Here is a 144,179-nt window from a genome sequence, read left to right as displayed (position 1 = left end):
AGTGTTAGGATTACAGGTGTGAGCTGCCGCACCTGGTCCGATTTGGAATCTGAATGTTGCTCCTGATTTTGCTGTAGTTCTGAAATCTGTGAAACTAAATCCTGACTCTACAACATATGAGCGGGGGAATGCTGCACAAAGTCTGTGCGCAATGCTCCTTCTCTGTAAAACTGGAAAAGTAATACCTGCAGTCCACAGGATTGGAAGGACTTAATTAGATAGGAATGTAGCTAGCACAGTGCTGGATACAGAGTAAGTTTTAACAAAAAATTCTAAGTTGATGCTCCATATATGAATTAATGGTGATTTGGTTTGGTTTGGTTTGATTTTAATGGTGGCAAATAATTAATCCATTATTTGGGTATTAACTGATTTTCATAGCAAATATGTTTTAAACTCAAGTGAGAAAAGAAACAAGAACTTTATTCAACTTTTCCAGTCAGTTCCCACCCCAAGACAGACAGAAACTTCCTGCCCTGAACACTGAGTTTGCTGGAGTTCCTAGGCCACCAATTGTGCCTTTTATTTCTGTGGATGTTTTGATCCAAACAATGTAGTAAGATCTTTTTTTACCCTTAGAGGCCACACTCCAGATAGCATTAAGCCCAAGGGAATTTCATTTTAAACATAAAAAAAAGACTTCATGGAGTGATATGCAAAGATGTAGCCACAGGAATCTCCATCACAATACTGTCTATCATGATAAATTAATCAAATAGATGGGAATGTCCCATGAGAAGAGATCATACAACTAGATATGAATATATATGCAATATGAAATATTATAATATTAAATAGATCATAACAGAATAATTAATATGATGAAAAGTATTCATCATCTTTGGGTATATGGGGAAAAAGGCTACCACAAAAGTTGTGTAGAGTATGTTCATGTGCTGGTAAAACAACAAAAAAAGTCACCTTCTCTAAGCAAAGAGCATCAGAGTGCACCTTCAAGGGTAAGCAGCGTTCTTTCTGGATGGTGGCATATGTTGAGTAATTTGTATTTTCTCCTGTGTTCATCTATATTCTTCTTATTTTTTATAATGAAAATGTGTAGATACTGGGACTTGGATAGCAGCATATTGTATTTTGCATCCTTTCAACAAATTGGCTAGAACATGGAATGTTCTGGCTTTTGAAGGATAGGTATATCAGGATAGAACCAACAACAGCCATGCAGAGTTTGTTATGCAGCAGGATTGTTGTTGTTGTTGTTGTTGTTTTACACCGTCTTTCCAGCAGTCTCACAACACTCCTGAAGGTTGGTAGGATCCAGCTGGCTACTCCAGCAGTTGCAGTCAACACAGTGCCCGGATCCCAGCACACATTCAGGGGCTCACGGAGACATGGAAATGTTTAAATTTCCTTTAAAACTCAGAAGAAACAAGTGAATAGAATTCAGACTGGATTATATCCATTCTTATACCAATGCAGTCATAAAATATAACTTTTTAATTTTTTTAATCAAGGAGGGGGATCACACAGGCAAAAGTGCCTAAGCCCACAGAAGCCATAACGCAACCTTAGAGAGGACTGTTTTCATTTGATGGAGAAAGAAACCCAGACTTAGCTTACCAAGCTTTTCTCAAGCTGGCCGGTGGTATTGAATTCGAATTTGAATTCTAGTCTTTGGACTCTACCATGTCATTTTGCTTCTGTTTCTTAGTGGTAACTTTAAAATGCATGATTTGTCAACATCTCAGCAAAGCTTTAGTATTATTTTATTTTCCTTCAGACAAACAGGGTGTGTGCAAAATCTTGCCCTTTCCTTCCATGACCGGCTCTTGCAACCAGATAAATTTGCATAAGCCCTGCTTTGACGACCATGTGGTTTGTGTAAACTATAAGTACCTAGCAGCGCGTGTTGATGTCTTGTCTGCACCTCTTAGCAGAGAAAGTAATAATCTTAATGGGTGAAAACCTATGAAATAAGAATTGTCTTCATTTATTATTGTGTTGTAGCAGGCTAACGAATCTTAACCCTATTAGCAGCCATATGGTGGAAATAAATTGGTTTTCTTTCCATTTTAGTACCAGACTCAAGAATATGAAGACATGACTGCTTTCAAGCATCTATCTAAGAATTTAATTATTGATTGAATATGAATCACAAAACAGAAAAATGGAGGCTAGGTGGGTAAAATGTAGGTCGGGAAATTAAAACTCAATACGGTTAAGTTGCTGGTTCCCAGGAGCTCTTGCACTTTGATTCCTGGGCAGGCCATAATTCAGAAGTTGGTGTACCTTTGCTATAAAGGACCAAATAACAAATATATTAGGTTTTGTGGGACATGCCATCTCTGTTGAAACTGCTTAATTCTGCTATTGTAACACCAAAGCAGCTATAGCCATTATGTGAACCAGTGAGTGTGACTGTGTTCCAATAAAACTTTATATACAAAAACAAGTGGTGGGCCGGAAATGGCCCACAGGCTGTAGTTCACCAACTCCTGGGGTAGATCTTGCTGCCATTCATGATTCAGATAATTCTGTGGATAGAGCATACAAGTCATTGGGTTTGATTTGCTCAAACTCCTTATCATAGCCTCCACGGCCCTTAGAGGAGGGGCTGACATCACATCACATCTTCCACACCTTGGACACGCTGGCCTCCTTGTGGCTCTCCAGACAAGCCAAGTTCATTCCCACCTCCTCTCCTTTGTCCTTGCTGAGCCCTATCCCTAGAACAGGTTCACCAGACTTAGCAAATAAAAAACAGGACACCCAGTTAAATTTGAATTTCAGATAAACAACTAATAACTCTTGTGGTATGGGTACATCCTATGCAATATTTGGGATATGCTTATTCTAAAACATGTTGCTCATGTGCACATTACACTTAACTAAACACCCTGTATTTTACTTGGCAACCTTACGTCAGAATCCCCTCCCACTTGGACTTTACCTGGCTGGCTGCTTTTTGCTTTTCATTGATGACATCACATCCTCAAAGTTTCCTCTGCTGCCTACCCTAGTTGGTTTCCCCTTCCAGGCTCTCTGTCACTCTAGCTGTCTTATTTTCTTCTTACCTGAAAGTATCTTATTTGCTTACCTGAGTAGTATCTGTCTCTCCATGACAGCAGAGACCTTACCTCTTTTATTCCTCCATATACTGAGTGTTCATAAGATTAGTGCAAAAGTAATCGAAATTATTTTTAATGGCAAAAACTGCAATTACTTTTGCACCAACATAACAGAAAGGTAACGAGCATAATAGGTCTTCAATAAATATTTGTTGAATGAATGAATGAATGACTTTTAAATCATACCCAAAAGCCAAGTATGCCCCCAAAGGGATGGGGATATGAATAAAACTAGCAGCTGTTCAGCACTAAGTATATACCAGGGACATCCCAGCTCCTTACTCTCTGCTAAACCCCAGAAGCGCATGGAGCAAGCTGTATCCTCATCAATTTAAAGATGAGGAGAAAGAGGCTCATTGAATCTCTACGACTGGCTCAAGCTCTCAGAAGCAGTAAATGGTCAAGGTGGGAATCAGATCTGTCATTTTAATCCAAGACTCTTGGGTCCCCAGGACCCTACAAAGAGTCCGTGTCAATGAAATGTGTGCACACTTTCTTTGAATTTCATTTTATTGGAGTACTAATAAAAACAGAAGAAAACCTCTGGCCCACGTGGAAAGGAAAAGCCCCTTTACTTTGTTGTCATTGACTAAATCACTTCTTTCAAGCTAATTCTTCCAACCATGAAATATGCTGAATAAGATTCTTAGAATGAGTGATTAGAAAACAAAATAAAGCAGAGCAACACAAAATAACACATCAGCTCAGGCTTCATTTTTCCAGAATTCTCTGTCCTCGGTGTTGAATAAATAGCAATTCTACTTTATCATGCTCTCATTAAGAATTCACTACTCAATGCTGGGCATGGTGGCTCACACCTGTAATCTTAGCACTTTGGGAGGCCAAGGCGGGTGGATCACCTGAGTTCAGGAGTTCGAGACCAGCCTGGCCAACATGGTAAAACCCCAACTCTACTAAAAATACAAAAATTAGATGGGTGTGGTGGCACGTGCCTGTGATTCCAGCTACTTGGGAGGCTGAAGCAGAAGAATGGCTGGAACCTAGGAGGCGGAGGCTGCAGTGAGCTGAGATAGCGCCACTGCACTCCAGCCTAGGGGATAGAGCAAGGCTGTGTCTCAAAAAAAAAAAATAAAAAGGAGTTCAATACTCAAGAGGCTGAGACAGGAGGATGCTTGAGCCCAGGAACTCAAGGTTGCAGTGGCCAACAATCACGCCATTGCACTCCAGCCTTCCAGCCTGGGTGACAGAGCGAGAAACTGTCTAAAAAAAAAAAAAAAAAAAAATCACTTTTCTTCATTTGCTGTCTCTCCCTTTTCTCTGGCCTGGTTTGGAATGTCTATCATTTTCCCTTCCGAGGTTTCTGTCTTCCAATCTGTAAAAGCCAAAAGTAGAGAAAACAAATGCATATTACTAAGTGAAAAGAGCCAGTCTGTAAAGACTACATACTGTATGAATCCAACTACATAACATTCTGGAAAAGCCAAAACTAGGGAGACATTAAAAAGATCAGCGGTTGCCAGGCACTAGCAGGGAGAGAGGGATGAATGGGCAGAGCACAGAGGGTTTTCAGGGCAGGGACATGGCTCTGTGTGATACTAGAATAGTGGATACATGTCATTATGCATTTGTCGGGCCCATAGATTGCACAGCAGCCATCCCTTATCCACAAGGGAATATGTTCTGAGACCTGCAGTGGATGCCTGAAACCGTGGACAATAACAAGCACAATGTATATTATGTTTTCTCTAGTATGTACATACTTATGATAAAGTTTAATTTGCAAATTAGGCAGAGTAAAAGATTAACAGCAATAGCTAATAATAAAATAGAACAGTTATAACAATATACTGTAATAACACTCTCTCTCAAAAAAAACTTTTTTTTTTGAGACGGAGTCTCGCTCTGTCACCAGGCTGGAGTGAAGTGGTGTGATCAGCTCACCTCCACCTCCCGGGTTCCAGCGATTCTCCTGCCTCAGCCTCTTGGGTAGCTGGGATTACAGGTGCCAGCCACCATGCCTGGCTAATTTTTGTATTTTTAGTAGAGACAGCAGGGGTTTCTCCATGTTGGAAGGGCTGATCTGGAACTCCTGACCTCAGGTGATCCACCAGCCTTGGCCTCCCAAAGTGCTAGGATTACAGGCATGAGCCACCGCACCAACCCTCAAAATATCTTATTGTACTGCACTCACTTATTTGTGAGCCGTGGTTCACCGCGGGCGACTGAAACCTTGGAAAGAGGCCTAGGGTAAGGAGGGACTGCTGAACAACACCTAAAGTGAACCCTAATGAAACTCTGGGCAGTAATGATGTGACAATGTAGGTTCATTCATGGTAACCAATGAACCACTATGGTGCGGGATGTTGTTAGTGGCGGAGGCGGTACGGGGAGGTGGGCAGGAGTGATATGAAAAATCACTCTATTTTTTGTTCTATTTTGCTATGAACCTAAACATTCTCTAAAATAAAAATACTGTTATAAAAAAGAAAAGCCAAGAAGCCACGTCTTCCGATCTTGTTTCTTTGCATGGGAATGGTGTGTCAACATGTGACCACTGTGTTCAGAAACGTGACCGTGTTCACACATTTATTTTGTCTGCCATTGCTGCGGCCTGGAGTGGGTACCCTGTCCCTCAGTAGCCTCGTGCCCACAAAATCACATATAAAGTGACACACACTTTGTTTGCCATCCAAGAGCACTGATGCACATCTATAAACTGCATATCTTAGGGATCAATCTTATTGATTTTCTTTTTTCCAAGTGCCTCTGTGAGAATGAACACAAAGTATTAGTCTGTCTCCCAAATCCAAAGGCATGTTATTGGATTCCTGCAGTTTTGTAGATGCTAGCCACAGTCACTGTTGCATTATGTTTACTTGAAGAAGATGCAGGAGAATTGTCAAATGGGTTAAAGAAAGAAAAAAAAACCAAAAAACTCATGTGTTACCCTCTGAAAAATTGTCTGAATTCACTGGTTATACTCCAGGACTCTCCATGAAAAGAGTGAGTGGAAAACTTTTTGTTTTTTTTTCCGGGAGATTTAAAATGCCTTGGATCATGAATGACCAAATAAAACAAAGCTTGCAAAGTAAGGTTGGTTAATGGATGAAGAGATCATGGTGATGCTGTAACACTACCACGCTGGTGTCCCTAAATCTTCCTGCGCTCTCGATTAGGTATACAAAGATGATTTCTTCCTCATGCCAAGGCGAGCTCGGTCTAGGCTTTATTCCGAATTGTGGCATCTGTAATGAAAATCTCCCTGGCTCCAGAAATTCATCTGAGTGGGTGGGGCTGTTCTCATTTTGCCTGTTTCTTCAAAGAGAAACGGGTGAGATCTTATTTTTCCAGAACAGACATGGAAGATAAAGGGTGGAGCATCCCAGACACCAGAAAGTTGCCTGGCTCAGTGTGGCTAAGCCTGGAAGTCTGAAACGGGCTCATCAGTAAGCTCCCTGCCTTGCCATCGGTGTGGAAGCACTAAGGCGACTGAGGACAGAATCACTGATCTCCAAACCCAGGATGCTTCTCGCAGAAATTTCCACTTCCTCTTGTGTCCTGTTTTCTCAGTCTCTGTGCGTTTGTGCTGAGTCAAACGTAAGGAAAAGGTGAAATACTGTGACACCAAAGGCTGAAGCCTTGTTCCAAGGAAATGTTGAGTTCTGTCATTTCCTTCCTTTTAGCCTCCTCAAATCCTCCCTCTGTGGGAGGCTGCCGGGAGCCAAAACTGCTGTGTTTGGCCCGTGCTAATATTAAACTTCTGAGCACCCCATGATTGCCCTTACCTGGCCAGCACACCTTCACCCTGGCAGAAATGTCCGTTCTCCTGAGGGGGGAAATTAATTCGGAGTTTGGTCCACATTTAGACTGGTGCATTTCCTGTGCAAACACCGCTGACATTTATGAAAACTAATTTAATAAATGTCTGTGATATAGCACTCATTAACATACCGCAAAATAGCTCCAGAGTAGCCCATTTTAATCAAATAAATTGTTGCTGTTGGTACCACAGGCTGTTCTTTTATTATGGGAAAGCACCTGCCCAGAGCAGAGGAGCAGGAGCCAGAGTTTGTGTGGGGCCCATGCTGGGGCCCGCAACTCCACCCAACGATGCGGTGAGGGGCCTGCGTCTGTCTGCATTTGCTCCTGATATGAGATAAAGAAAAATTGCTTATCATATATCATCTCCATAAATCTTAGCGACAGTAAGTCATAAAACCTTGTGTCCTTACAGATGGGAGGCGCCCAGGGATCGTGTTGGCATATGTGAACAGCCCCCTCTAGGAGAGAAAAAAAAATTCTGTTGCATCAGAAAAACTTCCAGAACCGCTTTCCATACCTAGAATGAGCACGCCTCCTGCCCTTCCCCATCTATCCTGTTTTATTTTATTTTAGTTTTCCTTTCCTTTGCCCCCTCACCACGGGGCTGCCTCCCTTTGTTCCAAATTACCATCAGAAGAATTCCCAGCGCACTAATTAGGAAATTTTGTGGTTTGCTAAATTTTCTTTCTGTCTGTCACAACAGAATGAGTGAATAATCACCCCCAGCCCCAACATAGGACACAGGTATTCAGGCTTTGTGTGGCTGAACAGGGGCCCTTGTTTTCTCTGAGGCTGCTCCCAGCTGACCGCGAGGCCCCAGTCCGAAAACTATCCCCAGCTAATGAGAAATGCCTATTTATTTTTAAAACTCAACTCGTTTTCATATCTATCAGCTAAATTAAAGGAGACACCAGAAGATGCTCTCTCAAGCCCAGCCGCGCTGGAGCCTGCGTTCTCAAGACACAATGAGAGGGAATCATCCGGCTTCAGGCTGGCAATGCAAATAGGTCTCTGTTTTCTTCCTTAGTCCAGTTGCACACTTGAGATGTAAAAAGGGGTCAAGGATTTTCTTTTTCTTTTTTAGTTCAACAGTTTGATTATTTGTTGCCTCTTGCACGGGGCCAGACCTGCGCAGGAGGAAAACACTCACACATAGGCCAGTCGGGGGAAACTCTCCAGGGTGAAGCACAGGACCCCTGCAATTTATCATTTCTAAGAATTCCCATTTCCAGGCGAAAATACGGATGCGTTATCGTGGAAAGTAACGTGTGCCGCGTCGTGTGGAGCTCTCCAGCAGCGTCTTATCTGGCCTTAAGAGGGACACTCCTTTCCTGAGATATTTTATCCAAAAGTCATAAACAAAACTAAGCTCCTGATATTTGGTCAACAAGAGAAAACACTCTGGCAGCAAGCAGGAAGTTAGAAGGCCGTGTGGGGAGGGGACGGAGGACCGTGCTGCTCCAAGAAAGGGAAGCGGGCTAGGCAGGCGGGGTAGGGCTGGGGACCCCAGCCCCCAAACCTCTGCTTCCCCCAGCCCTCCCTCCTTCGGTGGTCTGTCCCCTTTCCCATGATCCTGTGCAGGAAGACCACTTTGAGGACCACCAGTCCCCCAGCCCGTAATAACATTGCACATCCAAATATTATGACTTGAACCTTTGAGTCACTCTTGGAAACTGGCTGGGAGAGGGAGAAGTATCCCCTCCGCCCTCAAAATAGAATGGGGGTAGATACTGGCAGGAGCTCTTTTGATATTTGGCACCAAGTTGCAGACAGACTGACTTTGTGCTATTCTGATGGTAATTATTTTACCAAGTGATATTTGATTGTTTCTATAAAAGGTTTATGTCAGTGTAATTCACCACAGGCTTTTTAACGACCTCAAGATGCAAGCAAGAAATGCACCCAGAGTCCATTAAAGAATTAGGTTCTATGAATGCCCGAGTCTGCTGGAAGGGGTCGGCTGCAGGCATCTCCTCAGCCTCAAATGAAAATGAGAATGGCGTGCCCGTGGGTGAATAACTTTTGCTAAAAGAAGGCATAAAACATATCCTTTCTGTCTGTAAGTTTGGCTCGTAGCATGTTCCTAAGTTTGGCTCATTCCATGTTTCTAACTTGAATATAAAGCTGGTGTCCTGGTGTGCAAATAAGAATAATTATGATTGCTGTCACCGTCATCACTGTAATACTGCATGAGTAAAAAACAAGAGGCTGTCCACGATCCTGCTGAAACGACTACATAACATTTCATTGTCTCCCCATTACCCACGAAGAAATAGTCAAAAAACAACAAAGCCGCTTCCCCAGCTTTCTACAGGGAGAGAGTAGCAAGGTGTTTCAGGTCGTAGGATGCTCTCTGATCAGCAGGGTCTTCTAATCCCAATTCCATTTCTTGGCCTTGGACCGAACTGATGCAGAACTGACCATTCGGAGCGCTGCGCTCCCAGGAACAGTATCTGAGTCACTTCTTTCGCTTCTATTTCTTCATCTGTAAAACTGGAGTGGGGGAAGGGCCACTCCTGCCTGGATATTTAAAACTTTCAGCTTTAAAAATATACAATTCTATGAAAGTCACAATAAATGCCTGATCTTCTTTTTTTTTTTTTTTTTTTTGCAATTTAACCATAAACCACTTCCTTCTTTTTATTCTTGCAAATGTAGTGTATCATCGTGAAGAGAAACAGAAGCAGCTGTATTTCAAAGAGTTTGTAAGAATAAAACCTGTTTCACATACCCATCTCTGTGTCCCCAGCATGTTGACATGGAGCTTGTCACAGAGACACTGCCCAGTAACTCATGGCTAACTGAATGAATGGGATGACCTAATTCAGGTCCCTCAATCCCCAAGAACTCCATCAGACCACAGCAGAATCACAGGCAGTTCTGCTGCCACAGCTCAGCCATCTCCTGGTGGTGTCCTTGTGTAACTATTAGCAGTGAGCAATCGCCCCACTTCCATCCTGTGCTGTGGGTGGCAGTTCAGGGGCACACAGCAGCTGCAGACCACCCCAAGCTGGGCACATCCCCTCTGTCAGTGCTGCTGGTAGGAGACAGGTGCTGTGCTCGGGCACAACCAGACACATGGCGCTTTGCTAAAAGGAGGTAGGGAAGGCCTCACCCAAGAGGGATGCTTGGTAGGAAGTTCAGATTTTTATAAGGAGGGACATTCCAAGGACTGAAATACAATACACCAAGGGATGCAAGAGTATTGCCCCTGAAGAGAAGAGGGAAGCTGACATTTGTCAAAGGGTTTGTGACTTGAGAGATGCCATTGCTTTATAGATAAGGAAGCTGAGGCTCCGCGATTTTTAATAACTAGACCCAAAGGCACCCAATAGAAAGGGGAGGGCCCAGGATCAAACCCAGGTGTAACTGACTCCATAGCCCATGCCCTTTCTAATATGGCACAAGAAGAAGGGAGGGGTGGAGGTCTAGAGAGAGAGCAGAGCTGTCAGTGGCCCCAAGGCTACCATAGGATGCAAGCTGCTTTGTGGCTGCAGCAAAAGTGATCCAGGCTTTGCATGCTGACCACACTGAGCAAGGGAGCATCTCTGCCAGCCTCCCTGTAAGCCTGAGCCATTCCTAATTTAAGGGGAGTTCTGCCCCAACACACAACTCTATTCCTGGATAAGAGAGGGGTTTTTCAATGGCACTAAAAATTTTCCTTCCCTCCTTCCTTCCTTGTCTCATTCCTTCCCTTCCTTGCTCCTCCTTCCTTCTTGCCTGCCTGCCTGCCCTCCCTCCCTCTCTCCTTCCTTCCTTCCTTTCTTCCTCCCTCCCTTCTTTTCTTCCTTTCTTCCTTCCTCCTTCCTTCCTTCCTTCCTTCTTTCCTCTCTCTCTGAAAATTTGTTGAGTTGTATCCTGTGCCCAGCACTTTGCTAAGTGCTAATGAACTAACAACAGTCCTGCCTGTGTAACCTCCATGTGTGGGTGAGCACATCTGTGGTTGAGGACAATGTTAGAGCTGCTGTCAAAGATTTCTAGTTCTTGCTTCCTTCAGGGCACACAGTCCTGTGAGGTTAAGCCTGGGCATGGGAATAGTTTTGTTCAATGAAATGCAAAGGGAAATAAACATGTTACCTCTGGATGGAAGCATTCAAGAGCTGGTGCAGAATTTCCTGTGGTCTCTCTTCCCCTGCCTCAGTGACTGGGGACACCCTATGACATGGAAATCCCATAAGATTTGAACAGTTTAGAATGCTAAGACAACACACGGACTAGTGTTGTGGAGGAGTTCCCTAGTCCTACAACGGATATCACGGGCATGTGCGTCTTTAAGTTTTTGAGATTTGGAGGTTATTTGTTATTACATACTCTAATATAGTTTATCCTGATTAATACAACTCCATTTTGATATTGGCTCCCAACTGCATCTTTCCTTATGATTTCTCTCTTACCCAAACCATCTCTTTGAGACTTTGGTTTTCCTTCCAGTTTTCAACCTCCTTGAGCACCAGTCCATGTCTTACTTACCTCTGTATCGCACTGATATAGTGTGGATATTGGTCCCCTCTAAATCTCAGGTTGAAATGTGACCCCCAGTGTTGGAGGTGGGCCTGGTGACAGGTGTTTGGGTCATGGAGGCAGATCCCTCATGAATGGCTTTGTGCCCTCCTCACAGCCATGAGTGAGGTTCTCACTCTGTTAGTTCACATGAGATCTGACTGATTGTTAAAACAACCTGGCATCTTCCCTTCTCCCTTGTCCCTCTCTTGCCATGTGAAATGCTGGCTCCCCTTGCCTTCCCGATGAGCAAAAACTTCCTGAGACCTTAGCAGAAGCTGAGCAGATGCTGGCACCATGCTTCTTGTACAGCTTGAGAACTATAAGCCAAACAAATCTCTTTTTTTTTGTGAATTACCCAGCCTCAGGTACTCTTTTGTAGCAACACAAAATGGACTAAGACACTCTCACACTTGGTTTAGTGTTTGGCAAAGAACAAGAGCTCAGCCAATGTTTGCTAAGTGGGTAAGTAAGAGAATGTGTGAGGTGAACACCCTCAGCCATGAAGTTGGCAACGACAGTGACCTAAAAGGTACAGGAAGGATGGATTTGTGAGCTCAGGCAGCTACCGATGGAGCCAGGATCTGAACTCAGGTGTGTTGGCCCCAAAGCTCATCCTGTTTCCATCTCATCACACCTGCTGACTCCCCACTGGATTTGGGATTTGGCCTACTTTTGCCAATCTTTCTTCTCAGATGGGTGATGTATTATATAATAGTGCTTTACCCGCCAACACCACCCTTCCCCTGGTAGAGTGGGGGTTTCCTCTTGGGAAAGATTGCTGACTATATTATTACTAGGAAGGAAAATAACTAATATTACTTGAGTATTTCCTGGGTTTCAGGCACCTAATCCCACAATGGACATTATGTGTGTGTGAAATACATACATGATTGACATATGTTACTTTATCTAATGCTTATAACTCTATGAAGTAGGTCTCATTTTCATCCCTGGTTAAAGAAAGATATAGCTCAGAGAGGTAAAGTAACTGGATCAAAACCACACAGCTCACAAGTAGCAGAGCTGGAATTGGAGCACAAATCTGACTCCATCATGGAAGCTCGTAACAACTGTTTCATGTCACAACTTGTCTTGGGGAGTATGTTTGAGTTTATGAGAAAGAAAAGGAGAGAGAGAGGCTTCTTGGGGGCTGGCAATGATATAGGAATATTTTTTTCTGTACTTACTGTTTATCCAAGTTTGTCACTTGTGTTTTTACAGGAAGCTGTAAGGACTTCCTGCTTTAACTCTCACAGATGCTGACCCTGATAATCCCCTATTTACATACCTACAAGGCAAGGCGAAGCCCAAGCTGCTGACTCTTGTGAGATTTCAGGACAAGCACTGATGGATCACCTCCTCCCCTATTATCTCCAGTGCCGCCTCCCAGAACGCTCTGGGTGTGAATGGGGGAGGGCCGTCTTTCCTCTGTCCTTTAGCACAGCTGTTAAGCTCTGGACTAGGCCCTCTCATACATGTTACTTCCATCGATCTTAACAACAGCTGCTGGAGCCTATCTACAGGAACTGTGATCCCCATTTTATAGCTGAGAAAACCAAGGCTTAGCTTGAAGTAGTGCTTCTCAACTGGGTGCAATTGCCACAACTTGGAAGGGAGGTGCTGTGGCCAAAAGGGTGAAGGCCAAGAATCTTATTCAGTATCCTGCAATGCACAGGACAGCCCCCACAACCGTTACCCAGCCCAAATGTCGGTAGTGCGCAGGTGGAGAAATTTTTATTTAGATACTTCACGGAACATTTAACCAAGAGGGCCAGGATTTCAACTGATGTCTGTCAAGGCCGTGTACTCCTCACAGTGGAGGAAAGACTGACACAGGGACCCTGAAGCCAACAGGGCCCTTCCCCGACACCACCATGTGGCGGCTTACCTGCCACCTGCACGTAGCTGGTCCCAGCGTAATCATCCCCTCTAGGGCATCAGCTGGCCCCTTCTCTGAACACAACAGTACCTCACCTTTGTGAACTCGTGCTCTTGACACCAGCCTCCCTGAAGGCTCATCTTCGTCATGTTGTACTTTTACGTTTCCTTTCTAAATTACCCCCGATCACAGGTCTGTGAATCTTAAGGCCTGGCTCATTCATCCGAGAGTGTCCTGACACATTTCACTCATTTAGAAAATACTCACTCTGTGCCTGGACCGTACTAGGTGCTCAGTCTGCATGAGGGAAGCAAGGTGTCGCACAAAGTGAGTCATTATCGTAGTCAGAGCAACAGCAACACCACTGACACTGATGGAGCTTTCATACCATCCAGGTATCGTCTCATCTAACTCTCTACTGACCCTACAAGATATGTTTTATTGAAGGGTGCTAGGGAAACACAGCAATGAGTGCCAAGGCTGCCTGGGTGGTTGAGGAAGACAACCTGAAGATCAGAGCAGAGATCTGGAAGAGGAATAGCTCTGTGGGTAAAGGTATAACATGCAGGAAGAGAGAGCAGCAAGAAGAAAAGCCTGGGAGAGCCCAAATCACGGTGGGTCTAGAAAGTTGCACAGAGTAATTCAGTAAATAAAGATAGTATTTGGAGTTGACCAGATGTCTAGCTGGCATTACACAGCTAAATCTTGTGATGACTTGTAATTGAGGTGATTTGCCTCAATTTATAGGTAGCCTACATCACTTGGGGCAAAAGTCTCCAGACTTGGATAAAAAGAAGCCCAAACAGACCCCTGCAGAGCTCTCATTTTCTGCCCTGCAAACATTTCCCCAGTGTTCGTTGTCATGCAGACTTCAGAGGCCTCTTTGAATGACATTGAAGTTGGTTACACAAAATAAAAGGTGCAGGGGGTGGATATGGGGCAGACAACTCAAGCATTTACAATACAAAAATTAGAATTATTTAGATGGCCGGGCGCGGTGGCTCAAGCCTGTAATCCCAGCACTTTGGGAGGCCGAGATGGGCGGATCACGAGGTCAGGAGATCGAGACCATCCTGGCTAACACGGTGAAACCCCGTCTCTACTAAAAATACAAAAAAAACTAGCCGGGCGAGGTGGCGGGCGCCTGTAGTCCCAGCTACTCGGGAGGCTGAGGCAGGAGAATGGCATAAACCCGGGAGGCGGAGCTTGCAGTGAGCTGAGATCTGGCCACTGCAGTCTAGTCCGGGCGGCAGAGCGAGACTCCACCTCAAAAAAAAAAAAAAAAAAAAAAATAGAATTATTTAGATGATGTTCATGTCCAAGTCAGTAGGGATGTGACATAGAAAACCCAATTAATTAACCAAAGAGATTCTTTACTGAACACCTATCTTGAATGCTTGAGGGACAAAAAATAATGAGAAAGGTGAGGTCCCAGCCACCAAGACTTTGAGGTCTTGTGAGAAACCTGCAAGGCGAACAAAATCAAGGACATTCTGGAAAATCAACCAAATAGTGACTGTGGAGTGGAAACTACAATGGGACAAAGGAGGGGTTGGTGTATAAAGGCAAGATCAAAGGAGGTCTCTGCAGAAGGCGGTACTTAGGCTGGTCTTGGAGGAAGGAAAGATAGATGGAGCTAGTGAGGGCATTTAAGGTCCCTAAGACCAGTATCTAAGGAAAAGTCAAGGGATCCTAAATTCACATCAGGTCCCACCTCCCTAGAACATCACATAAGGTCCTTCATTGTGAGGTCTCCACCTCTGTGCAAAAGGTTATCTCTGGCCTCTCTGCCTCCACTCAGGCCTGATTCATACCCAAACCCCAGCCCCTACAAGTCTTCTGCCATCTATGGTCACATGATAGTTTCAAGCTTTTGTCCAGGCTCTTTCCTTTCTCTGGAAAATGAACAACTCCTTAACCTTATATGAGCAGCTCAAATGCTGCCTCCTCCATGCAGCCTTCCTGCTTTCACTCTACTCTTTTTTCTTTGCCCTCATCCCATGTCACAGCCATGCACATTACTGGTTGCCATAGTTGACTTTCTCAACAGAATGTGAGCAACTCCTTGAGACCAGGGACCTGTCTAACTTTATATTTCCTTCCACATATGTACCTAGCACGGGGCACGATTTGTACTGAAGGTGCACTAATTATCTGTGGACCACATGGGTGAATTGAACTAGGAAATGATCTTCTGCAATGAGCTGATTTACTCATAGAAATTTGGAGTGTGTTCGCAGTTGCTCAGTTCAATATGGTGACCACTAACAGCATGTGGCTATTTAACTTTGATAAAAGAAAAACTTCAGCTGAATTAAATTTAAAGGAGTTTAATTGAGCAATGAACAATTTGCTCCCAGAATCGCAACAGATTCACAGAGATTCCAGCGCAGCCACATGGTGGATGAAGATTTATAGACAAAAAAAGGGAAGTGATGTACAGAAATCGGAAGTGAGGTGCAGAATGGCTGGATGGAATACAGCTCGGTGTTTGCCTTATTTGAACACAGTTTGAACACTCAGCAGTGTGTGAGTGGTTGAAGTATGGCTTCTGGGATTGGCCAAGACTCTGCTGTTGTTACAGGTGCATACTCCTAAGTTAGGTTTTCAATCTTGCCTACGTATTAAGCTAGGTTGCAATTTGTCCACAAGGACTCAAATATAGAGGTATGGAGTCTTTCTCAGGCCATATTTAGTTCACTTTAATAATTTTAATAATTGTAGTTTGGGGGTCATGCTAGCCACACTTCAAGGGTTCAGTCACCACATTTGGCTAGTGGCTATGGGATTAGTGCAGATTTCAAACATTTTCATTTTAGCAGGAAGTTCCGCTGAACAGCACTGATCTAGCCTCTATAGAGTAGGGATGGCCTTCTAAGTTTGTTCTCCTGTCTCTGTTCACACCCTGTTCCTCCTCCCCAAGTTTTGCTGCAGCTGACCCTCTGGGCAATGGAGTGTTGCTGTTTATACCATGCCAGGAGCTACAGAGGGATTCAGTGAGCTGGGTTTTGCTGAGGGTTATTACTACTCTGTGTAAATCAAATCACTCGTTCTGGGTGGGCTTCAGGTCTGCAGAGAGAGCCCAGCAGTTGTTGTGTGAAGACACGGGTTCCTGTCATGGGAAATACTGGAGCTGAGCCATCAAGCAAGCTGAACTCAGCTCCAGTGGGCTACACAGGGTTCACAAACACCTGGCAGGCTCAGAAACGCAGATGTCTCTCAGCCTTCCGTTGAAAATGTTCTGAGTGCACAGAATAAGGACAGAGCTCTCTGGGAGTCATCTTGTACAGATTTCTTGGAAAACAAGAAAACAGCGACTTCCTTTCCATACCATCGTTTGGATCGCTGATTCAGTTGAAAGGCATTTATTGAACCCCAAGATCACTAGATTTCAAATAGTATTATTTTTTTCTCTTTGAAATGGATCCCTAGAATACAAGCCCAATTTATAAAGCGCCTAAAAAGAGTTTCTGTTCAGGTTGAGAGTGAGGAGGAGAACCTGGACACCTTTTGTTTGATCATCCTTCCAATGCCAGCCTGCCACACAACTCCAGGTGCTGCTCACACTGGAGTCTAGGTGACTCCTCCAGCCACCCACCCTTTATGGTAGGTGGGGACACATGCAATTTGAAAACTCTGGTCTAATCCCAGCACTTTGGGAGGCCGAGACGGGCGGATCGCGAGGTCAGGAGATCGAGACCATCCTGGCTAACACGGTGAAACCCCGTCTCTACTAAAAATACAAAAACTAGCCGGGCGAGATGGCGGGCGCCTGTAGTCCCAGCTACTCGGGAGGCTGAGGCTGGAGAATGGCGCAAACCCGGGAGGGGGAGCTTGCAGTGAGCTGAGATCCGGCCACTGCACTCCAGTCTGGGCAACAGAGCGAGACTCCGCCTCAAAAAAAAAAAAAAGAAAACTCTGGTCTATGTGCAATCCTAATTTTAAGAAAAAATAGTAAAAAATACCTACTTCTACAGTTATAATAAAAAATTCTTTCTCTATAACTCTTTTTAATGTGCGAAGTGCTTCTTATATGATCCCCCCATCTGATTTCTCAACAAAGCTGGAATGAAGCCTTTGGGTGCAGGGATTTCCCTTATTCCTTTCTGTATCCTTAGTATCTAGTTTAGTTTTGGGAATACAGTAGGTGCTTAATATGTTATTTGAGGGAGGAAATAAAAGGGAGAGAAGGAGAGAGGAAGGGATGGAGGGAAGGAGGGGGAAACGGAGGAAGGAAGTGAAAAAAGAAAAGAAGGATGGAAGAATGAGAAAAGGAAGAAAGGAAGGAAGGCAGGCAAAAATGAAGGAAGGAAGAAAGTTTGTGATAGATTATTAGTTCCAGTTTACAGAGAAGGAAACTGAGGTGCAGTGAACTTCAGCAACTTATTAAAAGTCAATGAGATAATAAGTAGAAAAGCCACAATGTGGCCGGGTGCAGTGGCTCACACCTGTAATCCCAGCATTTGGGAGGCTGAGGTGGGTGGATCACCTGAGGTCAGGAGGTTGAGACCAGCCTGAACAACATAGTGAAACTCCGTCTCTACTAAATTTCAAAATTAGCTGGGCGTGGTGGCAGGTGCCTGTAACCCCAGCTACTTGGGAGGCTGAGGCAGGAGAATTGCTTGAACCCAGGAGGTGGAGGTTGCAGCGAGCTGAGATCCCATCACTGCACTCCAGCCTGGGTGACAGAACAAGAGTCCTTCTCAAAAAAAAAAAAAAGAAAAAGAAAAGCCACAATGTTAGCCTAGTTCTTCCGAAACTAAAGCACATGCTTTTAACCATTTCTCCACCACCCTTTTAGGTTTTTTTTTTTTTTTTTGAAAGGTAAAAGATCATATACATGTAGTTCATTACTCATTCTCTTATGGCGCCCACCTCTTCATATGTAAAACTGTAATGAGGGTCTATCTCCCTCTGAGAAGGAATTTCCTCTCCTAGGATCCTTGATCCTCATTCCTTACACTGAAGTAACCCGCCCTTTCCTTGTCTGTCAGCTGCAAATTTTAAGCCTGCAGAAAGGATGCAAATTAAAAGTGCATCAACCAGCGCAGGAATTGAGGCATTCGTGAAAGGAAGCCGCGAGCAACCCGGCTTCGTGGGGCGGCTGGACTGGATCTCTGTTTAAATTCAACTTGTGTCAGGATGGAGGGGTGCTCTTGTGCTTGTTCCATTTTTATAATGAAGCCATATGTCTGGAAGTAGAAAAAAAAATCTCTGACATGAAGAAAAAAATGAGTGATACGATGTGTTTCTGCGATGACCAGGGGGACTTCCTAACACAGGCTGAGCCGTTGTTAACCGGTCGTGCCGTGGCCACGATGTTAGGAATAATTAAACCCTGAGTTCAGCTAAATCCCAATTGCAGGAACACGATTGCAGGACTTCGCCCCCACCGCAAAACACACATGCAGAGAGAGGAGGGAGGGAGGGAGAGAAACTTTCAAAGGGCTTGTAACAGAACAAAGCACAGTTTTTACTATCACAAAATCTTTATGGATCACCATCCTTGAGGTGAAGTTATATCCTTTATGGTCACATTTTGGTAGTTTCCTTAAATTATTGATGGCATTTCGTAGGGCCTGTGTGCTTGGAACAGAGCTAGCAAAGAGGCTCCTGTCCCCCGTCTGGAGGTGGGTTAATGATGGCACTCCTTGCACAACGCGTCCAGGACACCGAGGTTAATAAAACCCGTAGCTCTTCTTCATGAGTACCAGGGGATGGTTAATGTTCAGGACTGTGCAGGACCTCAGCTTAATGTTCCATATGAAGGATAGCACTGCCAGACGACACCCTCCCTGGTGCCAACCTTGCATATTAGCACATGCTGGAAGTGGGCTGAGCAAATCGGGAGAAGTTAGGTGCTTCTCTCCCGGCTGGGTGTGATGGGCCGGCAGCCTACTGTCCTGGCAGCTCCAGAAGTCCGCCTGATCAGTTTGCTGAGAGCGTCAGAAAAGGAGTTAGGAGAGTGTCCAGCCCCTACTGGCTCTGGGATGTGGGGTAAGTGTCAATAGGTCCACTGGCCTTCTTTCTTCCTTGGTCCCAGGAAGGGCAGGAAGCAGCTCTGCCCTTCTTGGGCGCATGTACAGAAAGAGATCTGGAGCACCATTAGGTAATGCATCCATTTTACGGTTGAAAACACAGGCTTTGGGGTCATAGGAAACTAGAGCCAAATCTCAGATCTGACTCCTCTTATAGACAGAATGTTGATGCCCTACTCCCTCCCAATCCATATGTTGAAATCCTAACCCTCAATGTGATGGTATTTGGAGGTAGGACCTATGGGAGGAGATCAGATCATGAGGGTGGAACCCTCATGTTTGGGATCTGTGGCCTTATAAAATAGGCCCTGTGGAGCTCGCTCCTTCCACCCTGCAAGAACATGGCTAGAAGGCACATATATGAACTTGAACCAGGAAGCCAGCCCAAATTAAGTGTCACTAGACACCAAATCTGCCAACTCCTTGATCTTAGACTTCCCAGCCTCTAGAACTGTGAGAAATAAATTTCTGTTGATATAAGCCCCTCAGTCTATGAACCCTGGTATAGCAGCCCTCTCTTTGGGCTCTTTAAGACATCTTAGTCTCTTTCTAAGACATCATCTGAATCCTATGCTCCTTAGGGAGTTGCCGGACCATTTGCTTTGGTTTGGCTACTGCCTGAAACAGACCCTGAGACAGGATATGAAGGCAAGTAATTGACTTGGAAGGAGATCCTGGGAAGAAGTTGTAGGAGTGTAGGAAAAGCAGCAGGGAAGAGCCAAAGGCCATGGATAGGTCACTGTGGGCAACTGGAAGTAATCCCACTGGGGACCTCTGGGAGGCAATGTAGAGTGTGAGCCTCAGAGGTGAGGGAATTGGGATATTTATACACCAACCCCAGTCAGCCATTGGCCGAGGGTTACTCTGTGGCTTCTGGCCTGCTACGCCCATGAGCAGAGTGGGCTTCTACAGCCAAAGAAGCCGTGGGCAGCGAGATACTGATGATGCTGGCAATTGGAAGTGTGAATGGTGTGCACTGAAATGTGAAAGCCTGGGAGGAAACGGATGAGGGATGGCATCTGCTACGCAAAGTCCAAAGTTCTTCCTCTCCAAAATGACGTGAGCACCTCCTACCTCTCTTTGCACTGTCTTAAAGGACTACATAAGATAATGCAAGAGCCCCATAACTATTAGTTATGATCATTGATAACCTAAAGAATGGATCTTTTTACTACAATTAAGGTCATAACTTAGATCTCTGTGAATATATGAAGCCTTTCTTCAGGACTTAAGTGTTTTGCTGTTTGGAAAAATCAGCTTTACTGTGTATTTTGCACTAAGGGAAATTGAAGAGATAAACAGTGTGGGTCAAAACCATGCTTTCCTCCCTGGGACAAGAGAGCAAGGAGGAAGAAATGACTTCTCTGCCCCGTGTTTAAATAGACAATGGAAGTTGTCCAGTGGCATTGTCGCCTCAGATGGTAAAATACTTTCTCAACTAATAGAAGTCTGTAATGCAGCCTGTTGTTCTCCAAGTTTCTGCAAGTCCTTCATTTCTTAGACCATTTGAAACTTTGTTTCTGTGAGGCTCACGTCAGTGAATTTCTTCACCCAGAGGGTGAAGTGATGTTCCCATGTAGGTGCCCAGAACCTCTTGCTCAGACTTCATGAGAACACAGGGAGACACCCCAAAGGGTAGTATCTCAGAATGGCCCCTCCATCCTTTGGTCTTTACCCCTGGGGTCCTAGGATAAATCCTTCAGAGTGCTGACAGATTCCTAGATGACATGGATTTGCTGCCATACTGCTGCATCTGGGAGTATTCGAGACCTTTGAGTCCAAAGTATCACCCACGCTGAAGAAGGAACACTGGAGCAGCATGTGGGACTCACCCTCTAGTCTTCCAGTGCCAGGTGACACAGTGGCACCTTTGTGGTTAGGTACTAACCAACAGTACCCGTAATCTGTAAATACCCCATAAGTACATGCTGAAGGAGAGAATGAGGGAGTGAGGGAGTGAGTGAATTTGTGTCTGGGGAGAAGAGACAGAGAAGGAGGGGAGCCATTTGTAATGGGGAAAATACATTTGGGGACTTGCTGCTTCATTAGCTGCCACCCCTCAATGGCACTGAAAACCAGGAAGCTGTGTTTACACACCTATGTCAGTCTGAGATTTCCCTTTTTGGGTTTCACAAATTCAGTTTGTGACTGCTGTCATCCACTGGGGAGATGTCCCCAGTCTCACTCACAGTTAAGAATAGTGTTCAGGTTGCTAAAAAAAAAAAAGAAAAAGAAAAAGAAAAAAAAGAAAAAATGGAGAGATAACAGCAGTTGTCATTTCAACGTGCGTCATTCATGGACTCTGCAGCACCCCATGCTGTAAGCAGAGTGCAGGTCTCAGGACACCTATCAAGAATCAGTCCCTCCTCAATGCAACCATTCTTCAGCTATTCAAGGGGAAAATGCTTTAAAAACAAATCCAGGCCGGGCGTGGTGGCTCACGCAGTAATCCCAGCACTTTGGGAGGCCGAGGTGGGCAGATCACAAGGTCAAGAGATTGAGACCATCCCGGCCAACATGGTGAAACCCTGTTTCTATTAAAAATACAAAAATTAACTAGGCATGGTGGTTTGCACCTGTCGTCCCAGCTATTCGGGAGGCTGAGGCAGGAGAATTACTTGAACCCGGGAGGCAGAGGTTTCAGTGAGCTGAGATTGCACTACTATACTCCAGCCTGGTGACAGAGTGAAACTCAGTCTCAAAAAAAAAAAAAAAAAAAAAAAATCCAGACGCTAAAATGTATGTCAAGGGCTCCTACAAATCAGACATCTTCACTGGTAGGTTCTGGTTAAAAATGGAAACAAGTCAAGGTGGAAGGTGTTTCACAGTGTTTCTTCAAATTTCAAAAGTTTTTAGAAGTATGTGGGGATGCATGGTCCACACTGCATGGATGGAAGTGAGTTTGTTTTCACTACTTTCCTCCTCCACTTTGCCCAAGCTCAACTTTTCCAGGAGAGAAGCACCATGGAGGGAAGACATGCCTTTCATCCTCCCCAGCCATCCCTGCCACAAAGAAGGGCTCTCTGTAAAATCCATCTGGCCCTCAAAGTGTTGTCCCCGTGATATCTATGCTGACCTTTGGTTGCTGAGTCACCCTCTTATTTACTGTTTCGTTCAGAAAGATATATCAAGTGTTTTTCCTGTGTTAGGATGCTATCCCTGCCCTCAATATTTCACCGTCCGTATAGGAGACCAAGTAAATAATCCCAACATGGTATGAGCCTTGCTAGACTCTAGAGGTGAACAGGAACCCAACCCAGCCTCATGGGTCAGGCAAGGCCACTGGCAGAGCTTGAATGTGGGCGGAAGCCTAAAGAGTGGTATTAAGGGAAGCAAAGATTGGGATGAGCACTGACCAGAGAGGGTGTCCCTGGCAATGGGCATGCACAGAGGCAGGGAAGTGAGAGGCGGGCACTTGATCCACTGCCCTGGATGCTGGAGCCGTCCTCATGCTGAGACCTCTCTGCGTTTGAGGCTGTCTCGGGCACTCTGGGCTGCCTTTCTTCTCTGCCTCTTAGGTTGATATCCCAGGCGAGAGCTTGTGATTTCTACCCATACATTTGCTCAGCATACACTGAGCCCCTATACTGCTCCACGGCTTCTTTTAGCTACAGAAAATTGGGAGCTGGATGGAACAGAGTCTTTGCTTTTGCGGGGCATACATTTTAGCGGGAAACATGGGTACACTAGAAAGTCTGGTGCATTGAACGACATGTCAGAAGGTGCTGGCTCTTATGCAATGATGTCATGAGGCATTTACTGCAGTTATTCCCATTTCACAGATAAGAGAACTGGCATGCCGGTGAAGTCATCTGCCTCATCAAAGAGGTGAAATCCGTTCTGAGAGAGGCAGGATTTCATGCAGGCTTCTGCTCACCACCAGGGCCCAGGGTCTCTCCATCCCGGAACAGGGTCACCGTGAGTGGTCAAGGAATCCCAAGGCTCCACAACCTCCATATGTGCCCGGCTCATCCCCACTTGTGATCTCCGGGCTCAGCTGAAGGATGTGGTTGAGACGTCTCCCTCCCCTACTCCATGGAACTCCCCCCACGGGCACCCAGGCATGGGCAGTTTTGACAGTGAGAGCCTCCACGGAGCGGGAGGAAGGCGTGTCCTCCTCTAGCCTCACTGCCAATGAATCCCTGTCCCTCTTGGTCTGGTGCCAGTCACGGGAGTTCTAGAAACCTGCCCTGCCAAGCAGTTGGGCCCTTTGGCCTTTATCCAGCCCCACCCCTGGCACCTCCAACCTTTCCCCTGGAGCTGCACTGGCCAACCTTGGCCTTCCTCTGGCCTCAGCCTGCACGCCAGTCCTGCTCCTGGAGGCGGGCCAGGCCCCACCCAGCACCCCACCTCTCCCCCGTCACACCCACAGGCCCAGGGTTTTCCAAGGAATGCGCCTTGTGGCCACCTGGGCCTGGAAGTGTGAGAGGCTCCTGGAAGAAAGTGCATAGCCTCTGTAAGGGCTAGGTGTGGGCCTGAACTGTCTGAGAGCGGGGGCTTTCCTGCTCCCCGTTTCCCAGCCAGCGGAATCTGTCTCCTGCTCTCTGTCTCTCTCCTTCTCACCCACATCTGAGTTTAAACCCTGGGTAACAGCCTTTTTTCATTGTTTCTGTCCTTCAGACACTGTGTCAAGCAAAAGTTCATTGTCTTGTTTAATCCTCACTTGCTTCCCAAAGTTCTTGAGAAAAGGGGACTGCCACACTCCCCATTTTGTGGGTAGGTCAACAGAGGCTCAGAAAAATTCAGCAATTCTGCTAGCTTAAACTGCCAGCTTTAGACAGCCAGAGAATGACAGAGTCTGAATTGAACCTCCCATTCTTCTGACCTCACAGTCTGTGTTTCTAGCCACTTATAATAGCTGTGTGACTTTGGGCATTTAACCTCTTTGGCCTCAGTGTCCTCATCTGTAAAATGGGGATAATGATAACTTCCCATTTTCCAGGGTTTTGTGAAGATTAAATGAGCTGACTGATGGCAGGGGCATGCGGCAGGCCGGGAGCCAGGGGAGTCTCAGGACCTGGCAGCCAACCACCGTCAGTGACCCCAGCCAAACCCCTTCCTACTTGAGGACACACAATTCATCTCCCAGCTGTCGTCTCAGCAGCTCTTGTCCTAGACTCTGTCTTCTCTTTCTTGTATTATGGCCACTAATCGCTTTGCTTCCCTTCCAGTCTCCATATTCTGCATACCACATGGCCCGAACATTTCATTGATGATGATTATTATCACTATTATTATTTTGTATGGGTACACACTGGAATGCGAGAGTGGTACCCTGGTGTCATTTCTTTTTCTAAAGTTCATGAGTACATTTCCAGTAATTAATTTCATGTCCCAGATGCTTGTTTTGTAGAAAGAGCAACAATTCAAAGGGAGGGGCTCTCCCTGCTCCAATAAAATATATGAAGTGTATTCTCAGTAGACCCTGGGTTTAAATGCCAGTTCTCCCGCTTAGAGTCTGTGTGACTCTGGGCGACTTACTTAACATCTCTGAGCTGCGTTTCCTGTTTGGAGTTGGCAATGGATGACCGTTCGTGGGGTCTGGGAGAGATTTCCATGAGAGAATGGCAAGGTATTTCCTGGTATCCAGTAGGTGCTCAGAAAAAACTAAATCAGAATCTATTTGAGACAGAGTTAACCACCACAGGTAGTTTGGGCAGTGAAAAAGGAAATCAAGAAATGTGCTCAGCTTAAAGAAATCCATGCGGAGGAATAGGCAGTGGAGCAAGGGGGTCTCTGACCAAGAGTGAGGACCCAGCGCCACACCGTGTCCCAAATGAAGCAGGGCCTTGGGAGATTGTGAAGGGCGAGGTCCAAGGCCCCAGGGGAACCGACCTCACCACTTCCCGGTGAAATTCTTGAAAACAAGGCCAAGGCTCCTTATCAGCGGACAGAGTCTGTGGCCCCAGGGCTTGACGCCTGTGTATGTGTGAGCCGTGCTGTGTTTATCATGCCTCTCCCTGTGGCGGGCAGATCAGCTGCTCAGACTTTGGACACAATTGGGCTTGGGGTGGCAGCTCCTCCTTCCCCGGAAGATACCCCAGCCCATTTCTCAACATTCATTCCCAATAATAAAAGGTTGAAAGTCGACTGCTGGAGTTTCACAAACATGACGGCCAAGGCCAAGACTCGGGTGCCAGGACTCCTGGCTCCTGCCTCCGGTTATAGGGTCTGTCAAATCGCCTTGCAGGCAGAGATATTGTCTGACCTGTTTACTTTTCAGAGTGGTCTGGAATAGTCTGATCCCAATCGGGAGATACCTTGAACACAGATTCCCTCTTTTGCCTCCAGGGAAACCAGTGAAGGAGGTATTCTTCTACCCGTTTTAGAATGGAGGAGCCTGGGAAACAAATGACATGCCTAGCAAAGAGCTCCCCAGGAGTATAAACTCCAACTCGGGTGTGTAGCACTTAACCAGGCCAGGCACTGTGCTATTGGTACAATAGGGCATAGTGTGCTAAATCCTCCTAAGACCTTGTGGGGTTGGAATTCTCCTTACTCTATCGGATGAAGAAGGATGTGCGGAGGGATGTTCAGAAATGGTCCAAAGCCACCCAGGTGGCACAAGTTGTAGTCAGAATTTGAAAATAAGGTTGATCTCACATCCTTTCCCTACCACCCCAAGCCACAAAGGGATGTTCTCTAGCCCAGGGCCTCTCAACTGTGGCACTCCTAACATTTTGGGACAATTCATTCTTTGTGGTGGGCTCTGCCCTGTGTATTGTGGGATGTTTAACCACATTGCTGGCCTTTACCCACTAGATGCCAATAGCAACCACCCTCTCCTGCAGCAACCAAAAATGTCTCTAGATATTGTCGACTCTCCCCTGGAGACAAAATAGACTGTTCTAGACCTGTGTAGGGTACTGCCATTACTATTCACAATTATGGTTGTAGTTGAAATGGTGGTCTTGGCTATGATGTCTTTGCCAGGGTGAAGTTTACATTTGGGCAGGTACTAACCCACATGAGCTTCAACTAGGGTGACCACGTAATTTATTGTCCAACTAGAATCCTTGAGAGATGAAAAGTTGAGACTAAAGATAATTAAGTAAGGATACAGGCATATGTTGGCACCATCACGGGCAAGCTGGGACAAATGTTTGCCCTGCTTTGGTAACCCCCTTCTACCTGACACCCAGGTAAGACAGCAGGTGCATGATTCCACCTTCATCTAGGTTATGTTTCTTGGCTCAAGGGCTCTGGAAATTGTATCATTGGCTCTTTCTACCCTCTTGTATCCCTCAAAGACACCCCTCCCTGGCTGGGCCATATCAGTGACAAGTCCCTGATTTTTTAAAATTAGTTGAAACATGGAAAACAACCCAAGGAATTGGTATCAGTTTTCGTTCCTCTCTGGCTAGGCTGAAGCCATGATGTTAGGCCTCAGTATTATCACCTAAATTATGGGGACCAAAGTTCTACTTGGCAGTCGCAGTTTGAAGAATACTTTTCAAGCCAACCCTACTGAACCATCTTTAACTAACAAAGCGTGAGCAGTGCTCCCTCCTTCCAAGACACATGATGATGATGACGATGTAATAATAATTGAGCACTTAATATATAGTTGTCTTGTCATGAGCACTTCACGAATAATTTTTTCACCTCCTCCTTACCGTAGCCCATAATGCTATCTTTATTCCCATTTGATAGATATGAAACCTGAGATTCTTGGAAGACAAATCACTTAGAAAGGTTCCTATAATTATTCAAGGCTAGAGTTGGAATTCAAGGGTGGGTCTGTCCGTTCCAAAGCCCGTGGAGCACTGCCTCTCAATGTCACAGGGATGTGAGCAGGTCAGTGCTTGTCTGTCTACTCAGTGCCTATTGCAGGCATAATGCTAAATACTGAGTCCTTGAGAGGCAGATCAATCTGTCCTGGCCCTTTGGAGCCCATAGTCCAGTAAGGGGGATGGACAACACTGCGGGCAATGAGAATGGAGCAAGTCACATGTTCTTTCAGGGAGCCATGGGGCTGGGATGTATTCCTTGAACCAAGCCTGCACTGGGGCAGGTGCCTGTCTGGCCCAACTCAATGGGGGAAAGCATCTGAACCTAGGCTTTCAGGAAGCCATGGGGCTAGGATGTATTCCTTGAACCAAGCCTGCACTGGGGCAGGTGCCTGTCTGGCCCAGCTCAATGGGGGAGAGCATCTGAACCTAGGCTTTCAGGGAGCCATGGGTCTAGGATGTATTCCTTGAGCCAAACCTGCACTGGGGCAGGGGCTTGTCTGGCCCAGCTCAATGGGGGAGAGCATCTGAACCTAGGCTTGGGGTTGAGTAGGAGTTGTGCAAAAACTGAGGAAGAGAATGCTAGACGGAGGGGCCTAGCTGAGCAGGGCAGGCTGATGTGGGAGACGTGTCATTCATTATGGGTCAGAGGAGGTCAAGTCCAAGGTAGGGACCTCAGAGAGCCTTGTGTCAATGTAGCACACAACACACACACACACACACCACACACACACACACACACAGAGAGAGAGACAGAGACAAACACACAGAATTCAGCCACAAGCCTATGATGTTGATACCATCAGACTTCTATCTCTAGGATGCTCCAACTCTGCTACCTGGTTCCATGAGTCCTGGGAGGGAATATTATCTCCCTCCATCTTCTCATTGCTCTTCTGCAGCAGGCTGGATAATGCAGCCATCTCTGTCCCACATCCTTAAAGATAGCTGTGCCCTAATCCCTGGGGAGTATACAAATATGAATGGGAATATGTTCTGTTAATGAATATGTAACAGGAAAATTAAATGTAATTTCCATACTGCAAATTAATTAAATTGCAGATGGCATTAAGGTCACTAATCAGTTGACCTTGAGTTGGGGAGATTATCCTGTATTATCTTGCTGAACCTAGTGTAATCACAAGGATCCTTATAAGAAAGTGGCAGGAAGGTCAAAGAAAGAGGAGATGTGGCAATAGAAGCAGAGGTTGGAATGATGTGATTTGAAGATGGAGCAAGGGGCCACAAGCCAAGGAATGCAGGCAGCCTCCAGGAATTGAAAAAGGCAGGGAAACAAGATTCCCCACTAGAACCTCCAGAAGTAATGCGGACCTGAAGGCACCTTAATGCTAGCCTAGCGAGACCCAAGTCAGAGTTCTGATCTCCAGAACTGTGAGATAATAAATGTATGTTGTTTTTAGTGACTACGTTCGTGGTAATTTATCACAGTAGCAATAGAAAAGTGATACATCTTTCTCTCCAGAATCAGGCCTATTTGTCAGCTTGGTTAGGTAGGTAGAATCCGCAGCACACTGGCTGGGGTATGGCCTGAGGTACCTCAGGTTCTGCTAACTTCCTGGGGTCTTAAGGATGCCTTTCCTCACCGGGGAGGTGAGATCTACCCTTAGAGCCAGCCTGGCCCCAAGGACAGCAATGCCTTTTATCAGTGCCCACAGCAGTGCCCTGCAGAGCATTGATAACACAGGGTCCAGGAAGGGCAGGGAACTAGCAAGCCCTGGATGTCAGGAATTCCAGGATTTGGTCCATCATCTATGCAACCAGCCGGTTACATCCAGTCAGTCATCATCACACACTTCTTTGCTTTTGTTAAAACATTTTTAACGAAAACTATAATATTAGAGTCAGGCAGCTGGGTTTTTATTTTCATACTGATTTCTAAAAAAGAACATTCTGGCTTTAATTAGAATGAAAAAAATATGAGCAGTAGAAATATTCAAATATCACACGACTTCATTATTTACACCATTGATTTTGACAGGCAGATAAACACAGAGTAAGACATGTGCTCTGCACTATTTAAAGAACAAAGCAGCATTAATCTGCATTTAACTCTCCACACATTGATGAGATCCCGTGCTTTTTTTTTCCCCCCTCTTGGGCAAGAAAACCATGGTAAAGACCCAGTGCATGTGGCCCCATGATTATGGAAGACACAGATTGCAAAAGGATTCAAACCAAAGCAATGATTAATTCAAACAGCAGGTTGTATTCAATCTATGCTGTGTGCCTGTACATTCAGTAAATGTCTTCCATCCATTGGTTGACTCACTTAATCCTGGCAACTTACCTGGATGAGATAGGCATTTTAGTCCCATTTTACAGATAAGTCAACTGACTTCAGAGAAGGTAATAAGTGACTTGTGCAGGTGCATGGCCACAGCATGGTAGATATTTGTGAAAGGCCAGTTGGCCTGGAGTGCCCAGGCTCCTGACCACTGCAGAGCTAGGGCCATGGCCTCCTAAAAGCTGATATTCTGGAGCACTTACAATGTGTGTTAAATACTTTATGCCAGTGGTTCCTAAGCTCGGCTGCAAATTCGCATCACCCTAGGGGCTTTAAAAACCTGCTGCCAGGGTTGCACCCCAAAACTAATAAATTAGAGTGTCTGGGTATGGGAGGCAGGCATCCGTGTGCTTGAAAAATGCTCCCGTGACTCCACTGTGCAGTCAAGTTGGAGAACCACTGCTCTCTATGTGTTCTCCTGCCAAAACCCTCCAAACTCCTTATGAAGGAAGTACTATTACTGACCCATTTTAAAGATGAGGGACTTGAGCCTCGGAGAAGTCATGGGACACCCATCAAGTTGGGAATTGAATCAGAACGTTCTAGAACCCTCATATTTAACCACAAAGTGCCTTCCTAGTGGGATATTGTTAGTGGGTCAAAGAGGCTTTTTCCAGAAAAGTGCATTGCGCCTCGGGGACATATAAAAATTGAATCGAGCTTTTTCTTATCTTGTGGTTTCCAGTTCTTTGAACAACCATGAAAGCAAAACTACTTTTGCTGTGAGCATCCCCTTTTTTTTCCTGGAGTGTTAATCCTCTAATTGCATCCACTTAAACCTATGTGTTTTCTTTAAAAGCTGCAGCGACTCACAAAGCTTGGTCCATGTGGAACTGGGTTAGGTCCAGGATGGCTTCTGCATCCAAGCCTCCAGTAGTGTGGCCTCCTGGCACCCTCACCCCTCACCTGTGTCTCAGGAGGCCTGTCCTGCAGGACAAACACCCTTTTCTGCAGCAGCCCAAGCTCTCAGAGCCGTACTTAAGATCCTCTACGCATAAGGGATTTGGGTCATTTCCTCTTTCAATCTGTTATACCTAAGTAGGAAAATGACCAGTATCTCCAAGATGCTAAGACATTGAGGAAAAGCTTCCCCTTGGAGAGCTGGAACTGAGGCAATTATTCAGTCTCCAAATGGCACCGGGGGCATTTACCACCAGGTCTGATTTTCTTCCCACTCTCTTCTGCCTTCCTGCCTCTCGCCTGTCTCACTGGTTCTCTCTCAGCGCCCTCTCCTCTTTTATCATCCTCAGACCACCTCTCCCTACTGTTTGAGTTCCCTCTCACTGCTGTAACACATGACCACAAGCTTTGTTGGCAGCTTACAGCACACATTTTTTCCCTCACAGCTTGGGAAACCAGAAGTCCAAAATCAAGGTGTGCTGGCAGAGTTGGTTGCTTTTTGGAGACTCTGAAGGAACTCCAGGGAAGAGAGTCTGTTCCATGACTCTCTCCTAGCTTCTGCTGGTGGGTGGCGAGCCCTGGCGTTTCTTGGCTTCTAGATGCAATGCTCCAACCTCTGCCTCCCATCAGATGGCATTCCTGACCCTGAGTGTCTCTCTGTGTCTTCCACGGTCTCCTTACCATGACTTCTGTGTTGAGATTAGGGCCCACCCTCCTCCACTATGATCTTACCTGACTCATTACAACTCCAAAGAGCCTATTTCCAAATAAGTTTATATTCTGAGGCTCTGGTGGACATGAATCTGGAGAAAACCCTATTCAACCTGGTACCCCTATCTTTCATCTTAGCCAATCTATGCTCCCTCACTGTGGGATCTAAAACACACTTTGGATTGTGTCACCCCCACCTGGAGGTAACCCTTTCTGTTGCCCTCAGAATACGATCCAGCTCCTTGGTCTGCCTCCAGGCTCTGACAAGCACGGGCTCAGGCATAAGCTGCCCCTTCAACCTCATCACAAAACACATGTCCCAGCGCTCACCGGTTTGCCCTCCAGCCTGGGCTGTGATCCAACACCTCCAGGCCCTTGGCTCTTGCGTTCTCTCTGCCTGGGGTAGATTCTTCATCTAGAACAATTCCTGGCACAATATATATTCATTGGAGGAACGAATACATTTACTAAGCATTTAATAAGCATCTACTATGTATTAAGCTACGTGCTATTTGCTCTGTGCTATAGAGGTGGCCTGGAGTGCCCAGGCTCTTGACCACTGTGGAGTACAGCTGGGGCCATGACCTCCTAAGAGCGGATGTTCTGGTGCACTTATAATGCGTGTTAAATACTGTATGCCAGTGGTTCCCAAACTCAGCTGCAAATGAGATTCATGCTGGAGCTTTAAAAACCTGCTACCTGGGTTGCACCCCAGACCTAACTAATTGGAGTTGGAGTGTCTGGGTACAGGAGGCAGGCATTTGTGTCTTTTAAAGGTGCCGCAGTGACTCCGGTGTGCAGCCAAGTTGGAGAATCGCTGCTCTCTATGCGTTCTCCTGCTCCAATCCTCCAAACCCTTTATGAAGGAAGTACTATTATTGACCCATTTTGAAGATGAGGGACTGAGCCTTAGAGAGGTCATGGGACACCCATCAATTTGGGAAGACAGAGAAGAGTGTGTGCCCTGTATAGCTGGGAAAACAGATTTGTAAACAAGTAATGAAAACGCAGCGAGATGCAGGCGGTAAAAGATGTATGAACTGACTTCCTGGGAGGCCCAAGGGAGGGAGGAACCAGTTTGGCCTGTGGGACAAGGAGGAAGTCAGGGATACCCTCTGGGCAGAAATCACTAGTAAACAGGGTCTTAAAGGAAGATGTCCAGATTTCTAGATTCCTGCCTCCTCACTGCCAGGAATAGAGATCCAATCAGGTTACTGCAAGAAGGAAAGGAAGCTGTTTTCTGTCCCAGACTGAATCTAGACCCGGATGTGTATGTAGCAGCTCTGAGCCAGGCCTTCTCCGTCACCGTCTGTGATGTCTCTTCTTCTCTCTGGACTTTTGATTTATTTTGCTTTCCTTGCTGAGAACGCCATGGGCAGCCACACAAAGAATGATGGTGAAGAACATGAGCTTTAGAAGAAAATGCACATGCTGAAGTGTTCGTTTCCTCTTCTGTGAAACAGGGTGCTTTGCAAAACCTTCTTCAGAGTGTTTGGGGAAGGTAAAATGAGGCAATACATATAATGTGCTTTGCACTGTACCTGGCACATGTAAATACTCAAAACCTACAACTTGGCTACTATTGTTAACTTCATTATCATCAACCACCTTCTTCTGTTTGCTTCTTGCTTTTGCATCTTCAGAGGTTCACTTGGCCCAGCATTCATCAGCCCCTCCATAAACACCCCTTTTGACTTTAGATCCTGCCAATTGCTGACTCAGCCTTTTAATATCCAATTCAGATGCCCAAAAAAGAGAGGAGCTGGCTGGCCAAGCATCGATGTCCTGGGTCACAAGGTTGCCTCTGCATGGACCACCTTTCTGGAATGATCCTTGTTCTAGATCCCTGGGATGGAGAGAAGGAACCTTGCTGCACTCAGAGACTGGAGGTGGTTAATTCCCCTAAAAAAGAGTGAGGAGGCCCAGCACTGAGGTCTAATCAGGCAGAAGGTCTATCATAGAATGAAAGGATAGAGGACAAAGCCTGGTCGTCTCCTGCATTATCCTCTTTAAAGAGAGACTCAGGAAGAAGGTCCTAATTCAATCAAATGAGGCAGAGGGCGCTCGATAGCCCAACCTCTGCAACCTTTGCCTAGGAATCCTGTCACTCAGAAACCCTGGCCAGCTCTGGCTATTTGCCAACCATGGAAATTAGCACTAGCCATTGGTCCCACCCTGCAAAGGAACAGCCAACCCCCAAAGAAATCCCTTTGGAATCAAATCTGTAGGTACAGCCCAGGGATTGTGGAAGCCTTTGTTTGTTCCCATCTGCAAACTCAGGCTGCCAAAACATATTGGGAGTATAATGAGAAATAACGGAATCAAAATAATGTAAAGGAAATAAGTGCTGAAGAGTATAATCAACATCCTCTCTGCATAGATTTCCTGCCAGGGAGACGGGAGCAAAGGGAATGTTTTACCCCTGGGGCCCAGACAGTGGTCCTGGAAAGGAGAAAAAAAAAATAACTTCCTGGAAGAGAGTCTTTTAATTGTTCTGTTAAGAGAGGGCGGCAGGAGCTGCCAAGGCCTGGAATGAGTCCACCATTATTGGGGTGTCTCCATTTGCTGAGCTGTGGGTGAAGCAGAGAAACCCCCAACTACAGGCCATACAGCAGTGGATTCCCACAGGCATCTCTTGAGTTTGACACCTGAGAGGGGTTTAAGCAATTTAGGGTTCTCACATGCCAAAGGTTGGGCAGCTGTGGGGATAGCAAGATGGACTTGGGTTTGGTCCTACTGGGCTACCTACTCAGCTTGGTGGTGTGGGCTGAATTTCACATGTGTTCTGAGTCTCACCCTCTTCCTAACAAATCTGAATCCTCCTTCATTTGTAAAACCTCATCAGTAAACATCTTAGGCATTGTTTTGGCTAATGGCTCAAATAAGATAATATATAAGAGCCTATTACAGGTGGTTCCACCCGTGTTCATCTCCTCTCTTGCTTACTGGCTTTTGTTTCTCTCTCTCTCTGTCCCCTTCTCCCTCCCTCCATCCTTCCCTCACCACTCCCTTCCCTTCCTCCTCTCTCTTCTCTCTCTGCTCTCCTTTTCCTTCTCTTTACCTCTTTCTCTTCCCATCCCTTTCCTTTCCTTCTCTGTCTCTCCCTCCCTCCCTCCTTCCTTCTCTCTCCTCTCCCCTTCTCCTTCTCCCTCTCTCTCCTTCCTTCACTCTCTCTCTCCCCACTTCCTTCTCTCCTCCTCCTCCTCCTCCTGCTTTTCTCTCTTCCTACTCTCCTCCTCCTTTCTCTTTTTCTTTCTCCTCTCTCTTCTCTCTCCTTCTCCTCCTTCTTCCGTCTCTCCTTCCTTCACTCTCTCTCCCCCTCTCCACTTCCCTCTCTCCTTCTCCTCTTTCCTCTCTCTCTCTTTCTTTCTGTTTTCTTTCTCTCCATCTCCTGTCTTCTCCTCTCTGTCCTCCTTCTCCTCATCCTTCCCTCTCTCTCTTTCCTTACTCTCGCTCTCCCTCCTTCTCTCTCTGCTCTCCCTTCTCTCCTCTCCCTTTCCTCCTACTCCTTCTCCTCCTTTTCCTTCTCCTCCTCCTCCTTCTCCTCCTCCTTCTTCTCTCTCTTTCCCCTACTTTCTCCCATGCCTCATTCCTGGGAATGGGGGACACATTTACTTTGTCATGGGCCCCTCCGGTAGCAGATGATGCGCTTTGGCAATGAGGACAGAAAGCTTGATGTAGCCACGTTTCCATTTTACTCTTCAACTCATGCTTTATGGAGCCCCTCCTGGAGGCGGATGCCCGCCTAGGTTTCAGCGTGGGGAGCCGACCCAGGGGGACATGAACTCATATCCCGGGTGCCCCCATTTCACTCCTTGCTCTACTTCTCTTCGTGGTCTAACCACAGATGTTTCTTCCAGTCTCCTATTTGAGAAGTCTGCCCCTCATTTTTACACCATTTCCTGCCAACTCTTTATTATAATCTTAACTGCCACAAAATAAAACCTTTCTACCTTAATAGAAATGGCAAGCAGGTACTCCTTGTGGAGTCTATTGCTTCCTTCATATCTGTGGCTGTGTTTAGGCCTCATAACTCAGCTCTTTGCAAATAGCTGGAGAGAAAAGCCCCCCAAAAATCTAGTATAACAAAATAACCAACTAACTGAACATTTTCTAAATAATCTCCATTGCTTATTAATGCTGCAAGCATTCTTGAGAAGTATGTCATTATTAACCCCATCGTATAGATGAGGGAATCGAGGTGCAGAGGTTGAACAATTTGCGCAAGGTCTTAGAGCACTGGGTTTCGGGGCTAGGATTTGAACCGGAGTTGTCTGACTCCAGAGGCTGGGTTCTGAGCAATGTGCTATGTTGATAGAACAAGAGGCTTCCCCTCAATTAGCCCACAGATAACAGCAAGTGGTGGAGAGGCAGCAGTGGACGCTGGCAGTGTGACACGGAAGCCAGAGCCAACATTGAGACAACGCACTTCTGTCCCGAAATAAATCCAGCACTTGAGGACTGAGAGACAGTAGCCCAGAAATTCTTTGATAAGCATCTTAGGGCAAGCAGATGGCCTTTGAAACACAGCATGCTCCAACGCCCAGGTGTGAGCAAAGCCTTTCCCAGCAGAAAACACCCCACTACAGCCTGCTCCAACCTGGACCAAGCACTGCGGCCCGGTTATCAGATTATCATACAGAACAAGGACAATTAATTTCTCTACCCGTATCTCATCTCTCAGATCTCACAAGCTGTTTCTAAGTTTAGTTCCTGGTTCCCAGTTCCTGTGCCCTGGCAGCTCCATGGCAAGAGTTCAGAAATCTCTGATTCAGGGTGGTAAATGTGCACTCTGGGGCTGAATGCACCTCCAAGCCGAGTTTTTCATAATTGGTTTTCAGAGCAGTCTGTTCCTTGATGTGTAATTGTTAGCAGTTGTAAAAAGATAACTCACATTTTTAAAAGCCTAAAGCTTGCTCTGTGCAGATAAAAACTGTGACAAATTATGTTCCGAAAAATCATAAAAGTAGAGAGAGGCATGTTAATAACCAAAGGTGGCGTTTCATTTAGAGGTCAGCCAGAGCTATTACAGTGGTCAGGAATTTCAAGCTTTGGCAGGAGTGATTTGACCATATCACTTATCTCCTCCAGCCCATGCCTAAGCATCTCTCTCGGTGAAAATAATAATAATAATAATCCACAGACGGTAATATGGGAGGTCGGGGTAACTGGGGGGAAAGCAATATTGCTAAAATAAACCCGGCTTTCAAGGAGAGCCCTTCAGATTAGCCCAGGCCATTTGAGTGCTTCAGCTCCTAGGATGTCACCCCCAGACTTGGGGATACACTCGCACACGTCATCACCAAAGCACATGTTCAGGCACACACACACACACACAGATGCTCACACAAGCCATGTGAAGATTTTTCTGGAAAAAGATGAGAAAAATGATGTAAGGATTATTTTTTTCTTTCTTTTTTTGAGATGGAATCTCACTCTGTCGCCCAGGCTGGAGTGCAGTGGCGTGATCTTGGCTAACTGCAAGCTCCGCCTCCCAGGTTCATGGCATTCTCAGTTTCCCGAGTAGCTGGGACTACAGGCACCCGCCACCACACCCGGCTAATTTTTTGTATTTTTAGTGGAGATGGGGTTTCACCGTATTAGCCAGCATGGTCTGGATCTCCTGACCTCGTGATCCACCCGCCTTGGGCTCCCGAAGTGCTGGGATTACAGGCGTGAGCCACCGCGCCTGGCCTGATCTAAGGATTTGATGGCAAACAGGACAGACAAGTGTGGAAAGGGCCATCCTGTTTTCCCAAACTTAAAAAAGAAAAAATGTTCTATTTCTTCAGCCAAGATAGAAACAAACCTAAAAGAAGGAGCGATCTTCAGCCGGGCGTGGTGGCCCATGCCTGTTATCCCAGCACTTTGGGAGGCCGAGGCAGGCAGATCACTTGGGGTCAGGAGTTCAAGACTGGCCTGGCCAAGATGGTGAAATCCTGTCTCTACTAAAGATACAAAAATTAGCTGGGTGTGGTGGCGGGCGCCTGTAGTCCCAACCACTTGCAAGGCTGAGGCAGAATCACTTGAACCCAGGAGGCAGAGGTTGTAGTGAGCTGAGATTGTGCCACTGCACTCCAGCCTGGGCAACAGAGTAAGACTCTGTCTCAAAAAAAGCAAACAAACAAATAAACAAACAAAAAACAAAAGGAAGAGCGATCTTCAGCCAGTGGGAAAGACTCCAAGGCTTTCCCATCCCCCCAGTGGTGGGGAAGGAGTTGAGTGAGGTCTGACCATTGGCTGCTTTGAAAATAGGAGGTTGGCAAGCGGTTGACTGAGTCTATTCAAATATTTGTCACCCACCCCCCAGTCCCCTACAACCAGACAAATGCTACTGTCTCCGATGGGATCAATTTTCTGCAGTGAATTATTGTTTCTGAAGTAGTTTCATATTTCATGCCCTGGAAACATGTTGTAAGAGCCTCCTTATAGGACAGTGGTATGACTAGGTAATAAAACCAGTCTCAATCATGGCCCTGGGAAAAAGCATGAACTGCCAGTCAAGCTAGCTGAGTTCTGGCTTTAGGATTACTTAGTTGGGTACTGTTGAGCAAGTCACTTCATGTCTCTGGGCCTCAGTTTTCCCACCTGTGAAATGGACGTGAGAACGTATATAAAAAATACTAATGCAGTGGTGCTAATGCAGACACTGTATTTCACCATCCTTTTTCTTGGAGATGGTCTAAATTTTCCTGTATATTTTTGTGTCCTGTAGAGATCAGCAAATGTCAGTCATTTTTGAAATGACTTATATTTTTAGGCCATTTTATTGGCTATTGTTTCTTGGGAAGAGATAAGGAAAAACAAACAAAAGTCTTATAGATAGAGAAAGAGCACTGCTCTTGATAAGCACATGGCCCACAGTTGTTTGTTTTTAATACAGTTAATACATACCCAAGAAAAAAGAAAAAGAAAATATGACGTCCACATATTGAAGAAAAGTATCCTATGGACTGCATATAGTGGCAGGGACATTTGCTCTGAGTATCCTTAGGCAGACAATGTTCCATGGTAAGAAATCCATCTAAAAGCAGGCATTTGGCTGTTTAAACATCTACACGATTAGGTTTACTATATTGTAGAAATCTTTTTTTTTTTTTTTTTTTTTTTTTTTTTTTTTGAGACGGAGTCTTGCTCTTTCGTCCGGGCTGGAGTGCAGTGGCCGGATCTCAGCTCACTGCAAGCTCCGCCTCCCGGGTTTACGCCATTCTCCTGCCTCAGCCTCCCGAGTAGCTGGGACTACAGGCGCCCGCCACCTCGCCCGGCTAGTTTTTTGTATTTTTAGTAGAGAAGGGGTTTCACCGTGTTAGCCAGGATGGTCTCGATCTCCTGACCTCGTGATCCGCCCGTCTCGGCCTCCCAAAGTGCTGGGATTACAGGCTTGAGCCACCGCGCCCGGCCTATATTGTAGAAATCTTAACAGCCCAGAAATATGAACTTTCTACAAAGGTTATAAAACTCATGCTATTTATCCACAGGCTGTACCGGCACCCATAACCCAGACAAATGGATGTAGCCAAGTTTTAAAGCATTATGAATAAACATAACTATGCATTTATTTATTTTAATTCTTCATACGTCTTACATACCACTTAAGCATTGAGAAAGAAGAAGTAAGTGAAACCAGGAGAGTGGATGCTGTAAATTAGCCCTGAGTCCAAAATGAACTCAAAAGAAAACTCAGTGGAAGTTTTGACACAGGAATCTCACCACAGGTACAAACTCGCTGTGTTTTTGCCCATTCACAAAGAACTTATTCCGATCTATTATCTATACACAACCTACTATCAACTCAGTTAACTATGTTGGGAAGTCATTGAATTAAACTTCTGCCCTCAACGAGTTTAATTAATAGGAAATTCTCTTAATTTGTTGATTGGAATCCTCACATGGTGAAATTAGTCTTTTCTACTTCTTTAATTTTATTTTAAATAGACGGTGTTATTTAGGTTACTAGAATTACTTATAAGTAGCACTTACTGAAAATGAATCTCAGATATTCTTGATATAAACATTAGAACTATAGTTTGTTCCCTTTATACTGTTTGAACATGCTGCCCTCCTCCGAGGTCTAGGCAGATACAGGTGATCAATAAGTACCCATTATTACATTCTTGTATTAAAGATTGTGCATACACGCACTCACAGCCTCAGAGTGGAGTGCACTGGTCACCATTGCCTTACCCAGCAAGCATTGACTATTCATGTAGAAGGATGAACCAGACTTAGAGTAATACCAAGATGACACTAATAACTTCCCATTGGGACTCATGCATTGACCTGGTGGTTTTTGTTTTTCTCCTTTGGTAGTGGACGTTGGGATCTTGCGGATGGATTTCCATCTAGCTAGTAAGGATATAAATAGATATGAAAAACAGAGTCTCCCTAGGCGCTTTGTGCATTAAAATGACTTTTTAATCTCTTAGACATGCTTATGGAGAAGGTTAAAAGAGCAGAGATGGGATGAACAACCAAATGCAAATGCTTAGCAGCATCCAGGCCCCCTTCATGGAGGGTGCCATTGTTCAGTAAGGCATAGAAAGAGAGAGTTCTGCTGTTGCTGTGTGCTACTGCTGGCTTCTGAAAGGTTTACTTTAATGGAAGATAATGATAATAACAAAACCAAAAACAACAGGTATGATGGTGTGACTTTTTTGAGCAGACAATTATTCTGGGAAATTCTATATTAGAAGACTTGGGGTATAGTTAAATTGTTAAGCAGCTCAATGGCTGAACGTATAACCAACGCTAAAACTAGGTTAACTTTTATAGCAGTTAATGTAGGATTTCAAAGAACTGCCTCAGTTTCCTCTTCAATACAATGTGGTTTATAATATCAACCAAATTGGGCTCTTATTTATAATAACATAATCATCTCTCTGGAACCCTGTCTTCTTTTGGCTCTAAGGATGGCTTGTGGCTTGTCCATTGGATCTCACCATCTAGCACCTTCTCAGAGGCATTCATGAGTCTGTCATCACTGAGTCTGTCCTGCTCACCATTTTGTTTCCTATCCATACTCCTTTACGTCATCATGCTTTACAATCTGCGATAACACATCTTAGATATTCTAAATAATATATGTGTATATAATTATATACGGGAGTCCCCATCCACCAGGCCATGGACTGGTATGGTTAATGGCCTGTTAGGAACCAGGCCGCACAGCAGGAGGTGAGCTGTGGGTGAATGAGCAGAACTTCATCTGCGTTTGCAGCCACTCCCCATCGCTCACGTGACCTCCTGAGCTCTGCCTCATGTCAGATCAGCCACAGCGTTAAGATTCTCAAAGGAGCATGAACCCTATTGTGAAGTGAACATGCGAAGGATCTGGGCTGCACGCTCCTTATGAGAATCTAATGCCTGATGATCCGTCACTGTCTCCCATCACCCCCAGATGGAACCCTTTAATTGCAGGAAGACAAGCTCAGGGCTACCACTGAGTCTACATAATGGTGAGTTGTATAATTGTTTTATTATATATTATAGTATAATAATAATAGAAATCAAGTACACAATAAATATAATGTGCTTGAATCATCCCAAAACTCTGCCCTCAACAACCTATGGAAAAATTGTCTTCCGTGAAACTGGTCCCTGGTGCCAAAAAGGTTGGGGACTCCTGATTATACACCTATTTATCTACTCGATTATTTTCTTTCTTCCTCCCTTAAGCTCTAAGCTCTGAGGACAGGCTCATAGTTTCTGTCCCTCAGAACCTAAGAAAGTGCCAGGAGTGCCAGGTGCCTAGTAGGTGATTAGGAAATAGCTATGAAGTATTGTTTTTTTGTTGTTGTTGTTTTGTTTTTTGGTACAGAGTCTCTCTTTCGCCCAGGCAGGAGTGCAGTGGCACTATCTTGGCTCACTGCAACCTCCAACCTGTGGACACAGGTTCAAGCAATTCTCCTGCCTCAGCCTCTCTAGTAGCTGGGATTACAGGCATGTGCTACCATGCCCGGCTAATTTTTGCATTTTTAGTAGAGACAAGGTTTTGCCATGTTGGCCAGGCTGGTCTTGAACTCCTGACCTTAAGTGATCCACCTGCCTCGGCCTCCCAAAATGCTGGGATTACAGGCATGAGCTACCATACCCAGCCAGGAAACAGTTATTAAGTAAATTAACAAACTTGTAAAAACCAAATTAAGAATACAATGTGTAAAGTATAATCTTATTATTCAAAGCCATGAGTAGACGCATGCTTGCATACGTTAAAAGGGAAGGTTTTGACTTTTTTATTTCACTTTCAACACTTTCCTCATTTTTGTTCTTACACAGAGAACAGGCAGAGTTTAAAATGGAAAAAAAGTAGCATAATTTTATGCATAAAAAAATGAAATGAATTTTAAACCCTCACTGGGGCAGGGACAAAATTCATATTAGAAGTGGCAGTCTGTTAATCACCACTCTCAGTGTAATCCAATGAGCAACTCTGCTCCCTTTGTAACTTAAATTGATTCATACATATTGGCAAGTTAGCTGTTTCCCTCAAAGGGAGTTGAATTTATTTGGGCTGTATATTAATATCTTATTATCCTTTATATGAACAGGTGACATGATCATTATTTCATCTCAGTATGTTTATTAGTATAAATGATTTTGAATAAATATATTGAAAAAAGTCCAACTATGTCTAGCAATCTCCCTAGGCAGGTACGTGCAAAAATTATCCAACCTATGGCTATAGCTGTTGTCTGAAGACCTTTCCTGATCCTGTCTCCAAGGTGTGTTCCCAGCAATCCACAGCCAGACCACATTGTTCAAATATGGCCTCAGTGTCTTCTTCAAATATTTCCTCTGCCCTGGTGGATAAGGTGCAACTTGCCTTAGAATTTTGTTTGCACAAGCTAGTGTCATTATCAAACAACTGGTCAACCCCTGCAAGACAGTATTCATGCTATTCCTGAATCTTCACTTCCGCAAGGTGAGCATGCTCACCCTTTTTTTTTCTCTCTCTCTTTTTGAGACAGAGTTTTGCTCTTGTTGCCCAGGTTGGGATACAATGGCACAATCTTGGCTCACTGCAACCTCTGCCTCCCGGATTCAGGCAATTCTCCTGCCTCAGCCTCCCGAGTAGCTGGGATTACAGGTGTCCACCCCCACACCTAGCTAATTTGTTATATTTTTAGTAGAGATGGGGTTTCTCCATGTTGGCCAGGCTGGCCTCGAACTCCTGACCTCAGGTGATCCACCCAACTCGGCCTCCCAAAGTGGTAAGATTACAGGCATGAACCACTGCCCCAGGCCATCACTTTTTTTTTCAAACAGTGCTGAAATAGAATACTTTCCTGACTCTCTTCCTGTTCTAGGCACCCTCATCCCGATTGTACAACTAAGGAGGAGCCCCCTTGCCCTTGATCTGAACCTAAATTGGCTGAAGATTTAGTAACATCATACCTCACTGCTGTCTTATGCTCAGGGCCAACCCTGTGCCCTTTGGGCTTTTTCACAGTGTCTTTTCGGGCAGAACTTTCTATATCTTATACTTTTGGCCCAAAAAGTTTGCAATCTAATACAGGACTTGATAAATGTATCTAACAGACTTCATCTTGATGACTAGTTCATCCTTTTAAACTATAAGGCTCTTTTTGAATTCTGATAGCCTTCTCACTTTTCTCACACCAACTGCAGGTTTAATGAGCACATCTGTAAGTCTTTTGAGAGCATCAAAATAATGATGCTCTCAAAGAGGACCAGCCTAAACACAGGGTTCTGTGACACCTACAGCAACTTCTCTTGAAATAAAAAATAATAATAAAAATAATTCACAAAACCTCCTTCAATAAGGTTAAGTAGCTACAAGTCCGCTGATAATTGAGGCCTGGCATCGCATGCCTTCTTGAGATTGAAGCATACTTGTACTTGCATACTTGCGTTTTCTTGAGATAATAGATTTCTACTTTGCCTTTTCAAAACCAACTTGGTGAGAATCCATTCTTAAATTGTGCCAATATAAAGTTTAGCATCATATAGATTCTGAAAACTGTCCTTCATTTTTTTTTAAACCAAGACATTTAAAAATCTGGTTTTCTTCCTTTATTTCCTTCTTGATTTCTTGAGTTTTCCCCTGTGAATCTTTTCATGGTGGCAGGACACTATTTATCTGGATACATGAAGTTGAACCATCTGAACAACCATCTAACATGGTTAGATTATTTCTTGATCTCTTATCCCCACCCTGCCCCCACCCCAATCTAGGGTTTCAGTTGGAGCTTAAGTACTCCTTCCAGTCTCAGCAATTCTTTCTGATTCAAGACTGAAGAAAATGTCAATATCTCCAATGGTTCAAATTTCTCTGATGGTTTACATTTTGTCACGTATACCACGAAAATGATCTATTGAGTTATTATCTATACTTTTGCCCCCATTTATAGATGAAGCAACTGAAATAGTGTACATGCTATGCAGTAAAGACTTAGTCAATATTGAATGAATGAATGAATGAATGCTAGAGCACAGACCTGGGCTTGAAAGGCCAAATTTCATCCCATTAGTAGTACTTTGCAAAGTGTTCCCCCTCTGTCACCTGCTTACATCCCATCACTTAATTCATGCACTAGAGCAGTTCTTTTCCTGCTCTCTGCCTTGCTCCAAACCTCAACATAAATGCACCATTTTATGAACAAATGCACATTTTTATTTTCTTCAACCTCAGCTTTTTCTGAGATATGATGCTCTGATCAACAGAAGGTCAAGTGCAGCTTACAGACATGTTACTAGTGTTTGGAGATGGAGAAAACAACGGAATGGATAATTCCAATTTTAAAAAACAATATTACCATTTTTTCACCAATAGCTGCATTCTGGGTCTGATTATGTGTGCCAGTCTCTACTGTACAGTATTTGTATAGGGTATGGCTAAATTTAATTTCAAGTTTAAATTAGTTAAAATTAGCACAGTTTACAATTCAGTTCCTCAGTTACAGTTGCCACATTTCAAGTGCTCAATAGCCACATGTGTCCAGTGGTTGCCATACTGGACAGCCTAGATAGGGAACTTTTCCATCCTTGCAGAAAGTTCTGTTGGGCAGATCTGATATAAAACCTATGCACATGCATTCTCCATTAAATCGGTCAAAGGAGGAGAAAGAAGATAATTTTAGTTTTGCATGGTGGTTGCTTTGAATTTCCCCAGTAGGATTAGACACTCATTTACCACGTGAAATTCTTAGATGAGCTAGAAGAAAAATGATTGAGTTGTGTCTAAAAAAATGGAACGCCTCTGACATGTTGATATTCTAGGCTGGCGACTTTGCTTGTGGCGTTTTGGAACAAGATTCAGAATCAGGAAAGTGTCACCTAAGTTGAAAGCTCCCCTGTAAGAAATGTCTCAGTTTGACCTAAAGTAAATGGAAGAGACAGGGGAAAGGAAAGAGAAGCAGCGGAGGATGTCTAAGTGATAAATGGTACCCTGTCATATCACATTTGACGTCTTAACAGGAAAAGGGGGCTGTGGAGCCAGATGTGAGTTAAGCGAGGAAGTTCAAACCTTTCTCTCGTCTTCATTTTGTTTTTCAAGGCGCAGGCTGAGTTCAAGAACTCTGAGTTCAATCACAGCATATCCACTGTGTGGAGTAACAAGCCAATCAGGGCCAATGTGTTCTCCAAGGCAATCTCCGTCTTTGTCAAAGCAAAATGATTGCAGGCTTCCAAGCTGTTGAGAAATAGTGGAACCGAGAAGGAATCTCTCCAAGACAAGACTGCCCTTAGCAACCACGTGATTCACACTTAACTCCAAAGTGGAACATGGGCCCCCAGAAAGAGTGACAGCCATTAACAACCTGCCCGACTCTCCCAGGGCTAGGAATGGGGGGAGCCTCATCTATCAGAGTCTAGGGCTCTAATCTTCCCAGGTTGCTTTCCCCAAATAAACACCAAAGAGAACCACAGCACTCTTTCTTTTAAGCATCCTCATTAGCCAAGCAGTCGCTTCTCTCTAGAATTCATGTTTTCTTCCTTGTTTTCCCAGAGTAACTTCCACATCACAAACACACTTATCTGGGCTTCGTATCAGCCTTAAAGATTCAGAGTATGGATCTGTTTTCCAGACTGACCGTCTGACTGTCTGACCTATGGTTGTTCACTCTCACAGAAATGCATAATGTGACCCTTGTTAAAACCACAATTAGTCTAAACCCTTTACAGGAAATATCGGTTTGGTAAGAAGAGAGATACTGTTAATAGGAAGTCACATGATTTGTAGGGAGAGCAAGCACATGCAGTTGAATGTACACAGTTTCTACTTATCATTGATCTCTAGCTGCAGCTGCTGGCTGATGAATGCAAAGGTTAGCGTGCACATGTGCCCTTCATTCTGTTCAGGGAGGCCAGAGCAGAGGTGGCCCTGCCAGCCCTTCAGGGCAAAGGACTGCCAGGATGCAGCTCTGATCCCAGGTACGGGAGGCCTTGGGGGAGAGACTCCATTCCCAGGTATTTCCTATCACATTCCAGCTGAAATAATTGCCACTCTGAAGGCTACCTCTGACCATCCCAGATTTGGCAGACAACTTCAGATGTGCCCCCAAAGAGGTCACCCTACAGACAGTTAAAGATTCAGAGTAATAATACCACAGCTGCAGAGTCAATGGCCAGTAGGTGTGTGGCTTTGGACTGGAATTGATGTGTTCTGCCATTTATTATTACTAGCTCTATGGCCTCAGTCTTCCCATCTGTATAACAGAGCGGATGCCATGAAGAGCAAATTCTGTAGCAGTGGTACTACCGATGATTGTCACAAAGAGTTTATTGAGTATTTAATCAGTTCCAGGCATATTACTAAAGATGCATGCATCGCAAGCCATGACAACATAAAGAATATGTGATAGCAGTTAATGCAAAGATGAGAAATAGTCTAACCAGGCAAGTAGCTGTGAGAAAATTACTTAATCCTTCTGAGTTTTCACTTTTCCTCTGTAAAATAAAGATAGTAATACCTCTCTCTCACTGTATTGGAAGAATTGAATAAGATAATGGTTAGCATGATTCCTGGACCTAAGAAGCATTCAGCACATGCTACTACTGTTGTTAATTATTACTGTTATAGTTATCATCCCCCTTGATACTTACAACTGCCCTTGAGGTAGATGGTATTATTTTGTCTTATACATGAAGAAACTGAGGATTTGTAGTCAATAAGCAGCTATTCTAATGAATATACATCACTTAGAATCTCAAATGAAGGTCTACTGGAAAAGCCCAAATTGCATTTAGCCAATAGGAAACTGGGATTTTTGAAATATGGCCGCCATGACTAAACACAATGACTAAATAGTGAGACAAGAAAGTGTCTCGTTGGTCCAAAGAGATGTGTGTTTAGGCAGTACTGTACACATTGAGGGATTCCATGCCAAAGTTGTTGTTTGCCTGAGAAGGGAGTGTGCATGTTCCCTGGACCTGGGAGTAGAGCTCTGTCTTATTTTTCTTTTGACTTTCCCCACGGTTTCGTGAACTGCTCCATTATGGACTGAAACTGTGTCTGAGGGTGGTCTCTGACAAGCTTGCTTCTTCTCATTCACTGAGTCCTTGGTGAGGCACCTTCTAGCTGATAGGACAAAAGCCTCCTCAAGCCCAGAGCTTTACAGCTTGGAACAGCTGGACTTGAGCTATAGCTGTGTCCATCAGACACACTGAAACCCAATAAGGCTGCCCTTCCTTGCATCACCCTCTCTTTCCTCAAAAAGTGAAGCAGAAAGATCAAAACTCAGCCCCGGGAATGACTTAGTTTCACTTATTCAGAGTGACCACTCTTGATAAAGTTTAACTAAAGCCAGAGCAACTGTAACAGAGTTTCATATAGGATTACCTGACTTGAGCTAGTCTGCTTATATTTAAAATAATTCCTACTAGTTGTGCATGTGTGTGTGTCTGTGTGTGTGCATGCACTTCCACCAGATCAAGAACCATACTACTGCTCCTATATCCTCTGACCCTGCCCAGATCTTAGAAATACTTTTACAAGATAGTTCCACATTGGCAACTCATACACACATGCAACAACAAAACTCATCTGCAAACTAGACTGTCATATTCTGGGAGAGGGCTGGCACACCCAAGCCAACATGCCAGTGCTCCCATTTCAGCATCATGGCAGGCATTACTAATAGATCAGAACACTCAGAGTTCTTCTCAACACAGTTCTCTAGGCAGACACAACCAATCTATTAGAGTTGACAGGCAAGACGAGAGCTGTTTCTCTTTCCCAAGTAGGAGAACATTCTTGTTCCAGGATCTGTGATTCAGAGATCTTACCCAAATTATCTTAAAATCATTGCCAATAGTTAAGCTTTGTCACAAGCTGACTCTTGATCTTTAAACAGCTGATGCCTTCTGGTAAAGAGAAAAGTTTATTCGATGGGACAAAATCAGAATAATTGTCCTGAGAAAAGTTCCCACTTTAATTTTACTGTAATCCAAATTAAAACAAGTATTGATGTTTATAAATACTACCTAAAAACGTATGCAGGGCCGGACACGGTGGCTCACGCCTGTAATCCCAGCACTTTGGGAGGCTAAGGCAGGTGGATCACGAGGTCAGGAGATCGAGACCATCCTGGTTAACACAATGAAACCCCGTCTCTACTAAAAATACAAAAAAAAAATAGTTGGGTGTGGTGGTGGGCACCTGTAGTCCCAGCTACTCGGGAGGCTGAGGCAGGAGAATGGCATGAACCTGGAAGGCGGAGCTTGCAGTGAGCTGAGATCACGCCACTGCACTCCAGCCTGGGTGACAGAGTGAGACTCCGTCTCAAAAAAAAAAAGATGTATACCAATAGCAGTAATCTAAATGCCCAACAAGAAGAAAAGAGATAAATTATTAGCATATATTCACCTGATTTACTATTATGCAGTAACTGAAATAATATGATTACAAGATAGATACATTTCAAAAACATAAAAATACTTGGAAGATATAAATACCTATTTACAGTGATCATCTCTAAATGATCAGATTATGGATAAACATTTGTTCCCTCATTCTACTCACCATTATCTCTACGTTTAATAATGTGCATTTATTTTTCATTAAAATTGTTATTTCCAGTGTAACATATAGCATACAGAAAAATGCTCAAATCATAAATAAACAATTTGATAAATTTTAATAGTGTGAATGCATCTTACATGCCCCAGATTAAGAAACGGAACAGCTTTGTTTTGCCAAGCTTGGTTTTAATTTTTATAATAATAGAATTAAAAATGAATTACTTTTTTCTATGGGCTTCCTTTTTTCACTTAATATTGTGCTTTTGAAATTCATCTATGCTGTTGCATAGTAAGTTCACTGGCATTGCTGTATAGTATTTCATTTTGTGATTGTAGCATCATACGCTTGATGGACTTTTCCATTTGGGGGCTATTTCAGTTGCCATACTGCTGCAAATGTTCTTGTATGTGGCTTTAGATTGACATATAAGTGTTTCTGTGGGGGCTTATATCTGGGGTGGAATCCCTGGGTCATAGTGTAATAACTTTTGCAATGAAAAATACATAAAATTTTAAGATAATAAAACTCCATTTATTAAAGGCAAAAGCAGAGAAGATTGAAGAAAAGCAAAGAAGTTTCTAGAAATTCAGATTAAGATAGAAGCAACCTATTTTTGCATAACAATATTAAGAAAACTTAGAATAAAATTAAAGAAAATAAGTAAACAGAAAAAATAAAACCCACTAAACTATCAAACTAAAATTAGAATCTTAATACATACGAAGAAGTAACATTTATCTTTTTCTGGTGATTTTTTTGTTGTTGTTCTTTTTTTTCTCTCCAACAATACTTAGAATAATTGTTGCTTCACTGTTCTCCCAGGCAATGTCAATATTTTGAAAGAAGTCTGTTGATGAGTTTCTCAAGATACATAAAATGAACTGTAAGGTTGATTTGTTTTCCGTTGTGAAGGATTCATTGTTAACCCACATTTCTCCTCACCCAGATCTCCAGTGTGGTGTTTGATGTGTTCTGATTAGATCCATTTTTACATAACAGCTTATGAAGTCCTTTGTTATCCACCATGATGGTGTGCTTCCCAGGTTCAGAGGCTGGGAACCACAAGGGAGTGAACTGGGATTTACCAAAATGCAGCAGGACAGAGAAAGGGGTAACTATTTCACTGGGTATAAACTGCAGCAGATTTTTTTTTAAGTCTGTGAACTTCAGTGACCCTCTTTGTGATGTGATGCTAGTAATTCTAGTAATTCCTTTTTGACTAGGTTGTCAGAGTCAAATGCCCAGGGAAGTGCCTGGGATGTGCATTAAATGCTGGCTATCATCATCATCTTCATCATCATCATTACCATCATCATTAATATATCATCATCATCATCTTCATGATCAACATTACCATCATTAACATATCATCATCATCTTCATCATCATTGTCACAGTCATCATCATCATTACCATCATCATTAACATATCATCATCATCATCACCATCAAAATCTTCATCATCTTCATCACCACCATGACCTCTGGGAAAGAACATCAAGAATAAGTCAACGTGGAATCAGTTGCTCTCTCTTATGGGAAGTGAGGTCTGTGTATGAACTATCTGGGCATCTGAGATGTGCATGATGAAGAACAGGAACGTGGAACTTTAGGAGGAGAGGAGGGATTCTCTCTTATTAGCTGAACAGAATCAATGCCTTGAAACCTCTTATGTAGGCAGAACTCTCCCTGTGAATCACAGGAAATGTTGTATTCAACTTCAGGCATCAAACCTCTTTTGCTGAAAGAGATTGATTCTTCTGAAAATAGCCATCCACTTTTTACACTGGATCCATGATCCCTTTACCTTGTGTAGTCATTTATTTATTCATTCATTCATCCATCCATTCTACAAATGATCACCAAGAACTTACTCTGTCTCAGTCCCATATTGTTAACTGAGGGTAAGAAGATAATCCTGGCCATAGAGGAACTAACACTCTATGCACAAGTGTGGACATAGGTGAGCTTGTGTATACAACACATATGCACACATGTAAACTAAGTCAGCCCTTTAGAGGGTGATCCTATATCAAGTTCATTTTCATATCTCACCCTGACTGTCTAACATATCTTCTCTATCTGGTCTTTTATGGACTGTGTTTTCTGAATGAATGAGACACTATAAAACACAAAGTCAGAGAGGAAAGAAAAGAGGAAGAAAGAAAATAAATTACCTCTTCCACCTTCCCATGTCACTCAGCTTGCTCATTTCTCTATGACAGCCATCACTCTGTTTCCCCTAGAATTCTGTCCTTAGTTACACACCTGTCTCCCCTGGGAGATTGCAGGCAGCCTTATATCCCCAGTGCCTTCATTGTGGCTGTCCTATAATAGCATCATCAATAAATCCTTGCTGAACGGATGCTTTGTAACTTGGAAATATTACCAGGTGTCTCTGGAAAATGATACAAAAAAGGGGTTCTTGCAAGAAGTAAGATGAAGAAATGAGGCTGTAGCAGCAATTGCAGCAATTCAGGAGAGAAATGTAGGGGAGGGAACAAAAGCAGAGATGAAGCTTGGAGAAGAGAAGGCAAATAGCAGAGAGGCTGGGAGGAAAATTCTACAGAGCTCGTTGACCAGTTGGCTGCAGAAGGTGAGAGAAGACAGAACAGCCAAGAACAACACTGAGATTCTGAGCTTAGGCAACTGAGAGGAAAATGGCAACGTTAATTCCAACTGGTCATGTAGGAAAGACATGATGATAATTGATGGAAAAAGAACTCTCGAAGAAACAAATGGGAGCACGAGTTAAGTAAGCACCAACCAGGATTGCCTTTGGGTCAAAGACCCCAGGGTATCTTCTACATGTTGTATTTTTTTACTTCTTTGTTTTCACTGACAAGGCAGAGGAGGAGACTGGGGATTTGATTGCTGGGCCAAACCAATGAGGTTAATAAAATAAATCATCCCAACTCTCAGGATCATGACGATTAACCTAATTCTCTTGCTGTGTTGGACAATTTTCTCGGACTTATTAATTTATTCAGTTATTTATTGGTTTCCATCTTAATCTACTTTATGTTGCACATAGCAGAATACCTGAAATGGGGTAATTTATTTTAAAAGGAATTTACTTCTTACAGTTATGAAGGCTGAGAAGTCCAAGGTCAAGGGGCTGCATCTAGTGATCGCTTTCTTGCTGCTGGGACTTCTCTGCAGAGTCTGGAACAGCTCAGGTCATCACATGATGAGGGGGCTAAATGTGCTAGTGCAGGTCTCTCTTCCTCTTCTTATAAAGCTACCAGGCTGGACACAGTGACTCACACCTGTAATCCCAGCACTCTGGGAGGCTGAGGTGGGTGGGTCGGGTCAGGAGTTCAAGACCAGCCTAGCCAACATGGTGAAACCCCGTCTCTACTAAAAATACAAAAATTACCCAGGTGTGGTGGCACATGCCTGTAATTCCAGCTACTCGGGAGGCTGAGGCAGGATAGTTGCTTGAACCCGGGAGATGGAGGTTGCAGTGAGCTGAGATCACTCCACTGCACTCCAGCCTGGGTGACAGAGCGAGACTCCATCTCAAAAAAAGAAAAAGAAAAAGAAAAGCTACCAGTCCCACTCCCACAGTAACCTGTTAACCCATAAATGAATTAATTCATTTAAGAGGACAGAGCTCTCCTGAACCAATGACCACTGAAAGCTCCCACCTGTCAATTCTACCACATTGGGGACTAGGCTTCAATATGAGTTTTGGAGAGGACAGGCATTCAAACCGTAGCAGTTCCCTCTGCTACTAGGTGCTACTAAGGCAATGGTGAGGGAAAAGAGATGTAAACCCTCCCCTTACAGAGTTTATAAGATGGGCTGGAGATATCCTATAACCACTCCTATTCTTTCAGAACAGCTAACGTGAAAATAGCAAAGGGGAGACAACCATGGTCGTGCATATATTTTACAGGAAATGCCTGGAGATGCTATAGAGAGAAGGACTCTCTAGGAGAGATCTAGATGAGTGGGAGACAACAAAGGGCATTAAGAGGGGAGGAAAGAATGTTCTAGGAAGAGGCAAGTGCAGGCTGAAGGTCCTGCAGTGGGTGAGAAATAGGTGAGCATAAGTGTCTGAAAGGAAAATCAGTGGGTCCAGAGCTGAGAGGGTACCAGGTGGGAGAAGCCAGTGGGGGAGGTTGGAGCTGAACAAGACAGGCTTTTGTAGGCCATGTAAAGTATCACAGAACCTGCTGGAGAGAGTGAATCACAGCTCCTGAGGTCAAACATGAAATTTCTCAATAACTCTGATTCACACGGATGGAGCCTGCTGGGGGCTCGCCCGGCAGACCGCAGCCTGCCTCGTTGAAGTGAGTTCTAAGATGCCCCAGTAGGTCACCATGGCTAAGACATTACAGCGTATCTCCTAGGTTTTTCCAGTCTGATGTAATCTTTCTGAAGACTGGCAGCAGTTGCAAGAAAACTGTTTCAGATATCTATTAATATTTTAACATGCTTTTAAGAAAATTTGGCCTTTTGTTGAGCTGGTCTCCGAGCAGACATATATCACAGTCCATGAGAAACATTACACTTATCCCTATTCAGTGGGTATATTTCTCTTGTTTGGATTCATTTTTTAACATCTATTATTTAAAAAATCTTTTTTCCCTGTTACGTGTTTGCTCCTACAGCTCCTAAGCTTGTTTGCTCTGAGCAAGTTCCCCCATCCTCACCCTCTGCTCAAGGAGTAGCTTGCTACTAATTCTGTGACCTGGGCTGGCAGAGATTACTGCTGTCAAACAAAAAGCCATGTGGAACCCAGAGGCCATATCAGAATGTCTGGTAACATTCTGATACTGGCCTTGCACTTGGGGTAAAAAGAATAATAATAATAAATTAAAACCTCTCCCTTTTAACCAGTATTTATTGAAACTTTACCAAGTCCAGTGATTCCACATGGCTTAGCTGTGTGCAATCTCATTTTTTTTTTTCATGGCCACACTTTAAGGTGAATGTTACTTATCCACATTTAACAGATGAGAAAAAGTGAAGCTTAGGAGAGTGAATAACCTACCAACAGGCAGAACTTAAACTCCTCTCTGTCCATCAGCATGTGTTCTGCTTCCCTAGGGCTGCATGCTGATTCTTTCAATCTCTAAAGTGAAGCTGTTGACCTTTTAGAACATTCTAGTCTGAATGGTGGTGGGCCAAGGACAGGGGTTTACTGGGGAACTTGCTACTGGGGTAATTAGCACAGAGGGAGACAGGACCTGCGGCCTGAATGATGAGGAGGAATTAACCGTGGGAAGGGTTTTTAGGGAAAGGCATTTCACACAAAGGGAACAGCATATATGAAGCCTCTGAGGTGGGAAGAAAGAGCTTGGTGTGTGTATGGAGCAGGAAGGAGTCCAGTGTGACTAGAAGGTGATGTGGAAGGGGGAAAGGCAGTCAGGGGATGAGTCAAGAGGGCATTGTTAGTCAGTCAAGAAAGTGGATGTATTTCTGAGAGCGGTAGTGTGGCAAGTTGAAGATAAGCACATATTTCTAGACACTCATCCCATTGAGAGAAGGCATCTGTGTCTCCTTCTCTTGATTCTGGCAGGCTCTGTGATTCCTTAGACCAGTACAATATGGCAGAGGTGATGCTATGCCAGTTTCTAATCTGACCTCAAGGGAGGGTCACTTTCCACTTTTTATTTTGAAACACTACTCTGGGAGCTTCTGTGTAAGAAGACCATCTACCCTGAGACCACTATGTTGAAGAGGCAACAGTCAACATTTCCATCTGGGCCCAGCCCTCAAGGCACTCCAGCCAAAACACACACACACACACACACACACAAATGTGAATGAAGCCATCTTGGGCCCTCCAAACCAATCATCCACCAGCTGAGTACCCCTAAGTGACTTCAGTCAATTCTAAGTGAAGCAAGAAAACCAGCCAGCTGAGCCATGTCTGAATTCTTAACCCACTAATTGAGAGATAGAATAAAATGGTGGTTCTTTTAAGCCACCAAGTCTTGAGGTGGATTGTTACATAGCAACAATACCCAGAACAAATGAGAAACCACAGAAAATGTCAGGAAGGTGTGGTTCGGTGGATATGCTGGAGAAAGACAACCACGCCACTATATAGACCCTGAATTATAAAAAGGGAGGGTGGGGGTCAGGGGTGAAATTGGGAGATGGATTCTGGAGTTTATTTCAGTTATGTAGGCAAGAGAATGAGCTGGTAACAACAGCGATGGAGAACAACAGTGGATCTGATATATGCTTTGGAAAAAATAAAACCAACCATCAGAACTCACTGATGGATTACATATGAGATGATCAAGTGGAAGGGATGGAGGATGATCCCTCTGTACCCTAGGATCCTGCAGAGGTGGCACTGCTTTTCTGCATCTCTGCAAACACACTGGTCCCACTTCAGTTATGCTCCTTATAGATGCTCATATCTTCAGAGAGGACAGACATGTGCTCTTGCAAGAGTCATGAGAATGGTTTGGTTGCCTTTGAGTATGCTTAACTGTGGGCAGGCTGAGATCTAGTCAGAACCTCTGTGAGTCCAGAGGTGTCATAGGCAAAGGACCACCCAGCACATTAAGTGCTCCAGATTTTGGGGATGTTTTAAGGGATTTTGGTCTATCATACCAGACGTTTCTCTTCTTTGCTTGCCTGTTGTAACTAACAGGAGATAATCTCCACTTTCAGCCCAAAGAAGAACTCAAAAACCAATTACCTTTGAATGTCATTTCTACACCTGTTCCCACCCCTGAGAAAAATTATTAGGAGAGTCCTTTTACCACCTAGAAACTCTCCAATTATACTTTAGCCAGTTAACCTCCTGGGGAAGGAAACTTTTAAAGGACAGAAACATCCTATGCCTCCTTCAGTTGACCCAGTAACTAGTCGTGTGAGTGAGTCAAGCTCCTCTTATTGGCATTTTATTTCAGGCTCTTGGTTGAGTCACCTCCATGCCATTCTAGTGCGTGCCAAGAAATAACGGCTACAGAAGGTTGGGAAAGGCCCTCTGTGGGAGAAGCCATCCTTGAGAATTTGGAGGCCTGGTGTTTGGTTTAAATTCAGTCCCCTTTCCAGTTATTTCTTCACTCTAACTGGGCTCGTGTCACAGCCATCTGCTCTTGTCCAAAGTTTTCACGATTTGAGATTAGCCAGAATGCCACTGCAGGCCAAGCCTTGAACCCATCATGGAGGGTGGAAGCATTAGCAGTGGCTGAGATTTGTCAGATTGCCCTCTGGCCCTACACATTGGGCTGCTTTCTCACTGAAACCTTTTACAAATGTTTGTGAGAAGCCACAGCACAATTTCCCCAAAGTTGCTTCCATCCACACAAACTCCCAAGTCTTGGGTGTCAGAATCCCTGAGGCTGTGGCAGGAAAAATAAGGAAAAAAATATTTGCGAACAAACAGATGAGCTAAGTGTAATGAAAATCCACCTCCTTTCTCTTAGGATACGTGAAATCAGAGGATCCTCCTGACCTTAAAGAGAGGAGCAGAACTAGTTTTCTGGGATGCAGTAATGATGTCTAAACATAGCAGATAGTGTCATGTAATAGAAAATACATGTAATAGAAAAATATGGGCTTTGGGATGAGACAGGCTCGAAGCCGACTCCCAAGAATCACTGAGATCACTAGAATGTGAGTTCCTTGCAGACAGGGATGCTGTCTGCATTGTTCCTTCCTGTAACCCAGCTCCCAGAACATAGGGAAGGCTCCCAAAGCATTTAATGGATTTAGTAATGAATACAGCTTTTCTACTTACTGGCTGCAAAACTCTGGGCAGCTAACTACTCTAACTTCTAGTTGCCTCATTTGCAGAGCTGATTGTGAAGAACTGATAGTGAGACTTAAATGAAAGAGCATTCATTTATTCAACAAACATTTAGTGGGCTCCTGCTAGGTGTCCAACACTGTTTGAAGAGCTGACCACTCAGCAAAGAACAAAGCGGATAAACGTCCTTACCCTCATGGAGACTGTTCTCTGATAGGAGGAGACAGGAAAACAACAACAAACAACTTATGGTATATAAAAGAGTATGATTTCAAATGAAGAAATGTAAACAGGAGAAAGAGACAGAAAGTCAGAAGTGGAGGGTTCCAATTTTAAATTGGAACTGGAAGTCAAGGAAGGTTTGAATGGGAAGCTGACCTTTGAGCAAAGACTAAAGGTATGAAGAGTTAGCTATGGGATATCAGAGGGAAGAGCATGTGCAAAAGTCCCGAGGCAGGAGTTTAAGCAATATGTTCCAGAAATATACACTAGCCCTTGTCACTGAAGTGAGCAGAGTGAAGGAGACAGAAGTTGAAGATGAAGCCAGAGAGCACCAGTGGTCCTGTTGGTGGGGACTTGGAGGCTGTTTGGAAAGGACATCAGCATTTACTCTGAGAAAGGACATAAGGTTTTCAGTAACATTATGCACAGTAGACACTTCACAAATACTTGTGTGTCCCTTTTGTGAAAAGTGACCAAGATCACTTTTCTCATAGTCATAGACTAAAAACCACTGCAAATCAGATGGATCACTCTGTAAAATACACAGTCCCAGACCCATGGAACATGAGCTCTAGAAAAGGCCTCAGATCTTTTCCTGATTGTTCAAAATTAGATAATGTCTACCCTCTGTGGCTAATGCCCTGCTATTTCCTTCTCTTATGGATGATTTCAAGCAGACAGAACCTAGAGCCTCAAGAGCCAGGGACATGGCTCATTCAGGAGCTTTTATGTAAGGATGTTCAGTGAGATGAAAGCATCAGCTCCTAGATGCGATGAAAACCAGCGTGGCCCTCCAGATAATTCCCAGTCTGTGTAATCTCTGTGCTCCATTCTGGAGCCAAAGATCCTCTCTTCCTGCCTCTCTGGAGAGCAGGGAGCAGCGTGCAGATGGGGAAGTCTCCAGCCTCTGAGCAGGCCTTCAGGGAGCTATTCAGCCAGGATCTTTCTGTACTTGTCACTTGTTGAACAAATGTAGTATATGATGACATAGAGCATCCCAGATTGGTCTGGTCTAGTGTCTGGCCATTTTTTTTTCCTCTTTGGAAAGCATTTCTCCTCTGGCAGAGCCTGTGAGATCTGAGGACCCAAAGAAGAATCTGGTTATGCACATGACTTGCAGAAGCAGAATGAAAGAAGTATGGAAGTACCAGGTCATTGAGTGCCTACAGTGTACTAGACTGCTCATTCACTCGTTACGTGCTGTCCAAGATGGTAGCCACTAGGCATGTGTGGCTACTTACATAAAATTTAAATTAACTAGAATTAAAGGAAACTAAACATTCAGTTCCTTGGTCACACTGACTACATTTCAGGTGCTTGGTAGTCACATGTAGCTATCATCTTGGATAGCACAATAAACATTTCCATCACTGCAGAGAGTTGCATTGGACAGTGCTGCCCTACATCCCTGAGTCACTTAGTATGTAGTATCCTCCTAGAACCACCACTTGACAAGCATCAGAGGACTAAGCCATAAGGTCCTGTCTTGGATTCAAAGCCTAGACCCCAGTGAATCTGTTCTAACCGCAGACAAGTAGCCCTGTAACTGTGTCTTTCTGCTTTCTTGCTTCCTTATTTCTACAGGTGGTAACTGCAGTCTTTCACACGAAAGAAGGTAGGCCCCTTCCCCTGTGACTTCAACCAGCAGCTATCATAAGACAAGGTACACCTGATCGATAGCGAGGGTATCATTTGAGCAGCCAGGCTGAGATAGCTAACTTCCTCAGAGAAGTGGGTGTTCAGCAAAGTTAAGCACCCACAGAATTGACAGAAAGAGGAGAACTGTCTCAAGTGGAGGAAAAACATGACTCAAAGTACGGAAGATTTCTGTGTGTATATGGCTCATCTTTGCACTCCCAGGGAGAATCAAAGTGCAGTGAAAAACACATGATAGATTAGGGGTAAATTATTCTTTGTCACACAAAAGGAGAAAAAAATCTTGAGTTTTTCAAAGCGTTTTCATGAGGAGTGAGGAACAACAACAATGACAACTAATATTTACAGATGGGACACTTACTATGTACCAAGCCCTGAGATACACACTTTTGATACTCTTTGATACATGATTTGTTTAAGTCTTGGTAGGAGTTTGTATGGCCAGAGTCTGTATGAGCCAGGCTGTGCTGCAACAACAAACAATGCCCCAATCTCAAGGGCTTAAATAAATGTTGGCTTGTTTCTTGCTCATGCTGCCAGTTCATCATGGATCAGCAGAGGTCTCTAGCTCCATACCTTTCTCACTTCAGAACCCAGAGTGATGGAGAACCCCCATGGAGAGGTTCCTCGTTATTATGGGAGAGATAAAGAAGGCATGGAAAATGGCATGCTGATTCTCAAAACTTCCACCAGAAAGCCACACCCTTCATTTATGCTCAAGTTTCCTTGATCAAAGTAAGTCACAAAGGTACACCTAACTGCAAGGGATGGTAAGGAATAATCTCATCATGTGTCTAGAAGGTCAGGAAACCTTAAATATATGAGAGAATTCCTAAGTGTAGGTTCTTATTCTAATTATTAACTTATTACTAATGAAACCAAGACTTAGAAAGGTTATGAGAATTATCCAGTTACAAAAAAAATAAGAAGACAACTTGGAATTTGAATATAGGCAATCCCACCTATATTTTTAGGCTCTAACCCTGTCTATAACTCTTGATTGCTATCCTCTACTTAAATTTTCAACAGATAATTGGTACCATGAGAGTCTAGTGTGCAGTTATGTTTTAAAGGTTGAATCTTGTAGAGCTGAATATATTTTACATATTCTTTTTCCTTGAGGTTTCAGATGTCCTGATACTATTCCCAGGCTTGGGCAAAGCTTGCCACCATGAGAATGACAGCTGGTTAACCAGGGCTGTTCTTAGCAACAGAAAAACAAATATTAGTTTTTCTGAATAAAAAATACAACAGAAACTTAAATGATTTTATAGTGAAACGAGGATAAAAAGGCAGTCTCAAAATTAAACATTTGCTTGCAAAAATGTGTGTCATTTAGAAGTTGACTTGGCAAGTAGATCAGGCTGCAATGGATGAAGGAGTCATAAAGTCCAAACAGGTCAGATGAGCATATACTAATGAGTTCCTAAACCCAGTCCACATGTTTTCCGGAAACACATTGTCTTAGCATTCTTCCTTGGAAGCAGTGCATGTTGAATAACTTTGAAGGAACATGGCACCTCATTAACAATTTCATGGTTCTAGGAAATTTCACCCCATGAGACAATGGGCCTCTGGGTATTATGGCATGGTTTTGAAGATGGGGGACATAAAAACATTTTTTATCTCAGCCAATTCAGCCTAGCTCAGCCAGCTCCCAGCCAATTCACATACATACCAGTGAGCCCTGTGGAGACCAGGTCACAGATCTCTGCCCCTCTAATCCCTGGGGGAAAAAAAAACAGACTTGCAAAGCCAATAGCATTTCTGAGAGGAGAGCTAGGGCCCCTCATCACAAAGTGCAGTGAAGAGATCATCCACCAATCAGTCATTCCTTTAACAGTTGCTTACCAAGTTCCATCTATATCCCTGGCACTGTGCTAGGCTCCAGAAATTCATCAGTAAACATCAGCAGTTTTGTATTTGTTTTCAACGCCACTTTCTAGTGGGGAATGCAGCCATCAATCAGGTAAACACACACATAGAAATGCGAAAATACAGCTGCTCAAAGTGCTACAAGGAGAATTATACAGTGAGAGTGCATGATAGGAGGACCTACTTATCATGGGGACAAACAGAGCAAACTTACCAAAGAAAATGACATTTAGATTGAGATCTTCAGGGTTCTATGACATGAAGGATTGATTGGAAGCACATTAGACAGAGACAATTCCAGTGCCTTGGGCTCCTACACAAGTAAACCCGAAACCCAACTCAATGTAAACAGTAAAGTGAAGTTGAAGTTTAACCAATCAGAAACCATCAACTAAGTTCTAGCTAGGGACTTCCCATGTTAACCAATTACATTTTCTTTTGTCTTGTCTCTACAAACACTTCCCTTCTCACTCCAGTGGTGCACTGAACCTCTTGTGTTTGATGCTGCACAACTCTTGAATCACTGAATGTTCAAATAAACTCGGTAAAATGTTAATGTGCCTAAGTTTATCTTTTAACAAGTGTATTTATAGAAGATTTTAAACTGAATTTCTCTTTCATTCTACACATGCAATAGTTCTGCCTCTTTAAGGGTCTAACACGGGAAGATCCCACAGGTCTGGGACCCTGCCTTGAAGATTCTCCTTGTAGGTAATTACGTCAGCACTTCTATCAAAAAGTATATGAATGCTCCCAGAATGGCACATATACACATGGATTCTGGAAAGTGATACCACAAAACTGTTCAAGTGGGAGCATGCTAACTTTTTCCTACACGATTTGTAGTTGGAAAACAGTGTGCTCTCTCAGGGACCATGCTTGATCTGTGTCCATGACTTCATGTCCCCAGTGGATTAAAAACCAAACTCTTCTTCATCCCCATTCTGGGAGCATTCATCTTCCTATGATCCAGCTTCCAGTGGATGACACTGCTACCCACCCAACCTGGCTGGAGCATCTTCTGTGTGTCTCCTTCTGACTAGTGACAGGTGCAGGAAGTTGTCCAAAAACTAACTCACAGTCAATGTCCTTTTTCCATCTAGAAGCTGCTACTTTAACTTGGTCTCCATCTTTCTTGTCTGTGTCACTGATCCTTCTCCACCTTGAGTTCCATTCCTCCCACATCATCCTCCACATTCTTGGATTCGTTTTCTAAAATTCACATCCCCCACAGTGACTACTATGCTTAACATTTGCCCTGGGCTCCCTCCTACGATACATAAGCTCCCAGTTAGGGCATGTAGGACCTTACATGAGCTCCTTTCACCTAATTTCCTATCCTTATCTGCCTTGACACAGACAAGGATTAAATTAAAGTAACAGCTCCTGGGTGGAAAAAGGAAGTTGACTTTGAGTTGCCTTTCGGGCACAACCTCCTGCATTTGGTCACTGGTCAAAGGGAAATGCACAGAAGAGGTCCCAGCCAGGCTGGATGGGTGGCATCTCCACCATCCCTCCAGCTCAACAACCCTTACACTGAACTATACTGAGCTATTTGCCATCCAACATAAATCACACCCATTCACCCTCCAGATATTTGTTCCTTCTCTTCCTTCACTTAGATGTCCTGTATCTAGTTAACTCTTAATGATCCTTTACAATTCTTATCAAGTCTCCTATTTTGAAGTCTTGCCCCAGTGACCCCATTCACTGAGGTCAGAATTAACCATTTCTTCCTTTATGCTTTCATGAACTTTATCAGACCTCCATTTTGGTACCAATTTCATTGTAGTATAATTACAGATACTCCGGACTTAACATAGTTTCACTTAATATTTCAACTTTACAATGATGGGAAAGCAATACATGTTCAGTAGAAACCACACTTCCAGTGCCCATCCAACTATTCTGTTTTTCACTTTTAGTAAAGTATTCAATAAATTACATGAGATATTAAACAATGTATTATATAATTGGCTTTGTGTTAGATTATTTTGCCCAACTGTAGGCTAACTGAAGTGTTCTAAGCGTGTTTAAGACAGGCTAGGCTAAGCTATGATGTGTGCTAAGTTAGGTGTATTAAATGTATTTGTGACTTACTATATATTCAACTTAGGATGGGTTTATCAGGACATAACCCCTTTGTCAGACAAGAAACAGCTATATTTTAATATATCTTCTCCACAAAAAGTGAGTGATCCTTAAGAGCAGGGACTTTCCCCACCCCCAACCCTTGTTCATCTTTGCATCTCTGATTTCTATCATGAGTTAGGAGCATTCTCAATGAGTTTTAAATTAATAGATATTCAGATAAACAGATTTGCCCCTCTTCTCCCCTGCATGTTCCCTCCATTTTAGGGACCCATATCAGGTGATAAAGACAGAAGCGAGGGCAGTTTCTGATGCTGAAATGACTTTGCAGTTGAAATAAAGTCCCTTATGCAAGGCTAACAGGATTAGTAGTTGGACAGTTAATCATAAAAGAAGATTAAAGCAGGGGATCATAAAAACGGATATACCAGCATATAACAGACATTTTGCTTTAACTTAAAAGATATAAATGCATACTTTCTTACTATTCTCTTTTGTAAGAGCAAAGCACTTGCTTTGAGCAAGTCTGGAGTGGAGCACCAGGTGTTCCCATTGTGGAAACCACACCCATACTGCTTCATCTGCAACTTGTAGTTTCACTTTCTTTAAAGAGTAGAATGTAAAGGCATGCAGCCTAGAATTTTATCAATGGGTTTTTAGAGGCTTATTAGATGTAACTTGACTACCCCACCTGCCTTTGACAAGTCTTTCAGAATATTCTGTTTTCACTGCAGCAACCTGCTCTTCGTGCCTATGGTTCATTCGCAGCTTTCTATAACTGTTTCCTCATGAGAGGACTATTTCTAATGGTGACTAATAAATAACTTTAATGTGCTGAGAGCTTTCCATGTGCTGAGGGCTGAGTCAAACATTCGACATGAAGGATCTCAATTTAACCTCAACAGCAACAACAAAATTCATTGAGGCAAGCACTGGGATCTCCCTCTGAAAAGTGGGAGCTCCTGGGTGGAAAAAGGAAGGCATATATTAAAGGCGTCTGTGTGGGTCAGCGGGAGCAATACTCTTACTAAAAAGCCTGAAAAATCATAGTCATCAGACACTGCACTCTAACACAAACAACAAGCAAGCAAGCCAACAAACAATATTTATGTGCACTGACTATATTCAAGGCATTTTTCTACGTACTTACCTTGGATTAACTAACTTAATTCTCACAATACCTTTATAATGAGGTAAGCACTGTGAGTAGCACCATTTTGAAGATTCAGGAAACTGAGGCACGAGATCACAGATAGGTAAGTGGCCTCTGAGTCAAGCTGGGATTATAAACCCAGAGAGTTTTATTTCAGAGCCCACTCTCCTAATCCAGTTCATCTTCAAATGGGGTTAATATCTCTATCTTGCAGAATTTGGGAAAGGATTTAACAAAATAGCAATTATTTTGGTCAAATGCTTGCCGCCCAATAGTTGCAGGACAAATATCCTGTCTGCTCCATCCCTTTCCTTACTACAAACAAGATGCCTCTCTGTAACAGCCTGGACTTTAGGCATTTATCTGACTTTTTCTCGATTCCTTCATATTCTCCCTAAAATAATAATCAAAACAATGTCAGCTTGTTGGGGATTCAGCACCGAACTTCACCTTGGGAGATGAAGGACCACCAAATCTGTATATAAAACAACCAAAAGAAAAAAAAAATCAATCTTTCGTGCAGACACAATTTCTCTTGAAAGGTGACACAGTCCTTTAAAAATAGCTATGGCCTCCATTGTGCAAAGACAGTGACAGAGACTGACAGCTTTTAGAGAGGTGTAATGTTCCCAGGCAGCCGGCTAGCATGGCTCACCCAGATAGAGATCAGTCATTCGATCCGGGGGAAAGTGCTAAATGTTAGAGGTTAAGCTGCTCTGTTCTTATTACTAATCAAACTTCAACACCCTGCCTCAGCCTCCTCAGGCCCCTATAAGGAAATAGTAAATTATTGAGAAGTTCCAACCCAGGCACCTTGCTTCACAGGTACAGCTTGTTCCCAATCATTGGTGAGTTCCGCATCCTTCCTGGGTACACCCAGACAAGGAACTCCAAGTGCTCTCCATGGATGCTGGTGGATTAAAGTTAAGTGACAACCTAGGTGAACACCCTCAGCTCTCCTAATGAGCAGACAACAGAGAGGGACACAGATCCCTGGTGCCAACTCCACCAGAAAAGTTCTTCCTGCATATCAAGGCAAAGTTCATATGTACTACTGTTTCCTGTTCCTCAGGAACTCAAAGATTTTGAAGGTGAATACTGTGATTTGGGACTTTCTTTTAATACTGTTAAAGGACTACGTGTGTGCTGGAATGTGTTTAGTAACATAAATCTCTCGGGGGGTGGAGGAGTCTTGATTTGTAGCTTTTGCCACTTTCTATGGTGTAAACGCTCCAACCATGACTGATTTCCAGCTAACAACACAAAGTCACTGAACATGGAGTTAGAAAGAGATGTTCACAGTCAGCTTTCATGGCAGGAGCAACTCCAGCACTGCACTAGTTAAAGGTAGGTAGATGCTCCAGAGTCATCCCTGCTGGGTCGGCTATGATCCTAACTATAGGGCAGGCCAAGTCCTTGTTCCACTCCTCCTTTCAGTGGATCTTGCCCCTCCTCTGAAAATGATGGAAATGCCCACAGCACTTGCCGAGCAAGCAGAAAAGACAAAATTTGTCCTACCCTGTCCTATTACAGGCTGAGTCTCATTGACCCTCATGCTCTTGGCTGCAAAATAAAAGAACTCAAGTCAAATTGGTTAACTGCTATTAGAGAAAAATGAGACTATTTACCCTAAGCCTATGGCTATCCACAGATCTCATTGAATGTCTCCCAACAATCCTAACAGGTAGTGTCATCACCTGCATGCTACAGATGAGAAAAACAGGCTCAGAGAAGGTACTAGCACACGGCCACATGACTCATGAGTAGTAGAGCTGGGATTTAATCTTATGTCTATCTTGCTCCAAAGCCATGCTTTTGTGTATTGCCATAATCCAACCAAACCCAGTAGGGCATCATCGAAGGGCATTTGGGAGGCTGCAGATGGGAAACAAGGCCAGGTGAGATTCCCCAGGAGAGCAGAGACAGGTGGATATCAGAACATGAGGCAGGACAGAGGGGAAGGGGTTCAAAAAGATGGGGAGAGCAATCCAAATATGTGAACATCATTTTCAATGGAGCCCGTCACAAGCTTGGAAACAGGGTGGCCAATTGAGACAAGAATGAGACCCGACAGCTCTCTCATGGACAGCTCTCTGTGTTCCAAGGCAGCCATTCCAAGAGTCAGAAAGTCCTTCCTTGCATGAACCTGAAAGCTACCTCACCCTCTTCCCCAGTTGCTCCAGGTTCTTCCCTCTGGTCCTACTCAGAACAATACTGCCCATGCCAAGAGCATTCACCCATGAATAGCAATCCTTCACATGTTACAAGATGGCAATCTAATATCCCATGGCCTTCTCTTCTCCAGGTTAACCTCCTTCCACTTCCCAGCTGTTGCACATGTGAAACAATTGAGTAATCCACCATCATCACTGTTTCCAGCTTCTGGACTCTCCTGAATGCCAGTGTCTCTTTTAAGATGAAAGATGAGTTGTTGGTGTGGTCCTACACTGCACTTATCTCAGAAGAAAGCTGGGGTCTGCTTGACCCCCAAGCTCTTGGCTACAAAGTAAAAGAACTGAAGTCAAATTGTTAAATTGCTATTCAAAAAAAAAAATGAGATTATTTACCCTAATTGATATCTATAATGATTTAATTGCTATCTGAATTCTCCTCCTCAGCTGGGTGCATTCAAAGAACAGGAGTTGGGGCTGGCTTTGTCCCTCAGCTTAACCCACTCTTTAGCATGTCTTGGTAGAGCACATTAAACATTAACTTGATGTGGTTGAGTGGATGATCTGATCAACTTTGAGGACAATGTATTAGACTATCTTATCTTCTAGAATATTCTTCAGCAAAAAGTCATCTGAAAATACTGGCATCCCATCAGAGAAACTTTTTAGTGTGCCCTAGAATTTCCTGTTAAGGCATTATTAGCAAACGCCTCTGTAAAAGCTACTGGAACTGACATCACCATCACTTCCTGAGACCTCGTGCAAAGATGTGCCCTTTGGGGTACATGGCAACAAGATGACCTGGTTTAGGAAAGAAAGTGATGGCATAATACAGCCTTCTGATTCTCCATTCCCCGGCTACTATGGGGCATGCATATGGAATGATGTATGGAGAGAGAAAGATTTGGAATCTGGGGGCATGTTACAGTTCTAAACCCATGCAAGGCTCTCTCTCCCTGCCAGCTTCTGGGGATGCCTGTGGATCTGGGCACTGGCTCCTTTCCTGTCTAGATTCTGCCTTACTGAGGCCTCCCTGAAAATATGCATTTTGTAAAGAGCCTTTCTGTTCATCCCAGCACTCTAACTCTATGGCCTTCCCAGGCAGCCAAGGGTGACCTGTACTGAAGTCCCTCATCACGGCACTGACCACTCCTGCCAGGAAATTCCCCTCCCTTCAGAGCAGCCTCTGCAGCATCCTCTTGGCCTACCTCAATCTCAGACTCCCTAGGAATGGGCTCCAGAGCAAGAATCTGAGAGAATGAGGTGGGAGACTGGGACTTTAACATTGGAGAGGCATTCTTGTTTCATGATAAAGCCAACAGTCTTAAAAGTTAGTGCTCACCATCATCCCAGCAGCCAGCATTTCATGCCTTCCTGCATGTCAGGTGTCTGTAAAGCCCTCACCTACATTATGTTTTTTCATCCTCGCAAAAAGGTTAAGTGACTCGTTCACATTTTGTGAGCAGCTGCCGAGGTGGGGTCCTTCACTGCGGTCTCATGCCTCCCGTCCACACTCCTCTATCTACCCTGCCCCGGGAGCTATCCAGGCCTGGCTGGGATCTCTGGAGTTGGGTGGAATCAAGTAGCTCTGCTGGGCTGCCTTCTCCCAAATGAACGTCATCGAAATTAAAAATAATCACAGCTAGGGGATCAGTGAACGAGGGAAGTCAAGGGTCAAGCTGCCTGTCCAGTTCACATCCCTTGGAGATCATACTGACGTACCTGGGAATGCAGCCGATCCTAGTGCTCATCACCCTGTAGCCTGCTGGGGTGGAGGAGCTCTCGGCCAGCACTCCCCAGCCCCAGGGCCCAAGCCAGTGAGCAGGATTTGCCTCCTCCAGAAGTCTTAGCTCTCATTACATCACCAGTATTTGAAAAGCAAACAGTTTAGCTGTTGGTGGGAAAAATTACTGGCCCTGCTGCCCTTCCTCTGGGCGCAGGGGCTGTGATGTGCGGTGACTGTGCCTGGAAACAGCTGCTTTGAGTTCCTTCCACATCCCTGCAAGGTACTGCTTGGTGGCAATCTGATGCTGGACACAAGTTGGCTATTCAAGTACCTTCACGTGGTGTCCAAGAGCAATGCTGGTTGTTCTGTACTTGAACCAAGTGCATTGCTGGCAGTCCCAGCCCGCAGTAGGTTAGCCCCTGAGATGCTGGCGACTGCCAAGGTCAGCAGAACCTGTGCAAGGGGGATACATCTACGCTCCTGTACATGAAACATGGAGGACCTCCCGTGTCAGACACTGGCAGGGAGGAGAATGGGATCTTTTGTCGTTGGTAGGGGAGACTGGCCCATCATTCCCTCATCTAAAGGCTATTCCTTGAGCAGTCACCTGGGCAGCACCTAGTAACTGGACCAAGCAGTGCCAATGCCTGCTAGGGAATCGATGGTGAGGAAGACAGCCATGGTCCCAACCCACACGATGTTCAGAGGCAGAGACTGACAGTAATTAGCAAAGTCACTCCAGTAACTGCAAGCTTTCCCAGATGCCAAGTGCAATGAGGATTGACCCAACAGTGCCCACATATCCATCAGGATCTAGAGGCACAGTGCTCAGGAGACTTTCAGGGACCCACAAAAATATATTAGCTTTTATTTCTGTCTGGTTTTGTTTTTTGAGACAGTATCTTACTCTATTGCCCCGACTGTTGGCTCCCTGCAACCTCTGCCTCCCAAGTTCAAGCAATTATCATGCCTCATCCTCCCGAGTAGCTGGTATTACAGGCACCCACCACCACACCAAGCTAATTTTTGTTGTTGTTGTTGTTACAGAGTCTTGCTCTGTTGCCCAGGCTGGAGTGCAATGGCACAATCTCAGCTCATTGCAACCTCTGCCTCCCAAGTTCAAGCAATTCTCCTGCCTCAGCCTCCCAAATAGCTGGGACTACAGGTGCATGCCACAGCATCCAGCTAATTTCATATTTCTAGTAGAGATGGGGTTTCACCATGTTGGCCTGGCTGGTCTGAAACTACTGACCTCAAATAATCCACCTGCCTTGGCCTCCCAAAGTCCTGGGATTACAGGCATGAGCCACCATCCCTGGTCTAGTTTTAATTTATTTTCAATTCAAAAGAAAACATGAATAGAATAATAAAGATTAGATAATAATAAACCCAGCCTAGACTACATTCACCTTCGTAGAAGTTTTCAAATGTAATTTTTCATGCCTTTTAATGGAGACAGAGACCCACAAATGCAAGCGGGTATGGGGCCCAAGGGCAGCATCACATGGCCTTGGACCCAGGTGCAGTCAGGACATTTATAGGGTGCACTGATTTCGTACAGAGGTTCAGGAAGATGTCCCTGCAAATATAATAACTAAACTGAGAGCCAACGGAAAGCAGGGGGACATATTTCAGGCAGCAGCAACAGCACATCCAAAGGCCCTGTGGAGTGAATGGTGAAGGAAGGAGCTGGGCAAAGCAGAGACAGAAAAGCATGCTCAGAGACCTAGGGGTGTGAATCTTCAGGGAATACAGCTCCAGGCTGCAGAAATCTGAGTCACAAGGTTGAGGAGATGGAAGGCAGGTGAGAAAGGCAGGGAGAAAGCCTCAAGCATCCTTGATATTGGGCTGGGAAGGTTCTATAGCAAGAGTAGGAGACTTAGACCCAGAAAAGCACTGCGCTGATTTCAACAAAACCAGGCCACCAGACTGCATCAAGACACCCGAGATGGTGATGTGGCCTGTGAATTTCCTGCTCTTTAGCTAAAATTGAGAGCTTGCAAGAAACATTGGGTTTTAGAGAGCTATGTCGCATGTGTGACGGCAGGGTGAAGCATGTGCATGAATGTGTGCATTGTAAGGATGAGTGAGTGCATGTGTGTGTTTGTGCACACATGTATGACTGTGTGTGAATGCATGCATTTGTGAGTGTGAGTATGCATAAGTGCACTGAGTGTGTATGTGCTTGAATGCATGTGTGGGTGTGTAGGTGAGACGGCCTGTGGATGCACGTGTGTGTGTGTGTGTGTGTGTGCACGTGTGAGTAAGAATGTGTATGTGTGGGAAGAGGTGGCTCTCCCGGAAGGAGAAAGGAGAGAGGCATGGAGAATTCCCTAGAAACATTAGTTGTAGAAGGAGTACGAGGCTATTTTCTGGTTGTTCAGGATCTTATTTGGAATTCATGTATGTTTCATTTGGAAAGAGCCTCATCTCCCTCTGGGAATATTGACAGGGGGATACTGAAGACTTAGGACCCCACCATGTTCCACTCCCCATATACCATCCATAGCCACTTTGCTGGTGGAGGCTAGGAGAGTTGATCTGTTCCTAGCTCTCCCTGCAAAAGTTCAACACGGATTGCCACAGGGGAATTTCTTTTTGATACCACATTTCCTGTCTCTTGAGTACTAGAAACAACTTTAGTTTAGGTTCCAAAGAAATCATATTTGAGTCCCTACTGTGTGCTTTTTCTCATAGAACTCTCAAACCAGGGAGATAGGACGTTCTCCATGGAAGAGGAGGCTGAGGCTCTGGGAGGCCAGAGCGATACATTCATGTCCTCCAGCACCAAATTCCAGGCTCCTTCTCTCACTTCTCTGCCTTAGTGTTGGAACTGTATGGCCGATGGCCATGGGAGGACCTCAGAGCCACTTCTCTTTAACTGTCCTTTGACTCCACTGGGCTCTACTTATCCCACTGGAGCAAAACTTCATCCCTGGGGACACCACGACCACAGCCTGAGCTATGCCTGACCTGGGGTCCCTCCTGCCTCCTTTTGAGCTGTCGATTCGACTCTGTGTCCATCAACTTCAGCCAGAGATAAGATTCTATTTTAAGAATGTGAGATACGTTTTCCAGGAGGGAAAGTTGTGAAACACTGGGGAGATAGGTCCGAGCTCTGCCAATGCTTTCTGGAGTTTTCACAAGGACCCTGCAAGATAGACTTGGGATTAATTGTTCTAAAGTGGAGATTCTTTTGGTGCTGTTGAAATAGATGAGGGGGAAGAAGTAATCTTATCAAGGAAGGAGAAATCTTGTATATTTGAGCCAACTTGAGTTTTAAAATGTAAAATGTTGCGAAACAATTTCTGACTGTCTCCCAAACAGGGCTCCCCCTCCCCAACCCAGAGCTTTGCCAGCGCTTGTGTTCTTTCTCCCACTTTTTTTTTCCCTTCTGATGTGACACTATGTCTTGGGTTTCTCATAAACATGGTGTGTTTTACAGGGTTGTTTTTTTTTTTCTCTCTCTGTGTGTGTGTTCACTAGAATTCAATTCTTATTCCTTTTGAGACAGCTTTATCGTTTCCTTGGTTCTGGGCTCTAGGATGGCAAGGGAATTCCGCTCAAAGTGGAGAGGATCTAATTAAATCACACCTAAGGAGAACTGTTTTGTTCAGCAGGACAGTTTTTCCTTGGACAAATGGGCATAAAATGGCACATTGCTATCACCCTATTCCCTTCCCAGTACCAGTCCCTTTTGCTCCTACGAGGAGATGTGAACTGTTGGAATGCTTACAATTCCTGACCATCTCACCAGTTACACCTTCCCTACTTCTCTCTTGAGTCTCAGTGCTTTCCGTCCTTCAAATCTCATCCATTCTCCCCTCTACTGGGAAGTGCCCCTGATTTGCTCCTGCCCCCACTCCCGCTATGTTCAAAAGGTGAGTGTGGCCTGTCTGCCTGTCACCCAGCACACACAATGGTGAATTGCAGACACATTCCAGGACCCAGGTTTCTTCCTATCTGCTCCTCACCATCTCGCATGTTCCTCTCCTATTGCATCCTTGACCTTCCACTGAATTGGTCTGTTTACTGTGGCCAGGTGCCGTGGCTCGTGTCTATAATCCCAGCACTTTGGGAGGCCAAGGCGGGAGAATCACTTGAGCCAACAGTTTGAGAGCAGCCTGGGCAACATGGCAAAACTCTATCTCGACTAAAAACACAAAAAAATTAGTCATGGTGGTGTGCACTTGTAGTCCAAGCTACTTGGGAGGCTGAACTGGGGGGTCACTTGAGCCCCAGAAGTTGAGACTACAGTGAGCCGTGGTGGCATGACTGCACTGCAGTCTGGGTGATGGGAGTGAGATCCTGTCTCAAAAATTTAAAAAGAAAAAGAAATGATCTGCTTATGTATCTCTACCCCACTCACCTCTGGCCTCCATGAAGGCCATGGCATGCTGGTAGGTGTGCAGGGATCCCCACAAAGGTGTGTGGGTCTAGGAAACACTGAAGGAGGGCTGTGGGTGTTAACAATGATCATTCCCATCCACAAGACACTAAGTAAGATTTTGAGATCAGCTTTTCCTTTTTCCTTCGGGGAGTGAGGACCATCGTCTAAAAGACTTTGATTTAAATCCTGTCTCAGCTGCAGACTGTATACTCTTAGTCAAGTCCCTTACCTTCTGAGAACCTCAGCTGCCTCCTCTGCAAAGGCAGAAAAATAGCAGCCCACTTTATAGGGCTTTTAGGGGAATTAAACAGTGCAGGAACACCATGCTCCTAGCAGGATGTGACATACAACAGGTGCTACGCAGATGACGCTCCTCCCTCCCAGCGACTCTCAGTGCCTGTTCCACTGATACGGAGATTATATTATGTAGCACACTTCATGCCATCAAGTGTGTGGGGGACCATTAGTCTTATAACTTCAAAACAACTTTGAAAAATTTGTCGGTTTGAGGCCAGGCACGGTGGCTCAAGCCTGTAATCCCAGCACTTTGGGAGGCCGAGGCAGATGGATCACTTGAGCTTAGCAGTTCAAGACTAGCCTGGGCAACATGGTGAAATCCCATCCCTACTAAAAATACAGAAATTAGCTGGGTGTGGTTGTGGGCTATTGTGGTTCCAGCTACTTGGGAGGCAGGAGACTGAGGCAAGAGAATCGCTTGGACCTGGGATGCAGAGGTTGCAGTTAGCCGAGATTGCGCCGCTGTACTCCAGCCTGGGTGACAGAGTGAGACCCTGTCTTGAACAAAAAATTCTCGGTGAGTTTGCATCATTTATAAATTTCATTGAGTTTTTTTGTATTTTAGAGTCAGAGAAGCCTGATTTGGCATCTCTATCTATCACTGTGTCTCTCTCCCCTCTCAGCCCTTGACATCTGTTTTAAGCCAAGAGTTACAAATTTTGAATTAGACTAACATATATTGAGTTGATACTCCATGTTTCAGGCACCATATCCCATTTGATTCTCCATCTATTTTAGTAGTTCAGGAGAGAGGGTAATTTAACACCTCCCTGCAACATTTTGCAATGTCTGGGAACGTTTCTGGTAGTCACAACTTGGGTGGGGGGGGGGGGGTCATAACTTTGGTGGGGGGGGGTGCTACTGGCATCTAGCTAAACATCCTATAATATTCAGTACAATTCTGCTACCACAAAGGATTATCTGACTCCAAATGCCCATAGCACCGAGGCCGAGAAGCCCTGCCCTTTTGGTTTGGTTGAAAGCCAGTGCCTGGGTTCTATCTGCCTCTACCTTATATTAGCTGAGTGATCTTGGGCATTCGTTCTTCATTGGTTAAATCTGTTAAAAATATATAGATAAATTTAGCTGCTAAGGTTTATTGGGGTGGTATGTAGCCCAATTTCTAGCACCCAGTGCTCCGTGGATATTAACTGTTACTATTTTATGAGTTTCCTCCAACAATTCTCAGGCTTAGAAGAGTTCAGAAACTGCCCAAAGTCCTGCAGCTGATAAAAGGCGACGTTAGGCATCCACCCTAACCTCACTTCGGTGCGATGGCAGCCCCTTACTCCCAGCCATGGACCAACATGGAGACCCAAGTGCCCCAGAGCACCCTCTATAATTCTAGAAGGCGTGGAATATGTGATTATTACTAAGGAATCTTACATTGACAGAAACAGGTAAAGGAGTTTCCCTGTGACATTATTCTTGCCTGGAGCTTGGCCCTAAACCCTCCTGAAGCTGAAAGGATGATTAATTCCGAGTTGAGGGTGTGGCTGCCTCTGCTCCTTGGCAGAACATTTTGTGATTCAGTTACTTTCCCAGGTCCCTCAAGCAGGTGCCATCTCCCCTAAGAGCTGGCCCTGGACAGAGCTCGGGACAGATGCTTTCTGGGCAGCTCAGATCCAGAGGCAAGAACCAGGGCCGAAAGGAGAGAGAGAGTGCCATCTCAACAGTGACATTTCCATCACTGGGTGGTGTCCCGGCATGCTTCTCTTGGGGTATGAAAGATGAGTGGCTTTGCATTTTCCGTGTCGTTGCACTTTTTCCAGGGGTAACAAAGTGAAAAAGGCAGCCCTGGAGGAAGCCCATCCATGGTGGAGCTGCCACATTTCCCAGCAATGTGTTGAGGCAACAAGTGTGTGTTCAGGCTGCCATTCCAGGCTTCTGCCCGACACTTGTCGCTGGAAACCTGGAATGTCACTTCCTGCCACACTTCAGTGGGGTGGGCAATTAGCTTTCTTGTTGCTGAAGCCCCAGAAACTAGTGGTCTTGGATACTGCTTAAAAAAAAATCTGTGTTTCCAAGTGTCCCTGAATCCACAATTTCAAGATTCTGGAATTTAGAGGTTTCTGACCTCTATGATGCTGAGATTCTGGGTCTCCGTGATCATTTTGCATAGAGATGCAGTGTTTAAAATCACGGTTATACTACTTCCTAGTCGGTAGCACCCTGCCACTAGAAACACAACAAAACAACACAACAACAATAAAACCTCTCTCCCACGATTCTGGAGCACAAACCCTGAACACATAAGGAGGTAGGAGGACCACATTAAGATGTACTAAGAATTTTTCTGCAAACACCAAAGCAGGAGGCCTTTCCCACTTAGTAGGGAGCTGCCTGTACTCCTTGTTAACTATGTTCAGCAACACACCTCTCTGGGGCAGCAAGGAAGGGATGAGCAAAGGCAGCCCTGCTGTTTAGCTCTGCAGCCCTCGGATGAACAAGCCAAGAGGGTTTTCCAAATGCAGAAAGAGAAAGTGAACCCCACAGAGAATGGAGTCACTTTCCAAAACGAGGACTCAATCGTGAAGCAGCATTTCAAGTGAGCATGCCACTTGTTATGACAGCTGACGGAGAGGCACAGCAAGGATCAGGCTTCCCCCCGGGAAGTGACCTGTGTGTCTTCGGGATTCTCAAGTCTGGAAGCTACAAGTGAAAAAAGAATGTGGGCCAGGCCTTCTCACATCATCTGGGTTTCCTCCTGAGCACATAGTAGGTCTAGGAGATCTTGTGTTCACACAGACACACACACACACACACACACACACACTCTTCTCACTGTTAGGGCAGGCCATCTGCTGTAACACACAACTCTGACATTCCAGGAGCTTAACACATTCAAATCTGTGTTTCTTGCTCACTCAAGGCTAGAATGCCTGCTTGAACAGGTTCCCAGGGCAGGTCCCTGCAGGGTCCCTCCCATACCCAGGGTCTCAGCAGCCTAAGACTCATGTATCTTGTGACTCTGCCCTCTACTGGGTCCTGGGAACCCTCTCCAGCCCACTCACTGTTGGTTGGGAAGGACAGAGAAGAGCAGCGGGAGGTTTTTCAGGGTGGGGCCCTGGAGGGATGCATATCACGTCTGCTTACCGTCCAGTATGCAGTCGGGTGATCACATTTAACTGCAAGGGGGGCTGGAAAAGGGTAGTCCAGCCCTGTGCTCAGAAAGAAAAGAAAATGATTTGGTGGACAATCAGCCAGGATCTGCAATGGTGTCATTTATCTGCTACAGAATTTTGTTTGTCCACAGCTGGAGACTCAAATCCTGTTGCTGGGGTCAGAACTCACCTGAGGCAGACAGATTTCTAAGGTCAAGGATTGTTCTACATGAGTCAGTAACTCCAAGGCCTATTGCTGATTGGGCACATAGTGGGCTTTTAGAGGTGCTGGTTAACTTACTTGCCTGCTCATTGAACCAACAAGCATACCTGATTCAGGTCCATAGAGTCCATGCTTTAACAAATCCTCATTCAGAGAGAAGGAGAGGACGCATAAGAACATGTCATCCCTATACAGGGTGCTGACAAGAGCTGGGGTTGGGGAGAAGGTATAAAGGACCAGGGGAAGCCAGAGCAGAGATGTACATACGTAATGTGATTCAGGTTGGGGCAGTCCTGGGGAGCTTCCTGGAGGAGGTGACTTTTCATTATGCCTTAAAGGAGGAAAGCCAATAAGAGTGCAAAGACAAAGAGTTTTGAAGGGTGCCATACTTGTGGGAAACGATGAAAAGTTTGGTACAAGTGGAGCCTAGAGTGTGTGTGCTTGGAATTACTGGGGGAGAATATGGTGTGCTGAGAGGTATTGAAGGCAGATTGCAAAGGGCCTTTCGCAACGCACAGGCAAGCAGTTAGGTTTTCAATCTAGCTAGCAGCCCAAGGAGGATCTTGGACAGGACAGGTATAAAAGGTGTTCATGGCCTAAGGCAAGAGAGAGTTTTAAACTGAAGCCAGACATCACCACGAAATGCCCCTGAGTCCCAGCATGGGTGAAGGGCATGATCCTCTGCAATCCTGCACAGACGGCAGCTGTCCTCTGGGTGAGGAGGTCTATGGAGAGGTAGGCCCTATGTTCCTGAGCAGACCCAGGTCAGTCTGGTGTCTGTTAGTGGTTAGTTACAGAGTAAAACCCAAATGGGTTGTAAGGTGGTCATTTTTGAAATTGGCGACAACCTCATTGCATTTTCCTGGTAGGATGTAAAAGAGAGAAGGAGTATTCGGTCTGGAGAGAGAAGTAATTTTCTAAACAGATAAGCCAGAGAACACTTGGGGTCCTCCGCAAATTGAAAGGAGATTGGGATTCTCTGGAAGGTGTAGGGTCTTGGATGCCTAATCACAGGAGAATAACCTCAAATCCCTCTTAGGAGCCTGACCTGGGCATTATGAGTAGGATAGCATGGGATTCAGTGTCAGGGTGACTTGCTTTGAGTCCCAGCTCTGCTGTCCTTTCACACTGTGTGTCCTTGGGCAAGGCAGAGGACACCTCTGAGCCTCCTTTTTCTATTCTGTAAACTGAGTTAATAACCCCACCACTGAAGTTATTATGAGAATTAAGAGCAAATACCTGATGCATAGTGAGTACTCAACAAAGGTTAGCTGTCAACATTTGCTGCAGACACAACCAATCACCACATCTGGGGGAAGAGCAACAGAGGGACCAGGCTCAGGTACAGGGGGAGTGGTGGTGGTCACACAAGAGGGTCTGCAGAATCAGCTTCACCAGATCTGGGGCATTGAGGTCAACCAGCTGGGTCACTGGAATGCGTAACAACACTTCTCAAGAGGCAGGACTTGCCATTTAGCTCCTCAACAATGGATCAGAATATCTGCCCTGACTCATTCTGAGTTAATTTCAGAATCACCAGAATATGACATAAGAATCACTAGAATTGCTTTTCAGAACACTGTTGTTTCCAGGTGGAGGTGAATCAGTTATCCCTGAAAGCCGCCCTGACCATATCGCCATGCAGGTGGATGTCACCGGGCCCAACCCATGCTTTTGTTTCCCCGTTGTTGGAGTTTGGCCTGATATGATGATAGGGACACTTTGAGTTCTTCAAAGAGTAATTCTCACTTACCTTTTTCCTCTTTTCCCCTTCAGGTTCAACCCCTTTTATCACACTAAAGTGCCAATCAATAGTGCGAGATAGATGTTACATCTTAGCTTTTTATAACATTACTTGTCCCAGAAGGGACACTGTATCTTTAAGGAAATGGACCCCGTATCCTGTTTCTGAAGGATTAAAACTCTTTAAAGAGACAGAAGAGGCTGTAAACCCCGATCATATTCTTATTCTCTCTTCATTATCCTGTCCACTATCTATCCCTGCTGAGTAAATCTGGTTGTGTGTTTCTCCAAAGTGGTCATAAGAAGAAATTTATTTACTCCGCTTTGCACTGGAGGAGCATTACTGAGCTTCAAGGCTCTCCAAAGTAATAAAGATTTTGCAGTGTGTGCAAAAGGAACAGAAATTCAGAACTTCTTTCCCCCTCTGAGGTCGTTTGGCCATCCAAAGGGGGAGTCACTTCTCATTTTCTGACAGGGTTTATTTCCGTAAGATTTTCCAATTAGCAGGAAAAGGTCACACTAATGTTGACGCTGAGTAGGGGAAGAGGATCCAACTATGCAAATAGAGACATCCTTGAAAGGACAATATTAAAAAGAGTAGAATTCCTTCACTCCCTAATTTTAAAATTATATATACATGTATACATAGAGATACTCACACACTCATACACACACATCCCTTTCTTCCACCAGGGAGAGAAACAAAGGTGATCGCACTTGACCCACTGTTCTTGCCTGGGACAAAAGAATCCATGGTTCCTGAGTCTGACCTCTGGGGTAACATGACCAGTGACTTAGTACCTAAGACAGGAGTTAAGAGGAGATCCCTGAGCTCTTGGCCCGGGATGTGCCACAGAGCTGGAATCCACCTGCCAGTGCAACCTCTCTGGACCTTAATAATGGCCGGACTGTCCCCAGCCCGGCGGAGCTGACTGCCAGGATATCATTTTTAAACCCGGCTCAGATCTGTCTCTGACACTTCCCCTGCCGCTTTTGTTCCCCGCTCAGTGCATGCGAAGTGCAAGAACTTTTCTCGATAATAGGGAGGGCTGGGAGCCGTGTCAGAGAAGATGTACTCCAACCGTGCTGAGGACAAAAGTCGCAGATGCCCATTAAAACAGATCCAGGGGACAGCTTCACTTTGGGTTTGGAGCTGATGCTCCTTGTCAACTCTAACGTGCTATGCAAATGGTACGAATGAGACTCCTGGCTCGCTGCTACTCGCACGCTGCTGTCTGTGACCTATTCACTAGGTGAGGCCCCTGGGGTGAGCTGGTTGGAAGGCAAGAGCCAGAGATGGAGGGAGGCCTGGGTCTGCACGCCTCTCACTCTCACATCTGCACACCCACACATGCAGGTGCAATCAAAACTGAAAGTTCTATTCCTCCAGCAAGAATCCTTCTTTCTCATGGAAGGTCTGTGTGGCTGCACAGATTTTAGCAAATGAAATAGCCTGGCCAGTTTCTCACAAGAACAGGAAGCATTTGTTGAGAGCCCTCTGAGTGCCAGATCCCCTACTAGGTGCTGGGTTAAGGAGCTTTCTCAGGGTCACACAGCTGCCACCTGGCTGAGTGTGAGTTCAGATTCAGGTGTATCCGTCTCTCGTAATTCCAACCAGTCACACCCAATGGTGGTCTTCCTTTGTTGGGGACCTTTAAAAAATAAAGCTAATGGGATTATTTTGACTGCAGATTAAATCTTATCAAATGCTAACAGCATCATCTGCCAACTGTCCCTTCCATGTAGGCAAAAAAGCACAAAAGGATGGTATTTGGGTGTTTAAATATCAGAAATGTGCAAATCGATCTCTACGTGATGCCCCTGTCAAGTTCTTGTTGTTTTCAGCCTCTATTACAGATATGCAGTGGAACTATAAATGTGGGATACTGACTCACACCCCATGCAGAAGACACCGATTCCCTGGTATCGTGTAGATCCACTGCAGCATTTACTTTTGCCTCAAATAGTAAAATGAAAACTGTCCACTGTCACCTTAAAAATCCTTCTTCCGTCCTTGAGGTTGAACACTAATGCCTTGGAGGGTATTATTTGGATTTCAATGTGAAAGAGAAAGGTTTTCTTTTTGTTTTTTGTTTTGTTTTTTGCCATTAGACAAAGAATGACGCCCTTTTTCTTTTCTGTTTTCAGAATATCATTTATTTTTTATTTTTTAGCAGTATTCATTGTAGCCAATTCTTGGCCTTGTTTTTCCTTAGAACAAATTGAGGTGGGAAAGAATTACAATAGATGAGTTCATGTCCTTTGTAGGGACGTGGATGAAGCTGGAAACCATCATTCTGAGCAAACTGTCCCAAGGACAGAAAAGCAAACACCGCATGTTCTCACTCATAGGTGGGAATTGAACAAGAGAACACTTGGACACAGGGTGGGGAACATCACACACCGGGGCCTGTCATGGGGTTGAGGGAGGAGGAGGGATAGCATTAGGAGATATACCTAATGTAAATGGCGAGTTAATGGGTGCAGCACACCAACATGAGCCTTACGGAGAAATATGGTGGAAGAGCTGCTGATTTATGTTTCAAACTCCACTCATAACAAAATGAAATTGACCAAATTCAAAATTATTCTTTTGGCTTTACCTAGAGGAAATTATAGCAAATCAAAGCAAAAATAAATAAATAAATAAATAATAGGTAAACAAATAATTATAATACCCAAACATCAAAGCAACCTAAATTGCCAGCAATATGCAACTGGTTAACTAAAATATGGTATACACTTAAAATGGAATACTATAGAGCCGTTATAAAGCAAGTTAAAGATTTTTTTTTTTTTTTTTTTGAGACAGAGGCTTGCTCTGTTGCCAGGCTGAGTGCAGTGGCACTCTATCAGCTCACTGCAACCTCCACCTTCCAGGGTCAAGCACTTCTCCTGCCTCAGCCTCCCGAATAGCTGGGATTACAGGCGCAGGCCACCATGCCTGACTAATTTTTGTATTTTTAGTAGAGACAGGGTTTCACCATGTTGGCCAGGCTGGTCTTGAACTGCTGACCTCAAGTAATCCGCCCGCCTCAGCCTCCCAAAATTCTCACAGGCGTGAGGCACTGCACTCGGCCAAAAATATATTTTAATGATGTCTTTTTCAGTTTTTAGAACACCAGTTCTTTCTCCTTTTTTTTTTTTTTTTTGTTAGCATGTTATTATTTTAGCAAATTCTTATCCCCATTGTATTTTAGGACAAATTTGGATGAAATGAGAAGGATTAAACAAAATTGACTTTGAGCACAGTGACAAAAGGTGACCAGAAGTTAGGTGACAATACGGTGGTCAAGAGCTTAGGAAACACATTATATTATAATCAGTTCAAGTAATACATAAACGTACTGAGAAACGAGAAGACTAGACAAACCATGCAGCAGGTTAGGGAAAAATCAGGTACAAGTGAAGACAATGATGGCTAGAGTCCATTTACTGAGCTCTTTCTACATGCTGAGTGTGATTTCAAACACTTTCATTAAATTGAAATATTCCTATTATTATTCCTTTTGTAAATCTAAGTAAACTGGGGCACAGAGAAGCGAAGTAACTTGCCCTGAGGTCACACAACAGCCTGGGAGTGGTGGAGAATATTCCTTCTTTTTAATTATATCATTCACAAAAGAATAGAATGCATTTGTTTAAAGTTCTGAGGATTTGCCTCTCCAAATGTAACAAAATGGAAGGCTACATTTCAGATCCGTCCTTATGCTCTTGACAACAATTTCCACCTTTAGCAAGAATATTGGAAGCATGTGGTAGAAGTGCAAAATTCTGAGCACCAGATCAGACATACCTAATATAAATAAACGGGATGGTAGAGCCCACAAATCAGCGTTTCAATAAGCTCTCTAGATGACTTCAAAGTGGCTAACTATGATTCGGACACCACTTTGCAATGATACGGGTCATCTGGGATGCTTATTATACAGACAGTTTCCAAGTACCTCCTCTAGAGACTTGATTCAATGTGTCTGAGATAGCAGGTGGAAACCTATATATCTTTAGCTCAGGTAGTATCTTTAAATCTATGTCCTGGATTGTATGGGACAGTCCTGATGTGTGCTGTCGTCCAAGCATAGTTACTAAGGGCGCCCCCTTTCAAGTTCAAAATTGTCCCATTTTGGACAATTAGATATATGCTTAACTAGGACCCCATGAGATTTATATCCACCAGACTTGGATATGAGCTTGGGAAGCCTCGCTCTTGAAGAATGTCAGTGACTTGGGTCTAATCGCCCTTAGTCACTTACTAGCCGAGTAGCCTCAGGTGAGTTATTTAATCTCACTGGGGCCTCGGTTTCCTCACCTGCAAAGTAAATAGAAGGACTCCTAACTCCTGGGCTTTTGAGCAGTATAAATGCATTTTTCAACCCTCCTAGAGAGGCAGTGTGCTTAGGAGGTGTGTAGCAAACACCAGCTTCCATCTTCTAGGGAGTGCCAGGAAATTCCTTGGATCAGCTCTTGGAAGCCTCCTCAAGGTCATGCTTACAGAGATTCTTTTGAATGCAGATACTTTTGTGATGAGCAAATGACACTCACTGGACCAGGGTCTAGAGAGCAGATAGGACCAGTTCAAAGTTTTCAGAGAATGCATAAATGCAAACATCAAACTGATTTCACCTAGGAAGTCCAGTTTTGCTTTTAACTGTCAGAGATACACCCTGAGGTTGTCTATCAAGAAAAAAACCAAGTGTGCAGGGGAAGGTGGGGGGTAGGAAGACCAAGTCAATAAACCATTTAGACATTTTCAGACCTGTTGCCAAAGACAGACAAATCTGCCATCCTGTTTGTAGCAGGAAGAATACTAATAAATAATCCAAAGAGAGACATAATCCAGATGACATTTTACAGATTATTGATTGAAAAGTCAGGAGTCTGCTAATATAAATGGCCTTTACCACAAAATTTGCATTCACGACAATCACTTTAGGCATGTCTCTAAGCCAAGGAAAGTGTCGATGCAACTGACACAAATAATGATACAGACCAGGCAATCTGTTTTCAAGCAAAATGAAAAAAGTTTCCATTTACGATTATGGTTGGTGGGGTGGTGTGTGTAATTTTTTGTTGACTCCACGGAACACTTCAAGGGTTATCTGCACAGATGTGAGTTTCAATAATATGACACAATTGCCCAGTTCCAGATATGCTTGTTGCATCCTTTCTGAAGAGGCCATTCACAGACTAGATGCTCAAGTCGGAGGCTAACATAGGAAGTCCTCTTCTATGCTGTGAGACACTTAGAAGGAAATAACCAGGAAGAGAAGAACTGGAACACACACATAGATTTTTTTTTTTTTTTTTTTTGGCTGATTAGATCCTACAGGCAGAGTTTGCTATAGTCTTAGATTTGTGGCACTAGGACACATTTATTTCATGGATGATACAATGTCACCCAAAGGGACCTGAATGCCTCTTTGCTCCTGTACCTCATTCACTTGTTCTGACAATTCTTACCTTTCTCTTGCCTTCAACACAGTCTCCACCTAGCTGAGGTGACTATCAGGTAGTGTCAGGAGGACTTTTTTCTGTAAGAACCTCATATTTCTAACGTTGATGAAAAATATCACCACAGGACATTTGCACATCTTACTTTTTTCAAGCAATCAATGGTATGGAGGGCAATTTAATTGTAAGAAAGAACACTTTGGAGCCCTAGAGCCCCATGTAATCTTAGTGAGTTTCAACTCTGGTTCTGCTATGCATGGGCCATATGATCTGTGCAACTTCTTTAATCTTTTCTGGGCCTCACTTTTTACATCTACTTTTTGGGTTAGTAACGTGACCTACCTCAGAGAATTCTAGTAGGCATCAATAGTAAGATGTTTTGTATTATACATTGTTAGCATTCAACAGATATTAGTTTTGTTATGGTTGTGATGATGGTGACAATGGTCATGGTGATGGTAATAGTGATAGTGATGGTGATGGTGATGGTGAGGGTAATGGTGATAGTGGTAGTGATGGTGATGGTGATGATGGTGATGATGGTGATGGTGACAGTGGTGGCAATGGTGATGGTGATGATGATGGTGATGGTGATAGTGGTAGTGATCGTGATGGTGACAATGGTGATGATGGTGATGGTGATAGTGATGGTGATGATGATGATGATGGTCATGGTGATAGTGGTGGTGATGGTGATGGTGACAATGATGATGATGGTGATGGTGACAGTGGTGGCAATGGTGATGGTGATAGTGGTAGTGATCATGATGGTGACAATGGTGATGATGGTGATGGTGATAGTGATGGTGATGATGATGATGATGGTCATGGTGATAGTAGTAGTGATGGTGATGGTGTTGGTGACGATGATGATGATGGTGATGGTATAGTGGTAGTGATGGTGATGGTGACAGTGGTGATGATGGTGATGGTGATAGTGATGGTGATGATGATGATGGTCATGGTGATAGTGGTAGTGATGGTGACGATGATGATGATGGTGATGGTGATAGTGGTGGTGATGGTGACAGTGATGATGGGGATGATGTTGATAATGATTACCTGCCCAGGAAATTTAGAACCACCTCTTCAAATCCTTACAAAAACTGATTTAACAAAAAAAAGAGAGAGGCTTAGAAAGTTTTGGAGAGGTGTTAAAAAGTTGGGGGCCAAGATTTAAGCTCCTTTAACTCCCTCATGCTGCAGCCCCTCCTGAATGTCTTTACTTCAGCAACACTGTGAAGACACACCTGGATGTGAACCCCATAGACACTGGAGAGCAAGGAGGGCCCTCATTCTTGGAGAGGGGCACTTGTAGAGCAGATTCAAGATATAAAGAAAGTGAAGCAGGCTGTGTGGTGGGAATGGGTTTCCAGGTGGGAGAGAGCTGACTGGGACCCCGGGTGTGCCACCTACCTGCTGGGTGACTTTGGGCAAGTCCCTGAACTCTGAGATTCGGTGTTACATACCCAAAATGGGGCTAACTCTAACTGTAATTTTCTCACGGCATTTTGAAGATCAAAGAAATACGTGGATGTTATCTATAATCAGTGTGTAGGTGCTTAATCAAAGGCAATGATAAAATTTGTTGTTGTTCATAGTAGTTGTAGCAGCAGCAGGAGAAGTGGTTGACAGACCACATCACGTTCCATCTGGCTGCTAAGTGCACAAACATCATCCCTGTTCTGTTCATTCTGCCACATCCACCATCCACCAGCAAGCTCATCCATTTCCTCTGCAGGATAAGTGTCAACTCTAACCCCTGATCTCCAAGTCACCCATCAGCATCTGGTGGAAGTGGCCATCTCTTGGCTTTGACTGCCACAGCCTCCTCACTGATCTCTCTGCTTCTACTCCTCTTCCCACCTTCCAATCCACTCTGTGCACCATACCCAGAGTTATATTGTTAAAATGTAAATAAAGTCATGACCCTCCTCTGCTCAAAACTCTTCAATAGCCAACTTAATAATAATAGCTGATAACCAGGGGTGTGCTAGAAAATGCTGAACTATATAGTCACTCCAGGGGTGGAGAAGAACCCTGATTCCTAGCATCTGCCAATTCCTGTGGTGTAAATATTCCACCATGGCTAATTTCAAATCAAGCTACCAAAGAGGTGTGAGCTGAGAAAAGCCACATAAAGTCAACTCTGAGCAGCTGGTTCCAGCACCTCACTGAGTAGCCACTGAGTTTCCGTACCAAGCTGGGGGTTCCACTTCACAGCTTGAGCTCATTTACTTCTCACCATAGCGCTATACAAGACAGGTGCTTGTGCTGTCCCCATGATATAGATGGAGAAACTGAGGTACAGGCCATCTGGCTCCAGCACCTACCCACACTACATTGCCTCTCTTTCTTGAGCTTAAAATAATATCCAAACTCCTTATCTTGTTGACAAGACCCGGAACCTGTACCTATGTTCCTCTGCCAGCCCACTGTGTGCCCACACCTGCCCCTACACTCTGCTCTATCACACCTGGTTCTTCCTGCTTCAGGCCTCCTTCCATGCTGCAGGCCTTGGTCCCTTTGTCCCTCTGCCTGGAAGGCTCTTCTCCAGCTCTTTGCATAGCTGGTCCCTCTTCATCTTGAGGTCCCATCTTAAATGTCACCTGACCACCCATCTTCCTGTCTCTTACTATCCTGTTTCTATTGATTCCAATGTGTATTACACCCACTTAGTTATTTAGTTATTTGCCTAATGGTTGAATAGCGGTTCCCAATGGAAGATGGGAAGTGAGGGGGCGATTTGCTTCCCAGGGAACATCTAGCATGCCTAAAGACACTTTTAGTCATCACAAGTCTGCAGGGGTGGCTGATGGGCTGCTGGCATCTAGGAGGTCAGGGCCAGGGATGCTCCTCCCCACCCTACAATGTGCAAGATACTTGATGTCTCCCTATCACTTTCCAGGTCAACATCTCACTCTGTGACTTTGCATATAAAGTTGTCTGTGATTTAGTCCCTAAATGTCCCATCACAAAGAATTATCTGATCCCAAATGCCAATAGTGGAGTGGCAAGGCTGAAAACTTTTGTTGTTGGCTGTTTTTCTCTCCCTGCTAGAACGCAAATTCCAGAAAGGCATGGCCTTGACCACTTTGTTCTCTGCTATATTCCCAGTGCCTGGCACTAGGAATATAGTAGAGAACAAAGTAGATGCTTTAAAACCTGTGTTACATGACTAAATTAAAAAATAACAATACTGCCGCTCATCATCATCATCATCGTAATGATAACAACAAGGTATCTTTTTGAAGATTTTTGAAGAGACACCAAAGTGTTCAAGGCAGGCAGGAAGAGGTAGAGAAGGTGCTACTCTCCTATTATCTCTGCTTAGCACTCTTTTTGGCCCAAAGACAGGGAAGGAGGGGCAGGTATTTGATAAAATCACCTCCTCCTCCATCCCTGACCTCCCGGAACAGCCGTCCACTAAGTGTTGCACTTGGCTGGAGTTCCCCGTAGTAATTTGGTTAATTGGATGAACAGGCACTTCAGTGACACAGACTGAATTTCCACACCGCAGTCCATCAAAACTAATCAGTTGGCTGAGTTCCATTTCTCAGCAACTGACAGCTTTGCCAGGACGGTGAGTAGATGGTAACTTTTTAAATGGAAGAACTTGCTAAATAATGGTAGTTAGAACTTGGCAGAATGCTTTTAGAGGGGAAGGGGAGACAAGAAATCCAGTGTTGGCTTTGCTTTCCCTCAAAGAGGTAATCTTGTTAAGGTGCTGGCTGATTAAAAGTTTCTTCCAAAGACACTGGTGAAAAGTAATCATCTTGAAATTGTACTTTGTTTCTTTTGTGTAAAAAGTAATTGCAAAGCTGGTGTACTGCATTCTCCCTTTCTATGGGGCTTATTAGACACTGACAACAAACAAGGAATAACAAATAACATTGTTTTTTTTTATACATTATATTACTGGTATTAATGTATTAGTTAGAACTGTCCAGGCTATATAAACAACAAACCTCAAAACTTTAGTGGTGTAACACAAGCTATCTCGCTCCCCTGAGTCTGATGAGGAGTTTCTGGTTAGAGTGGCTCTCTTCCACTCTTCCACTCTCTTCCACAGAGTGATTCAAGGACCCAGGCTTCTTTCATCTGTGGGTCTGTTATCCTCTGGGACTCAATAGGATCTGCACCTAGCCAGCAGAAGGAGAAGAAGGGCATGGAGAAGGCACACTCAATTTTTAAAAACCTCGACCTGGAAGTGATACACAACATTTGTATTCATCTTCCTTGGGTAGGAAGAGTCATGTGGTCACCCCTGGCTGCAAAGGGGACTGATAAATGTGTCCCTTCTGAGTCATAACTCCGTATCATGGAAGAGAGAGCATGAGCTTTGGTGACCAGCTAGCCATCTCGGCCACAGTTGGACAGCTCACCCACAGTAACCCTATGAGAAATTAGGATTTCTCCTTCTCTTAAACAAGAAAACTGACGCTCAGATGGGGTAAGCAACTGATGCATATTTAAGCAACTGATGCAAGGAGCCAAGTGAAGTGTTGCGTGTGTATAGATTATAAAGCCTGTATCTTCCCCCTCTCTCTCTTTTCTCCCTCCTGTCTCTCTCCCATCTTTTTATTCTCCCTCAATTCTTTTGTTTATTCTCTTCTATCATTCTAAACCTTGAAAATTTCTAAAACATGAACATTTTGCTTCTGTAACCTTATATGTTTTCAACACGATTGTTCTTTTGGGCTTGAAAATTGTTCTCATTGGATATCTTTAACCTAGAGATTTGCCTAAAGCATACTAGATTATTGCTGAAGCCTTCACTCTGCTTTCAAAAGTATAGAAAACCTTTAAAAATGATAGAAAAGAGACGTTTCTAAAAAGCAGATCTGATACTGTCACTTCCTTACAGAATAATACTTGATGTCTCACTATCACTTTCAAGGTAGAGATCTCACTCTGTGACTTAGCATATAAAGTTATCTGTGATTTAGCCCCTAAATGCCTCCTTGACCTTCACTCAGACCTCAGGCAATTTCTTGGAAGACCTGCAATTCTTCCGTGCTTACCATGGGTTCCCCTGTCGGCCTGGCTCCTGCCTCCATATACACGTTTCCCTATTGCAAACTGTGATTCCAAAGTAGGCCCTGCTGAAGACTATACCACTAGACTAGAATTGCTGACTTGTGTGTGTGTTTTGTGTGTTTTCCCCCACCGGACTATGGGCTCCTCAAAGACAGGGGCTCGTCCTATTTATTTCTACCTCCCAAGTGCCTAGCACAGGGCCTGACACAAAGCTGGTGCCCATTCAATCTGAAGTGTACACAAGAAGGAATGAACTGCTGCTAAGTTACAAGACAGGCATCAGAAGTAAGTGGTTTCCCTCCACTGGAAATTTAAATTGAGGAAAATCCACTATTCCATTTAGTTGGAATTTACAGTGTGGCATAGTAGCCTTGTGTGTGCATAGAAGGGTTTTATAGTTTACAGAGCGCTCTCTGATAGGATCTTCTATGATCCTGCCACCACGCTGAGAAACAGATAAGGTGCACACATGTGCTTGCATGTATATGTTTCATGTTTGTGTGTGTGTGCACCTGCTGCTTTGACCCCTAATTATCAAGTTTGACGTGTTTAAAGATGGTGGAGATGGTTTCTGGATTGGGTCAGCTTACTTGCAAACGGTATGCTGTCTTTGTGTTTTGTTTTGTTTTGTTTTGTTTTTGAGACGGAATCTTGCTCTGTCACCCAGGCTGGAGTACAGTGACACGATCTTGGCTCATTGCAACCTCCGCCCCCAGGTTCAAGTGATTCTCCTGCCTCAGCCTCCCAAGTAGCTGGGACTACAGGTACACACTACCACGCCTGGCTAATTTTTGTATTTTTAGTAGAGACAGAATTTCACCATATTGGCCAGGCTGGTCTGGAACTCCTGACCTGGTGATCCGCCCACCTCGGCCTCGCAATGTGCTGGGATTACAGGTGTGAGTCACTGTGCCCGGCTGCTGTCTGTGTTTTATGGTTGCATTTCTTTTCATTGCTGATCTGAACAAGATGTTAATCTGAGTAGAGAGATTGGGAAGGATGCCACAATATCCCCAAACTGAGAAACGCGGATGAATCCAGGGACCTATGACCCACTCACTCGTGTTAACAAATATTTCCAGTGCTGTGCGGCGACCAGTCCTTAGCCCTCATTGCACAATTGCAGGGTTTTGCATGAAGGTTTGCAGGGAGCATGCCAGAGCCTATTTCTAAACAGTCCGATGATTTATTTGATGCCTTTGGATATTTAAGTAGTCTGCAGTATACACCAAGTGTCTGAAATGTTTATTTTTTCCTTGCTTTAATGTGTGGGACCTCTCACAATGCCTTGTACCCCCCAGGCACTCAATAAATATGATTTATGGAAGATGTAAATAAATCCAAACCAGGATTATGTCTGCTTTCATTAATTTGTGGCTCCAAAAGGCAGTTCCCTTCTCCAAACTTGAAAAAGAGAAAAATCCTCACCAAATTACAGAAGAAAAGAAAATGCAAAATGCATGACTTATGTGCCCAAGTAAAAAGTCATGAAACTCCCTGGAGTGAAATAAGAAATGCATGACTATGTTCTCAGCTTTGCGACCTTGGGCCAATTATTTCACCTTTCTGTGTTGTCCCTTCTTACCCAAACACTGAACTGGAATGGTTAAATGATATGACAGTGCCACTGAGCTTCAGATAAATGAGGAATAGAAGAAAATAGGACGATGAAGCTAAATGTGTTGAGTATCCACCATATTCTAGGCAATTTTATTTAGGATTTCTGACTGTTTTCCTCCCCGCTTCCCTGAAGAAGCTAATGGAATAATTAGGAACACAGATTTACCAGTGAATCTACCTGGGTTCAAATCTTAACTCTGTTCTTTACTGACTGTGTGACCTCAGGCAAGTTGCTTAACCTTTCAGTGCCTCAGTTCACTCATGTACAGAATGAGGATGATAACAGTTTTCCCGTGTGCATTGGTTGTGAAGCTCAAACAAAGCTGTGTCTATAAGGCGTTTATGTCATGCTACTATGTGACAACTAGTGGAGCAAGTGTTATTCATTACAACGATTCTCACTTTTACATGAGACACCTGAAGCTTACAGACTTAAACCTCCTGTTTCAGCTTACACTGCTCATGACCTTGGAGAGCTGGGTAAAGGATGGGGAAAGGGTGAGAGATTTGAGCCTAGTTCCTTCACTCCATAGCCCTAGCTTCTGCCCTGAGCCCAGCCCTGTGGTGTCTTTGCAGCTATGATCACTCCGTCCTACACCCCCAGAAGCCGGGCTCTCGACCTGGCTGGCCTCTGGGAATTGTCTATTTGTAAACACGCTCAGGGCAAGAGTCCTGGTCAACTCTGGCTCTTCCCTGGCAGGTCCAGCCTCACCGGGCTGTCTCTTTGCCACTGCCTCTTGCCTCCACTGAGCGAAAGGGAAAATAAAACTTAAGAGAAAGAAGAAAATCACCAACCAGAGTTGGAGCCAGCAGCCAAGACCTAGCTTGTGGGTGTTTGCTTCCTGATTCCCTGCCCCAGCAGTGGGTTCCTGGCTGCTGAATTTGCCCCTCATGGAAACCCATGAATGATCCTGATCCTTCCTCCCTGCCGGGGACACATTGCTGCCTTCCTTCCCCTTGGGGGTCCCTGCCTGCTTCTCTGCTCTGTCTCACAGACTTTCTGTGGCTGACCCCCGACCTGCCTCTGGAAAGTCCGGCTGGACTGAAACATCACCCTTCCTACCCATGCCATTTCTGTGGGACACATCCGGAAAGGGTCCTTCCTGTCCCCTCTGGTCTTTCTGAAGCTTAATTGAATTGAATACAAATATAAATTTCAATGCACATTTCAGCTTGACTTATCTCTTCTTAGAAGAAGAAGCCAGTTTAATAAGCTCTCTGCAGGTTGGTCAGCCATAGTACCAGGAAGTAAGCACTGTAAAGTCAAATAGGAAGTGCAAAAAGAATGAATTGTGAGCCAGGCACGGTGGCTCATGCCAGTAATCTCAGTACTTTGGGAGGCCAAAGCAGGTAGATCGCTTGAAGTCAAGAGTCTGAGACCAGCCCGGCCAACATGGTGAAACTCTATCTCTGTGGTGGTGCATGCCTGTAATCCCAGCTACTTGGGAGGCTGAGGCACAAGAATCACTTGAATTGAGGAGGTGGAGTTTGCAGTGAGCTATGACAGCACCACTGCAGTCCAGCCTGGACAACAGAGCAATACTCCATTTCAAGAAAAAAAAATTATTATTATTGTGCTTATTTTTTACAATCTAACCTAGGGGCAGTAGCAGTTAGGATTAAATGATGTAATATGCACAGATGAATGAATAGATAGCATGTCAGTTTTGTGCCAAGTAAATGGTACACATTCAATAAATAGTGGCAGAGTTGGAGCAAGAGTAGTTTTTATTTTTATTCTTGTCTAACACTTCATTCTACACATATTTATCGAGTACCTAACATGTGCTAAGGACACCTCTAGGAATAAAACAAAAACAAATTTTCTGCCCTCTTAGAGCAGATGTTCTAAATTCAAGTAATGAACAAATTAACATCTATGAAAATCAAACAGCAATGTTACTTTCAAAAAATAAAGTCAGCCCGGCGCGGTGGCTCATGCCTGTAATCCTAGCCCTTTGGGAGGCGGAGACGGGCGGATCACAAGGTCAGGATATCGAGACCATCCTGGCTAACCCAGTGAAACCCTGTCTCTACTAAAAATACAAAAATTAGCCGGGCGTGGTGGCGGGCGCCTGTAGTCCCAGCTACTGGGGAGGCTGAGGCAGGAGAATGGTGTGAACCCGGGAGGCGGAGCTTGCAGTGAGTGGAGATCGCGCCACTGCACTCCAGCCTGGGCGACAGAGAGAGACTCTGTCTCAAAAAATAAAAATGAAATGAAGTCGAGTGAATGATGGAGATAGGATGCCACTGTACTGGGTGGTCAGGGAAGGCCTCTTTGATGAGGACATGCTTAGAGCAGAGAAGGAGGGAGCCAGGTGTGCATCTGAGGAAGGGCGTTCTAGGCAAAAGGGAGAGGAGTGTGGGTTCTGAATGGAGGGAATGAGGCCACAGTGGCAGGAGGTGGGGGCAGAAAGGAGGCCAGGGAAGACACTGGAAATGTGGAGCCGTGGCAATCTGGATCTTACTCTACAAGACCTGGAGAGTCATGCTGTGCCTGAACTATTTAAAGGGTGTCTGTGGCTCCTGTATGGAGCCCAGAGGAAACAGGGAGGCAGGTAGAAGATGAGTCCAGGCCAGAGGTGCGGGTGGCTCAGGCAGGAAGAGCGGTGGATGTCTTGGAAGCCTTCTGTTCTGTATTGATCCATTTTACAGATGAGGATACCAAGTGCACAACATCAAGAAAGAAAGACAAACTTCAGAGTTAGTAGATGGAGTCCAAGCCATGAAGGGTGAAGGAGATGAAGAAATCCTTCTTTCGGTTCAGCTGGAATGACTCTGATGCCCTAAGCGGGGTCAGCTGGCATTTAAGATTTCTCTAAAACCATTTCATCCAACACCACCCCGTTCCTCGCCCCAAGTCTTCCTTCCTGTATATGTTGACTGATGGGAGTGGCAGTCGCACACACTCTGAGGTCTAGTTTTTCAGGCCAGGTGAAAGATTAAGACGCGTTTTTCATCTTCCATGTGGGATTAGACCTGCATTAGCTCTTTATTTGTTAAGGGACTTAATTTCATTATGGATCCATTTGCTGAGTAACGAATAAATGGGAAACTGAGGTGCTTCAATCCTCAAACAAACCCACTTTGTTTCTTGAAATATCTGAAGCCGTTTCCCATCTCAGCCCAGAAATTCATTTGTGTTCTTGTTTTACAGCTTTACGTGGCTTCTTACCATTGTTCGCCACTCACGGGGTGGGCCTTCGTGTCCAGGGTTTACGATGTTTTGTGCAATAAGAAAGGTGGCTTTGCAGAAGGGAAGAGAACTTTGGAGTCAGGCAGGCGTGGCCGGGTTTAACTTTTAACCAGCTGCCTAGGCACTAGGTGACCAGGAGCCAGTCCCTTCATCTCTGCAAGCCACACATTCCTGACTTATACACCGAGGAGGGCAATTCCTGCTTCGAGAGGCTGAGCCAGGTTTCCACGTTCATGCCTCAAATTTGTAAGCACTGTGCCTGGCACCTTCTGGCTGTTCAGTGGAGGGGAGCTGTTTTGGTGACTGCCTCTTCCTTTGATCACTAACAGACCATCCTCAATACAGCTTGCTCTGCATTAAGCCTCTTTCCTTCCCCACTGGTGTTCCTCTCTGCCCTGTGGGTGGCCCGGTATCTCCTCTCTTGGCTTCCTCTAAGCCCTTTGGATTTAACTTCAGGCTACCAGCCCTGCTCATGGCCAGAGCATTCCTCTACAGCTCTCACCGTTCCTTCAACTCTGCTCAAATGTGGACCTGGATTTCCAAGACCCAGAGCTTATAAAATGTTTTGATTGCTAACAAAATTAGAAACAGAAAATTGCAAGAGCCTTTCCTGGCATCTCCAAAGAAGTCTATACAAGTTGGGGTGGGGAGGATTCGGAACTTAATTTCCTTAACAAATCTGCCACGTACAGTACTTTGTTCTCAAAAACAAAATGCACACTAGCATCAAATTATGCTTGGAATGACCTGGGCATAAAGAATGTTGAACCATAAAATTGGATTGCAGCCGGCATGTATAGATAACCTTTGCCTTCTTGGGGTATGGCAGGAGGATGAGAGCCTTTGCAGCCCATACTTTTACCTGCTTTGAATAAATCAGTAAGAAAATAAACTTGTTACTTGATTAACAAAAAATGGTGCATTGATATTTCTTTGATAATCAGTAAGCTTGAACTTTTGTCGATTGATTGGTTGTTCATTTCCTAATCCATAACCTTTTACTATTTTTTCATGGTGACTTAATGTTTATTGTATGGTATGTCTGTTCTTTATGCTGTATGGATACTAACCATATAACCAACATTTCCCTGCAGAAAGTGAGTAGGAAAGATACTCGAGTTGGAACAGAGAGATGTTCAATTTGTTTTTAATTTGTTTTGAAACTATATTTAAGTAGAAGGCATACTGGTTTTAATTAGATTATATACTATAGATCAATAAGAATAGTACGGTTTTCTAAGTTGCTTCATTTTCACTTTACAAAAGATGAACAAATATCTGTCATTCCTATCACAGTGTGGGAGATGAGGGTGTTAAGTGGGTTATTCAGATGGGGGAGACACCATGACTGATATGAACCACTTCTATCATGTTTCTGGATAATGTCTTTCTTCCACTTTGTTGCTTACTGTACAGTTGTTTTTTTTTTTTTTTTTTTAATTTTTTGGGGACTCTAGATGGAGATTTTGGAAAGCAGATTACAATGCAATAATTTCCTTCTTGCATTTTTCTTTGTGAATTCCACCACGGACCCAGAAGAAATGCGACCAAAATTACCAGATACCAGTGTTGTGAAATCTCATTTGCGTGGCACTTTCTTCCTATATAAAGTTTTCTGGAAGCAAGGACTGATGCAAACTCTCACTTCTCCAAATTCCAGTTTAGTCGGGCTAGAGTCGGATTATTACCAACCATTTCTCAGTCACTCACTTGCAGACCCCTTCTTAAAAGGAACTGGATTTTGAAGATCACTCAACTCTGGTAGCTCTGACTTTTCTAGCAGAGAGAGGGAAATAAGCTTTCCTTTAACCTAAGGTGCCCTGGTGTTTCTTGCCTGGTCCCGTTCTCCAGGAAGAACAAGAACTGGAATGTAGGAAGTGAAACATGGGTTTAAAAAAAAAAAAAAAAAATCACAGAAGGAAGGGGGCAAGTTGCCGAGCGAGTGGGGGCGATTGTGAAAGATACAGCTTGCAAAACAGCCCCTTCGTGTTTCAGAGCTGTGGATATTAGGAAGAGCTAAAGACAGACACAATGACAGATGCAGTGATGTACCTGATTCTGCACCCAGGTATGCCCTTAGCACTAAATACACAAGCAACACAAAACTGAGAGTTAAACGCCTTGGCAGAAAACTAGCCGAAGCTTAAGGCAGCAGCTTCCTGGCATTCAATCAGATAGAGAGAGGCTGGAGCAATTGAGAGAGGACCAATTCTTCAAAGGGTTCCATTTTAATTACAAGCTGGTTGGAGAATGTTACTTCCAGAACCCTCCCTGCTACCTGGGTTCACTTCCAAAATCTAATGGAGTTATACTGGCCAAATGAAAGACTCCCAAATCACACAGTGACAACTTCCCTGCCCAACCTCAATAAGCTTTGTCTTCATTCAAGTGCCAGCTCGGCTCGAGGGATTTTAGGCTCTGAAGAGAATTAGCTCCCTCTTGCTCTCATATTGCATTAAGAAACTGGCAGCCAATCAAAAAGACAAAACAAAATCAAAAGAATGTATTCTCATACAAGGGCCCCACCCTGTGACTTCCACTGTTTCCCAGGAACCTGTGGAGATTTCAAATTCTCCTTTTGCCCCTGTTTTCCTCTCCAGCACAACCAAGTGGCCCCCAAAATTGGAGTTGCCCTAAATGTCTCACATTGCATTTCCTTGTCTCTAGGTTCTTCCAAATGCAGAATCTGATTTCTTTTTTTTTTAAATGAGCTCTGATTTGCAGTTGTTTGAGCTTGTATATAATGAGGATGATCTTGGCCACGCAGTGCCCTCTGAAAATAAGCGAGGAAAAAATGAGAGACTCCCAGGGAGGCAATATATTACCAGGCATCTACTGTATGCCAGGTGCTAATCACTTCCATAGGATTTTCTTAATGCATGCTGCAGGGATGAAAGCAACTTGTGCTGTTTCACTTAATCCTTACAACTCAAAGCATTGGGAATTCTTATGCCCATTGCACAGAGAAGGAAATTGAGGCTCAAGGGAATTTCAGGAGTTTGTTCAGATTATCATACATTAAGGAAACAGAAAAGCTAAGATTTGCACCTAAGTCTGGTACCCAACAGCATTTTCTGGAGATCCAATGGTGATGGAGAGAACACTCTGTAAAGGATATTTACATGGAATGAATGTTATTGCAAATGCCCATTTGTCAATGACTGGGCTTCAGTTTCCTCCTTTATAAGATCAGGTTCTAAGAGTATCTTCCTCAGGGACTTGTGAAGATTAAAAGAGATAAAGCAGTCAACACTTGTGGCACAGTCCCTGTGACAGTACAAGGCTTGACAAACAACATTATGATGATGAACACAAATGGGTATCATTTGGATAGAGAGAGAGAACACATAATGATAGCCAGAAAAACATTGTTTCCACCTTAGTTACTTTTGGGCCACTCTGGGTGGAGCTGACTCACCTATAGAAAGTTTTTCCAAAAGCAAGCTATGTGACCTTGTCAAATCAATACCTTGCAGCTTTATCTCTTGTCTTATAATAACTCGTGGCTTTGTCTATGCACAGACACTGCCATCCCCAGACCCATCTGCCTCCAAAAGAGACTATCAATGAGAAAATAGGTACATCGAAGAGTAAAAGTGCTTTAAGAATATAAAGCACAACTCTGATAATAAATGCCATATGATAATAAATGTCATTGTGAGAGAACTACCCAGAAAATGGGAATGTGTACAAGAAGTCAGGGCTTGTACCAAGCCTGGGAACTAGTTCTGTACCCTCCACCACAGGCACTACCAAAATGGTCTCCCTGTTCTCCCCCAAAAGCCCCTGCCCCAAGCCATGCTTCAGAAAGCAGGCTTTTTAAAACCTTTTTGCAATTTAAAAATCCAGTCCACTTTTGCTTCACATCCATGGAGATTTCCCCTATACTGCGTGCCACCCCCTGTTCTGCGTCAGGGCTGTCAAGTGCAGTAGTTCAATACAGACTCTGAAGCCAGAATGCCGAGGTCCAAACCCCACAGCTGCTAAGACGATGTGAATTGCCTTGGGCAAGGTATTCTCAGCTTCAGGACCAAAATCAAGCTTATCCCTTCTGGAATCCTTCATCTGTGTTTCTCTCTTTTGAAAATCTATTCATTTCCTGTTCAGAGGCTCCCAGACACTGCCCTGTGTCTCTAGATGCCTCAAGAATTACTGGTGATATTTGCAGATTTTCTCAGCACCCTAGTTCAGGAGTCAGCAAACGATAGCCTGCATGCCAAAAGCAGCCTTCACCCATTTTTGTAAATAAAGCTTTATTGGAACACAGCCATGCTCCTGCACTTACAGATTCCTGTGGCTGCTTTCCTGCTAGAACTGCAGAGTTAAACAGTTGCAACAGAAACCATATGTGATCTGCAGAGCCTAAAATATTTACTATCTGGCCTTTTACAGAACAAGTTTTCCAAGCCCTGCCCTAGTTTAGTGTCTCTAAAACTAATATAGGGTGTAGAAAATTTAATGTCATGCTCATGTCTGTTGAAACGTATAAAATGTTGCTATATCCAACAGAAATTCATTAAATATAGATGCTGTGCTAAATTAGATATATTGCAGATTTTTAAACGCAGCAATTTGGGATGGAAAAAATTTAAATGGGGGGAGAACCCTGTTCGTCCACTTTTTTGGAAAGTGGATTCGACAAAACATCTTAAATTTACGGAGCCTCTAGTATGCTAGGTACCATAAGCACTTTTATACATTTTAGTGCGTTTAACCCTCACTACAGCTCTATGAGGCTGATACTGTTATTATTTCTGCAGGGAGTCGTAAATTCTGGAAACAAGGGGAAATAGGCATAATATCATCAAGAAAATCTTCAGTCTATAAAAAAAATAAGTTATTGAAGTCTTCAGACTTTATGGGCAAAACTATATTTTGTGGATTAAAAATTGAGGTTGAAATTGGTAAAGTGGTTGCCAAAGGTGGCACAACAGGCTAAGTGATGGAATCAGTGGTCAGACCCTGGTTGTCAGAATCAAGGTCTTGCGGGTTAAACCTTTCATCTGCCTCTCCCTGTTCAATGTTACGAAGTATCAGTGTCACACAACATCAGAGTGTGGGGATCCTGGTAAGATACCTTCCTTGAAGACTGGAATCCATTTGCCTAGACTGGGGCCGTCTTTATTATTTCACGTATCTTCTGTTGCCTTCCCAGCCACGTTTGTTCTGCTCTTTCTGGTTTAAGCTCATTCCTTTGATGAATAAGACAAAAGCTAGTGAAGAATTGGGTCTTCCTGTCTTCTCACTGTCATCTTGTAACTTTGCACGTCTGCCTCCAACAGTGCATTTATATCTTGCTTTGTTCTTCTGGTTTTTAACCAGTACTCAAAAGGTCTGTGTGTGCATGTGTGTGTGTGTTCCGTGTGTGCCTGTGTGTGTGTATCTGTGTGTGTGTCTATGTGCCTTAAGGGAGCCGGGGCTCCTGAGACAGCCCATCCACACTCAAATCCTGCTTCCCACTTACTAGCTGTGGGGCCCTGAGCCAGTTGCTTCCTCTCTCTGAGCTTCATGAGCCTCCTGGGTAAAGACACAATTCTGATCCTACCTGAATCACACAGCTGTAGTAAGGGTTCCATGAGTTTGCATCTGAAGGTAATGTTTTCAGCAGAGCATCTGCCAGCTGGAAGCACGTGATAATGCCAGTTGCATGCATGGTTGTCGCTCAGAGTTGACTCCAGCCATCTGTCTTTCCAAATCAGGTTCCTTTGTTTTACTTACTCTTGAAAGCATTTGCCTCTGTAGTGGATTGAAAGGTGTTCCTCTACTCCAAGAAAAGACATGTTGCCCGGAGCCCGTGAAAGTGACCTTATTTGTAAAAAGAGTCTTGGCAGAGATCATGAAAGGAAGGGTCTCAAGTTGACACCATCCTGGATTGGGATAGGCTCTAATTCCAAGATAAAGAGTCTTTATAAGAGAAGGGAAGAGAAGAAGGCACAGGGGAGAATGCCAGGTGAGGATGGAGGCAGAGATTGGAGCATGTGTCTATAAGCCATGGAGCACCAACGATTGCCAGAAACCACCAGAAGCTCAAAGAGGCAAGAGTGGATTCTCCCCTAGACCTTTCAGAAGGAGCATGATCCTGCTGACACCTTGTTTAGGGACTTCTGGCCTCCAGAACTATAAGAGAATAGATTTGTGTTGTTTTAAGCCACCAAGTTTGTGGCCATTTGTTATAGAAGCTGCAGAAAGCGAATACAGTCTCCCTTCACCTTTCCTTCATTATTACCTTTCCAGGAGTGCATATCTGACTGTTGCCTGTGCCTCTCCCTTTCTGTAGAGGTGGTGAGTGTCCTGCACAGAACTTTGTATCTGAACTCTGCTGCTTACTACCTGGGTGTTTCCAACTCAATTACTTAGCCTTCCTGGACCTCCGATTCTTATTTGTATAACATAAAGATAATGTTTGCTCATATGATCATTGTAATAATAATACTGTAATCCATCAGTACACATGGAGGGTTGGTTCTAGGGCCACCTGCTAATACCGAAATCCATGCATACTCGAGTCCCAAAGTCAACCCTGCAGAATCCACATATAATAAAAGTCAGCACTTCGCACACACAGATTTCACATCCTGTAAATATTGTATTTTTAATCCACATTTGGTTGGAAAAAAAAAAAAACCCCACGTATAAGCAGATCCACACAATTCAAACCCATGTTGCTCAAGGACCAACTGTAATACTAACAGCAGTACCATCACGTTCTGTTTATCACACTCTGGTGATGAGAAGGCAGAACTATGAAATGCAGCCTTTCATTCTATCCTACAAAATGGGTGATATACATTCCCACATTTGACAGATGGGAACATTGAGGCACGTTGAGTTTAAAGTAAATTGTCAAAAGTCACGTAAAAGCAAAATTCACGTACCATAAGCTAACCTTTATTGAGAGCATGCTCTGTTGTAAACATGGAAGGTCCACAGCAAACAAAACAATATCCCTCCCTTAGTGGGGTTTATACTCTCAGTGGGAAGACGAGTATGCTCTGGACAGTTCTGGGTGTTCTACAGGCATATAGTAAGTACTCAATAAATGTTCACCCACCTCTCTCTGACCCTGCTGTAGGAAATTAAAAGGAGGAATTTGGTAGCTGTAAGTTCATGGTCACTTTCTCCCAAGGTCATATCACTTCTACTTAACTAATAATTCCTTCTCCTGGGATGCAGGTCCCCTCATTATTTCCTTAACCCTCTGGGAAACCCTGTTGTCAGCAAGGATGTTGCTCTCAGATGTCAGGTGTGAGGGAAGTGAGTCTCCAGGGAGTGGCACAGACCGTGGAGAGGTCTCTCCAGAGCCCTCAGCTCGCCTCGGTGCCAGCTGTTTGCCAGAAGGCACGGTCCCGTCACCAGACACACCCTTTCTGGTGCCCGCCGGAGCGTGTGCGTTTCCACAACTGGGCCGCTTCTTTGTCTTTCTCCTGTCATCTTCACTCACATTGTCTCCATGGATCTTGCAACCTGAAGTTTACTCCTTTCCTTTCTTTTAATATTTTTAATTTATATGTAAAAAGTTGCACTGGTGACACACGTTTGCATAGGAAACGACTCAGAGATGTATTTAAAAACTGAAAAACAACCCATAATAATTCCAACCTACTCCTCTCCAGCCTGAGCCCCGACATAACCAAGGTCCTCTTTTCTCCCCTGGGACACCATTCGTGGCATCCTAACTGGCCTCCCTGCAGCCTCTCCATGTCACCCCTGGGACTAGACTGACTTTTCTGTTGAAATCGTATCATCACTAGTGCCCTAATTGCCTTTTTTTTTTTTTTTCTGGTGAAGCGGGGACCAGAGTCTCGCTCTGTCGCCCAGGCTGGAGTGCCGTGGCGAGATCTCTGCCCACTGCAAGCTCTGCCTCCCAGGTTCACACCATTCTCCTGCCTCAGCCTCCCTAGTAGCTGGGACTATGGGTGCCCGCCACCACTTTTGGCTACTTTTTTGTATTTTTAGTAGAGATGGGGTTTCACCTTGTTAGCCAGGATGGTCTCGATCTCCTGACCTCGTGATCCGCCTGCCTCGGCCTCCCATAGTGCTAGAATTACAGGCGTGAGCCTCTGCACCTGGCCCCAGTTGCCTATTTAAGGAAAAACGAGAACTCTTTGGCAGGGACTATGGGGTCTGGTGAGCTGACTATAGCGCGACATGCCTACTCCTTCTCTCCACTGGCCTCTCATCTCTGAACTCTGTGCACCCCCTGCCATGACCTTCAAGTCCACCTTGACTCTGGCTAGATGAATCCCCCCAAGATAACCGTAAGCTGGTACCCCTGTGTCGACCTTAATACCATGCTATTGTACATTTATTTGTGAAATTCTGTGCCTGTGTCCTCTAGAAAACAGAAAGGTCTGTTTCTGTTTCCCATGTTATCCCCAGCACCCAGCACAATGCCTGGCTCATAGGAGGTATTTAATATAGTTTTGTTCTCTTCCTTTTTATCTGTTGCAAAGAATTCCTGGGCACCTCCTTACTGCCTTTTTATGCAGCAAACTTACTGTTTTTCTTAAATCTCAAGCATAGATTCCCTTTGTAACTGAATCCACAGAGTGACTCAGTCACTTATCACTTTGTCTCCCAGGGACCTTCAAAATGGCCGGTTGGTAGCCCCCTGAGTGCCACACCCTTCTTAGAAACACTCAATGACACCTTTAGCCATAAAAGCAAAGACCCTTTTTTCTTATTATTTCTTTTGAGATGGAGTCTCACTCTGTTGCCCAGGCTGGAGTACATTGGAGTGATCTTGGCTCACTGTAACCTCTGCCTCCTGGGGTTCAAGCAATTCTCTTGCCTCAGCCTCCTGAGTAGTTGGGATTACAGGCATGTGCTACCACACCTGGCTAATTTTTGTATTTTTAGTAGAGACGGGGTTTCACCATGTTGCCCGGGTTGGTCTCAAACTCCTGACCTCAGGTGATCTGCCCGCCTCGGCCTCCCAACATGCTAGGAGTACAGGTGTGAGCCACCGTGCCAGGCCCAAAGACCCTTTTTTAACAGGGTGTTCAAGTTCATGGTCACCCTGGACCAAGCCTTGGTCTCTGCTGCTTTCTCTTAAAACACATACACCCTGTCTTAGCAGACCTCTGTTCTTTCCTGATTCTGTGCCTCTGGGGTTGCCTTTCCCTCTGCTGAAATGCCCTTCCTTCCTGGCCTCAACCAAGCCATCTCCTTCTCATTCTTAGCACATTGCTTGCTTTCTGTGAAGCTGTCACTGACTCGCCCTCTCCTCTCCAGCCTCCATGTTCTTGTAGCCCTTTCCCTCTCATCCTCTGGATAAAATACAGGATGTGATATTTGGGACATACTAGACATTACTTGCTGTTTATCTGAAATTCAAATTTAACTGGGCGTCTTATATTTGTGGTTGCTAATCCACCCCCCTACCTTGAGGTGTGATGGATTCCATCCACTCTGACATCTCCAAAGACTGCGCTGTGGAATTTCCCAGGTGGAGAATTCTGGTAGGGCAGGCATAGAGGAGAATCACTGTATGTAGATGCTGCCAGCACAGTGATTGGCACAGAACAGCTGCGCCGTGCATCACCGAGTAAACAAACGGACGGTAATGACCCTAATAATGGCTACTAAGTGTGTGAGTGAGCAAAAGAGATCGAGATCAGACTCTTCAGTTAGTCACCTGGGTCCAACCTCACCTTCTAGAACTGGACTGGACTGGGTTCAAATCCCATCTTCTTCATTTACTGGACTGTGATCTCAAATTGTTTCTTAGCCTCACTCTGCTCGTCTTTAAAAGGAAAATAAAAACAGTACCTCCTGCATGGAGTTCTTGTGAGGATTCAATGAAATAATCAATATATAAAACACTTAACACAGGGCTATAGCAAATACTCTATAAATGTCACCCATTATTTATTAAGTGCCAAGCCCTGCCAAACGCTACTATAGTTTTATATCATTTAATGTTCACAATAGCTCTACGGGATAAGTGTTAAAAGTCTCATTTTTTTCATGAAACCCTAGAAGCTTGAGGCACATTCATTCATTTGCCCAAGGCCACACGATTAGTGAAGGAGCTGGGATTAGAATCCAGGGTGACCGACTCCTCCTTGAGAGACAACGTTGCTTAAGAAGCAAATTCTAGACCTCTAGGTAGATTGGGGAGCACCAGGAGCCTCCTTCTGAGATCTGCAGGTGCAGCTGCCCTCAGAGCTTACAGATGGGCCTGAATTTCCACTGAACTCATGGGCTGACCCACGGCCCCCCACTCTGCCTCATGCAGCAGAAGCATGTCCTGTAGCCAAATTCACAGCCCTCAGAAAATTGAGAAATTTCTTTCTTCCATTTCAGGAAGCCCCATGTCTTCTCTGGTGGATGTTTTAGCAGAATGGGAGCTGCTTTCTCCTTTATTCTTATTCCCCTACAATCTGTTCTTTGGTGAGCTTTAAATACATATATATATATATATATATATATATATATATAATATATATATATATATGTCTGATATAAATCAGACAAAGATCACCCGGCCACAAAACCTTTCCAGTGGTTTCCATGGTGCCCAGAGAAAATCCACATATGCACCAAACTCTCCTGGACATGGGTTCTGCCTTCCCTGATACACCCCTTTGTACCACCCTTCCCCTAAGCCTCAGCACTGGCCTTCCTTCTGTCTGCCACACAACCCAGGCTTGGTTGGACTCATACTCTTAGGCTAAGCCATGGATATCACCCTGGCTGGATCTTAGAATCTCCTAGGAGCTGCGTATTTTAAATATTCTCTCAAAGTTCAGGATTCACCTTAACTTTCACCTCTGCAGAGAGCCCATCTCCAACCATCCTGATCAAACGGTCTCATAACCTCAGCCACGCTGCATCCCATCCTCCAGCCAAAATGTTGTCTTTCCGTATTTCTCTACATGGTCATTGTTTCTGTCCCTCAACTAGAGTATAAACTCCAGGAAGGCAGAGAATTGCCCTGACACTTTTCACTCGATGCCCACAAATGGTCCTTAGCACATCAAAGTTGCTCAATAAACATTTATAGGAGAAATGAATATGCAAATGCATAAATTAATGGAGAAATAAGTAGAAGTAATAGTTTAAGAATGATCAGAGAAATGCCAAGAATCCCACCTGTCTGTTTTAAAGTGCATTATTGTTTCCCTAGCCCCCTTCCACCTACATCAGATCTGTTACAGTCTAAATTTTCTATTTCTATGTGTAGATGAGCACTTTCACAAACAGTCTTGCTTGGCGAAGGGGACTGAAGGTCAGTGTTAATTTAATCCACTAGCTAATATCCGTTTTATCAACCTTCTGCTTTATAAAGAAGCATTGTATGTACATTTTTTACAAATAGTCTGAGTGCATTGATCCATAGAACTTCTAAAGTTTACTTCAATTAGAAAGAGTTTCAGATAAAGATCAAATTAATTAAGTCCTCTCCCCCCTTTACAGTTCATCTTAATTACCCATTGTTTCTTTCTCGATGGCTTAGTCATTGGCTGGGCTTCAACCTGGACACAGAAGAATTAGAAGGGGGGACCCCCCACCTCCCCAAGATAGGCATTGACACCTGGCACAGCCTGGAGTTCACTGCCTGGATATTTGGAGTGTGCAAGTCATTTAGGGAATGTGTACCTGCTTAAATGAAGGGAGGTCTGCTGGAGAAAAAAAAAAATCTATGATTCGTCACAGAAGTGAATTTTCCCGTTTTCCTTGCTGAAATAAATAGTTGCAAAGGAAATGCTATTTTATTTTTGCCTCTCAATGTGTGTGTGTGTGTGTGAGAGAGAGAGAGAGAGAGAGAGAGTTTCATGGAGGTTCGAGGGTTCTGATGGCTGTTGAGGCTCAGGCGAGCAGATGTGCTGTAAGGAGGAATCCACAGCTTTTGTCTTCCCCATTGCAAACTTGGAGTCAATAAAAGAGGGGAGTCTTCCAGCAGAGGCCGTGTTTTCTGGTGACCTGAGATGCTCTTTTCCCTGTGTCTCTTGTAGCCTTAAGAGTGTTTTATGGCACAATCTTTGATACTCAGGGAACAGGTGCAAACACTGTTAAGTGACAGAATGTGTCACGCAGATGATTTTAAAAGGAGCCATGAAATGGATGTATCCAACGAAAATATAATGTTTAATTTACTCCTTCCGAGAACTAGTGATGTTGCGCCAGGGGCTGCCAGCAGTGAATCATCTGCCGACTCGGATGACACCCAGCGATGTAGTTTCGGGAACCCTTTTTCTGGCTAGTGCAGGTTCAGGCTGATGAATCTATTCTGTCTGGCTCTGGGGCAGGTTTGCGGCTGTCACATGTTTGCATTTTCACATGGATGGAGAATCACAAGGGTGGGGACAGTGGACACCAGAAATTGCTCGTGTACCTGGCAGGAGGGATGTATCTTCTCCTCCAGGAAGGCTTTACTGATTAGCATGACTATGACTGGACGATCCAAGTTGCTCCTTACTGTTTAGCATCCCAAAGGACAATGCTCTCAAGCAAGCCCTGAAGTTCTGTGTAGCGGATGCAACCTGGGAACAGGTGGATCATCTTCAACTAAGATCATCTTTCCTTCTGGCCTAAGAGTCTCATAAGGCAAGGACCACATCTGTCCTGCTCATCCCCGTAGCCCCACGGCCTACAAAAAAGAGATTTCTGACAATTTATAAGTGCTCGAGACATATTTAGAGAATGAATGAATGAATGCTAGGGCATATTCTGCTTACTCCTCAGCTAGGCCATAAAAGAACTAAACAAAGGCACAACACTGTTTGTGTTCTGGGATGTGGCTCTTTGCTCAGGGAAAATAAGAGTGAGTCAGTGAATGAATGAATGAATGAATGAATACAAGCTACTCCACAGATTGTAAATCCTCTCCAAATGGAGCAGGGGCGGGGGCTAGAAAACACAGTCAGCTTGGAACTGTCATGCAAAGAGAAGGGCAGACGATGTCATGTGTCCAGTGGGTTAGCATCAGGTGGAGCCCAGAGCAACATTGGCAGCCAGGCATGAGGAAAGTGGGGCAAGGACAGCTGAGAAAAGTGGAAAACAAAGTATCTGCCTCCACCCTAGGCTGTTCCCTCTGGGAGGTCAAGGATAGTGTTGGCTTAGTTCACTGCTGTAGTCCTGGTGCCTGGAAAAAATAAGAATTTGTGGTAGAAAGGAAGGGAGGAAGTAAAGACGAAAGAAGGAAGGTAGAAAGGAAGGAAGAGACAGAGGGAGGGAGAAAAGAAAGGGGAAAGGAGGGAGGGAGAGATGGAAGAAAAGAGAGAGGAGGGAGGGAGGGAAGAAAGGGAGAAAGGAGAGATGGAGAGATGGAAGGAAAGAGAGAGAGAGGAAGGAATAAGGGGAAAAAGGGAGGAAGAAGGAAGGAAGGAGAAGAAAAGAAAGGAAAAAGCAAAAGAATGAGATGAAGGAAGGATGGAGAAAATGAAGGAAGGAAGGAGAGAAAGGAGGGAGGGAGAGGTGGAAGAAAAGAGGGAGAGAGGAAGGAAGGAGGGAGAAAAGGAAGGAAGGAAGGGGGGGAGGGGGAGATGGAAGAAAAGAGGGAGAGATGAAGGAAGGAGGGAGAAAAGGAAGAAAAGGAAGGAAGGAAGGAAGAGAGGGAAGGAGGGAGGGAGGGAGGAAAGGAGGAAGGGAAGGAAAATGGAGTGAGGGAGGAAGGAGGGAGAGAAACAAAAAATCCAGGGCTGAAGTAAAGGACTAGGTAACTCTTGGCTCCATGTCTTACTTGTGTGATGTAATGCATTTTCATCTATCTAAGCCTGTTTTCTTCTTTTGCTAAATAAGAGTAATGAACCTTCACTAGGGCGAGAATATGTGAATTCATGAGGTGCTTTATTTCAAGTGACTGCTACTTTGTTGGTGTCCAGTGAACACTGGTTTCTCCAACCTCACCCCCTTTCTTTCAGTCCGGTATCTGGGTGTCGGCAACCAGCCCAGAGAGGAAGAAGGGAGTGAATAACACCTATTAGTTTGGGTCCTTCCATGGGTGCCTTTTCCTCTGTCCTTATCTCCAGGGGACCTCTGTAAGGCCCACTCAATATACTACGGGACCCCTGACCCCTTATGTTTCATCCGTCCTCCAGTAACATTTCTATTTCCTTTGAAGGCATTTCTTGGCATGCTGGAAGAGATGGAAAGCTGTCTGACACTCAGGGGGAGTGACTGGCGGCACCTTCCAGTGGTCCCTGGGTTAATTGCATTCTGAAAAAAAGATGCTTTAGCAACTCAAAGAAGTATCATTTATCCCATTTAGCAGAGACTCAGAGACACAGAAACCGAGAAACACATGATGCAAGGGTTGGCGCTAGAGCAGGTGTATGTCAGGGAGGAGGCAGGAAGGTTTTACCAGTGTCCTGCAGACCACAGTGTGTGGGCAGCTGCCTTCTCCATTTATGGCTGAATAGAGCTCTGCGGAGAGATGCATCTAGAACATTGCACAAGCTCAAAGTTCTCTGGAAACGGAGTGTGGTGAGCTTGTCAGTACAATCTTCCCTGTTTTGGTCATTTGCTAAGTAAGGTTACCAGCAGCTTCAAAGCAGTCTTCACCATCAAATTGGAAATGGAAAAAGCTCGCATTTTGGGTGAGTCACGTTCTAACAGGCGCCCACACCTTGAGGTAGAGTCAGGCTCTGTTTTCACCAAAATAAACCCATGCTTTGCATAATAAGGTTATGCATGTTGGTGACAACTCATGAAAATGACAACAATTCTCAGTCACAAGCATGAGCTGGTCCACCTTGCAAGGACCAGCAACTCGCACAAGAGGTTCAGAATAGCAGGTGCTATTGTGAGGACCGTAGTCCCTGAAGAACAATGGGGACCCCCACACACCCAGGAACAGATGGATGGGAGCACCAGGCATGCATTTCCAGACCTCACTGAAATTTTTTATCTTAATTCTTGAAGGTCTCCCTAATTAATGAAAAGGAATGTAGTGGAGAGGATGGGACTTGGGCTTTGGAGTAGGACAGCTCTGGATTTTAATTCCTGCTCTCAATCACTTTTTACTTCTCTGCCCCTCATCTTCTTCATCTATATGGGTAAAATGCCACCCACCCAGCACTGGCAGCGTGATTAAAACATAGGCTCTAGAGTCAGACAGAGTTGGATGTGAAACCTAGATTCATCACCATTAGGAACTTGGGAAAGCTACTTAACCAAGCCCAGCCTCATTTTCCCCATCTGTAAAATGGGTACACTTACTAACAGCACGTATTAATATGTAAAATATTTAATATATGTGTGACACCTATTAATAGCTCAATGATGCTCTCATTGGTAGAAGTTGAAAGAGTATAATTATATCTATAAAATATTTATAATTAAAATTTTTATAATCAGTAGATGTTAGTTTCTCTTAGTACTAGTAAAATATTTTTTAAAAATTAAAATCATAGTAGTTTCAACTCTCCCCCATCCATTCACCCAATTTCATAGTCCCCTAACTGGCTTCATTTTTCTTTATGCACTTATCACCCCTGATATTTTCTGTAGTTACTGTTGGGTTGTTGTCTGGCTCTTCCCACTAGAATGTAAACTCCACAAGGGCAGGAATGATATTTGCACACTCCTATGTCCTCAGATCCTAGAACAGTGCCTGGCACATAGTAGGTGCTCAATAATTGAATGAATGAATAAATGAAATAATAATAATATATGAAAAAATGAAATTAATAATATAGCAGACAAAAGGTCCGGACAGCATATAGCACACAGGAAAGGACCCCATCTTCATTAATTCCCTGTGTCTCAATACTGCAGAGGAACAATGAGGAAATAATTGATTTTGCTTCCTCCTTGCCATTTCAAAGTCACTTCCTGCAATGGGGGAATGAGAGAAGCCCAAGTGTCCCACTGGAACTTGCTCTGAGTTTCCCTGGGGAGGCTCGTGTCCTTCTGCCTTCTGGGGAGGGATGGAGATGGACGAAGAGGTGCATCATGGGTAGAACTGGCAAAACATCATCTGGGCCTCTGAGCCTCCTCTCATTTCTCGAGGCCCTTCAGCAGTGACAAAACAGAATCTTCTGGAACTTCCTAGCCATTGCTTTGATGACCCTCCATGGGAACCAGCTGTCATTTGCTCCAGCTAAGATTCCTGAATTGGCTCTGACTTACCTTGCCCAACTGGTGCTCCCATGACAGGGAAAATGTAGGGACTTGCCATCCCCTTAGGAAGCCCCTCCTCTGCTCTCCCCTCCGTGCTTGCCTCAGTGACCTCCTCCCCGGGGAAAGCAGACCCATGAGAGATGAGTAGAGTCTGGTGTTTGATGGGGCATCTGGCCAGCTGCCTTACTGCAACCCATCACAGACCCAGAATTCCTTCTGAATGTTACCGCCTGGGAATGTTTCAGCCATTTAACCCGGCCTTAGGAAGAGCCCTGGGGTACCTATGAAAAGAAAACTGGCCTGAACTGAGGGGCTTTGGGAGAGTGATGGTTGCCAAGAGGAGGTCACCTCAAACGTGCTGCTCCTCCAGGAAGGGTGAACACCTTGCAATGACTTGGTCATAAATCTCCATATTTCCTCATTCTGTTGACCATAAGACATGCCATGGATTTATTAATAACAACAGCTTTCCAGAGGCAAACACGAAGAAGGGCCACATGGAAATCGCATCAATGTGAAAGTGCATCCCAGTTTTAGGAATGTTGAAATGTGAACTGTCCATGTCTCAGAATCAAAAAAGTCTGGCAGTAGTCACCAGTCCACCAACGGCTGCTGTATTCTAATGGCATAGTTTCCCCGGCCTTTATTCTTATGTTATTTAATCATCACAGACATCCTGTGAATGTAGGTGCTAGTCCACTTCATTTTGTTATGAACAGGCAGGCTCAGAAAGTTTATGAGACTCTCCCAGACTAGAGGAGGGAGTTCTGAGACTTACACCTCTATCTCCCCGACTCCAAGCCTGGGCGCTTGACATCTACTGGCTGGAAACCTGAGCTGAAATCCTGGGGATCTTGTCTTCCCCTTTGAGAGCGGAGTGAGATAGTCAAAGCCTCCTGAGACTGGAGTTTAGGGTTCCACAGAAGCAAAGCTAAAAGCAGAAGTCCTCACCCAAGGCATTGGAGGATGCTAAAAGCAAAGAAACAACAAAAACTGAAGATTGAGATGGCTGGAAACTGTGGCCCCCACCAAGGAAGACAGAGACAGAGGGCTGACTCTTAAGATTCAGAGTGACTGAGAACAAAATGAAAATGATAGGGGGTGTTCTGTTTGGGTGATGGGAACAGTCCATTTTTACAGATCTGCTTTACTGTATTTACAGTGGGAGGTGATGCCTGGGGAACTCAACATCATGGACCTGGTCATGACTGGGCTTTTACTGTTAAGAGAATCTAGTTTTTCAGCTTTGACTCCTGCTTGTTTTCTTGTCAGGCAACCTCAGAAAAGCCCTCATGATCCTGTTTGTTGTTCTTCGGGACTTTTTTTCTTCCCCCTTCTGTTGTGCAGAAAAAATTCATAATGTTGTTAAATGAAAATGTTGCCATCTTCTCCTCTTTGTTTGTTAGCGTTCATTTACTGAGCCCTTACCCAGTGCCCGTGTGCCAGGAACTGGGCTAATCACTTCCCAGACATGGCATTCAATCTTCGTGGCACACTCGTGAGATGGGTATTAACATTCCCCTTTGCAGATGAAGAAACCGAGGTGCAGAAGTGCAGTCTGTGCATAAGGTCACTTCACTCTATCTGCCCAGTCTACACCTCTCTGACTTGAAGCCTGTGCTTTTAGCTGCCTGCAACTCCTCTCTCCACCCTCCCCATCTCGTCTCACCCTAAACTGAGTGGATGATGCCATAAGTCCGATTACCAGGCCACTTTTGGGTTTAAACAGCCAAACATAAAACAGACCCTTCCCCAGTTGCAGAATAAGTAAACTTGCAAAGGTGCCTGTCTTATATGTAGCCAAGACAATCTGAGTCATCAAATACCCTTATCACTGATGCAAGCAGAGATAAACGAAGGCATGTTCTCTTCCAGGGGAGACAGGCACGAAGACAGGCCCAGCGATTAGATATGAAGGTAGCGGCTCATTGGGTTACAGAATAATTGCTGTGTTCGCCTGACCTTGATAACTGACGTGTTTCCTTCAGAGATGGTCCTAGGTATCGGGCACAGGCCTTAGACTGTAAGAGCTAGAAGGAAGGAATTTCTGTCTCTCTGCTCTGGCTCATGGAAATTCGAACAAAAGACCAAACAACTGTTTTGGAGTAGGGTGTGCTATCACAGAGAAGCCAATGGAGAGAGAAGTGCTTGGGGACATTCACACTGAGCCAGGCCACATGAAATGCAGGTATAGAGGTCAGCAAAATAGGAGAAAATCAGACACCAGAAAAGATAGATGTTAGTGTCGTTTTACCTCTGCTTTCGTGTTTAATGCTTGCAGTGACCCATCGATGAGGGTACCATTAGGTCTGTTTTGCACATGTGTGCTTTTGTGTTGCATATGCAATGGAGGAGTGCATACAAAGCTCTGTGCAGACAGGGACAGTTGGCTTCAGGATGGAGGAGTGTCAACTTTTACCCTGCATATTTATTTTCCTTTAAATTTGTATAAAAAGTAAGTACTACTTTTGTAATAATGATGATGATGATGAAGGAGGGGGAAGAAGAGAAGATCAAGGGAAGAAAGGAGGGAAGGAGGCAGAGAAGAGAAGAAAGCAGAGTGACAACTGAGAATGAGAGTTCTGTAAGCTACTCAAGGTCAAGCAGCCCAGTGGGGAAGTGGACTTTAATTGGCGGCTCCCTGTCCCGAGCCCTCCTCTTCCCTCTCCGCCATCCTGCCTCGCCACCATGGGAGAGTTGAGCGCTGAGAGATTACAAAGGGCTCTGCTAAAGTCCCTGTTCCCGTTTTTGTCTCAGGGAGGAGTTCACTGTCTCCTTCATGACCACAGAAATGCTGACCACTTTCAGGGTGTTGCAGTACTCACTGGCCCTGGACTTGCCAGGTGTGGCATCAAGCTGAGACAGGAAAAGTGGGCTAAAGCACTTGGGGAAAAAAAAAAATCAACCATCCAAGCTGTGGAATTGAGTCTCTGGAGTGAAACGGCAGAAATTTCCGGACTGAGAACTGACTGCAGAAAGAGGCACTTTGAGTCCAACCTGGGCTTGGCTGCCTGCCTGTCTTTCCAGCTGAGGCCCCTCATACCTACAGTACCCCGACTCACCCCAAAGCCCACAGACATAAATTTTTTTTTTTTTTGAAAGAAAACAATATTCCCATGCCGGTTTTGTAAAACTGTGATGCCCATTTGCACACTAAATCATGGACATTCCAGACAGTTCTGGAAAACTCACAGTACCCCTAAAGGGTCGCAGAAAAGGCTGCTGGACAAATGCTTTCCATTCCAAAAAGAAATAGGAAAGGGCCAATACCTGTGTGCCACTCTCTGGAGCCAGAAGGTGCAAACTCAAGCTGATTTAGAGGGGAAAGAAAAGAGAAAAAAGAAAAAATGAAGTAGGAGTGGGAAGCTTTCTGGACAAAGGCGTATTTCCTTTCTCTTGTACTTAAAGCAGCTTAGAGCCCAGAGAGAGGGCTGGGGGAGGGAGAGAGCCTGGCGAAGGAAGGGAACCCAGGGAGAAATCCAGGTTAAGGAGCCTATGAGACACCACAGTGGGGAGGCCAGTGCTGAGGGAGTGGGTGTTTGAATTGGGTGCATTTTACAGGAAAAAAATAAAAAATACAAAAGCAGCCACAGCAGCAGCCAGGGTGGAAGCTCGCGCTCCTGGGAGCAGTGGAGCCAAGGCAGTTAGCTGAAGCAGCACAGCCCTCACGCTCAGCACCTGCCAGCCAGCAGACTCTGCCAAGAGCAACTTGGTACCAACTTCAATAATATCACAATTCAGTATTTAAATAATGCGACAAGACTCCTTTGGAACACGACCAGGGACTGCTCAGGGCAGTAATTTTCCTTTTAGCAGCGGGAGCTGAGAATCTACAATTTCCCAAAGATAACACCACTCCACCCTGCTCTGGAAGAGCCCAAAACGGCCGCAGAGGGAAAGAGAAATTCACCAAGGCAAGCCCCCAACAATAGAAGGGATCTCAGTTCGTGACCAGGGGCAAGGAAGCTCTTTGCAAAATGTCACAGAGGCGGATACAGGAGCTTTTGTGTCAACCCACTTGGTGGTGGTGAGATGAGCCACCTCTTTGGGACAGCAGTCCTCCCATCTGAACTCCAGATGTGAAAGCAATACATTACTAAAGGTGGTCAACCTAGGCCTGGGGAGCAGGCCTTTCGAGTTGGCCTGGTTCTTGAGCACTTTTATGAAGAGGCTTTTCGAGCTGATCTTTCTCTCTCTCTCTCTCTCTCTCTCCCTCTCTCTTCCTCTCCCTCCCCCGCTCCCTCCCTCCCTCTCCTCCTTCCCTCCCTCCCTCTCTCTCTGTCTTTCCCCCTCTCTCTCCTCCCTCTCTCATCCGAAACAGCCCAGCCGTAGCAGAAGGCATCCTATGGAACCCTTTTTGCAAATAGATTACTTCTTTCTTAGTTGATTCTCACTAACTTTTCCCTCCCTACATACAAAATGACAAAATGAGATCGTGAGGGTGTTTCGTGCCCCCATGCGTGTACCGAGTCAGGGACTGGCCTCATGCACAAAAGGGTGGCTGAACCCTGTGCAAATGACACTAAGGTTGCATATTGCCCAGTTCCATTCAAGGAAGGAAATCGGGGAGAAAATGCTTAGGTTTTTATTAATTCTCAGTTCTGGGAGTTCATTCTTGATTTGATATTTATCAATATGTTCTGCTAACTGACCGCTGCTTTCCGTGTGATGGATAATGCCCTTTAAGCCACGGTGTAAGTTACAGTCATGTCACCAGGCTATTAACCTCTGAATATTTGCATTATTAGTCAATTTTCTAAGTCCTTGGAGTTAAAGCAGCCACTGAGATTTTTTATTTCTGTTTTGCAAGAGCTGGGAGCTGAGGTGTGGGGCTTCCCCACAGCGTAGAGGTGCAGCGAAGTGTTCTCAATTTGCTCTCATGGTTTTGTTTCAGGGGAGCCGTCCGCATCACATGCCTGGCTGGGAGGGAGATACGCTAATGACCACCGCGTAATTTATGGTGGAAGTTTAATACAGGGAGTACACTTCTGAACAACTCGACGTCCGTTCCCTCTGTGGATGGGGACTTGGAGGTTGTTTCGCTATGGAGTCTGAATTAAAGTGGAAGCATTTTGCCTTTTGACAGATGTTATGAGCCTCCTTTAAAAATGAAATATTTGTCCAGCTAAAATATTTGTGCTCTGTAATGCGAGGCAACGCACCAAAATCTAGGGCAAAACCGTTTACATATAAAACCCAACTTGAATATGAAAATGTAAGTTCTCACTAAGGTTGCTCACCGTGTAGCAGAAAAGAAGTGGGGTATGAGAAAAGCAGAAGAACTTCTGGAGAGATGAAGGTGGGGAGGCCAGAGAGAACTGCAAACCCGACAAAATGGTAACCTTAAGCGAATCTTCTACAAATAGCCAATAAAGGCAATTATATAACAAGGCGCTTGCAAGCAGCTGGTCACAGCTCAGGGCATCAGCCAAATGAGGCCAGTCTCCGAATTAACAGGGAAACTCCCTACCATCACACCATCGCCCCTTCAGCCTCAGTTTCTCCTGTGTCATGGCTTATTGAAGAGCACCCCTCTATCCAAGGCTTAGATGGAACACTGACTTTGCCCTGCTGCAGACTTTTGTTCCCTTCCACCTCCCACCTCCTCTCTCTGCACCCAGGGCCAGATTAGAGCCTCAACTCCTTCATATCACCCAGATTGCATTTATATATTTCCAGCTACTGTTCACTTATGTTACTTCCATAAGTAACTTCATATATGTTACTTTCATAAGTGGCCCATCACCCCAGAAGGACCCAAGCTCTCTGAAGGCGGGACTCCTGTATTCTCCCATCTCCCAGATTCCCATTTCTGAGCATTAGAAAAGCAGCTTGGACCATGGAGAGAACCCAGGTTCCAGAGTCAGGAATAACGTGGCTTTGTGCCTAGATCTGCCATTTTCCAGCTCTGCAACTCTCTAGCTCTGCAATTGTGGGAAAGTTGATGCCAGTTGTCACTCTTAAAACTCATAGAATTATTGGGGGGATTAAAGGATGTGCTTGCCAAAGACAGACATCAATACGTTCCCAGGCAACTGTTAACGGGGCTTCAATATTTTGAGATTTTTGAGATGCTGATGAGCAAGATGCTTTTGCATAGCAGAAAATTCCTACACAGAATAAAGCATACTTTAAGATCTCAGGCTTTTGCTAGCATTTCAACACCTCATTTCATTGGCTGGTCCCTACTATTCCATGGGGCAAATACCTTTTCACCCCCATTTTCCTGATGAGCAAACAGAGGCTCAGAGAGGTTATTTCGCCTGCCTGCAGCCACACAGGCTGTTAAGGGATAGAGGTGCCTCCCAGAGGCCAAACTCCTACTATCCAATGGCCTCTCTGAAGTTCAGAGGACTTTGTAAGTTAACATCTTACCTTCTTAAAAGGCTGGTTCCTCATTTAACCAGGGCCTTAGTGACCAAAGTCCCTAAACCATAGCCCAGCTGATCTGATCATTCCAGGTGTCTTAAATGATCAATGTGGACCCATGTTGGGTCAATTCCGCTGCGGTGATCAGTATTGATCGTCTAGGCAGCTCCATCGATTGGGTCAGCAGGGCTGTGGGTCTTTAGGGACACCATAGATGTGACACAGTCTGACCCTTCCCAGGGCTCTGTCAGATATTATCACCACTGTCATTAAAACAAGGGAAACTGAGGCACAGGCAGGTGGTCTCATGGCAGATGAATGAATTTAGAGGACAAGGAGGTAGTTCTGTTTTTGCAAATTCCAAGCCAATATTTACGACAGTCAAAGATGAGTGACTCAAAGGGTAGGTTGTAGAGGAACTGCTTCCTGGGGCCTGTCGGGATTTTTGGAATGGCTTTCTGTAAAATTCAGTCTCTTTTTGTTGGCTTACACTTTGGTGACCACAGTGACTGTCATTCTAGCACAATCCAGGGCCTAATTATTTCATATTTTCCTTATACGAGGTCTACTTGAAGGGTTCATTCCAGAAAAACAGCTATGGGGAGAGGGGAGAGTCTAATTTAGTCTAGGTAGTTATCTTGCACATTAGTCCATTTTGTGATTATATATATCTTTTTCTGTTTAAACATTTGCTAGACAATATTGTTTATACCATTTTTGATAGTAAAGGGTAGCCCTGAACTCTGCTATTTTCTCGTTTTATCGCCCATCATGTTGCGGGGATGTGATTGGATGCTTGTGGTGTATTTCCCCAATTCTGGTTTCCAACAGGCACAGGAACTGCGAGCGTCCTGCAATCACACAGAAAGGTGCTGATGCATTGCTTCTAGCCAGGCTCGAAAGCAGAAGTCCAGCCCGTGTGCTCACGCCCAGGGACCTGGGCTGTGCCTCCCACTGAACATGGGGACCAACAACTTCTGGGACCCCAAAGCCCTTCCTTCTATGCCAGGGCAGGGAAGAAGCCCGTGCTGGACCAGCTCCCAGGGCTATGAGTTCATGGCAGGAGCTTATGATAGGCAAGCCCTGGGGTCAGCTCGTCTGAGATCAGAGCCACCCAAGTCTCAGCCAAAGAACTGTCCGTAGTCACCGGATTCACCTCAAACCTCCCGTTAGTGATTTATGGGAGAGTTTCATTTCAGCGTGGACTGGGGAGATCTACTGTCCCTGATTCTCGAGTAGAAAAAGAAGGTCAGGTTTTGAGGACCCGTTTTGTAAACAGACGCTTCGGATGGCAGGAATGGGATTTGAGTGGTGTGCAGAAGTTAGAAAACACTGATAATAACAGAAAAGACAGCAGATTGTGCATATGGCATGCTTGTGATGTTCCCAGCACAGTCCTAAGTGCTTTTTCATAAAATAGCCAATTTAGTCCTCAAAACAACCCTGTAATGTAGCTACTGTTTTCGTCTCCATTTTACAGAGGAGGAAGTGAAGGCATAGAAATGTTAAGTAGCTTGTCCAAGGTCACACAGCTGACAAATGGCAGAGTCTGCCTCTAGTCCAATGCCACTACTTTATGTTGAAGAGTGAAGCTGTCTATGAGGATTGTCCAGCCCAGGATAAGAATGAAAGTGACTGTGATGATGATGACCCTGCTGGCAATCATGTGAGCAGTTAACATCTACTGAGCACTTAGAGTGTGACCAGAGCTAAGCTGATGGCTTTCCCCATAGTATTTCCTGGAAACTGGAGATAGATTTCCTTTCCTTCCCCTCCTTTATCCCACACATCCAATTCATCTTCAAGTCTTATTACATCTCAAAATACCTTGTAAACCACCAGCCTCTCTTCCTCTCTACCAGGAGGCCAAGCGATGCTCTGTGGATCAGGGGCTCACCCTGGTAAGTGTATTCTTAAAAACCTACACTAAACCTTACACATTGCAGGCACTCCATACATGTGTGTGGAATGAATGAATGAAGGGCCTGGTTTCCTCATCCATTACAGCCTGTGAGGGTGGTACTGTTGCGGTCTCCGTTTTGCCACGAGAATCAGAGATTTAGAATGAGAAAGTGGCCGTGTGCATCACACAGGATTACAGGACAGGACAAGTCAAGCAGATATTTGATGCTTTGGGGCAGTCCTGCTTCTGATAGCCTGTCTCATTTCAGGGGAATTTATCATCTTACGAAAGCAGAGGAGGCAGAGACTCCCTTTCCAATACTGGAGCCCCAAAAGGCCAATGTTACCTTTTCCAGCCTCCTTTGGAGCTAGTGGGCACATGACTTAGTCTCAGTCAACTGAACAAGTTACAAGAACCCAGACTTTCAATGTTACCGGTGAAGCCAAAAAATGACAAGAGAGGCTTGCAGAGCTTGGGGTGCCAGTCCTGGAGCCCAGGATCTAATACAAGCCAGGACTTGGGTGGCAGAAAAGCATGCTGTGGTCCCAAATAGTGCAAACGCAGTGGCTGTGAAGCCTGCAGCTACAGAACTGGTCTGGCAACATGATTCTCCCTTCTGTCTTGCGTCCCTATTTTGTGAGCCTCATTTTCCAGTTCTCCTGTGCATCCTCCACTGCCCTTTCAGTAAATTCCTCTCCCTGCTTAAATCTTCCAGCATCGATTTCTATTGCTAGCAACCAGAACCTGTCTATTACAGCTCAGGTTCAAAGTGATGTCTTATCCACAGAGCCTCAAATTGTATCCAATTTCTCTATTATCTCTCTGGTGCACCAGGAGGGTCTAAACTCCCCAATCCTAGTGCATCCCCTCCCCATGACCACTGGAGGTCTCACAGCCTCGTTTCCCATCCCCCTTGCAGACCCTCAGCCATAAGCCACAGAGAATACCAGGGGCATCTCTGAGGAAGGTGCACTCCTCAGTCGCACTCCCCACAAACCTCAGGGAGGAAAAGCATCCAGCCCTTTGCTCCCTGTCTGTTCCAACAGCAGATGGAGGTTGGAAGTAGGTTGGGACTGGAGCAGCAAGATGTCACCTCTGCAGTCCTGATGCCCCTGTGCAGAGCACGGGCGGGTGGGTAGTGGATATGCTTGGTAACTGAGCAACTGCAGCTTTGCCGCCCGGTCCTGGTGGGAGCCGTCAGGGGCTTATTCATCACTGAGCCCAAGTAATAGAAACAGTTCACCTGCCCCAGCCAACTCTCTCTTCCCCTGCAGTGCTCCCTGGGACCAGCCCTGGCCTGTTGGCGTGACCTTGTTTCTTTGGATGTTCTAATACAAGCCGAGATGGGTATTAGCTGTAATTACTCATTCCACACGATTCTGTAGGCCGCTCTTTGTACCAGAGTTGAGAACCTTCATTGTCCACATTGCTTAAATTACTGAACATTGTGCCATCCATTCTGAATTAGTGCTCATTAATGAGCTGGTGGTTCTAGAAACTCCCTATTTATTATTCAGGCACCAAGTATAATCCAAGCAGCTGCATTGCAACACCACTCATGTGACTTTTGATCTGCCGTGGAAAGAAATTAAAAAACACACACACGCAACTCACATTTATTAACTTTTTTGTTTTTGTGACCAAAGGTGTAATGGACACAGCAATAATTGTTTAGTGCCTGTTGGTCCCTAGCTTACAAATGGCACTTTTTCTCTGAAACAAAATACGTATGATTGAGAAGGGAGTGTATTTTTTAGGGTCTGGTTTTCTGGCTTGATGTTGAAGAACCCCCACCACCATTTTTCATCATCTTCATACACAAAACACCTTTCTTCTTCTCACTCTCACTGACTTATCTTTTGTTCCTTTTGTCCCCAACTTATGGAATCAAAAAGGCTCGTTCTGGTAGTGAGACCAGACCCACACAAAAGGTAAAACAAAGCAAAAATTAATGGTCAAACCATCAAAAGAGAAGTCAAAATTCTATTTTTTTTAAAAAAAGACGCTGAAATGGGAAGATTAAAAACCAGAGTCCGTATTTCCGTTCTGCATGTTATTACACAGTAATACGATACAGTATCACCCAGCGTCCAAGTGGTATAACTGCATCATTAGCCCGTGTTACAGGATCAGCATTTCTCATTGGAGGGGCTGCTCGCCTGGAAAGGGGGAGGGAGCGATGCTTCCCGGGCTGACATTGATGTCTCTGCAAGGACATTCTGCCAGGGTGCGACAGGTCAAAACCAAATGGATTGCTCCCCAGTGGGCTGGACTCCAGTCACATTGTCAGGTAAACACAGAAATATTCTGTCTTCGCCTGCCAAGCCTTGTCAAGTATCTGTATTTGTTATTGCATCTTTGGTCCCACAAGGTTCCCACCCATATTTCTTTATAGAGGAAATGCAAACCATATGCTTTTGCCTTATTTCCACTGAATGTATCCAAACGCTCTTGGAGCCAGGCATATTCTTTTTCTATGAGTCTTTTGAGCGAAGTACATCAACCCTTAACCTCTCTCTCTTTTTTTCCTCCCCACATTTTGACATGACGTAAGTGGATTTGACTTTCTGGTATAAATACAGGAGTCTTTGATAGATCCTAAACATGAAGTGAGTTCTGATGGTCCTAACTTGGTTTTTCTCTGCTTGTTTGTTTTAATGAACATTGGCTTGTGGCAGCAGATAAGTAATATCATGGCCTGATAACCAATTATAGCACTCTTTCTTATGGGTGTGCCTCAGAACCCTTCTCAACACAATACTCCTGACAGTCTATATGAGTTAATAGGCATCATCATTTTCCATGCCAGTGGAAGATGCATTTTTGAAGCCATCAGTAGGCACTGGGTTTGGCCAACAGCCTTTGGAAGAGGGCATATTTCTCCAGGTACCAGAAACCCTGAGAAACAAAAGTGTGAGACAATACCTAAGGTCAAAGGCAAGAGAGAATCTAGCCTCAGCAGGGAGCATTCTTGAAGAATTGCTGCCTGGGTAATGTTGAGAGCCCCATGCTTCCCAGATTGCACACTCTTTGAAGAAGTAGGCAGTGCCTTTAACTTCCCACTGTAATCCCATGCCAGGCTCTGAAGCTATCTTAAGCCCTGCTATTTATCCGCCTGGTGAGGCACAACACTTACTTATTAAAAACATATCTATCATGGTTAATGACTTGATTTTTTTCCTTTAATACAGTACAATGACAGGTGTAAAGGGAAGATGAGAGTCAGATGCTTCTGCAATATGCTTCCAGCTCTAAGATGTCTAGAACATCAGCCTTCCTCCATGGTGCTGGGAGGGGGGATGCCTGCCACCCCCTCTCTCCCAACACACACACACACACACAGATTACACGCTTGTGTTGGATGGGAAATCGTGCCATTTGCAGTTTCAGATAAAAGCATATTCGAGTGCATATGGAAGGTACCATTAGAAGCAACTCCGCAGTGCCGAGTAAAATGGGTCATTAGGCTTTTGTTTGTTGGAGAGCGTCTCCCATCTGACAGTGCAGAATGGTACCACTTTTAGCAGCTTATGTTCCCAGTTACATTAAACAGACAAACAGATTGACTATTTTGCATTTCTCATTTGACAACAGCTTGTCTTCATTTGCTGCACACTGGTGGCAATGCTGAAAGCATGGTGGATGACTGTAGCCAAGGTCCTGGTTTTGAATAACAGCAGATGCCAACATTTAACTTCAAAATCAATCAATTCTTTTTCCTGAGCATGGATAAAAGGTCTTCTAGAGCGCCTGCAGGGGGATTTCTGCTGTTTACAGCTGAAAACATAGAAGCCACATTCATTACCAAACTTTCTGCAAGAAATAACAAATGTGGGTATTTTTATGAAAGGAGGTGTTTGGAAGAAGAAGCGTTTTCTGGGAAGGGAGAACAAGAGTGCTGCCTGCAACCAAGCAACTTGATTTGAAGGTGAACTCTTTGGAGCTTCAAATTTGATGAAGGCATTGGCCGTATCAGTTGATCTGATTCTGGCACAAGGTATTAATGTGCAGTGGCAGAAAAGAGTCGTTTTCACACTGACCACTTTTCTTGGTAGCCTGTGGCCAGTGAGTTAATTAAAAGCTTTCTCCGAGAGGGAGACAAAGCATTCATTTCTCATTAGAAATTAGAGAGCCAACAGCCTGCTTTAAAGTCAACCAGAACATAATCCAGTGTCTTTGTGTCTCCAACTCACTGGGCTCAGATTCTGAGGCCCTTCGAGAATGGAGTTCAGAGTCATTCCAAGCAGTGGTCCTTCCAACACGTCACGTGGCTACCGGGCTGGATCCCAGCCCTCACCTGGCACCATTGCTGAGACACCAGGTGTAGGAAGGTGTGTCCTAGTGGCTCTCGAGGGATACAGATAAGAGTCAGGCCCTCCGCGGAAGTCCATCTGGCTGACCTAGGTCATGCCTGTCTGTGAGAGGCGGTGATCTTAGTGGTTACAGCCATTGGGCTTTGGCATAGGACACACCCTTGTGCAGCTCTCAACATTGTGCTCAAAAGGCTGTGAGACCTTGTGAAAGTAACCTGACTTCTCTGAGCCACTTTCCCCACCAGTAACGTAGGGATAATAGTGTAGTTTCCATTTCACAGGGTTACTATGGGGATTAAATAAGAGCAAGTGCATAACGCCCATAGCATCACACCCAGAACACCGTAAGTGCTCAATGATGGCTACATATGTGTGTGTGTGTAAATTTATACACAATTTATACACATAAATTATACAAATTTATACACACAATGTGTGTAATAAATTTACACACATTGTGTGTGTAAATTTATTCACATTTATAAACATATTTTATCATATATGTGTGTTTTATACACACATACAACATATGTAATAAAATACATTATATGCATGCCTGTATGTATGTGTCTATATACACACATAGATAACATAATAAAATGCATATAAGTTAAATGAATAAATGAATTTAAATGTAAAAAATTTAAATATATGCATAATAACTATGTAAATGCATATAAAACATCCTCACGTAGTCTCATCCCTGCGTCCTAGCCGAGAGTCAGGACTAAGATAGTCTCCCCTTGGCCTCCTCCAGATTTGTCATAGAAAGACTCATTCCCTCAAATGGGAGAAAAAAAAATGCACTTCCTTAGGTTGTCTAACAAGAGCATCTACTAATTGAGCTTCTGATTTGTGCATGGAGGCACACTTAGAATCCACAGAAGCAGCTTGAAGTGGGTATTGGTGTCCAGGAGTGGCCTCACCCAGGGTCTCGCTGGTCCGCAGGCTAGTGGGCATTCAAACCCCAAACCCTTCCCACTGCCCCCTTCTCCCCAGGACTGTGGGGTGTCCTTCATGCAGTTAGGAAAACAAATCAGACACCTGTGAGCCCCTTCTCCCGAGGACCCGACTTGTTTCTCGGGTAGCGAGCAACCGGGTTTCCTTTCCTCCCTACCTGGCTGGCTCTTTGTTGAGCCTCCTCTTGGTTTTTGGTTTTGTTTGTGTTTTTTTCGGGGGACCTATTTTGTGCCTGAGTGTCCCCTCCCCTTTCCTCTCTCTTATTCCCCTCTCCTCCCCCTTCTGTCCCTCTGCTGTCCTTTGCTTTCTTCTCTTCTTCATGTGTTGATCGAAAATCCAAACGCAAGCATTTTGGTTTGTATAAAAACATGCAGTAGACCCTTTACTTTGTAGTAAATTTTTGTCGACATTAATGTAATGGACTTCTGAATAATCTCTTAAAAACAAGAAAAAAAACTAAACACAAATCATTGCTCTTATCTGCTATATATACACATAGATAACATATCTGTCCATATAAATTAAATGACTTTTTTTTGTCTCTCCAAAAAAGAAAAAAAAGGAATTGGTGTTTTTTTTGTTTTGTTCTAATTGATTTGTTTTTTATTTTCTAATTTTTAGGAACTTACAAAAACCCTAGTATAATCTTGAGATTTGAGATAAGGGTGTGTGTTCGATTGTTTGTTTGAGATGGAGTCTTGCTCTGTCACCAGGCTGGAGTGCAGTGGCCGGATCTCCACTCACTGCAACCTCTACCTCCCGGGTTCAAGTGATTCTCCTGCCTCAGCCTCCTGAGTAGCTGGGACTACAGGCATGCACCACCACACCCGGCTAATTTTTATATTTTTAGTAGAGATGGGGTTTCACCATGTTGGCCAAGCTGGTCTCTGTCTCCTGACCTGGTGATCTGCCTGACTTAGCCTCCCAAAGTGCTGGGATTATAGGTGTGAGCCACCGCGCCTGGCAGAGATAAGGGTCTTTTAAGAGTTAAGTCATTAACACACAAATAGCAGTCAATAAACGTTGTTTATTTTTAATTTTTTATTCCATACACCTATCTAGCTTAGAAACAATCATTAGCCATTATGCCTAACATGATAGAAATAATAACTAACATATATTAATACTTCATCCTCCCATGACCAAACATTTTTGGAGCGTGTGCTTTTAGCCATGAGCTATCCTGGGTGCTACGGAAGAGACACCAGGTGGGAGCCATAAGGCAGGCTCCCTACCCTGCACAGTCGTTGATGCTCTCGAGTAAGGCATAAGAGGTGGACAAGCGAAGCCCAGTGGACAATGGGTCAGAAAGCCCTGTTTGCCAAGGGTTCACATTTTTAGGGTGAAAGACAGGGCTCTGGGCCAGAGTGGCTTAGCATAAAGCAAAAGGATAAAGCTTTTTAAATCATATTCAACATCAACAAAGGAGAGAGAAACTAAGAAAGGAAGGGAGAGACTGTGGCCATGTGATTGAAACCCACTGACATCCATGTGGAGCCAGGAACGAAAAGTATTGCATTAGAACAGTCAAGATCAAGGTGCCTCTGGGTGGCCATGTCGTCATGCCACGTCGCTGTGCAGGACGCTGGTCTCAGAGGCCCTCCAGGGCCTCACTTTTTATGCCTGGATTGCTCAGAGAAACAAAACTTGTTGAGGGGTGGGGGCAGACCCACCGGAAATAACTGAAAAAAAATAACCGTCAGTTGAGTTTCCCTCTCTTCTTCGACCCCCGCCTTCTCCGGCCACCCGCTTCTCTGCACAGTTTGCGCCCGGGCCTGGCATTTAGGATCTTTTGTTGTCTTAATAGAGACTGAAACCTACTTTGGCCCTGGAGTTTGCTGTTTTAATTCAACAGTGGAAGGTTGTTTTTTTTTTTTTTTTTCTTTTTTTTCTTTTTTTTTTCCTTTTTCTTTGTTTTTCTTTTCCATTTTCTTTTTCTAAGCCTGGCGGACAATGCGTTTGCAGAGCAGAAGCTGTGAGCTAGGCGTTCCTGGGATCCTGAACAAAACCCGCATTAATGGGAGGTGGGATTTCCTGATCACAGCTTTTAGCCAAAGGGCAAAGGTCGCCCATTAACCAGCATCCAGTCTAAACAAGGCTGTATAAAATGACAGCGAGAGGAGGGAGAAAAGGGTGGAAAAAAGTCAAATATTTGCTCTTCATTCTCAAGTTAGCAGTTGGAGCTTGTTGCCGCCGAGCCCCAGTGCCCATCAGCACCACATGGTGCCCAAAGAAGGATTCCCTGGAAGGGGCCACTGCACCAGGAGCGAGCATTGGTGGGCCAGGCGCTCAGGGGCCCGGGAGGATCGCCCCCGACACAATGCTTCCCAACCTTCCTTATAGCCCTGGAGGCCTGTCTGCCAGAACTTGCTGGGCGATGGTACAGTTTCCATTTGCTCCCCTGCCTAAAACCTCTGAGGGACCTCTGGAAGCCCTCCAAAGTCTGCAAGGCCCTGCCAGGTGTCTGCACCAGCTTCTGTCACAACCGCTTTCCCCGGGCTTCACCCAAGTTCAGCCCCCAAGACCTTCTGCTTCCTGTATTACGCCCAGCTCCATGCCACCTCATAGCCTTGGTACTTGCTCTTTCCCATGACAAGTGAGTTCTTCCCTGGGTCTTTGCATGCTGGCTTCTGCTTCGTGCCCACTCTCCTGCATTTCTGCCCACTGCTTCCTAACCTGGCTGGAAGAGAGGCCCGTCATTGGCACGCTTCAAACTTCAGCTAGGAATGACCCTCCTTTTCCCCTCCCCAGTTGGAACTGGCTGTCAAGGGAAATGTATGGTTGTTATATTCCCCAGATTGGCCAAGAGAGCTTGCCGGATCTGTATCCCAGCATTACACAAATGTAATCCCCAGGGAAGAAAGTGCTTGACCATTCAAGCCTTGCAAACAAGAGGTGCCTCTGTAAAACTTAGGACAGACAGGAGCAGAGCAAACACACCTGTTTTGCACAGGCAGGTTGATTCCTAGTAACTGAGGACGGCTGCTCCTTTCCCCACATTTACTAACCAGAGATGCCACATCTCCTTTCCTGGGGACGCAAGTCTCCATGGGCAGAGAGAGGCTGGAATGTTATGCAAACACAGGGCTTCTCAAGTTCCACCTGAGCCAGCTTCATCTGTGCGCTGCCTTGCAGGGGCACCCGGCCCTTGGTTTAATACTCCACTGTCATTGCCTTGACATTCTTAATAATTTCAAACAAGTAGCCCTGCATTTTCATTCCGCACTGGACCCTGCTAATTATGTAGATGGTCATGACCTCAGCAGCACATTAGATCACCTGTGAAGGTTTTTACAAATATTAACTTCTGGGTCCTATCCAGGAGATTGGGATTTAATTGGGTGGGGTTGCCCAGGTGACTCAATTGTGCAGACTGGGTGTGGGCGCTCTCCTGTGCGGAGCAACCCTATAGATGGAAGGAAATTGGAGGTTGGGGAACCCATGTTGTCCCTACCACTCCCTCACATAGAGAAGCCAATGGCACACAGCCCCACATTTCCACAGAACTCCATGTGTACCTGTGATAGCACTGAAACCACTTTATTATCATAACGTGGAGAATGAGAATGGTAGTGTTTATTGGGTGCTCACTGTGGGCCAGACACTCTACTGAGTACTTTTCTATATCATCACACTGGATTCTCACCAAATCTATAAGGAGAGTCCTGATCTTCTCCATTTAGAGCTGGGGAAGCTGAAGTTCTAGGCAGTTCGGTCATTAGCTCAAAGAACCACAACTACCAAGTATGGTCAACTTGGGATGCTACTTCCTTGTTCACAGTCTTTCTTAAAAACTGGTGCCATCCTCCAAGGCATAGGCAATTCCTTATCCATCCCTGTTTTCCCAGCATCATGCCTTGCCCACAGTCACAGTAGATAGTCATTAAATGCTGAATCAATTCTTCAGTGAAAGCCTTTGCCGCCATTTTGCTGTTTTCTCTGGGTGGAAAGCTTTACATTGCCTTCAGTGCTATCAAGAGTAATTGCCAAGAAAAACCCCCTCCAAAGTACTTTTTCACGTGATCTCATTGGATCCCCTTTGCTACCCCATAATATTATGATGGCTTTGCGTTAAATGATGGAGCAGGACCTTATAACACGATGTTAACATGATCCAGACTGCATCCTCACAAATATTATCGTGGAAAAGTGACTGGTTGGGAGTAAGAAGTGACTGTTTAAAAGCAGGGCCCTCAGGCAGACGCAAGGGATGTCGTCATGGAGCAGCAAAGACACTGTGTAAAATGTATGCTCCCTGCCACTGAGGAACAAATTTATTCCATAGAGGGTTTTTGCTTTTTCCAGAAAAGCAAAATTTTGTGCCTGTGCAGAGGGAAGTCCACCCACCAGGGCACTGAGAGCAAACAAATGACAAACTCAGAAAAACACACAAGGGAAAGTTAAACTTCCTCAGTGGCCTTGAACTGCAGAGGGTAATGCTAAGTGGTCTGGAAGAGGAAATAGCGTGTTTCCCATTCATCTCTCAGTTTGTTGGGCAGGGGCAGCTCTGGGGCCTGAAGTTTCTGTTTCCCTTAACCCTAGGGCAGGTGAGGAATTAGATCAAGACTCTAATGTGGTCAGAAGACTTGAAGATCCGGGAAGTAAAAAAAAAAAAAAAAAAAAAATTATAAATCTTTGAAACGCAGAGTAAATATACTGTAAATATACTGTAACTGGGAAGCTGCCAAAATGCCTATTTATGAAACTGACTTTTTTCTTTTTTAAAAAAATTTATTTTATTTGAGTTCTGGGATACCTGTGCAGAAGGTGCAGGTTTGTCACGTAAGTAAACAGGTGCCATGGTAGTTTGCTGCACTTAACCCATCACCTAGGTACTACATCCCGCATGCATTAGCTATTTATCCTGATGCTCTCCCTACACCCCGCCCCCCGACAGGCCCCACTGTGTGTTGTTCCCCTCCCTGTGTCTGTGTGTTCTCATTGTTCAGAGCTGATTTTTTAAAAAGATTAATCCTTCCAACTTGTAGAGATCTTTTAAGCTTTCACCATGTCCTTAGACTCTTCCTGAACAGATCTGTAAAATTAACTTTAATTATTAGGTACTTGCTTTTCATATAATAACTTATTTAGTCCCACAGTGATCTATGAGGAAGAATTTACTATAATCCCATTTTACAGATAAGGCTAAGAAAGATCAAGTTCGATGATGCTGGAATCAGCTCTTGACTTTCTTTTCCCATTCCACAGCCATCAGCCCACATGGAGCCAGTGTTGGGGGGACAGCCCCAACCATAGCTGTCTTAAGGCAGGTCTGGCTTACAGACCACAGGAGCTGAGGTACTGACTTTAGGAAGGCCCAGAGCAAAGAGCATGACAGCAGAATGCAAACATTGCTGCTTCTTGTCCCGAATGCCTTGGGCAAGGAACACTGCTTCAGTTTCTCGTCTGTGAAATGGGACTGCCAACAGCCCCCACCTTAGGAGCCACTGGGAGACTTAAAACAGGGAGAAGGCCTTGTGGACCACCTAGCACTGTGCCTGACACACAGGAAGGCCCCAGTAAGGGTCTCTGCCACTGCCCAGTGGGAGACCCTGCTTTGTGACACCTTCTCCAAGGAGAATACGTCTTAGGACCCATTTGCATTACACTTGGCCCGGTTAAATCAACAAATTTAGCCTAAAACCTGCCTAATTTCATAATTAAGTTCAGCCTAAAGGTTTTTCTGTACATTGTGAACTATAACAAGTGGAGGTGTAAACAGACTATAACCCACACATGTGCCAGTCACTGAGTTTTGGCCAACCAAATGTGCCAACTGTTCAAACCATGTTCAAATAAGGCAAACACCGAGCTGTAACCAATCTAGCTGTCTCTGTACCTCGCTTCCATTTTCTGCACGTCACTTTCCTTTTTCTCTCCATAAATCTTCTTCCACCACGTGGCTGTGCTGAAGTTTCTGAACCTGGCTCAGACGGCCGCCCAATTTGTGACTCGTTCGTTGCTCCATTAAACTCCTTTAAATCTAATTTGGCTGAAATTTTTCTTTTATCATTCCCCTGGTGTGTAAACAGCTCCAAAGACTGGTTGAAAACACAGCAAGGAGTGTGGGCTGAAGTTCTTGAGGACCTCAATAGCTTCAAATATCTAGCCCAGTGATTTTATTTGTCTTATTTATAGACAGCCACCCCCCTCCCCGCAAAAAAGTATATTTAGAGAGAATTACTTTTGCTGCATTAGCTTCTAGCATTATTGACAACCTTTTTCTTGTAACTTGCTCTAGAGGGAAGTAGACTGTTTTCAAGGGGAGAACGATGCCTATCTTTGCAGAACTGTGGCAACTGATGGAAACGTGAGAAACCTTCCTTCTTTGTTCCTTGTTCCATGTCTGGAATGCCAGCTGAGCAGTGCAGTTGATTTTTTTAAGCTGAATTGATGCCATGCTGTTGTAGTTTGGTTGTGGTTTAATCCTGTACTCGGTTGGAGCTGCTCAGTGCTGGATGGAGAGTTGGCCCCGTGCAACCGGTATAGACTTTGGAACTAGATAAACCTGCATTTGACTCCTCCTTCTCCCACTATCTAGCATGATAATGGTGAGTTCCTTAAGCTCTCCGAGGCTAATTTCCTCTGTAAACTATTAAGAATATTTACCTAAAAGCATTTGAGTCAGGGATCAAATAAGATACTACTTCCTGATAATAGCACACCTACCTAAATAGTTCCCAGGGATTACAATAAGGTAACAATTAATTCCAAGACAGCTTCAAATTCTATCAGTGGCATGAACTAGGGAGCATCTGAGCCAGTTTCCCACCTTGTCAGTTGGAGACAATGACTGACCCAAGGTAGCCCACACTCACTCTTGATCACACATAGTCAAGAGCTTGTCCTGCAGGAGAGGAACTACAAAGAAGCCCTGTTGATCAAAGAAACAGTCTTTTACAGACAGTTTAACTCTAATGGCAGTGATTGTCATAGTTCCCCAATTCTATTCTTTCCTCAAGAAAAAAGGACACATATACAAGATTCTAAGAGGAAGGATATCACGAAAAGTTCATGCAAAGGATTGCATGACTCAGGAGCTCTTGATGTTCAAAGAATGAGCCTGACATTATCTCCAAAGAAGCTGAAATGGTGCTTTGTCCCTAAATTCAAGTCCCTTCAGAATTACCTAAGAACACTCGTGCAGAAGGTTCAGTAGATTACCAGGTAGATTGTGATAGAATCTCAATTACCCTGGGGTCCACTACCTCTTGCACAATCATGGTATCTTACCTTATTACAGAAAATCTCTGGGGAAGATCTCTCCACTGGGCCCCATCCAGGCAGTGACCTACCAGCTATGGAGGACATGGGACTGAAATTGTCTGATCACATTCTCAGATAGAGACAAAGTCTGCTTTTCCTCTCTCTCTCTCTTTTTTTTTCTGTCTCTCTTTTCATTTAGAAGCCAGTGAGATATTATAGACTGGCGTAGGAAAAGGTGGTTCTTGTTTCTAGCATCCAACAATGGGATGCTCTGACAAAGTTGCCTTTCCCCTTCGCAGACACACTACTATGCACAATTTCTACTAGGTGAACACCAATCAAGACTAGTACAAGAGTTGGGAGAGAAAGAGTGGTCATCTGAGTCCTGGAACAGCAGGCCAGGGTGCAAAGAATATAGGTCGTGGGGTCTGACCTCACTGAGCCATTTCCTAGCTCTGTGATGTGGGTGTCTAACATCACTCATTTGGCAAATGCTGATCATTGCATATACCTCCAATTTTCTTGTAAGGAAAAAGCAGTATCTTACATATTATGTGAAAAAATGTAATGTATAGAAAATGTGTATTACATAATAGGCATTTTTTAAAATTAGAATTCAATTTCATTTTCTCCTCTCTGTTTCCAGAAAATAATTCCATTTGTTTCAAGAATATTTGTAGAACTGACTTTGCCCATGTGCGTGAGGCCTCTGAATCCAACCTCTGTAGACTGTGTTTTGGGTACCGCTATTGGTTGGGGTCTTATTGGGGTGGCTCAGCATCAGGCCTGGGACACCCCAGGAGTTGGTGTTATTACCAGAAAGCAATCCTGATCCAGACCCCAAGACAGGGTTCTTGGACCTCACATAAGAAAATTCAGGGCCAGCTCATAGGGTAAAGTGAAAGCAAGTTTATTAAGAAAGTAAAGGAATAAAAGAATGGCTACTCCATAGGCAAAGCAGTGGCATGGGCTACTCAATTGAGTATATTCATAGTTATTTCTTGATTATATGCTAAACAAGGGGTAGACTATCCATGAGTTTTCCAGCAAAGGGGTGGGCAACTCCTGGAACTGAGGGTTCCTACCCTTTTAGATCATTATAGGGTAACTTTCTGATGTTGCCATGGCATTTGTAAATTGCCATGGTGCTGGTGGGAGTGTCTTTTAGCGTGCTGATGCATTATAATTGGCATATAATGAGCAGTGAGGACGACCAGACGTTACTGTCATCGCCATCTTGGTTTTGATGAGTTTTGGCTGGCTTCTTTACTGCATCTTGTTTTATCAGCAAGGTCTTTGTATCCTGTACCTTGTGCTAACCTCATATCTCATCATGTGACTTAGAATGCCTAACCTCCTGGGAATGCAGTCCCACAGGTCTCAACCTCATTGTACCCAGCCCCTGTTCAAGATGGAGTTGCTTTGGTTCAAATGCCTCTGACTATATTGGTCATACATACTTCTGAGTTCTTTCTCTCTACCTGTGTGGGTTTCCTAGGACTGTCACAACAAAGTCCCACAACTGAGTGGCTTACAACAGAAATTTACTGTCTCACAGTTCTAGAGGCCAGAAGTTGAATAGCAAGGTGTTGGCAGGGCCATCCTCCCTCTACAGGCTCTCAGCGGAGAATTTTCTTGCCTCTAACTAGCTTCTGGTGGTTGCCATCAGTTTAGTGGCTTGCAGCTACATCATCCCAATCTCTGCTTATATCATTACATGGCCTTTTCCCTGTACGTCTGTGTGTAATCACTGGATTTAGGGCTCACCCCAATCTAGTATGTCTTCTTCCTAACTTGATCACATCAGCAAAGACACTATTTCCGAATAAGATCACATGAACAGGTGCCAGGGGTTATGACTTCAACATGTCTTCTTAGAGATGCAATTCAACCCACAATATTCCCTATAGTTTCTGCTGGAAAACCTTGTCCCAGTATTTTCTTTTTAAGGATGAGAATGTTCTAGGGTATATATACCTTTAAGATGTCATCTCTCCTATTCTAAGCCTCAGTTTCCTCATCTGTTTGAAAGAGGGACGATGCCACTTGCAGAATGGAGCCAGGCCCTACTGTTGTACCCTCATGAGAACCATCCTGTTCTCTGCAGTGACCCACACATCACACCTGTAATTCGCTATGCAAGGTGAGCCTTCCCCAGGAAAGGTGATGCCCTGTGACGGCTGGGACCACCACCTCTTGTTCCCATTGTAAACCTAATTTCTAGTTCAGTCCCTACCATCTAGTATGCACTCAATATATACTTTTGAATGAATAAATAATATATCTAATATAATATATCTAAAGCTTTTAGCACCATATTTGGCCCACCAAAGGCGCCCAATGACTCATGGCTATCTGGCTAGTCATTTGTATGACACAACTTTTACTGTGTTTCTCCCTGCATAGGTCAGAGTAGAGTCTGGAAAACAGAACTCACCCCCAGATAGGTTCAGAGGAGGAAACTTAATATGAGCAACTCGTTACAAAGGTCTTAGGAGTGCTAAAAAGGAAAAAAGGAAAAGGTAAGGAGGCTCAGAAACAAGGAAATTCAGGAAGCCACTACCTCCTGGAGAGCGTCTTGCTTTAGAGCCAGAGCCCAAAAGCAGGAGCTCCGGGTAGAGGAGAAGTGGCTGTACAATGGAAACTGGAACCAACCAGGTGACATGACACCTGAAGGAGAGGAGAGAAGCTCCCTGGCTTCTCCCTTCCTCTCACCCCACCTCCCACCAGTACCTCCCACTGTTCACACCTATCAGGAAGCCAGTTGGCAAGGGATTCGGGGAAGCCAGGAAATGTCATTCCCAGTGGTCACCTCCCTGCCCTCCACTCCTATGCTCTGTGGGAGAGGGAAGAGAGCTTGGAGCAGACCAGCAGATGACCGTCCCATTTCCTAAATACAGGGGCTTCCACAAGCAGGGCTTCTGTGATTTGTAATGGGTCCTATGGGCGATGTGGAAAAAAGCAGTCTCTGCATAGATCTGACTACACTCGAGCATTCGTAATGGGGCAATCAGTGCTTCTTCCCCATGGTCCTCAATTGTCATTGTAAATAAGCATCACATCTCGGAGGAAGCATGTAAAATTCGATTTTCCAGACCCTATCCACAGAAAGTCTGGTTGAGGCCATTTTGGGGGTAGAGATTGGGAATCCGTATTTTTAACAGAGGCTACTCTCTCCTGGAGGACCAGCCTCAGTGACTCTAATGCAGTTGATTCAAGGTGAATAATCTGAGAAACAGCAAATCCGCCCTGGGAGTTGGATGGTATTCTAGATTCCAGAGGAAACAATGAGGCATCGTCGGAAGCTGTTGCATGGAACAAATCACACCTATGTTATGTATGAGACCAACAGGATGATCTGCTCCACATAGCCAACCCCTCAGCCCAAATCTTGTGACGTTTTCTCTGTTTTACTCTGGATTAGATAATGTACGCACATGTGGCAGCACGGCGAAGCACACAGGCTCTTGGGACATCTGTGCCTGGATTAAAACTCAGGTCCCCGTGATTAAACTCTCTCTAAAAAGATGATTCTGACTCTCAGATCTGTTACCTTTTTGAACCCAAAGGGTATTCAGAAAGAAAAGGCTTCTCCATCTTGGGCACTGACTCAGTGACCCATGTAACTAGTCCTAGGGAAAGATAATTTGCAACAGAGCCCATATGGTTTATGGGAAATTAATAGGAAAAGCCTGGCTATATCTCTCATCAGATAAAAGTCAGGTATTATCGGCATCCTCTGCCCTCTGTTCTAAGTCTCCCAGGAGACAACTCTTTTATCTGATTGGAAGTAGCTTCCCTCCCATGGGGCTTTGGACTTGGGATTTTAAGAAGATATACAGGCTAGGCGCAGTGGCTCACGCCTGTAATCCCAGCACTTTGGGAGGCCGAGTTGGACAGATCACGAGGTCAAGAGATAGAGACCAGTGCTTAGCCAACATGGTGAAACCCCGTCTCTACTAAAAATACAAAAATTAGTTAGGCGCGGTGGCAGGTGCCTACAGTTCCAACTATTGAGGAGGTTGAGGCAGGAGAATCGCTTGAATCTGGGAGGCAGATGTTGCAGTGACCTGGGATCGTGCCATGCCACTGCATTCCAGCCTGGCGACAGAGCCAAACTCCATCTCACAAAGAAAACAAAAAAGATACACAAACAAGCATCCTGCCTTTTATTCATCCCTGAGGGGGCAGCCTGCCTAAGAGAGCAAACTCTGGACTCTGAGCACTTGGAGTGCATCCCTCCCCCTGTTTTCTCATGAGTTGTGACACCTTGGAAGAATGACTGGACTTCTCTAAGCCACAGTTTCCACATCCCTAAAATGGGCAACAAGTACCCCATTCTGGCTACTTTGCAAAGCTGTCATGATAACTGTATGGCCACAGTGGAGGGTTTTGTCTGATGGTCACAGCCATGACACACTCATCCACCCCGTAGTATAAGGCACAGGTGCCTGAATAGCCTAGAAGCCTAGAAATGTTCTGTGAATTAATCAAGTACTCTCAGTTTCTCCTCCCAAATCCAAAAACCTGCTGCCTCTGCCTTCTCTCAAGGTGGGTAACCAAACAGTCCCCCAGGTGAGACATCTAGATGTCACTCTTCACAAAGCCATCTTTTACCCAATGCCTCATCCAGGCCTTCCCTGAGACCCACCAATTTAACCTCATAATGATTTCCCCCATCTCCTCTCTGTCTCCCACCATCCTAGGACACTGCTCTTGCCTGCCCCAGTCTCCATCACCTCCTCTCTGGGCTCTGCTGCCAGAGTGCATTTGAAACACCAGTCACACTGTGCCACTCCTTGCTTGAAATTCCTAGTGTTTCTCCACAATCTTGAGAATCGAGTTACATTTTCTTAGCTTGGAATACAAGTCCTTGCATGGCCTTGTACTTCACTAAGACCAAACCACTTAGAGATCTGAGCAGGTATCTTTGCTTCTCTATCTCCTTTAACAAACAAACAGGCTGGGTGCGGTGGCTCATGCCTGTAATCCCAGCACTTTGGGAGGCCAAGGCGGGTGGATCACCTGAGGTCAGGAGTTTAAGACCAGCCTGACCAACATGGTGAAACCTCGTCTGTACTAAAAATACAAAAATTAGCTGGGCATAGTGGTGGATGCCTGTGATCCCAGCTACTCAGGAGGCCGAGGCAGGAGAATCTCTTGAACCTGGGAGGAGGAGGTTGCAGTGAGCTGAGATGGTGCCACTACACTCCAGCCTGGGTGACAGAGCGAGACCCTATCTCAAAAAACAAACAAACAACACACTGCTTATTCTCTTCCACCTGGAATGTCCTTCCTTTCCTCATCTTTACCTAATTCACTCCCCTGTAAGATTCCACTACTCAGTCAATAAGCTTGTTATCTATTTCTGTATAACAACACCTTCCCAAAACTTAATGGTTTAAAATAATTAATTATTATCGTATCTCAAAATTTCGCATGTCAGGAATTCACACAGGGTTCAGCAGAGGTGACTTGGCTTTGCTCAGTGATGTGTGGAGCTAAACTGTGATGACTCCAAGGGCTGGGGGCTGAAGAGGCAGCTCACTGTCTGTCCACATGGCCTCCCCACGTAGCAGCTTGAGCCTCCTCACAGCATGGCAGCCTCAGGATTCTTATGTAACCAGCTTAGGATGTAGCAGCTCAGGTCTCCAAGGGAAAGGAAATAGAAACTGCCTTGAAATATCAGAAATGGCAATGGTGCGACTTTCACTGTACACTATTAGTCAAAGCAAGTCAGCCTAGGCTCAAGGGGAGGAGATACACACCCCATCTCTTGATGGCAGAAGCATCAAAGAATTGTGAGCATCATTAATCCATCACTGTCATCATCTCCTTGAGGAAGCCTGGAGTCCACTTCTCCCTTTCTTCCCCTTTGCCTTCTCTCTGCCCTCCCTCCAATGCCTTCCTCTCTGTTTTCTGATAAAAACAGAGTAAATACAAGCAGTGAAAAATACCCCTAAGGAACTGGCAGTGGTTTTGTTAAATAAAGGGTGCTGAAGCTCACTGGTGTGGCACATGTTGTTTGGCACATAATGGGTTCTCAATAAATCAGAGCTACGATGAGGAGGGTTAGCTAGCATTATTAAAATTAAAATGTGCCTTGTCTGTTTGGTGACTGCCTAGCACAGAGAAGCTAACCCATAGGAAGTTTTCCCAAGGTGATGAATAAATGAATGAGTGAATGAATGAAAGAATGAGTGAATGAATGAATGAGTACATAAATGAATGAGTGAATGAATGAATGAGTAAATGAATGAGTGAATGAATGAATGAATGAGTAAATAAATGAATGAGTGAGTGAATGAAAGAATGAGTGAATGAATGAATGAGTACATAAATGAATGAGTGAATGAATGAATGAGTAAATGAATGAGTGAATGAATGAATGAATGAGTAAATAAATGAATGAGTGAGTGAATGAAAGAATGAGTGAATGAATGAATGAGCAAATAAAGGGCTCAACAAACAAGTGGATGTTTCTGCACGCAGTCTGATTCCTGACGCTAAGGGATCCAGGCAAACCAAAAAATAACATCTGATTTCCGGCCTGCATAGACATTCCAGCTTTAATTACACGTGGGTCATGGCAGGACTCGGGGTTTGGGGGTTTGGGGGAAAACACTTGGCTTCCTGCCACAACCCTCACAATGGAATAAGGTCTTTACCGCCAGCTGCTGGTCCTCAAGCTTCCAGTGTGGATTCACATCAGCTGTGCCTCCCCCACCAGCCCCCGCCTCCCCGGGAAGGGGCTGGTTTGCAGAATGAGACCCTCTCAAGGCCGAGGGCCCGGGAGTGCTTCCTCTCTGCCCCTAGCTGAACAGCAGCTGGGCTGGGAGCGTGGCAGGTGTCTAACAGCCTGCCGCAATCCTGCATAACAGGAAGTGAAAGAGAACACCATATCCAATTGAAACTGCAGTGGAATATGGGCTGCAATGCTTAATTAACCACCCTCAGTCATTTCACAGATTTCTGTTGTTGCTGAAGGAAAAAAAAAAAAAAAAAAAAGGAAGGCAGAGTACGTGGAGGACAACAAAGCTGATTCTGGAATGTTCGTTTGTGTTCGTGCTCCCTGCTCCCACAGTCAGCAGCCTGCTGACATAACGCAAAGGGGACGCTCACTTCTGGCTTCAGTTTTTAATGGGTTTCCAAAGGGTTTCTTTTTGTTTGTTTGTTTGTTTTTTGGTTTTTTGCCAGAGTCAGGTCTGTGCCATACTCCAAGAACTCGTCGATGCGTTTGTATGGGAGGAGAAGGGGGAAGAGACACGTTGAGTGCATGTGTGCAGTTGTGTCTATACGAGGGTGTTTGTGCAGAGGCACACAAAGCTGTGTCCTGGGTTGTGGGAGCCTGTGGATACGGCTGTGTGAGAACGAGTGGGCATGTGGGATTTGCCTGTGTGTGGATTGTTTCACCTGTTAAAGATGCGTGGGAACGTCTGTGGGTAGCTGGGAGCAAGTTCTGTATCTATGTGGGGCACCAGTATGTATGCCTGGGATAGATATTTCAGTAGATGTGTCTTTGCCTATGTTGGAAAAAAGTGAATGGAAAAAGTATTATTGTTCAAGTGTGTGTCACACACACATGTGCATACAAGGAGAATGGTGTGGCAAATACACTTGTGAGTGAAGATGAGAAACAGTGTACTGCCAAATGTATCAAGAACCCACTAAGTAGTTGGCAGTGAATTTATGCTATGAAACTATCTGCTACTTGATGGTGGGGCCATGTTTTCAATACCAGGTGACCTCAGCTTCCTTCTCTAGCAGAGGATAGTAGAGAGGACTTTTCCAAGAAGGTTCCATAGTTTCTGTAGGCTTCACTTTGCATCATCACCTTGTTTTCCAAACCAAACTTGCCTGTTCACCTAGATAGACTTTCTGGGGAGGGTCTTTGGAATGCTGTAAAATCTAAAGGATTTTAAAACATCAAAAAAGTATTAAAAAAAAAAAAGGAAAAACACCTACTACTTATTAAAGACTGACTAGTTGGCCCATGTCACCCCAGATGCCTGGCAATATTGATCTTATTTGATCTCTCAGTAACCTTACTGGGTAGGAACTGCCATCATTTCCTCTGTAAACTGAAGTAGCCAGTGGGAGGTAGGGCCCGGGTTTAAACACACACTGTTGAGCTGTAGAACCCAAACTCTACTGAGTCATTGTCCCTAAATAGGGGGGCAGAGATGGTGACCCTTTGGCTCAGCCAGTTGTGCAGTGGGAATAATTTGCCACATTGCCCTTAGGAACAGCCGTCCCTTCTGCGAGCATCAGAACTGCTCCTGGAAAGAATGTCAGTGCGGACCTCAGTGTGTGCTGGTCACTTTGGGGCGGTCATCTCCCACATTCCTGCAGGACGTCGGTGCCCTCATTTGATGATGAGTCCTGCAGTGCCCTCAGGCCTTGCAGAATCCAGCTGCTGAGCAGCACACTTTCAGGATTTCAGGGTGGTTTCTGAGTAATGCATCCCCACCCCTGGAGGCCACCAGAGTCACCACAGTAAACTTCCTACAAAAGCAACATCCAGAGTCCCACTCCCAGAAATTCAGATCCAGTGGCTCCAGAGAGGAGTCAAGAGCTTGCGTTTTGCACAAGCCTCCCCCGCTCCCCACACCTAGGGGATTCTGATGTAGGTGTCCAAGGACCAAATTTTCAGAAAAACTCTGTCCCTATTTTCCAACTGTACAGCTTAGGCATTCTCATCCCTACACCTAAAGGAACTATCAAGAAGGAAGCCATAATTCTAGGTCCAAGGCCACTCATGGCTAAACAGTGCCCAGAATGGATCTAAAGAAAGGCGGGCCACTCTATTTTTTCCAAAGTCCAGTCTGCCCTGACAGGCAGTATTTCTTTAAAAACTGTGGGGAGAGGGGCAGACAAACACCCACGTGAAGCCAGGCATCCCTCAAGGAATTTAAATGGGTCAGAAACTCTTAAAGAATTTAAATGAGCATGAAATAGGTATGGAAGGTTTTCTGGGCCAATATGCAAGCCAAATAGTAAATAACTATTTTCAGCACTGAGTTTGGTTGGCAAATTTGCATATACATGTGATGCCGTACGTTTCTATTTTTACCATGTAAATCTGCAATCTATAAAGAGAGCCGCGTGCCTTCGTGGAAATCCAGGCTCGGACTGTTGGCTGGGGGAGAGCTGATTTTCAGTCTGGCTGGACCCAGAGTTCTGTATTTTTAACGAGTCCAGGTAAGCGCTGACAGATGAGGAGAAAAGAGGCAGGGTGCACACTTGCAGTTTGTTCTCAGGTTGAGCCCTTGTAGCGCCAAGATTTCCCCCAAAGTGAAGTGTTCGTGCCTGAAAAACGGAAGTTAAAGTGGAAAGTTTGACATTTTCCTGTGATACCAGCCCTGCACGGTTTGAAACAACTTCCCAACCTTTCTTAAAAAGCCACCCTCGTTTTATGACTAACATTATTATTATTGATGATTATATCATTGGGATTACTATGATGATGGTCAAAGTGAGAGAAAAGCATTGGCAGACATCTGCAGAACTAGAAATACCTCTGCTTTCTCTCTTGGTGCCCTTTTATGTTAGGCATCTGCAATGAGCTAGATGTAAAGGTTTTGGGTAAATTTTTTGATGCCCTACTTAGGCTCAGCATATAGTTGCCACTTACGTATTTTGTAATTGCCCAGTGGAACCCTCTAAGGGGTGATGTTGCCAAGTGAATGGGGCATTTGCCTTTGGATGGTGTGGAAGTAGTACCCGTCCTTCACCTTTTCTTACTGCAAGAATGCATATGGCAGAAAGAAGGAAGTGCAACATACCAAAGGGAGTTTTCCCGGGGTAGAAGGCAGATGGAGGTGATTTGCCATGGCTTGTTTGCTTTAAGCTCCTGGGCGCAACGCTTGCTGAAGGGTCACTGGTGTTCTGCTAAATCGCCACTTAATACCAGCAATTTCTAGCACAAATATCAGGAGATTAACTTTATGAAAATACCTTGTAGTTGAGGAGCATGGTAAGTGTAAATTTGTGCTCAAAGAATCCTTGCTCTGCCATCACTACTACGAGACTTTTTTTTTTTTTTTTTTTGAGGAGGAAATGCAGGGAGTAGATTATGGTTTCACTTAAATGGAAGGTGAGTGAAGCAGAAGAGTTCCCCAGCTACCCCATGCAGGAGAGACTGGTACGTCTATTTGACGACAGGCCAAGCAGCTTGGTGAAAGTTCAAGTACGTCTGCCCAAGGTCTGTAGAGGTAGTGCAAGTGCCAAAGCAGCCTGCAGGTTCCGTGTGGCCTCTGCTTGGTTCTCAGATACTTTCATATTCAGAATATTAGTTCCTTTGTCAGAGATAATCCAGAGCCTGTAATGATCGCTGAGCAATTGGTTATGGTGATACTACCATATTTGGACAATTTTCAGAAACTACCTAAGATTTTTGTGATAGCTTCAAAGACTTGCAAAATGTTTCTTAAGAGATATTTTTAACAGTTTTTTTTAAAAGTTTGTGATTCTCTTTCTTTCAGTCATCAGAAAAGCATACAGGTGACCTAAAGGCGATGGATGTAGAATTTGGGACTATAAATTAAGCGTTTGGAGGTCTTTTTAAAATACAACAATTTATGCTTACACTGCTCTAGAATAAGGAGAATTTTTTTTACCAACTTTAAAAAGCTCTTAAAAAGAATATATCACAAATTCTGGCCCAAAGTGTAATCTTTGTGGAATGTACTTATTGTGAACTGGGAGGAAGTTTCATATGTCTAATGTAACACGGCATGCTTTTCTATAAAGATGGTTTTCTTTGTTCATCATTGAGTTTAAAAATTATTATCTTACAAAAACCCTATCCATTCATCCATTCATCCATCCATCCATCCATCCATCTGTCTATCCACTCACACCTTAAACATATGAAGGATATTCACAATGCCTGGTACTATGCTGGTTGCAGACACCAGAGATACAAAGATGAATCAGAAACATTCCCTATTCCCCACCCTCAAGGAGCTCAGAATCTGGTACAATAGACTCTTGTCAGGCACAGGTTTGACATTTGTGGTTTTGATTATTTGTGAGTAATGCAAAGCTTTGTGACTTCCTAATTTGTCATTTTTGCTGCTTCATGGGTTTGAAACATGCCTTCAATGAAACTCGTAAGCAAGAAGGACCCTTTGGATTAACGAATGGGTTTAGCTGACAGCCCACGGTCCCCCCTGAGACCAGCTTTGTAGTTCTGAACCCAAAGTCATTCTCCTCAGGGGATAAAATACTGTTCAAGGGACTATATTAAACCCCCAAATGAAACCACCTGCAAATGCTATTGATTAAACTAAAGAGAAAGTAAAGAGATCTACTTACAATTTTGATGGGAGAGATCATATGACAAACTGATACTCAGTAATTTGAGAATTTGCACCTTGCTCATCTCAAAGGTCTTCTTTGGCTAAACAGAGTGGAGTTCATTCTGTTACCGTAGTCTTTGGGGAAGTGGTGACTTTGGGGTCAGTTACAAATATTCCTGAGACTCCAAGTTGCAGGACTTCTGTCACTTAAAGATTCAGGTCACCTTAAAGATTCAGGCTCCCACCCTTTTGCGATACCATTAATATTTTGCTTTTAGAGGAGAGATACCCTAGTGCCCACATCACTGATGCTACATCAGTGGTTATCCCAGTTCTGCTGTTTTTATGATCACAAAGTTAAAAGAGAAATTGATCTGCCAACCTCCTAACAGTTTTATAATCTCCTCTCCCAAGGAACTTGGGGTGGCTTCCTTAATGCCTGGGCCATGGATATTTACAAAATACCACTCCGAGTCTCCATTCCACTTTGAAACCACGGGTGTCCCCACTTTGGACAGACTTTTTGCTTCCTAATTGGCATTTCTAGAACTCATGGCGCTTGGCTAATTTTTGTATTTTTAGTAGAGACAGAGCTTCACCGTCTTGTCCAGGCTGGTCTCGAACTCCTGACCTCATGATCCAACCGCCTCAGCCTCCCGTAGTGCTGGGATTACAGGTGTGAGCCACCGCACCCGGCCTTTTTTAACTCTTACCTTCAGGACCCAGACACCAGGACTCATGTTGGATTGTTCCATATCAAAGTATCCTGGGGTGGGATTGCAGATCAGTGTCCTCAGTGTGGTCCTTGCTAGCCACACACAGACATGCAAGGTTCTACAATTAATACAGGAGTTTAGGGGAGAGTGTGTGCTGTAGGCATAAAGGATTGTAATGGATTTTCCAATAAGCACTTTAGCGGATCACAAGGTCAAGAGATGGAGACCATCCTGGTCAACATGGTGAAACTCCGTCTCTACTAAAAATACAAAAATTAACTGGGTGTGGTGGTGCACCCGTAGTCCCAGCTACTCAGGAGGCTGAGGAAGGAGAATCGCTTGAATCCAGAAGGCAGAGGTTGCAGTGAGCCGAGATCGCGCCACTACACTCCAGCCTGGTGACAGAGCAAGACTCCCTCATCAAAAAAAAAAAAAAAAAGTCTTCAAAGAGTGAGCTCTCTCAAGGAGCTTGAGATGGGATTTCATATACAAACAACTGAATTACAAACGTCTTTTCAAGAATACAGCTCACTTGCTTAAATCAAGGCTCACCTTAAATATTTGGTATTAAGTGCCCTATGGCTTTCTTTATTTGTTATAACCTCTGACCTCTTTTATTAAACCATAGATTGTATTTTCTAACTCTTTTTAGAGGCTTTCTTTCATCTATCATGATCATCCCTCTAGACTTTGGGATTAGCTGCAACATTTACCTAATACCCTTTGCTCATTACCCTCCATGTCCTTTTTTTTTTTTTTTCCATATTGAAACTATTTGTTAAATGTATGTGCAAAAACAAGAAAAGGTATGTGCACATCTTCCGTCCAACTTCCTATCTTCCACTTCTTCCCTCTGGTAGCCTCTAATGGTCTTCCTCTCTTCTTCCTCTTCCTCTCTGCTCTTTCTTCTTCTGTCTCTTTTCCTCCCTGTCTCTTGCTGCTTTTTCACCTGCCTTTATCTTTGCTTCTTCCCCTCCCACCCTGATCTGGGAGACACTCCTTTCTCAGGGTCAGGGGGTGGTTATCACTAGACTGCTTTGACAATGGATCAAGGAAGAGGGAACTTAGATCTTCAGAGTCAATTCCTACTCAATAAGGAATCCGCATCAGAGTCCTTGAAAATGCTCCCACGCTGTCTTAGGTGCAGTTCCTTAGGAGTAGAGTGGGAGACAGTGATTCCTGGTGAGCAGTGTAGTAACAGGGAAGCCAGGATAGGAGCTAGTAGTGCAGGGGCTGGACAAGACAGTGGACAGAGATGTGGGTTCAGCTGAAGTCCAGTGTCGGCCTGAGCCCACAGGGGCCCTGGCGTGTGAATAGCCCTGCAGCACCCCAGAGAGAAGAAATGTCTATTTTAAGCCTCCAAGTTCTTGGTCCTTGGTTCAAGCAGCCCTAGAAAACTCATAAGACACATGTGCAAGTGATCCCTCACGGTGGAAGAATGAGTTTAGGTGGTGGCCCCGCAAGCTGGCCTGTGCATACAGATTTTGTTGCAGAATCCCAGGGGTTCTAAAACTTTTAAATTTGAAGCTGGCCTTCAAATAGTTGTCAACATATACTTGCCAAAAGAGGGGGGGAGAGGTTGTGTTTTCACAGTTTCTTAGTTGGATTTGCACTTTTCAAAACTTAGACTCCAGCTGGACTCTTGATCCAGTCCTCACAAATGTTGAGGTGAGTCTTCCCTCAACCTCTCTTCTGCCGGCATTTACACAAAACTGGGTTTATCAAAAAAGTCTCAATTATAAAGCGACTTCTGCTGCAAACCCGGTTAAGCAACACGTGCAATTGGCTTAACCTTTTCTGGATTTTCCTAAATGTAATTTTTTCCCTTCTTAAAGAGAGCTGAAAATCACTTCTGGTTAGTAGGGCAGCTTATCGGGCTGATGGTCTTCCTGTTTCCTTACCTGCTGCGGTCCCACCTCATCATCAGAAGAACCACCCTGCTTTGGAGCCTGTGACAGGGGCAGCAGAAACCATACTTCACATCAAAGCGTGGAGAACACGTCCATTGCCCGCAAACTGTGTCCCGGGCGAGCCCCGTATTGATAACATTTTCCAAATCAGTATAATTTAGATTGCCTTTTTATGAAGAACACGCTGGAATTTCCCCAAATCATCAAGTGCTCTGCCAAAGCTCTGGGAGAGTGATTTTAAAAACAATAAGCAGGTTGTTAAAAAAAAAAAAAAAAAAAAGAAGCTCTGCTCGAATGAAGCGCGGGCTTGGAGGTCAAGGTGTAAGAGAACCCCTGCACAAGGCACCATATGCTATTAGGAGAGGAACTGGCCACGGTCCTTGCCCTCCAGGGGTTCACACTTTAGTACAGTCAGATCTGAGCTACTTGCAGGGGTGAGGGGTCAGTGCTTGAATGTCCTTCTCTCGAGCTTCGTCATCCTGCAGCCCAGGATCCACCTGCAGTGGGCATCTCTGTTCTATACTGGCCTATGCCCCCGACTTCAACCTCTTTCCCAGGTCCCATTCCCTGCAGCTACTTAGAAAGCAAGTCCACGGAGTGTGCGTTCATGGAGCAGAATGAAACTCAGAACCACTAACCTTGACGTGTCCCTTAATAGAAGTGAAACCTTCTTGTAACTTTCGGCCCCATTTTCTCTTCACCCTGGGCTGGTAATGCTGTCATTCCCACTTCCCAAAAGAGGACAGTGAGACTCAAGGAGGTCACAGTGACCCAGCCAGAAAAAATAGAAAGGTGACTAGGACCTCATGTGCATGGATCGGGGTGAGAATGAGGGGATGGAGAGGGAAGAAGCAGCTTTCTACCATTTTCTACGTGCGTGACCCTAGAGAAGTCATCTGATTCCTGAAGCCACTGGTTTCTCTCTATAAAATGTTGATGACAGGGCTACCTCCGGAGCAGTTGGAGGTAAGAATTGAATGATAAAATATATTCAGAATCTTCAGAATATTTCCCCAGAAAATAGGAAGCATGCTGTATCCTATATACATATATTTGAAGGGTAGAGCAAGATTCCAAATTCTGAATTCCTCCTCCTCCAGCCCACAACTTGTCCACGGCCCCATTCCCCAGGAACCTGGTACACCATCTACTTCCACATTAATAGACATGTTCAGCAGGCTGTGCCTTTGCCCCGAAGATCCAGTGTCAGCAGAAGGGGCAGACACTCCAGGGCCAGCAGGCAGGAAGGCAGGGAGCCATCTCCTGTTCCCCTGTCAGGGCGGGTCCCTGTTTGGGTAGCTCGACAGGCTTCCTGACTACGCAAATCACACCAAGAGCAAGGCTTGGTTTCTGAAACTGCTAGTGCCTTCTACCCACGAAACCCCAACCCGGCGCTCAGGGAGGCCAAAAACAGCTCTTGCGCTTTCAGACACAGACACGGAAAAAGCAATACTTCAAGCAGGCATCTTACTTCCAAAAGCTCACTTTGAAAATCAAGGGCCTCTTCGTTCTGAACACAAGAGAGAAAATGGTGCTTAGGTGAGAGAATGAGTTGATGGAAAAGCAAGCCAGGGGATTTGCAGGAGGGAAAACAAAAATCTTGGGAAGACATCTTGTTTGTTTCTTTTTCCTCTCTCTCCTGGCAAGGCACAGGTATTTCGCTTCCAGAAGAAAGATGGCATTGATTTTTAAACCTGCAGTTTCTAAGCATGGTATTTATTTTCATCCCACTAACGGAAAAGTCAGGAACATGCAACTAAAGATTTTGCTAAAGATTCACTTTCCCCTTGAAAGGTTGCCATCTAACCTGCCCTTCTTGGGCAAAGGATGGCTGT

The sequence above is a fragment of the Trachypithecus francoisi genome, unplaced genomic scaffold (genome assembly GCF_009764315.1).
Source record: "Trachypithecus francoisi isolate TF-2019V2 unplaced genomic scaffold, Tfra_2.0 Lachesis_group10, whole genome shotgun sequence".
In the NCBI taxonomy this organism is placed as follows: domain Eukaryota; kingdom Metazoa; phylum Chordata; class Mammalia; order Primates; family Cercopithecidae; genus Trachypithecus; species Trachypithecus francoisi.
Note: the sequence above shows the minus strand (reverse complement) of the source record.